Source organism: Diospyros lotus, chromosome 8 (assembly GCF_014633365.1).
Source record: "Diospyros lotus cultivar Yz01 chromosome 8, ASM1463336v1, whole genome shotgun sequence".
Taxonomy (NCBI): domain Eukaryota; kingdom Viridiplantae; phylum Streptophyta; class Magnoliopsida; order Ericales; family Ebenaceae; genus Diospyros; species Diospyros lotus.
In genome coordinates, this window is record NC_068345.1 from 14,667,151 (window position 1) to 14,811,329 (window position 144,179).

At 38.2% G+C, this 144,179-nt stretch overlaps 1 protein-coding gene and 2 non-coding genes across 4 annotated transcripts; 1 reads left to right on the forward strand and 2 right to left on the reverse strand.

Annotated features, from left to right (window-relative positions):
• Positions 1-5,696: 5,696 nt before the first annotated feature.
• LOC127807412 (phosphatidylinositol-3-phosphatase SAC1) lies at positions 5,697-71,304 on the reverse strand. 2 transcript variants are annotated; one of them, XM_052345241.1, is made up of 17 exons: positions 71,090-71,304; positions 70,780-70,984; positions 70,533-70,698; positions 68,384-68,606; positions 65,546-65,622; positions 38,370-38,557; positions 38,141-38,238; positions 17,019-17,152; positions 16,809-16,943; positions 13,296-13,680; positions 13,049-13,170; positions 12,693-12,800; positions 12,123-12,320; positions 11,005-11,193; positions 7,022-7,126; positions 6,725-6,836; positions 5,697-6,120 (listed from the first exon to the last, which is right to left on the reverse strand). In XM_052345241.1, the coding sequence occupies exons 1-17, from the start codon at positions 71,282-71,284 to the stop codon at positions 5,866-5,868; spliced, it is 2,895 nt and encodes a 964-aa protein (XP_052201201.1). In that variant the 5' UTR covers positions 71,285-71,304; the 3' UTR covers positions 5,697-5,865. The 2 variants fall into 2 exon arrangements, with proteins under 2 accessions (XP_052201201.1, XP_052201202.1); XM_052345242.1 differs by lacking the exon at positions 7,022-7,126 and having other exon boundaries at positions 71,090-71,297.
• A 21,361-nt stretch (positions 71,305-92,665) lies between these two features.
• Positions 92,666-92,737, reverse strand: TRNAW-CCA (transfer RNA tryptophan (anticodon CCA)). The gene has a single exon. It is a non-coding gene; the product is annotated as a tRNA-Trp (tRNA).
• Positions 92,738-123,088: 30,351 nt separating this feature from the next.
• On the forward strand, positions 123,089-123,160 carry TRNAW-CCA (transfer RNA tryptophan (anticodon CCA)). Its single transcript has one exon. It is a non-coding gene; the product is annotated as a tRNA-Trp (tRNA).
• The last annotated feature ends 21,019 nt before the right edge of the window (positions 123,161-144,179 follow it).

The following is a 144,179-nucleotide window of genomic DNA, read 5'->3' on the forward strand; positions in this document are numbered from 1 at the left end:
ATTTTATGTATGGCGCCAACTCCAAGTCATAATTTGGTCCTTGTATTTTGAATTGAGAATCTTATTTATTAATTATCGCTTCATACCAACAATGATGTTTAAATGGCGTTCCAACATTGTTTATTATCTATCTATCCATCCATTAATGAAAGTAAATTTAGGTCCCCAAATCAAAATCAATCACACCAGATGTCATTTGTGTGAAGCTTAGGAAATAAATCTAGCTTTTAATATGTATAAAACCACTTAATTAAATCCATAGACTATACACACACATATATATAAAAATACAATGGGCTATGGGCTCTATCATAGGATTAACCCTAGACTATAACCATATAACTCAACACTCCCCCTCAAGCTGGAGCATATATATCATATGCACCAAGCTTGCTACAAATATACTCAATTCGAGGACCCCTGAGAGACTTAGTGAAGACATCTACTAACTGGTCATTAGAATTGACAAAATTTGTGGTAATACAGCCAGATAAAATCTTCTCTCGAATGAAGTGACAATCTATCTCGATATGGTTGGTCCTCTCATGAAAGACTGGATTGGAAGCAATATGTAATGCAGCTTGACTGTCGCAAATTAATCTCATCTGTGATATCTTCCAAACTTGAGCTCTTGAAGCAATTGTTTTAACCAGATAAATTCACACGTTGCCAAGGCCATACCACGATATTCTGCTTCGGCACTCGACCTAGCAACAACCTCCTGCTTCTTACTTTTCCAAGATACTAGGTTTCCTCCAACCAGAACACAATATCCTGAAGTAGACCGTCTGTCAGAAGGAGAACCTGCCCAATTAGCATCAGAATATCCGACTACTCGAGTATGACCTCTGTCCTCATACAATAGTCCTCTACCTGGAGCTCGCTTAATATACCTGAGAATTCAGACTACCGCATCCCAATGGCTATCACAAGGAAACTGTAAAAACTGACTAACAACACTGACTGAGAAAGAGATATTTGGGCGAGTGATAGTGAGATAATTAAGTTTTCCGACTAGCCTGCGGTATCTTCCAGGATCAGCAAGAGGCTCCCCCTGTCCTAGTAAGAGCTTCACATTAGTGTCCATAGGAGAATCTATAGGTTTACAATCAAGCATCCCAATTTCTTCCAAAATGTCTAACACATACTTCCGTTGAGAGATAACAATACCAGAACTGGATTGAGCAACTTCTATGCCAAGAAAGTATTTAAGTAACCCCAAGTCCTTAGTCTGAAAATGATGGAAAAGATGTTTCTTCAACTGAATAATACCATCCTGATCATCACTGGTAATAACAATATCATCCACATAAACAACCAAATATATATACCTCCCATGTGATGTGTGTTTATAAAAAATCGAATGATCAGACTCACTACGAGTCATACCAAAGTCTTGAATGACAGCACTGAAACGATCAAACCAGGCTCGAGGAGACTACTTCAACCCATATAGTGAGCGACGACGTTTACAAACCTGCCCAGACTCCCCCTGAGCAACAAACCCAGGAGGTTGCTCCATATAAATCTCCTCCTAAGCTCACTATGTAAGAAGGCATTCTTAATGTCCAGTTGATACAACGGCCAGTGGCGCATAGCTGCTATAGAGAGAAACAAACGCACAGATGACATCTTAGCAACAAGGGAAAAAGTGTCACCATAGTCAAGGCCATAAACCTAAGTATACCCTTTGGTAACCAAATGAGCCTTGAGGCGATCAACCTGCCCACCTTGACAGTATAGATCCACTGACAACCGACAAGAGATTTCCCTGGGGGTAAAGGAACCAAATCCCAAGTGCCATTGGAATGCAAAGCAGTCATTTCATCCACCATTGCTTGTCGCCACCCCGGATCAGAAAGTGCCTTACTAACAATCTTAGGTACTGAAACAGAGGATAAGGAAGACACAAAAGCACAAAAAGGAGATGAGAGACGGTGATAGCTAAGAAAATTATAAATGGGGTGAGGATTGCGAGAAGAACGGGTACCTTTCTGAAGGGCAATAGGAAGCAAATCCTCAGAAGGCAAGACCGCGGCAGGTGGAGAGACTGGAGCGGGATGTGAGGTAGAGAGTGAGGAATTTGGTGCTGAAGAACCGATGAGGACATCCTGTTAATGAGATAACAAGCAGTAAGGACAGCTTCAGCCCAAAAGCGAAAGGGGACATGATGATGTAGAATAAGAGTGCGAGCAGTTTCAATCAAATGTCTATTTTTACACTCAGCAACTCCATTCTGCTGTGGTGTATATGCACAAGACGACTGATGCAAGATCCCCTGAGAAGACATAAAGGTAGTAAAGGGAATAGAAAAATACTTAGGGACATTGTCACTGCGCAATACCTGGACAGAGGTATGAAATTGCGTTTTGATTTCAGCACAAAATGATTCAAAAATTGAGAATAACTCATAATGATTTTTCATTAAATATAACCATGTGCAACGAGAATAATCGTCGATAAACGTTACAAAATATTGAAAACCCAAAACAGACACGACACGACTAGGACCCCAGACATCAGAATGAACTAAAGCAAACGGGGACACAACCCAATTATTGACACGCTTTGGAAACGAAGTGCGAGATTGTTTTCCAAGTTGACAAGACTCACAATGAAAAGACGACAAACTAGATAAACTGAGGATCATCTTTTGAAACTTAGCCAAACTAGGATGTCCCAAACGATTGTGGGGAAGAGCAGGAGACTCAGTCACTGAGCAAGCAATAGGCGATGCAGGAAGGTTGAGATGATAGAGACCTTGTGACTCATATCCGACGCCAATCATCTGTCCCGTACCACGATCCTGGATAGTAACAAAATGATCATCAAAGGTGATAGAACAATTTAAGGCATGCGTAAGTTTACTAACAGAGACAAGATTAAAGGGACAATGAGGAAATAAAGGACAGAATCTAAAGGCAGAGAAGGTAAGGGTTTGGCAATGCCAATAACTTTAGCAACCGCTTTGGACCCATTGGCTAATGTTACAGAAGGTAAAGAAATATAATTAGTAAAATGAGAGAACAAATGGGGATTACCAGAGATATGGTTAGAAGCACCTGAGTCCAGGACCCATGGTCCCAAAGAGGATGACTGAGCGAGACAGGCAGTGGAATCACCAGAGTGGGCGATAGAAGTAACTGTGGATAAGGTTTGTTGGGACGTCTTATACTTAAGATACTCATCATAGTCAGCCCTAGTGAGAAGGACAGATTGCGGTGGATGACCATCAAAGGACTCAGATCGAGAACCATCAGCATGAGCAACATTAACACGAGAAGGGCGGCCATGCAACTTATAACATTGTTCCTTAGTATGCCCTCACTTGTGACAATAGTTACACTTGGGGCGTTTGCCCCGATTACCATGATCTCCGCCCTGTTCGCCACTATTCTGAACTTGAGAAGCCATGACTGAATGATCACCTGCAGAAGAGAGAGGCATCGTAGGAACAAATGGAACCCGAAGAAGACGAGAATACACTTCATCCATAGTAGGTACAGTAGGACTAGCAAGAATCTGATCACGAACAAGAGCAAGCTCGGGACCAATGGCAACAAGAGTACACACCATGAAGAACTTATCCCGCTGAGCTAGATCTTCTGCAGCAGTCTTACCAGCAGGTAACAAGGAGTTAAATTCAGCTTTAATAGTGGTCATCCGACCAAGAAAATCAGGAAGAGTCAAACCCTGTTGTCGTAAACTGAGCAGATTAGACACCACTGAATACAAGCGTTGAATGTCATTAGTGTATAACGCCTTGGCCTGAGCCCACAATTCACAACACGTGGTATAGTTAGTATAGATCGGATGAAGAGAGGGATCAATTGACTGCCACAGGAGACTGAACAACAGAGCATCAGCTCTCTGCCACTCGGGTTTGTTTGTGGTCACATTCTCAGCCTTGGTAGTTAGATGATCCTATAAGCCTTGACCCATACACCATAGTTCAACCGCCTTGGACCAAGAGATATAATTGAAACTACCCATCAACTTCTTAGTAGCAATAGCTGCAGAAAGGAGACAAAATACCAGAAAAAGAGCCAGATTTACTAGTACCAGCCATGTTGGATAAAAGAGAGCCCTACAAGATCAACAGATCTGAAACCAAAGGGTTAAATAAACCAAAAAATAAAGGCTGGATGATCCAACACAGAGAACAGGTACACTGGAGCGACGGCAAATGGCGGATGCCGGTTACCGGTGGCCGCAGATGGCAACGGATGGCGATGAAACCACCTGGGCTGGGATGGACTGAATGAGGCGAGTCCAATGGTGAAGACGGCGTTGCGATCGGAGCACTGGTGAGAGAGATCAGAGCAAAAACGTCTCCATGAACAGTGCGAGAGAGGTAGCAACAACGGCGACGATCCTTCGGGGGTCAACAGATCGGAGGCCAGCGAACGCAACGGCGGTGGTGGTGTGCATGATCGGTGGCCGGATGGTGAAGACCCACAGTTGACCAGTAACACGCGCGGTAGAAACGCAGTGGGCGGCGACAGCGGTGGCATGACAAGCTACGGCGATCGATGGCGACGCGACCGATGGTGTTCGTCGGTGATGTGGGCGGCGACGACAGCGACAACGGCAACAGTGGCGGCAGCTGCGGCGGCGACTAGGGTTTGTATGGTGGCTGCTAAGGTTTGTATTAAAAACTAGGGTTTGTGTTTTGGTTCTGATACCATGTGAAGCTTAGGAAATAAACCTAGCTTTTAATATATATAAAACCACTTAATTAAATCCATAGACTATACACCTATATATATATATATATACAAATACAATGAGCCATGGGCTCTATCATAAGATTAACCCTAGACTATAACCATATAACTCAACAATTTGCTTGCTGAGTTTCTTCCAGCAAAATGTGTTGTAGGTGTTTGTGGTCAACACCTCTCTGCCTTCAACCAACTAAGTTGTCTGGGCTTGGCTAATTCCCTACCTCCCAACCCAAAATTGGATTTCTCCTATCTAGCACCACCTATATCGCAATCACACTCCCCTAGCAAGTTATGTCTTACATGATTTAAATTGATTAGGGCCTTGAATTTACAAATAGCTTCACACATTCAAATACTACTATTTTTATGTAAAAAGGTTGTGTGGCCCTCAATTTCAAAGTAGAAGGGCGTAATTGATCCCCTTGAAACTTGTAGGAAGGTCAATTTGGCACTTCCATCATTTTATATTTTGCACAATATAAATATTGTTGGTTTAAATCTTGTCCGTGAAGGGTGGTTAACATAGCACTTAATTTAAATAGAAAAAGCTTATTTATACCAATTCTAAGTAAAACACAATTAGCTTACCTATGGTTATCTCACCAAAATAAAGGACAAATTCCAAAGGTCCAAAACCTAACACAGGATGTAATAAATAATAACTTCTTGATATGCTATCATCACAATATTACCACCCCCCACCCCAAAAAAAAAAATATCATAAAATCTTGAATCTAAATTTCAAAATTCAAATAAACCCCAAATCCAAATCCAAATATCAAACGCTAAAATTTAATAATCCTGATTTAACACCATAATCATAACCATATCCATATATGTACTATAATGTTTTCCAGGAAAGGAAGATGTGAAAAAATAAAAAATGGAATTATGCTTGTTTGGCTGAGTAGAAAGAAATAAAGAAATAAAAAAAAAAAACTGCAATCTGTAAAGTGCACAACAGAGGACAGGGCTCAAGTTATTATATCATTATACTGAAGTATTTTATCTGTATTATTATTATTATTATATTACACTTATTATGGTACGAACAAACAAATCCATATCCATATATATTCAAATTCTTATTTACAACCAATACCAAACATGTCGCCTGCTAGAAGAAATGGAGTTATTCTCAAGCCTTTTGCATTTGCACCCTGTCTTCTCCAATGATCCATCTGGTCAATTGGCTCGGATCCTCCGGCAAAAATTTACACGTCTTGGGGACAATCCCAAGATCCGCGCCAATTTGTCTGTATTCATCGAGTGCCGATTCCATCTCTGCTTCTACAGCTGCATCATCCATGCTGTCTACCATGCCCATAAGAAGAAGATCGGCATAGTACTTCTCCTTTTCAGCATCGTGTTCGAATGGTTCAATTGCAGGGCCCTGTGCAACCATCAATTTGATGAACATTATATTGTTGCAAATGCTAACATCACTTAAGAAAAACCAGTAGAGGCAGATGCAGATCTCATTGGAATAATGTGGCAAGATATTTAAGAAATCTGTGTGTTTTAAAATCAGTCTCTCTATGCCAGCCACTTTATGATTTCCCAACTCGATTATCGCATTGCATTCAATAGCTCCACACAAGTACCAAGGATGTTAGCAGTAATTTCAAAACTACCAGAAGACCACAATAGATAGAAACAGGCCCCTTCCAAGAAAGCAGTGAAAACAAGCTACGGCCCTTTTATTTCTAGGAACAAGGATTTTCTCATTAATGCTAGAAGATAAGACTTAGCTGCTTCAATGTAATTTAAGAAAATAATCAGAAAAGAATTATCTGGGCAGGTTGCATTAGAAAGCTTATTTTTGAAAGCAAAAAATAGCAGCTATTCAGGCTGTAAACAATTTCAAATTAAAAAAAAAAAAAAAAAAAACGCAACCCTCACAAAATGGGGAGCTTCGTGCATTGGGGGGACTCTCTTGAAATGCAAATGGTAATCATGATAATGAGCTCATTGAGTAGTATCATTATAAAAAATACCTGACAGAGTTCAGCATAGTGCTTATATATCTCACTATTCTCATCTTGGTCACCAAGCAGGGTACCACCATACCAACCATTGGCTTCATCAATTAAGGTCATTGCCAGATATCTGGAAATAAATAGAATTTATGCACATTAAACATGTTAGCATTTCTAAAAGGTGCATCATTGTCAGAACAGCCAACATAAAGAGGACGGTTGTGCTAAGTAGCCGATAGCCAACGTAAAACTTAGTCGAATCCAAAACATGAACTCTAGACAAATTATGAAAAATCGTTGGGGCGTGAGCGTAACCCTTCGTAGCGACACGCTACACTGCCCGCGTGTAGTGTCAAGTGAGCTAGGGCCGCTGCATCAGCGCCCGGATGTAGTGACAAATGAGCAAGGGTCCCGCATTTGCTTGGACGAATGTTGGTAAAGAAGTTAGTTCAAAATTAAAATAAAAAATAAAATCAAAATAAAAAACAAAATCAAATTCAAAGTCAAGACCAAAAACAAAATCATAGATTAAGGATCAGGTCATGGAACATAAGAACATTAACAGGCAAAGTTATGGAAGTTGTAGATGTGATGATTAGAAGAAAGATTAATATTATGTGCCTTCAAGAGACGAGATGGGTAAGGAAAAAAAGCAAAAAAGTTTATCAGAAACTGGATATAAAATATGGTACATAGGAAATGATCGAGCGAAAAATGGAGTGGAGATTATTATGGATAAAAGCTTAGCAGATGAGGTAGTGGATGTAAAGAAAATAGGGGATAGGATTATTATGGTGAAGGTTAGTCTAGGAAGAATGACTATGAATATCTTTAGTACATATGCACCACAAGCGAGATTAGGTGAGGAGATAAAAGCAAAATTCTGGGAGGACCTAGAGGGACTCATACAAATGATACCAAGAGGAGAAAGTGATTATAGGAGGTGACCTAAATGGGCACGTGGGTAGAGACGAAAACGGCTATAGAGAGGTACATGGAGGGTGTGGATTCAGGGAAATTAATAACGAGGGTATGTCTATTCTAGATTTTGCTATGGCATATGGGCTCATCATAACCAATACTAGGTTCAAAAAACGGGACGAACACTTAATCACATATAAAAATGTCACATCAAGCACCCAAATGGATTACTTCCTCATGAGACAAGAGGATCGGTTATGTTGTAGGGATTGTAAGGTGATACCGGGAGAGTATTTGACTACTCAACATAGACTTCTAGTACTTGACGTCCAAGTAAGAAATTGGAATAGAAAAAATCACATAAAACAAAATTCAAGAATCAGGTAGTGGAATTTAAAAGGGGAGAAACTAATCTTCAGAGAAAAATTAAGGGGTAGAAAGGAATGAAATGGAGAATGACAGACAAACCAAATGTGGAGAGAAATAGCTAATGCCCTGAGAAACACGGCAAAGGTAGTCCTTGGAGAGACAAATGGTAGAGCCCCTAATCTTAAGGAGTCTTGGTGGTGGAATGAAGAGGTACAATTGAAAATTAAAAATAAGAAAATTTGTTATAAGACTATATATCAGTGCAACAATGAAGAAAATAAAAAAAATTATAAAGAAGCAAAAAAGGCAGTAAAAAGAGTTGTTAGTGAAGCAAGATCAAAAGCATATGAGAATCTATATAAACAACTTGATACAAAAGATGGAGAAAGGGATATATATAAATTAGCTAAAGCAAGAGAAAGAAAAACAAGGGATTTAAATCAAGTGAAATGCATAAAAGATGAAAATCAAAATGTATTAGTGAATGAAGAAGCGATTAAGGAGAGATGGAAGGAGTATTTCACAAAATTATTCAATGATGGTGGCGACACAAGAGTTAGGTTGGGACATCTTAGTAACTCCGAAGAGAACGTGAGCTATATATTTTATCGACGTATAAGTTCAAATGAAATAAGGCAAGCATTAAAAAATATGAAAAATCATAAGGCGATGGGACCGGATAATATACCAATAGAAGCATGGAAATGCATGAGAGAAGAGGGCATCTCCTGGCTAACGAAATTATTTAACGTGATCCTTAAATCAAAAAAGATGCTAGATGAGTGGAGGAAGAGTACTTTGGTTCCTATATACAAGAACAAAGGAGATATTCAAAACTGTGAAAATTACAGAAGAATTAAGTTAATGAGTCATACCATGAAACTCTAGGAGAGAGTAATAGAGCAAAGGCTCAGAAAAGAAACAAAGGTCTCGAAAAATCAGTTTGGTTTCATACCTAGTAGGTCAACAATAAAAGCTATATACCTACTAAGACGCCTAATGAAAAGGTATCGGGATCATCAGAAGGACCTACATATGGTGTTTATAGATCTAGAAAAAGCCTATGATAGGGTCCCTAGAGAAGTATTATGGAGGGTTTTAGAGAAAAAATGAGTCCAAATAGCCTATATACAAGCCCTTAAGAACATGTATCATGGTGCAGAGATAAGGGTCAAAACATACGGAAGTGATACTAAATCGTTTAAAATTACAGTAGAACTGCATTAAGGTTGTGCACTAAATCCATACTTATTTGCTCTAGTAATGGATGAACTCACTAAAGATATTCAGACAGAGGTGCCATGGTGTATGCTATTTGCAGACAACATAGTGTTGGTGGATGAAACAAAAGAAGGAGTGAACACTAAACTTGAGTTGTGGAAAAACAATTTAGAATCTAAGGGATTTAAATTAAGTAAAAAGAAAACAGAATATATAGAGTGTAAATTTAGTAAAAATGCAAGAGTGGAGAATGTTATAATAAAATTGGAAGACAAAATCTTATAAAAAAAAGACAATTTTCGATATTTGGGCTCAGTGATTAAAAAAGATGGAGAAATTCACGAGCACATCACACATAGTATTAAGGAAGGTTGGCTAAAATGAAGAAATGCATCGAGGGTGTTATGAAATAGTAAAATCCCATTAAAACTAAAAGGAAAATTCTATAGGACAACTATAAGACCAGTCTTGTTGTATGGCTCAGAATGTTGGGCAGTCAAATACCAGTATGAGCAAAAGACGAGCGTAGCGGAGATGAGGATGTTAAGATAGATGTGCGACCATACAAGAAAAGATAAAATTAGAAATAAAATTATTCGTAATAAGGTAGTAGTAGTGCCAATCAAGGAGAAGATGAGAGAGACTAGACTAAGATGGTTTGGTCATGTGAGAAGAAGATCAAGAGACGCTCCTGTGAGGAGAGTTGATGAAATGGAACAATTAGTCAAAAAAAGAGGTAAAGGCAAACCCAAGAAGACTTTGGGAGAGACATTAGAGTTTGATATGAAGTGTATGGACCTAAATGAAGTATGACAAAAGACAAAAATAAATGGAAGTCTAGAATTCATGTAGCCGACCCCACATAGTGGAATAAAGGCTGGATATGTTGTACAAATAAGAAAAAACAGCATGAAGTGATGAGAGTTGATGAAATGAAACAATTAGTTAAAAAAAGAGGTAGAGGCAGACCCAAGAAGACTTTGGGAGAGACGTTAAAGTTTGATTGATATGAAGTGTATGGACCTAAATGAAGATATGACAAAAGACAGAAATATATGGAAGTCTAGAATTCATGTAACCGACCCCACATAGTGGGATAAAGGCTGGATATGTTGTTGTACAAATAAGAAAAAAAAGCATGAATTTTATATATTTATGCTTCTACAAGATGTATCTTTGTCAGTTTGTTTATTTCTTACTTATTGTTATTCTTTTTTTTTTTTTTGGGGGGGGGGGGGGGGTGTCATTAAATGTTGACAAAGAATTTTAGATGTAGTGGCAAATTCAATATTGCATTCCACTAGTATATGACTGATCATGTATAACTACTTCTAAAAGATGCATCTTTGCCAGTTTGGTTCTTACTTTTTTTCCTCTTTTCTCTCAGAGCATTTCATTACATGTTGACAAATTGTAGACATAGTTGCAAATTCAAAATTCAAAATTCAAAATTAATATTGCACTCCACTAGTATATGGCTGCTCACTTATAACTATAAGAGAATGTGTACATTTTGATCAATATACAAGATATGCTTTTAGATTCCTTAAAACATCAAATTGGTATCGTCCTTACCTATGGTAGCAAATTGACTGTTGAATTATGAAAATAAGAGAATGCCTACACTTTGATCAATATCATGGGATATGCTTTTAGGTTCCTTAAAACATCAAAAGATGTATCAGAGGCTTTTAGATGATGAAGGGCTCAGTTTGAAGGAACTTCTGGCCAAGAGCTCACAAGTCTCTCATTGACAAAAAATGAGCACAGTTTTCTGAAAGAAATACCTCTGGAAGACATCCTCTTCACTGGTATCAACGGTAGTAGAAAGCCAGTTGAGGTCATAAAAGTCATTAACTGACTTCTCTAGAGATTTTCCATTTGCAACCTCTTCTGTAGCCACCTTTGGCCCAGAGTTACTTTCCTCGAACTTCCTCTGGCCAAAGAGCCAATTTGGGCTTTTGAGCTGAATTTCACTGCAAAGGATTTTAAAATTTATCACTGACATCATTTTCCAATGCTATTGAGTTCCAAAATACAGCAGCAGAGACAAAAACAAGGTCAGCAATAAGAAAACTGAATTTTTTATTATACTCTACTAGCCATCAATGACTTGTCTTCAAATGGCTTTGAGACAGAATAACAAGCATGAAGCTGAGAAAGAGGTAAAGAGAAGTTTGCCTTCTGGTTTTTGCATATGTTAAATACAAACTATCTCCAATCACAATCATTTCTTGAATAAACATATATAATTTCTTATGCTATGCACCGTACAATCTTCATCACCTATGATTCCAGCAAGACCACCCTGATTTCTCCTAGTGTTCAAAACTTTCAGCTAACAGTATCATTCAATTTAACCACTAAATTGAACTAAAACCTCAACCAGTTGAGTTGTCAATGTCAATTGGCAACCATTCTAACGCAAATCCTATAAATTAAAGCCCTATCCTCCATGCTTGATAATGGGGTAGTCCCTAATGAGGATCCTTCTAGCATCCATGGGAAACAGATTAAAAAACGTTGAACTCAGTGCACAAGGCTCCCACAATGTAGGCTCTGGGGAAGGTCAATTGTACGCAGCTTTACCCTTGCTTAGCAAAGAGGCTGTTTCCTCCTTTTAACTTGTGACCAGGTCACAATGGAGCAGCCTTACAGCTGTGCCAAGGTTCCCCTTCCCATTGGAAATACATTATGTAGAAAAAATCAAAATCAGGAGCAAGGAAGGAAAATTCTGAAGATCAATTATCTTGAACTTGATAACTCATAAACCGAAGCAAATGCAAAGCTCATAACCTGGACTGGACCATGAGTACATGTCTACCATCTATACAGGTAGTAGAATGAACAAAGAAATGGAATACAAAAATTGAAAACATATTTCTTAGTTAAAGCAGATAATTACGCTGCATCAGGTGCCACACCAGCATTCCCAGGTTTTCGATCCGGTTCACTGTAAAGCCTTACATTCTTTATCCTACTGCATGTTCTCTCGATTAATTTATCAAATGATGTCAGCTTAATTCGTGAGAAGTCATCTCTGCAAGCCGGAATAGGGGCAAGGGCAGTTCTTGGTCCTGCAGGATTATCATCAATTGGTGGACTGCAAATTGAAATTAGTAGCATATTCAGCAATAGCTAGATGAAATGAATATACAAAAGAGAGTTTAGTCAACAAACTGTCCACGCTAAAAAAAGAAAAAAAAAAAAAAATCATTAAGGAAGACCATGTATTCATACAAGGAAATACCTAGATACCCCTATTTGGCAACTCTCCTAAAATCCTTGTTACTAGGTTTTTAATTAGAACTCAAAGGTAAGAAATTTTCCCCTAATCAGGAGAGGCCATTATCTTGATACAATCAAGCTTGAAACAAGATATATACCATGGTCAAATAATAAAAAATAACTTAAAGAAACAACAGAAAATAATAAAAGGTGAAGCCCCAAAAATTTGAAATGCATTCAAGTTTACCTATCAGGGATTAGATCATCTCCCATCCCAGAAACGTGTAGATAATAATCAGAATCCAGCTCCCAGAGTGTAGGTTTCCCTTCCTGGGGTTGAAAGTAACCTAAAAATCTGGCAGATACAGAAAACAAAGATATATTTATAAGCTCAATAAAGGTGAAATCATGAAATCAAAGCATCCTAGATTACCAAAAAAGGGTCACATATAAAGTGAAGAACTAAGAGCTGGGATAAAGCCTCTATTGACCCAATATATTATTGATGACAGAATCACAATACAGATCTCATGGACATCATATGTTTGAAATAACATTTTATAATGGATCAAAAAATAGAGTACAAAAGGAAAGGATGATTACAAATTGATTGCATCTTGCTTTTCACCATCAGTATAAGCATTGCTGTAGTATCTCTTAATAGACTTGAGAAATTCGCTAGATTGTGTTGTAGCTTTCCACTTTCCCTGCCTCTCTGGGAACACCTAGAGCTCACAAAAAATGCATCAGCTGAAGGATATATTAAACAAGTCCTAATCACAGAACAAAATGAATGGTCAATTTCTTGCCCTTGCCAATAAATAAATTCAACTTAGATTCTCATGCATACAGTGTTGTGAGCAGCAGAACCACCATATTGCTGGGCAAGAGCATCACCCATGCTCTGATACATATCCATTAAAGCTTCAGCAAGGGTACTATTTGCATCCACTTTGGGCTTGTCTGTCAAACCCATTGCATGAAGTTGGCGGCCTAAAGCTGCTAGGCCATAAGCATATTGTGCGACATTTGTTCGATCCAAGCAATCAATGCAGTTGGTGCGCAGAACTCCACTTTGAAACCTTGGAGCTGCACCACCATAACCATCTTTGGTAATTTGTTGAGAAGAATCAGATTCTTTGTCTTGTTTCAACATAGAACTCAAGGTATCATTACTACTTCCAATCCTAGCAAGATCCCCTGAACTAGGTCTCAGATCTCTAAGAGAAGCATCCCTACAATAAAAAAAAATAACCAATGAGACATCAAAACCATCTACATAAATCAGCAGAAACTAGTGACCATAATCAGCACAGCATTTTGCAGTCACCTTTTTTTTCACTATAAGCATTATGAAATGTCCTGTGATCATCAAACATGTTTTCTATTTCAAGCCCAACTTTGTGAGCTGGTCTCCACTTAAGAAAGCACAAAGTGTCAGGACCCTAGGGTGTACAGTAGCTTACAGTAGGATTGGGTGTAGCATGTTATTCCTCAGGAGGAGCAGTTAATTCTGTTAAGTTGTTAGCAGTAGTTATTTTACTTGTATTTTCTGTTTTGTCTTTATAATAGAATCTTAGCATAGGAGAAGTGGCTATATAAAGCTACTAGGGCTGTTGTAGATGGATTATTCAGAAATATCAATTGAATCTTCTGATTTCCAAACTCTCTCTCCCTCTTGGATCTGTCTCTTTCACTCCCTCAGCTTCCCTTCTTCTCTTTCTCCCTCCCGATTCTCTCTGATTCTCCCTCTCGATCTCCCTGTTTCTTCTGCCTCCTTCTGCTTTCCCCTCTCTTTCCCTAATTCTGCCCTAATTCTTCATAAAATCTGCCCTAATTCTCTCATTCAGCAGAAAATTCACTTGCCATGATCCTATTCAAAGCCCAGGTGAACCCTAGTATCCTAACAAAACACAACAGATTTTTTCAGCAAGTTTCCTGTAGGCCTCTACCATATCCACTTCTACAAGTTCCCATACTTCAAAGGGACCAACTTCCTCCAATAAATTCACATTCAGATGCGAACAAATTAAATTAGCCAAGTAGGAAAACCTTAGGTATAACTGGAGATGAACAAATAAAATATTTCTCACCTTGTATTGAGTTTAGAGGAAATATTTATACATGAGCTAGGCCACGGCTTGCTCCTAAAATACAGGGATACGTTACAAAACACAAATTTTGTGAAAGAGCATATTACCTGAGTTGCTGTTACTGTATTTGTGCTGATGATTATTTAATTAGTTGTGCTGTTGTTGTAATTTTCTATATAGTAGGTTGCTTTGATATGCACTTATGTTGTCGTCGTTCAATCTTAGTTAGGCAATGGCTTAGGCTTGCTGAGTATACATAATCAGCAATGCCTTCATTTTATGCATCTTTGTTCTCATTTTGTTCATTTTATTTTCTCCAAGTAAAGATCCGAGTATTCTTTTCTCTCGACTGTGCCCTAGCTTCTTTTGCCCTAGTTTCATTCGTTTCAAATTTAAATATGATACAATAGATAAGGTAGGATTTAAACTTAAGTGACAGTTTCTTATCCTATCTTTAAACTACTTTCTCTTTTATCTATATCTTCTGATCTCCCCTTTATCTTCTCACCTTTCTTTAATTTCAAAACCTTCTTATCATCTCATCTCCTTTCAGCACACAGCAATATAATCTACGTATCTTCTTCCTTCAACAAGACGTAAATACCAAACCAATTATATATGATATATTGGTTGCCAAGTTGGCTGGAAATTTCCAACCTCCATAATCCCAAAAAAGAAAAGTCTCATATATCTACTCCCTACCTCCCCAACACCCACCCACCATCCACTCATAGAAAGAAAAAAGAATGAAGAAAAAGTGTGAAGTCCTTTTTCCATTTTCTAGAACTAAATTTAGGTTGGTTCAGCTCCTAAATAATCAATAATTCCATTTTCTATATGCTCATGCAGGCACTTTCTTGTGTAAGAAATTCAGATGAGATAGCACATCCACTAGCTAGCTGCTAGTGGCCTATGAGGCTTCACTTTGAACCCAAATTAGCTCATCAATGTTCGTTATAAACTGAAGAAAACTCATCTTTATAGAACATCTTCAATTAAGGGAAGTCCCATTATGACAATGAACTAGATGTTGATGGGATTACTATAAAATACTTCTTGTTGGACAAAGTCATATATTTCAAAAGGAAGAACAAAAGCAATGACAAATACTTTTTTTCAAGGAAATTATATTCCAATCAGGACAAAAATTAAAATAAACATAGAATTAGCAGCCAAAATGCAATCAAAACTTTTCCTCCCATCATAGCTTTCCTGTTCAAAGATCTATGGGTGCAAATTGTCTACTTAATCAAGCAAAACAATTAATAAAGCATGCATACAGGCATCAGACATGGATACAATATGGCATGTACACCACAACATAGCAACGCCACAACGGCAAGAATATGCCAGTGTGTCCTATATAAAAACATGAAAATAACTAATATTTTACGTAGAAGGAAATAAATGTGCATAAAAATTCATAAAAGTATTTTATAAAAAACTATATCCACATACAAGTTACAAACTGGAATTTAGAATCTCAAAACTAAAATTCTAAATGAACAATGAATAATAAACTTACATCTATATTGCTTTTATTTTATGAAATGAATTTCTAGTTTCATTGTTTAAACTTGTAATGTGGTTCTAGCCTATTTAAGTGATGGACATACAAGATATGCTAATATTTATGAAGAATCTTGTTTAAAAAGAAGATCATAAAAGATATTGGACAAGTGTCCCAACATGAACTTCATATGCTAGTGTACACTAGTATCAGATATGTGACCATAACTCTGTTACACAAACTTAAGAAACCATCTATTACATTCTTGTATGCCATCTGCTTTCTTGCATTTGTACCGCACGTCAATTATCGGCATGCAATTCACCCAATTCATAATAAGTGCAACAAATGAAATTTATTCGCACAAATCTGTCCTAATTAGACAAATTGACAATAATAGGTGAGACTTCAAGATCATTGAAAGAGTTCATTGAGATTCAAAGAAACAATGACAGAATCACAAAGACATGCATCATCAGAAAGGGAGCTGGGTCAGAAGAAACCTAAAGACAGGCCATGATTCCCACAATTTTCAATATTCTTTAAAGCGCTCAGCAACCAATACAGTGAACAAAGAAAACTCAAGGTCATAACTGGTTTGAGTACATCAAGGTTACTACTAGCTAAAGAACTTCAGGACATGTAACCAAAATTCAACAATTTTTAACTTAGAATAAAAATAATTGATCATATAACTAATCAAAAATCTTCAACATATTGAGGAAATGAACATAGAATCTATTGAAGAAAAATGCAATACCTTGCAGTGCTGGTTCGACTAAGTTGTGTGGCTCGCCTTTTACCTACTACAGGTTTCCCGCTGTAATAAAACCCAGTCAAATCAAGAGCTTCACTTGCCACACCGCCCAAAACTGCCAGAACATTGGCAGACTTGCTTGAAAGCACCAGTGAGAAAAATAGTTAGCTCAAAGGAAAGAGGCATCTTACATTAGAAACATCACAAACATACCTCTTGGCAAATTTGTGGAAGTCCCAGTGGATGAATTTGAGATGATTATCTTCTGAGAGAATCTGGTTAAGATACCCAACAGCACTAGCAAACTCACGCCTTAGCATCATTTCTCGAGGCCTTTTCTCAACAGTCTGCAATTTATCATTCAAATGTAAGCAATGTTTTTCACAGGTTATCCAAATATCAAACTAGAGCCCAACTATTTGATGTAGAAGGCAAAATCACACAAACACACGAGAACAATTCTTAAATTTGCTTTATCAATTCAATGATCAAAGGATGCATTTTGGAATGCATTAAGAGCCTTTTTAGGAAGAGGAAATAATAAAAGTGAATGAAATAAAAGGCCAAAAACTAATTAAGGAACACATAAAGTCTACTAATCTAATAATTCTTAATTTTCCCTCAAATATACTTTGCAAAAATCCCTAGATTTAGGTCCTCCATAGTTTGCTCCTAGCTAACCAGAACCTGACTCTGGCAAGTTGGATTGCAAGTATCACTCTAAAAACTCCAGATCTAAAAGTCAAAAAGTGTTTTATAATGAACAAAGTAGCATCCAAATCTGGATAACCATTTTATTTGACCAAGAACCAGTGAAAGCATCAATCAGATGAAGCAAGAATCACATCATCTAGCACAACTTTATTGACACTCTTATGCAGCAAAAGAGACAAAAACATAGGTCTTGACACACTAGTAGACAAGACAAGAGGCTCAAATGTGCCACCTTAGGTTGACAAATCCTTTACATGATTAAAATTAATGTTATCAAGTAACTCATGCAAATATGCATATTTAATGCAAATATGCATTAAATGTTATCAAGTAACTCATGCAAATATGCATTAAATTAAGTGTTCCTAGAATGGGGAAAGGTCTACTAGCTCAAGCATGTAGCTTCTTAAGATAATGTTCTACGATATTGTTTAGGAATGTGGACCATAGCATAATCACTCGCATTAAATTCCCTAACTCTGTGGTGCACATCAGTAACAATTTTACACTCAACATCATCCCTTTTTATTTTTGTTTCCTGATCTCAGCGAGCAAATAATAGATGCATTGGGAAAAGTTCAAGAACTTAAAATTTGGGGAACAGATGATTATGAGACAAGGTCAATCACTGTGCAATGAGAATAGTCATCAACAATCTCAAGGAAACTTTTTCAACGGACTGCTTATCAAAGTTAGTATAAGCAAACTCAACGCTTGGCAAACTACCCAATTTTTGTAATACAAGAGAGCTATGCAGATCACCCAAACTACAATTAACAACCTCAGTTTGTCCATCAGTCTTGAGGATAGAATGCAGGAGCAACTATCATGCTAGTGACAAACAACTTCCACAGTATCTTCCAAAAATAACTAACAAAGTTAGCATCCCTATTAGACATAATAGGAGGAGGAAACTCTAGGATAACGTAAGTGGGGATTTAAGGCTGGCTCCCTAACAAAGTGGCTACCCAATGGTTGCCTTCTAGCCAATTGCTCTGACAAGCCCTATGATTTAGGTCGTGAAATGCATCATGTTGTATAACTGTGAAGCAGGTTTAGGTTTAATCCTAATGTCTTTATTCACTAGTTTGGTAAGTGTCAGGGTTGTTTGATGAGAAATTTTTTGTTTATTAGTATTTTATTTTATTTTATTTTATTCAAATCCTAATTACTTAAATCAAAGTAAGGCTGCGTACAATAGACCCAAAGTAGTCCAACCCTTCCCCGGACCCCGTGCATGGCGGGAGCTTTGTAGCACCGGGCTGCCCTTTTTTTGTTTAATTATACTTAGCATTTAAGTAATTAGGATTTGAATACTTTTATTATATTAGCTTTAATAAGTAGTCATGTGACTAGCATGTGACTTTTAAAATAGATGGATGCCTAAGATTAGAAAGATTCCTTTGTGATCAAAGATTATGATTTATTATAGCTGTAACCTAATATAAATAGCCATTTAAGAGCCTTTTAGGTAGCCTTTCTTTTAAAATTCAACTTTTGAGAATTTCTTAAACCCTAATTCTAATATCTTCATCAGATTTGATCTTACACTGTTTTTACCTTATTTTTGCACTTGCTTTTGCTGATTCTTCCTCCCAAACTGCACCAATTGAGTCCAAGAAACAGAATTGGCTGTGATGTGGCAAATGAATGAAGATTTTTCACGAGCTATGCATGCTTTGCAGCTACAGGAATGTGTGGGAACCCATATATAGATTCCGGAAGGTGACCATGACCTTTTTACATGCCAGAAGGTGGTCTTGAGGGAGAACTTGATGATGGAGAAGAAGAAAACCCCTTTCGTGATGCTGGAACCACAGATTTCATGGCACAAGGCAGATTGAAAGATCAGTTGGTATGTCCACTTGATTTGTTATGTGGTGGAATCAAGCTATAAGTTGCTGATTTTTATGAAAAGATGCATGCCAAAGAACTATTTGGATTGAAGATTAGAAGATAGTTTGAGTATGAAGGAGACGGTGTTGAAGTTTTGCATTGAGTACATTCTAGAAGATCAGGAAGAATCAGAAGAAACCGATTGGTTAGATTGGCGATATAACCAGCAATTGAGTTAGTTAGGTTATTTCTAATTAAATTGGTTATGTAAGGGTAGTATAGACTTTGTGTTGGATTATTAACCAAGTATTTACCACCCAAATCCTTATAAATAGACTGTGTGATATATGTATTTTTGGTAAGTCTTCTAAGGTAAAATTCCCTAAGAAAGCAAACCACATATCTAAAGCCCCTTTAGAATATATTCATTCAGATTTGTGGGGCCCTAGTCAATCTTTAACACATGGTGGGGCAAGGTATTTTTTGTCAATCATAGATGACTTCTCTAGGATGGTTTGGGTATATGTATTAAAATCAAAAGATGGAACTTTTGAAGCATTTAAAACCTGGAAAACCTTAATAGAGAACCAAAAGCTATGAAAATCATGGTCCTTAAGACAGATAATGGACTTGAGTTTTGCAACAAAGAATTTGTCCAAATGTGTCAAGAGAATGGCATCCTTAGGCATTTAACAGTCTTGGGTAACCCTAAGCAAAATGGCCTAGCTAAGAGAATGAATAGAACCCTACTAAAGAGGGTGAGATGCATGTTAATCCATGCTAAGTTGTCAAAATCATTTTGGGGAGAAGCTGTTTCAATAGCTGTCTATGTTATTCATAGGCCACCTTTGGCCACAATAGGGTTTAAAACACCCTACGAAGTATGGAATGGCTATAAGCCAAGCTTAGAGCATCTAAGGGTATTTGGCTGCATTGCTCATACACATGTTAAGCAAGGGAAATCGGAGCCTAAAGCCAAAAGGTGTCTATTTATAGGTTATCCAACTGGGGTTAAGGGATACAAGTTATGGGCCCTAGAAGAAGGATTGCCAAGGACATTGGTTAGTAGGGATGTAACTTTTAGAGAGGATTCTTTCTTAAAAGATAATAAGGTAGAGTTTCAAAAGGATAGGAAGGGAAAATCCAAGGCTGTTGAGGTGGAACAGCAAGTCCATGATGCTGCCATGGATAATCCCATGGATTTGGCAGCAGATCAGCACACAGACAGTGCTGATTCACCTATGGTTATGGACCAGCATAGTGCTGGTGTTGATTCCCCTTCCTTAGACAGCTTTCAGCAAAGTGGCAGTGATGATCCCTCAAGTTCTGAGAGGTGCCAGCCTTCTGATAGTACTGGACCTTCAGATTCAGATAGTTCCCCAAGTTTAGGAAGGTACAATGTGCCAAGGGATAGGCAAAGAAGGGAGTTTAGACCTCCTAAAAGGTATGGGTATTCTGATTTAGTCTCCTATGCACACTGTTAAGTGCAAAAGAGAAGTTGGAGATGAACCTCTTTCATATGAAGAGGCTATGAGATCGAAGGATTCCAAGTTATGGCTGGATGTCATGAAATTAGAAATGGAATCTCTAAATAAGAATAAGACTTGGGTTTTGGTTGATAGACCCTTAAATAAAAAAGGGCGGTAGGCTGCAAGTGGCTCTTTAAAATTAAAGAAGGGGCAAGTAAGGAGCAAAAACCTAAGTATAAAGCTAGGTTGATTGTAAGGGGATTCACCCAAGTTGTTGGGGTGGATTTTAATGAGGTTTTCTCACGGTTAGTGAGGCATACCTCTATTAGAATCTTGCTTGCTATGACTGCTCATTTGGACTTAAGCCTAGAGCAAATAGATGTGACCACTTCATTCCTTCATGGTGAGTTAGAAGAGAATATTCCAAAGGATCAACCTAAGGGATTTGAGGTTAGGGGTAAGAAGGAACAAGTATACTTGCTAAAGAAGTCCTCATATGGACTTAAGCAGTCCCCTGGGCACACTGTATAGAAAATTTGATACATTCATGATCAACTAAGGCTTCAAGAGAAGTGTCTTTGATTGTTGTGTCTATGCTAAGCATATTTCATCTAAAATCTTTATTTATCTCCTCCTTTATGAGGATGATATTGTTGGAATACGGTGATATCATGGTCGAGATAATACCCCAATTTATGATTAAGATAAAGCTCCAGCTTCCCTAAATTCTAGAAGGAGATAGGATCTTATCTACCTCTAAAATTTAGGAGATTGGTTATATCTTAAATCTGTTGTTGTATTTGTATTTTAAATAGTTTTTTTTGTATTTTAAATTCCTAAATTTTAGGAACCTTTGTTTATTTAAACTTCTCATGGAGTATTCAATGGAAGATACATAAGTACAGTTTTCTTCTAAGATTTCCCCATCCAAGACGTGTTCTTGTTGTTCTTTACAATTTTTAACATGGTATCAGATCCTTCATTCTGCTCTTAGATCCTGACCATGCCTTCATCATTGCACTCTTTTCTCTTGTTCTTTGTTTCCTCTCCTAGGCCTTTATTGCCTTCTCTTGATTCCTTCATTACTAAGGATGTCAGAAATCTCAGAGGTTAACACTTGCCTAACCACTGGTGAGTCAGATTTGATTACCTATACAAATGGAAGTGCCGACACTGGCTCTGGATTTGACAGTGGAGAACTGTCTGGAATGCACGTTTCCTACATATTAGATGGTAAAAATTACCTCCATTGGGCATAACTTGTGCGAACCCTCCTCAAAGGACAAGGGAAGCTAGGACACCTCACTGCTTCACCTCCAAAGACTATTGATCCAGTTTTTCAGGCATGGGATATCGAGAATTCCCTCATCATATCATTGGCTATGAAATGCCATGCAACTTGAGGTCAATAAAAACTATATGCTTTTAGATTCTGCTAAGGCTATTTGGGACACCATTAGGCAAACCTATTCCAAGGTACAGGATGCTTTGGTAATCTTCGATATCAAAACAAATATTAATAGTACTCAACAAGCATCTCTAACTATTACCGAGTATTTTAACAAGATCAATATCAAGAGATCAAGATGGTATGCAGTATTGATGCTACCACTCTTAACCAGATTATTGAAAGAGATAGGATTGTGGAATTTCTAGGTGGATTGAATGCTGAGTTTGATCAAGTGAGGATTCAGATTTTTGGTAGGGAGAAGCTACCCTCCTTGAATGAAGTTTTTGCTATGGTAAGGAGTGAAGAAAACTGAAGGGGAGTCATGCTTAGTGACATTGGAACCTAAGGATCAGCCATGGTCATTGAAAAAAAGGATGGGGCACGGTTCAAAATGTGAAAAACAAAGGCAAAAAATCGTGAAGGGCTTTGATGTAGTTTTTGCAACAAGCCTAGGCATACCCAGGATCATTGCTTCAAACTTCATGGCAAAGAGGCTGTGTTAAAGAAGATGGGAGGTTTTAAAAATATGGCAGCACAAAAGCAGGCCTACATATCAGCCAAGGAGCAAGAAGAAAAGAGGGACAGCTAGTAAAGCAGAATCTGTCCCAAGTACTAATCTTGCTCAACTTGATGGTGAGAAAATTAATAAACTTAAGGCTTTCCTTAAGACCATCAACGATGAAAATTGTATTTTTGCCCAGCAAGGTAATTGTTTACATTCGGTCTCTCTAAATGCTTCTAAAACTAATAAGAATGACATTTGGATCCTAGATTCAGGAGCCACTGACCATATGACCCCTTATCTATTGGTTTTTGACACTTATGAGCCTATTGTAACCTCTAAAGAGATTACCATTGCTAATGGAACTTCAGTTTCCATTAAAGGTCAAGGAACGATTATCCTCAACCCAAATATTACCCTTCAAAAGGTCCTACATGTGCCAAACCTATCCACCAATCTTGTGTCTATCCATCGACTTACTAATGATCTAAACTACCATGCCAATTTCTCTTCAAATGTGCGTGAATTTCAAGCCTTGAAGACTGGGAAGATGATTGGTGTAGCTAGGGAATAACATGGGCTGTATTTTCTGGAAAAAAAAATGGAGGCTATCATTTGATTGGAAAGCAATCTTTTAAGGCTGCAGTTAGCACCAGTTTGCCATATTTCTGTAAGTTAATTTTCACTCAATTCAATTGCTCAATTCAAAAATTCCGAACTGATAATGCAAAGGATTATTTTAATAATCATTTGCACTAATTCTTTCAACAATAAGAGATAGTTCATGAGTCTTCTTGTGTCCACACTCCACAACAAAATAGAGTGGTGGAACAGAAGATGAGACACCTTCTTAATGTTGCTAGAAGTCTGCTACATCATCATAATGTACCTAAGAATTTCTAGGGGGAAGCTATTCTTACAACAACCTACTTGATAAACCAAGTACCCTCAAAAATCCTAAACCATCAAACCCCCTTTCAGCTCCTATCTACTCATTACCCAGATCTAAGTCTACATTCTCCTCTTCCATTAAAGGTCTTTGGGTGCATTTTTTTTTTTTTTTTTTTTTGTTCATATTCCTAAGCAAAATAGAGAAAAAACTTGATCCTAGAACCCTGAAATGTGTTTTCTTAGGCCATTCTCCTACCCAAAAGGGGTACAAATGCTATCATCCAACTACAAAGAAATTTTATATTTCTAAGAATGTTACATTTGCTGAATCCCAACCTTTTTCTTCACCTCAAACTAGTCGCCATGGGGAGTATTTAGATGGTGACCAAGCAATTAGGGATATTTTTCAATTGATTGAAACTCTCTCTATCCCTCAATCACAGCATCCTAACTCTCAGCTCTCTTCTTGTCCTCTATCCAATTCTAGGCCTCTCTCATCTTAGCCGAACAGCAATAGTGAGTAGATTGTTCCTAAATCTCACAACTTGAAGTCCATCCAAAAGCCTCCAGGTTGTTTCAAGGGATCTCCCTATGTTTTCAAAAGAAGACAGCCTATTCTGGATCCACAACAAGCACCACCATCTGATCCTAATCAAGGTAAGGAATTTATACAACCTTCTATCCTAGAAAATGACTCCTAGCTTTCTGTTTCAAACTGTTCTAATCCTTCTAACCCAAGTTATGATGATTTGGATCTTCCTATTGCTGTTAGGAAGGGGGTCAAAAGTTGTACCTAGCATCCCTTAACTAATTTCTTGTCCTACCACCTGTCGTCCCAAAAACACAAAGGATTCCTAGCATCTTTGGATTCAATTGTCATTCCTAAATCAGTAGAAGAGGCCCTAAAAGATCAGAATTGGAAGCAAGCCATGATGGAAGAGATAAGAGCCTTAAAGAAAAATCAGACTAGAGAAATTGTGTCACAACCAAGAGAGGTTTTGACAGTAGGCTGCAAATGAGTATTCAATGTAAAATACAAGGCTGATGGAATATTAGAAAGGTATAAGGCCAGGTTAGTAGCCAAATGATATACCCAATCCTATAACATAGACTACTTTGAAACATTTGCTCCAGTGACAAAGATGGAAACAGTGAGAATTCTAATCTCTTTGACAACATTTTTTGGAAGGACATTGCAACAGTTTGATGTTAAGAATGTTTTTTTGCATGGAGACCTAGAAGGGGAAGTTTTCATGGAGTTGCCTCCGAGATTTCAAGAAGAAGAAAAAGGAAAAGTATGCAGACTCAAGAAAGCCCTCTATGGGCTCAAATAGTCCCCAAGGGCCTGGTTTGGTAGGTTCTCTAAGGCCATGAAGACTATGGGATATAGTCAAAGCCGGGGGGATCATACACTCTTCATGAAGCACTCAAGGGAAGGAAAAGTTACAACCTTGCTAGTGTATGTGGATGACATAATCGTGACTAGAGATGATGAGAAGGAACAAATGCTGTTAAAAAGGAATCTAGCCCAAGAGTTTGAAATCAAGGATCTTGATATCCTCAAATATTTCTTGGGCATTGAAGTGGCATACTCTATGGATGGTATCTTCCTATCTCAACATAAATATATTTTGAATCTACTTGCTAAAACAGGGGTTACTGGAGGCAAGGCTTCTAGTGTCCCAGTGGAACCTAATTGAAAACTATGGCAGAATCCTTATAGTCAACCAATTGACAAAGGGAGGGTCGGTTGATATACCTTTCTCATACTAGACCTGATATTACCTTTGTTGTTGGTCTTGTGAGCCAATTCATGCATAACCCAATCGAGGAGCACATGCAAGCTATAAGGAAGATACTTGGCTATCTGAAGACTAATCCAGGTAGGGGTCTATTGTTCAGAAGAGGAAGGGAATTAGATGTTAAAGGCTTTACTGATGATGATTATGCAACATCTATCACTGATAAAAGATCAACCACAGGGTATTGTGTATTCCTAGGTGGGAATCTAGTGTCCTAGAGGAGTAAGAAACGGAGCATCGTGGCTAGATCAAGTGCAGAATTAGAATTTAGGGCTATGGCCCTTGGAATATGTGAGTTGCTATGGCTCAAGATTATCCTAGAAGATTTGAAGATAAAAGTTCAAGGAGCAATTGGGTTATCTTGTAATAATAAATCTGCTATAAATATTGCACACAATTATGTTCAGCATGACAGGACAAAACAAGTTGAGATAGATCGACACTTTATAAAAGAAAAATTAGATGTAGGACTAATCCATATTCCTCATGTTTCATTCGAGGAACAAATAGCTGATGTATTCACAAAAGGTCTGGCAGCCAAGAGATTTGAGGATCTAATATGCAAACTTCGAATGGTGGATATTCATTTCCCATTTTGAGGGGGAGTGTTGAAATACGGTGATATCATGGTCGAGATAATGCCCCAATTAGTGATTAAGATAAAGCTCCAGCTTCCCTAAATTCTAGCAAGAGATAGGATATTATCTACCTCTAAAATTTAGGAGATTGGTTATATCTTAAATCTGTTGTTGTATTTGTATTTTAAATGGTTTTGTTTGTATTTTAAATTCCTAGATTTTAGGAACTTTTGTTTATTTAAACTCCTCATGGAGTATTCAATGGAAGATAATAAGTATAGTTTTCTTCCGAGATTTCCCCATCCAAGCCGTGTCCTTGCTGTTCTTTACAGTTTTCAACAGATATGATGATTGATAATCAATCAAGTGAGGAAATTCATAGGTTAAAGCTACAATTAAAATCAGCTTTTGAGACAAAGGAGTTAGGAGAGGCTAAGAAGATTTTAGGGATTGAAATAGTAAGAAATAGATAGGAGAGGTTAATCCAGCTATCCCAAAAGGCATACCTAGAGAAATTGATTAGGAGATTTCAAATGCATGATGCAAATGAGGTAAATGTTCCCTGTGCACAACATTTTAAGCTATCCCACAACCAATCACATAGTGATGAAGAGAGCATGAGAGAAATGAACAAGATTCCCTATTCTAGTCCTGTAGGTAGCCTCATATATTTTATGGTGTGTACTAGGCCAGATTTATCACATGCTATGAGTGTTGCAAGTAGGTTCATGGCTAATCCATGTAAGGAACATTGGGTTGTTGTTAAGTGGATTTTTAGATACCTCAAAAGGGTTAATAAACATGGCTTTAGTTTATAGTGAAGCTAGTATAAAAGATGAGCCCAATATACTAGGGTTCACTGATGCTGAATATGCAGCAAATTTGGACAAAAGGAGGTAATCCATCAGGTATGTATTTAAGCTATGGAATGCAACCATAAGCTAGAAAACTAATTTGCAATCGGTAGTGGCGCTCTCAACCACCGAGGCCGAGTATATAGTTGTTATAGAAACTATAAAAGAGGATCTATGGTTGAGAGGTTTAGTAAGTGAACTTCTAGGGAGAGATATTAAGGCAATCATAAAGTGTGATAGTCAAAGTGCTATACACTTGGCTAAAAATCAAGCACACCATGATAGAACAAAGCACATTGATGTTAGGTATCACTTTTTATAGAAGTACTAGAAAGGCAGGAAATAGATTTGATAAAGGTAGCAGGAGAGATATTGATATGTTCACTAAGGCAGTCCTTATGTCTAAGTTACATCACTATTTCAGGCTCTTACATATTTGTATTTGTGAATGATCAATTTGTTTTGCAGGTCCTAAAGGAGAGCAATTGATGGAGTCGAATTCTAGAAGTCACTCATTCAAAATGGTGGAGATTTGTTGAAGTTTTGCATTGAGTACATTCTAGAAGATCAGGAAGAATCAGAAGAAACCGGTTAGTTAGATTGACGATATAACCAACAATTGAGTTAGTTAGGTTATTTCTAATTAAATCGGTTATGTAAGGGTAGTATAGACTTTGTGTTGGTTTATTAACCACCCTTGTATTTATTACCCAAATCCTTATAAATAGAGAGCATGGGTAGTCACGAGAGATGATCATTCATCTTATTCTCTAATTGTGTACGAGTGCAATAAACTTGAAAAGAGGAAAGGCTAGAGCAGTTGGTTCTTTGTAATCTCCATAGAGTATTGTTCTCATGAGCGAGATAGAGAGGGTTTCTTGTGTACTGATTCTTGATTGGATTTCTAGTGGAATTGCTCTTGGACCGAGGCCGGATGTAGGGCTGTTTCCGCAGCCTGAACCAGGATAAATCCTTGTCTCTTTTGTGGTTTAGTTGTTTCTTTCCCTTATTCTCTTACTGATTTATATACTGCTTTTCATTTCTGTTGTTAAATTTTGATATCGAGTGGGAGTGTGTGTGAGATTGGCATTGAAATGAGAGGATCCTAGTGCTCCTAATCCTAACAATTGGAGAACCTGTTTATCGTGAATATCTTGAAGACGAGGATGAGGAAATTGACTTATTACCTGTCAAAGGCAAAAGTCTAGTTATCCAGCAGGTTTTATCTACACTCCTAAAGTGGTAGAACAAGAAGATTGGAGAAGACGGCATATTTTGCCTCAAGGTAAAAGTTTCCAATGTTATTATTGATATTAGTATTATGCAGAATATTGTATCAAAGAAAGCAGTGGACAAGTTAAAACTTGCCATGGAGAAACATCCCCAACCTTACAAAATTCCACGGATCCGAAAGGATGATGAGATACCTCTCACTTCAAGATGTTTGGTTCAATTTAACATCGGTGATGTCCACAAGGATGAGATGGCTGAAAGAATGAAACTAGCATCATCTATCAAAAGTAGTACTGTTGAACCAGAAAGCAATGCAGGTCCTTGTAAGGAGAGGATGAACTCTTTTCCAGGTGAAGATACTACATCAGATGGCAGTGAGGATGCTAATGAAGATTATGCTTGTACTGTTTTATCTAGCAGAAAGGTTGAATTGAATGTAAAAGATCCGTGGGGAACCCTACCAGTGAAGCCTTTGGTGAAGTTACAAAACAGGCCATACGGAGTGTGCCTCATGGAAAAACATTGCCAGCAGTGGAAGATCTTTCTTATGTGGATCTTCCTCCAAATTACTTGGACCTTTGTAAATTGTATAATCCTGGTAGAGGTGAGCACTTCAAAATCGTTGCAGCTGGCGTAAAGGTGGCAAATCCAAATCGTGTAGTTACAGTGATTCATGGATAAGCTTGGGAATTGAAAACTTCTGAAGGTAGTTGGGGTCTGCATGGAACAATTAATGTGAAAGAGCAGAAACTAAAAAGGATTGTCAATGACCTAGATGCCAAAAGAGTGAACCGCAGTTCAATATTAACTTAACATCTAACAGGTAGACTAATCATTCCCAAGGGATCCTTCAGAAAGGCAAGGTCCGGTGCAATACAGCATTGCAGAAGGAACTTGGTCTACTTGTTTGTGTGACGTCCCATTAATTCGTTTCATTGGGAGGCTAGATCACCAAAAAGGTGTTGATCAGCAGTTGGATGATGGACCAGGATGTCCAGCTGGTCATGTCGAGCACAAGGAGGGCTAACCTGCAACAGATGCTCAGGCAATTTGACACTCAACATCATGAAAAAACATCGAGGGTGGGTAGGATTCTCAGTGAAGACAACTCATCAGATAACTACTAGTCCTGATATTCTATTGATGCCTTCCAGGTTTGAGCCTGGTGGACTGAACCAGCTCTATGCAGTGAGCCATGGAATGTTCCAGTTATGCTGTGGGCGGACTACAAGATAATGGTAGCTTTTTGATCCTTATTGAAGAAGTTTGGACTGTAAAACTCCTTACTTTTTCATTTGATCAAACTACATATATAGAAATTACAAGGGAGAAACCGCCCATATAGAGTCTACTAAGAAAGAAAAAACTGAGTCGGTTAGAGAAAAACTATCGCCTAGGGACAAAATTAACTGTACACTTAAATGCAAAATTATAATTATATGATTTTCTACACGCCCCCTCAAACTGGGCTGTAAATATTAGAGAAGCCCAACTTGGATCTTCACATCTTCAAACTGAGTTTTCGATAGATCCTTGTCCACCTTCAATTTTTCTTTATGAAGTGCCATTCTATTTAGCTCACTTTGAACATGACAAGTTACTACCAATATTTAGTTAGACAACTAAGATATTGGGTAACCGATAGGTCTACTTGACAACGCCTCTACTATATCTTTAGTGTCGAAATACATCTCTTTTGTGGCATCCCAAATTTCTTCTGTCATCTTATGGATGATGAAATTTACTTTGATTTGATGTGTCTTTAGGGTCAGACACTTTTCCTTTGTGGCATTCGCTTGTGCCATCTTGTGGAGAATGACATTTACTCCGACTTCCTATGTCTTAACTGACACTAAATTTATTTTATTGGTATTGACATTTTTTTATGAAAGCCTTAACGTGAGACTTCTGGTGTGAGTGACCATTCGTCTTCTCCATTAGGACGACTGATATGACTCTCTACCTGCATCTACCATCTTCAATGCCAAAGTACGACTTTGTGCTACGCCCTTTCATCTTCTCAGACGAAAGCAATGGCTGTCTAGGTTTTGTATTACAAACCCTTTCATCTTCCCCGTCGATCTCCATTCTGCAACCCTTCGCATTCTCCAGCATAGCTTCATGACTGTGGTCCATTTGATGGCAACGGTTGTGATTGTGGTTAAAGGCGATGACAAAGCTGATGGTTGCAGCTATGGCTATAGCAATGGCAGATGAAGATGACGGAGATGGGCAATTGCCGACGATGGCAGTTTCTTTTTTTTTTTTTCTAATCTCTCTCTCTCTCTCCCCCTCTAAACTCTCCGTCTCACCGCTTTGATACTATGAAAAAGTTTGGATTGTAAAACTCTTTGCCTTTTCATTTGATCGAAGATACATATATAGAAATTACAGGGGAGAAACCGCCCATATTGAGTCGATTAAGGAAGAAAAAACTGTCACCTTGGAACAAAATTAACTATACACTTAAATACAAAATTGTAATTACATGATTTTCTCCACTTATAATGATTCATTCTAGGGTGGACATCGGGTAGGGCTGTCTGATAAGCTAATCCATGCAATAAGGAATTGCTTGCTAATGCATCAGGCATACAAGGAGACTTGCAGAAAAATGATCCTATCATTTACAATCAATACAACCAAGTATTCTTGTCGGAGCTGAGTTTGTTTCCAACCTGGGGACATTGGTGCAAGAGCAAATTCTTTGTTTATTAGTATTTTTATTTTATTTGTTTAATTATGCTTAGTATTTTAAGTAATTAGGTTTTGAATATTTCTTTCATCTTAGCTTCAATAAGTAGTCATGTGACTAGCATGTGACTTTTAAAATAGATAGATGGCTAAGACTAGAAGGACTCCTTTTGTGATCAAGGATTAGGAGTTATTACAGCTGTAACCTAGTATAATAGCCTTTTAAGAGACTTTGTAAGTAGCTGTTTTTACTCTAATTCAACTTTTAAGGTTTTCTTAAACTGGAGATTTAATATATTCATTCCAGATTTGATCTTACATTACATTTGCCAATTTTTGCACTTGTTTTTGCTGATTCTTCCTCCCAAATTGCATCATAGTTTCTCACGCTTGTAATTGAAGATACACATATTTTTCCTCCTGTGATGGAACACACCCAAATCATAACTTAAATGGATATGGGCAACACCATAGGAAACACATTGCATCAATTTCATCTTTATAGTCACCAAACTAAATTAGAGCAAGACACCTAACATAAACTAGTGTGATTGCTTGGTTTACCCATACTATCCAAAACGGCTGAGCATATGACTACCTTAAGGTTCAATCAAGTAATGGCAAACTTAAGAACCAAATCCATAGTATCTCCCTATCAATGGCTTACAAGTATGCTTCTACTCATCACTATCTCCAATCTTGATCAATACACACCTTGTTACATGTACATGGTGAGCATCTACCTCAAAATCTTCAATCTCTTTCTCATCCCTAAAATACTCTAATGAGTCTTAACTACATGGTCCCCCACTCTCAAGTAGATTACTAGACTCATGGTCAAGGTTAAGGAACATTTAATGCCTATGATGAAAATTGTTGAAGATTGAAGAAGAGATGAAATTTGGGAAGAAGGAGAAGCATAGAGAGAGAAAGAAGCCCAAAAGAAACAAAGAGAAAGGAGATTATTTCAGCGAAGAATCAATAACTTTTACTCAATCAATCAAAAACATATTTTCAGATTGCACTGAGTCCATATATATAGTCTTGATAAAAATCCTCAAAAGAGCTAAAACTCTTTAAAACTATTCTTACCTAATATAGAAACCTAATACCAGTTAAATTCTATTAACAATCCACTAAGAGTCTTAATAAAATTAAACACATAGATAAAATCAAAAACTCCAGTCACAAAAAACTGGTATCTTTATTTTCTTTGATTCCTATCAAACCCACCCTTTTTTGGCAACAATTAACTCATCAGATAGAAGAGGTACTAGAATACCAAGTGCCAAGAGAACAGCTGTTTGGAAGAAAGACTGTTCCTTAGCAATGCAATTGCAAGAAATTGATTGACAAGTAGCCTTACTAACTTTACTATCTCTACGGCTGAATGAAAGGAGCAAAATTGATGAGTATCAGCAATTTGGGATGACATTTGTTAAGGACAAGAGGTCCTATAATATTTCTCTATCTCCAATGCTTAATGACAATATTCTCTACGGCCTTAGCGGAATGCATAGTTGTCAAAGGCGCATTTTGGCACAAAGGTGCTTGGAGCTTGAGGAACAGTCTTTTTGGAGGTGAGGCATAAATTTATTCAAAATTTGTATAAAAATACGTACAAATCATTCTTTTCAATATATACCAGTAAAGAGCTAAAATGTGAACTCATAGAATCACAAATAGCCAACATTATATTACTATATATGACAACTAATATTACTTCAACCACCATAATAAGTTAAAAACAACTAGTAGTATTTCAAGAAAGTAATAGAACTCCAAAACAACAAAATAAATAAATAAATAAAATTAGAAGAAAGAAAAACATAAAATTGCTTTATTGTAACATAAATTCAGTGAAAAAATAAAGAAAATCTGTGAAGTGTGATGCGTGAATAAATAAAAAAAGAAGGGGAAAAAATTTGTGTAAAAATGCTTATATTGATGAAACTTGCAGGAAGAACATAATCATAGGGATCCAAAAGTTTGTATAAATACTTGTACTGAGGGATCTTGCTAAAACCTCAAAGGTGGTCTTTTGGTCTTGGGGTTTGAAGTGTTCATTGAAATTAAATAAATGAGAGAGAAACTTGATGTCAAAATCAAATTTAAGCAAATTACATCAATATGTCAGGCAGAATATAAAGATAAAATAACAAATAAAGAAACAAAAACAGAAATCTAAACAGTGAAAACCAAAAAAAAAAATCAATAAAACACAAACGACAAAAAAAAGAAAAATAGTCACCAGAGGTAGTTGCCTGCCTCCAACAACTGCCAGTGAAAAGTAGGTTTAAAAGCAAGGCCCACGCACTGGTAGCCTTCTGGAGAATGAACTCACTTGTGGGTAAGGTTGTACGCACATGCCAGCAAGTGGGCCATCCGGCAGACCTCCAGCTACCTTCCTGCTCATCTCTCACCAATCTACGCAATTATGCTTTCATATTGATAAAAAACAGATACTTCAATGACAAGTCATGCTAAAGCCTCTCAGAAATTTGAAAAAAAGAAAAGCAAAATATTACTTAAGTGCAAAACGGGGTGCACCTTGCCTCAGCTGTGCAGAGGCACCCTCAGCTAAGTTTTGTGTAACAATAAATTGTCACAACCCAAGGAATCCCCAAGAATATAATAGTAATACGTATTAATGTTCTTTTGGTTGTACTTTTCTGCTATAGTTGTTAGTACCTTCAGTTGTAAGCCTATAAATAGGCTGGAATAGTTAGAGGATGATATGTTTTGAATGGTAATGGAATTCAGCCATTTTCCCTCTCATCAGTTCTCTCTCAATTTCCCTCTAACCGCTTTCTCTTTCTCTGTAATTCTTCCCCAATTCTTTCTGTAACTCTCCCCCAATTCTTGTTGTATATCCCCCTCTTTCAGTCTAATTTCCCTCGATTTCTTCCAAATTTCTATTCAAACCCTAGGCAAACCCTAGGGTCATGTCAAATGGTATCAGAGTCGATCGATCCTCAATGGTGATTCCAACAATTCTTGCTCTAAGAATTCGAGCGAATTCATTTTCGCTTGATTACAGGACACTTCTCTGTTGATTAATTTACAACGATTCTTGGTTGCGAGTCCATCAAATCCTATTAATTGATCCAATGAAGCAAAGTTCGGAGATTTTGGCACCAAAGCAGAGATGGGCGAGTTCCAACGATCTAGGCAGCGATTTTTGGCAACCTAGGTGAACTCAAGAAACTACAATCAGCCGGTGGTCCTCAGCCAATGGTTAAAATTGCAGTGAGTAAAAAGTCACGAATTAAAGGCAAATTCGAGTGATCGAGATCATAGCGACAGCGATCGAATCAGTGGATTGTAGTGGCCCATATCGGCTTGGAATTGTGGATTGCCGATCACAGCAGGTGAAGATGATGATCAGCTATTGAGTGCGAAACTGAACGAGTCACAAGAGGCAATTCAAAAAGAAGTGAATTCCGGTGATTCCGGAAAATTCATCAGAGCTAGTGGTTCTTCGACCATTGGATGATGATTGGGTGAGAAGAAGGCACCTGGCTAGGGGGCGATCATTGAGTCACCATGATCGCGACTTCGATTCTAGCGAGTATATTTCGGCTGATAATTAAAGCAGGTCCAGGTGAGCAGAGGCGAATTCAGAGCCAAGTTGTCCTCAGCTACTAACTGGGATCTGGACGATTCAGGAAGGTGGTTACTAAAGCGGAATTCTTGGCTATTTGACCTAGGCAACTACTGTGAGGCAAGCGATTCTCCAAGGCGACTATTGTGAGGCAATTTCGAACGAAATTCCAATGAATTTAGAAGTTGATAGTAGGCCAACTTGAAGGCCGAACAAACTCGATCGGGTTTAGGAGGTATCAAGGTTGTCCAGCGGATTAGGCTTACGAAACTTGAAAAGCGATTTGAGGCAGAATAGGCAAATAGTAGTAGCTGGATCTAGGTTATTAAATCGGATAGTAGGTGACTCTCAAGAAGCTGCAACTAAGTCGGACAAATTTAGGAGGAGTTACACAGCATAAGTAGTTTCAAAAGCGAGCCATGAAAGCAAGACTTGAAGACACATGCGCTAAATTCAACAAATAGTTGGACAAAATTATGATCATGGTGGCCAAATGAGTTCATATTCGCCTTCCAGCTAAGTTACTTTCTAAGGAGTATTCGAATCCAATTATTCAAAGAAAGAGATCAGATCTGGCAACAGGTGGAGATCTTGACATTACTCGTCCATGGAGTCAGCCCTCAAAGATAAAAGAAAGCTTTAGATCCATAGTAGGACCAAATCAAGCAAGCATTGGAAGCATACCTAATGCTTGCAGTTGGCAGACAGCAAATGGAGGTAAAATTAAATCAGGTCAAAGATGAGAGGTTCAATGAAGAACTCAATAACCTAAAACAAGAAGGCTCCATAACAGATTATAAGGTCAGGTTTGAGGAATTAAAAACGCTAATGCTCAACTCTCATCCGACCTTGAATAAGTCTCACTTTGTGTTGAAATTCATTAATGGTCTTAATGATGCGCTAAGGTCTATGGTGAAAATGATGTGTCCTACCACGGTACAAGCAGCAGCTGAGAAGGTTAGGTTGCAAGAGTTGGCACTAGAAGCTATTTACAGAAAGCACGGGTTGCTGCCTAAAAGTTATCCTAAGAGCAGCCAACAGATTGAAAGAGCTTCTAAAGCTACAAATCCAATAGAGCAGGGATCTGAGGAAAAAACAAAGTTGGACTGACCCATTGTAACTAAAGACTCTAGCAAAGAAGACAAATTGGACAAGGATATCGGTGAGGATCACATCTTATATTTGCAGAGAGTTGATGAAGTAGCATTGGAAAATAAGGATGGCGATGTAGATAGCTTCCATGCTGCTGATGAGAGCCAGGCATGCAACAAAGACTTGGACCAAAGAAAGAAGTAGGAGGCTGAGGACTTGCACAATCCTACTGCTGCTTTAAACATCAATCTTGTTGTTACTTCAAATGGTGTAGACCAATTACAGGTGTTGGCTCTAGTAGAAAAGAAGCAATTGAAACTGACTAAACAGGAGAACAACCTTATGGTTCAGAAGATGATGGAAAAGGAAGTTGCTGCCATATGGTTCAAGAGTTCGGACATTGGAGAAGGGAGCATTGACATGGAGATCCTTGAGGTCTATAGTTTATGTTTAAAGGAGAAAGAAAGCAAGAAGAATCAATCAGATTACAAAAGCAGCGATTGGATGAATAGTAGGGCTAATAGTTGTAACTTCTTGGGAACAAGAACTCTCTCAAGGAGGGAGGAATTGTCACGACCCCAAGAATCCCCAAGAATAGAATAGTAATACGTATAAATGTTTTTCTCTTGGTTGTACTTTTGCTATAGTTGTTAGTACCTTCAGTTGCAAGCCTAAATAGGCTGGAGTAGTTAGAGGATAAAATGTTTTGAATGATAATGGAATTCATCCATTTTCCCTCTCATCAATTCTCTCTCAATTTCCCTCTGACCTCTCTCTCTCTTTCTCTGTAATTCTTTCCTAATTCTTTATGTAACTCTCCCCCAATTCTTCTTGTATCTCCCTCTCTTTCAGTATAATTTCCCTTGATTTCTTCCAAATTCCTATTCAAATCCTTGGCAAGCCCTAGAGTCATGACACCTTGCACCTACGTGCACCTCAAGTGCTCTTTTAATAACTATGGTTGCAAGGATCTATAGTTTTGTCCACCCAAAAAATGTACTTTGAGATCACTTGAAAGCAAAGTTGTTAAAATCAAGATTTTAAATGAGATTGAAAAAGGGTCCATAAAATCGGATCGTAAAATCATAAGATTTTAGAAACAATTAAAAATACTCTTTAATGTATGTAAATACATATTCAAAATGATATGATTTTATATAAAATGAATTAAAATTGTTTAATAATATGATTATTACAATTTACAATCGTATTCCTTATGAATAAAGTACGTGTATGTACCTATTTCAAAACAAATTCATCTATTAATTTCAAAAATACTAAATAATATGAAATTTCTAAATATTAAGTTCATCTTAAACATCTAACAAAAGTACGCGAGTTTACGAGTTTACAAACCGAGTTTACAGACTAAGTTTACAGTATTAAATCGCGAGTCAACTCCAATTCTATGAAAATTCGAGTTTATAAGCAAGTTGATTCGTTTAAAGATACGTGACTTGTATACTCGTACGAGTTGACTCACGAGTTTGACAACAATGCTTGAAAGTTTATCCATCCAAAACTACATCGTGAGAGTGAGTGCATTTTTCGTAAAAAAAGAATGTGGGCATAGATTTGTTAAGACACAATCACATTAAATTTATGATCTCCTCTTGATCTTGATTTCCATGTGCACGATTGTGCAATTTGATCCCAATAGGTACTATATTTACCTATGGTAGTATGCCTAGCACCCAATTAGAAACAATGTCAAACATGTCCAACAATTAGGAAACCAAATATGACTAGTACCCAACACTTACAATTCCTCGTTATAGCTCGTCCCAAGTCTGGATAAAGGAGGAGAGCAGAATTAAGTAACTTGACAGTTAGCATAAGAATCATTAGATCTTTCATTATGAATTTTCTAATCCTAATAAATTAAATTCCCTCCATCCCAATATGTTGTTATTCCCCAAAAGCTGCCTCAAGCAATGGATAGATCTCTCTCAAAAAGGGCATACCCAGTGCATAAGCCTCCTTGTTTGAAATATGCATATTCAGAAAATATATGCCATTTTACAGAATAGCCATGAAATCTCATTATATTTTTAAGCAGACATGATGCAAAGAGCCAGCAGCAATGCAACAGGAATGCACTGCTGATGAGATGAACCTAGTGAATAATTTAAGCATCACAATGAGAAATTCCAGGGTATTTTTGTTGATCTAATCTCAACCATTAACCAAATTTGCTCCAGCAAAATAAATATATACCAAAAACATATATCCCACCCAACGATGACAAACTTCAACCCTATACCTGTCCATACCCTCAAGTGATAAATGTGGAATCTGATCCCACTTGCCAGGTATGCTAAAATACTTTAACAGCCATACAGAATAATAGTAATACCACAATCACAAGCTTTAACCCCAAAAGGTAGGGAGTTGCACACAATATAAAGGTAATAATAATATATGATTATTAATAATAAATAAGCTAAATATAAACCCAAAACAAAAGATAACAACATATCAAGCCTTAATCCCACTAGGTGTGGTTGGCTATATGAAATTTCAGTTCACCAATCATTTTAAAAGCCAGTAACAAACAAACAAAATTAAAGAAAATACATCCACACAATCATTTAAGCAAAAAAGTTTGGAAGGAACCTTGATAAGATTAAGAACAATAATTGGGTTTCCGTATCTCTTTGAAAGATCTTCAAAATGCAGTCTGGTTGCCTCATATGTAGGATCATATCTTTGTACTGAAATAGAAAAAAAAAAAAGCACAAGGACATATGAAAGAAGAAAAGAAATTGTTAACACAAAATCAATAACAAAAGGCACATAAACCTTGCAACAAAATAAGCAATCAGAATAATTTGAATTTTCTTACAGATTATATCAGGTTTAGGGCTGAATCTTGAAGCTTCTTGTGACCAGAAGAGGGGGATAGAACCCCTCATCTGCACAACAGAGCTCATTTTTCCTTTGCAAGACCCAGCTTCTTCATCAAGGACAATTTGTTCTGTTTCAACATCATTTGCAACTCTTCCCCGATCATTAACTCCCCTTTTCAGATAACTGCATAGAGACCCCCATAAAAATGATGAAGCTATCAATGTAAAAATATAACACTATTTCCCCAACATACACAAACAAAATTCAAAAATTGCACCTGCAACTAGGAAATTCCAACTTAGACTCCTAAAAGTTAAGTTAGCAACAATTGGACAGAAAGAGTATGGCATATGTCCCAGAGGAGTTGACAGAAAGGAGTCAAGTGTTTTGATGATGCTTATAGGGGTAAAGTACACTTTGCATGCCTACAGTTTCACCTAAATCCCAACATACCCACCTGATTTAGTAAAACTTACACTCAACCACCTTCAATTACATTTTTTGATTCTCCATTTGAAATTCCAAGGGAAAAGAGAGAGAGAGAGAGAGAGGCTCCAAACCTTGTAGCCACCATACAGCTAAGAAGTAAATGATAAATGATCTGCTAACTTCCCATCTTTCTAACACATATAACATTAATTAGTTCCCATTTGAACCCACTTCCTCAGATTGCCATTAAAATGGCTCCAACTGAGGCCATCCATGTAAGAAGGCCACCTTGGGGGGAAGTCTCAGCTCCCACAAAGGGTTCCAAGGCAAATCCAAATAGCACCATCAATCAAGACTTTTACTTTGTGATTTTATCTTCTATGAGGATTCTCTGTAATAACAATCAAGCCTTAACCCTACTAGCGGGATCAGCTACACAGATTGTAGCTTGACAATAAATTACTAGAATCCATGTTAAAAGATTTGAAGATGTTTATGCTAGTTGTCAGCAACATAAAGCAAACCCCCTCCTATTTCTAAGCTTCAAACCACTATGGAAAAGAATAATACATTTAGGAACTAAAAGTGTTGAGAAGAGCGGTACCTTAACTTTCTGAAAAAAGACTAACTGTCTTTTCTTAACAATTCTACCAAGCGTTCTTTTAGGGAAAGAGCCTCATGGCCACCGTAACCTCCAACCATTTATTTTTCTCCATTAGCCTCCCAATTTTCAAACTTTATGTAGAACCTCGTTATCCCATTTCCTTAAAACCTATTTTAAGAAATTTGGTTTCCTAAATACATAGGAGGAATTACTAACATGTACCTCCAACAAAACCTAACCCATGTAACTCCAAAAAACCTTCCTTTCTCAATCGAATGTTCTCAAACCTCTAGGGAGGTGGGCCCATCCTAAGGCCCCCATACTCTAGCAAGGTAGGAATATGATCAAGAACCACCCTAAAAGCTACTCTAGAAGAAAGCTCTAACAACAACAGCATAACAAGCTTTACCCCATTATGTGAGTCTTCTACTTGAATTTTAGCTCTCCTATCATTTCTATCTATAGACTTATCTACCGTAAGGCCCTTATAATTATTAAATGAGCACAGAGCACTAAGGCACAAAGGGGTCCTGGAGCCTGAGGCGCGAGACAAGGCGCCAGCCGAGCAAAGGCAAGGAGCACCAAGAAAAAAATATAATTTAATAAAATATAGAAAAATTAAAAGGATAAATACAAAATATAATAAATTAACAAGTATTCATCATCAAATTCAAACATAAACAATTCATAATCAAACAAAAAACTTCAAGAAAATAAACACAACAATAATAACATCCAACATCAATCATCATCAATCATAAGATGATCTTCTTCATCATCATCATCTAAATTATATTGGTCACTTCCAAAGTCTTCCTCTTCTTCATATTCTTCTACAAAATCAATATCTTCCTCCTCATCTCTAAGTGCTAGAGGAGTACTAACCTTTGACTAAGAAGAAGATACTTTTGCCTTTCCCTTTCCCTTTTCCATAACACCTATTCCTTTGGTTGATCTAGTGTGATGGACACTCTCCTCAACTCTAGTAGCTCTAGCAACAGTACTCCATGTTAGAGAATCATCTTTAAACACAAAGTCTTCTTCCTCATCTGATGATCTGTCCATTCTAACCATTCATCTATCATCTATGTCCTTCAAAGAGATGGGGTCAATGCAATCACGTGCATCATACCGACGCTTCAAGACTCGATTGTATTTTACAAATACCAAATCATTCAAGCAAAGTTGAGCTAGCTTATTTCTTTTTTTGTAATGACCCATTAGTGGGTCTAGATTATTTGGTCATTAATTTTGGTATGTGTAGTATATTGATATATTTTGCTATAACTTGATAGATATGATAAAAATGAAAATTCTCTATTATGTTGAAAAATCAAAGGCAACGAAAAGAGGAAATTGTGTGTGTGTGTGTGTGTGTAGAAAAGTCAAGAAATGAGAAAGTATATGTGTTGAAAAGTCAAATGCAAAGGGGGAAAAGTTAAGTTGAAAAGTCAAAAATCTCATGTAGGGGTAAGTTTGTATTAATGTATATAGGGGAGGGGCAAAATGGGAAAGCAAGATTGAGGGAAGTGGTTGGAAAGTGGCGGCAGGCCACTCCTCCTCCCTTTCCTACCCATACTTCTTCTTCTTCTTCTTCTTCGTCTTCTTCTTCGGTAAGTTTGTATTAATGTATATAGGGGAGGGGCAAAATGGGAAAGCAAGATTGAGGGAAGTGGTTGGAAAGTGGCGGCAGGCCACTCCTCCTCCCATACTTCTTCTTCTTCTTCTTCTTCTTCTTCTTCTTCTTGTCTTGAAGCTTCAAAGGAGGGAGATCCAGCAGGTTGCTTCTTCTTAGGTTCCATCAAGCAAGGCAAGTTCTTTATTTCTCCTCCTTTGCTAATGCAAGTTCTTCCCTCGTTCTTCTCTCCAAGGTAAGGATTTCAAAACCTCTTTTAATCCATGGGTCAAGGGTTCATCCATTTTCTCTTTGGGGATTGGGTTCTTGAAGGTTATTTTGGATTTGGTGGATTCTCTTCTTGTTGTATGCTTTGTGGGTCTTTTGGGTTTGTGGATGGTTTCATTCAAAGGCTCAATAGGGTGTTGTTCCACCCTTCTTTTCTTCAAGGAATGGTGCATCTTTTTTATTAGGCTTAGAGCAAGGCAAGAATTGGTGTCTTGCTTGCATTTTCGTTCTTGGTAATGGCCTTTGTGTTGTTTCTTGGTATCAAGCGGTCGATAGTATGTAGAGGTTGTCGACCGTTTTCTGATTCCAATCAACCTTTCTTGAGCGAATTGTTGTGAGTTGTCAATCGCCTGTTTAGCCTATCGACCGTTTGGTAGGGCGAGTCTCAATTTCCAACGCTCGACCGCTTCTAGCGCAATGGTTATCGACCGTTAAAAACCAAGAGGGTGATATCTTGGTTGTCGACCGTTCGCCCGAGGCTGTCAACCGTTCGTGGTCTGTGCGAAATGAAACTGTCAACTGGCCCTCATTAGCTATCGACCGTTTCCTTCCAAGACACAGAAACGATCACCCGTTTCTTGTTAACTGTCGACCGATTCTGCCCTATTTCCTATTCTTGCTCTCTTAATCAATTGTCTTCTTCTCCCCACTTTTCAAATGGATTATTGTTAAGTTGAACTAATGATTAGAGCTTGATTTTAGGCCCAAAAAGGGGAAACTTCATTCGTGAGGGTAAATTGGGTAAATTTTATCATGATGCATGATTATATGAATGTGTTGAAATGGCTTATGAGAATATGATGTGGAAATTATCGATCGAATTATGTGCGAGCATTCATGATCTTATGTGTGTGATGAATGGGTTTCATGTTGTGATTTTGAGTTAATGTATTACTATGGGTGAGTAGTGGTAGGGGATTCTTTTATGCATATGGCTATTTTGTATGGCAATTCATGTGTTAAAGCCTTGGATTGAGCTATTGAAAGGGCCCCAAGGACCATGTTGGTATTGGGTTGAGCTATTGAAAGGGCCCAAGGTCCACATTGGTCTTGGGTTGAGCTAATATTGAATGGGCCCCAAGGACCACATGGTGAGTATATGAATGCATAGTCTTGGGTTGAACAAATTTTGAATAAGCCCCAAGGGCAGTGCTAGTCTTGGGTTGAACTAATTTAGAATGGGCCCCAAGTACCATAAGGAGTTTTGTTGAGTGCATGGCCTTGGGTTGAGCTAATTTTGAATGGGCCCCAAGGACCATATGGTTTGTGTGCACCTATGTATGTGTTAACCCTTATCAACATTCAAAAATGTGATTATATGCTCATAATGGCATGTGCGCGTTGAAATATGAAAGGGTAGGGCATAATATAGTTTATGGAATGCTATAAGTGGTTACTCCCTACTCATTTCTTGTTATTCATGTCTTTATTCATAATGTTTTCATTGCTTATATTATACTTACTAAGTCTTATGGCTCATCCTTACTTTTTCATCATTCCAAGTAATGGCAAGCTCGTAGTTGAGGGTGAGGTGAGTGGCGTCTGAGCCGGTGGTATAGTATGGGTGTATAGAGACATCACAGCCAAAAGATTCTTGTGGGTTCGTTTTAAGAGCATATAGAAAAGAGATTTATTTTGTGATTAGCTTTTGATGCCTTTCATTTTGAAATTTATGGGCGGTTGAGCCCTAAATAGATTATTAATCGTGAGATGGTGTATTTATTTATTTTGCTCCTGTTGTGGAGGAGCAAGATTGGAAATTATAATCATTTTGAGTTATATCTGTATCGATTTTGTGGGGACCTCCCTTCAAATTCCTATGCTAGCGGGATATCCGAAAGTGGGCCATTACATTTGTTGTTATGAATCTACAAATTGATACAAAACATTTTTAATAAGTATTATGTCATTTGAAAAAACTAAGTAAAGAGTCTATGTTAGTTGTTACTCACATGCTAAAAAATGCTCCAATTACGCTCACATCTAGATGCACTGCAAGTAAGGCTAAGCACTTTTAACTGCAAATTTTTGCAAGTTTGGCATGGAAGGTCCATAAGATTTCCACCATTCAGCTGTTGAGATGGAATAATTAGGTTGATGCTATTTATCATTTATCAAACATCTTATAAACTAATCTTAAAAACTTAACTATGAACTAATTTAATTTGAAAATTGAAATAAATCCCACAAACTCAATTGCTTGGGGATTTTGTATTTCGATGTCAAATAGTCAACTCCATACCAAAAACACTTTCAGAATTTTGATATAAAGTGAATTGGTTACTGACACGAACCTAGGGTTGAGCTAGGGTATGAAAAGGAAATTGAGAAGATTAAGAGAAGAATTTGGAGAGAGAGATCAGAGGGGAGGGAGAGAAATAGCAAGAAAGATGAAGAGTATTCGAGAGAAAGAGAGAGATGAGAGAGAGATAGGATATGGGAAAGAAGACTTATGTATTATTCGATAATCCCTTACTCATACCCATCAGCTACATATAAAGCCCACCTCCTAACTGATATAACAGAAGAGGTTGGACTGTTGTACAGTTAGCTCTTCAACTCCCTAACCACTTACAACTTCCAGCTAACTAATACAAGTGGTTATTTATACAGGAAAATCCCTTTTTACCCTAGGATCGTGACAGCCACTTATTTTCTCTCGCTCCTCATAGCTTAGAACCAACCTTTGCAAAGCTTTGTACAATCCCGTCATAATCTCTTCTTCTTCAAAAATATTGGAATCTAAGCAAAAGAACTCTGGATTTAAATAGTGTCCAGCTGCACGCAAAGGTCGATGAAGTTGACATTCCCACCTTTTATCAATGATTTTAAATACTTCATCATATTTTTCTTCTCTTTCCTAAAAGGATTTTGCAATGGTTTGCTTAGCTCTATGTTATGGAGAGAGAATTCAAAAGAACAGGAGTAAGATCGGAAGAACATAGGGAGAGAGAAAGAATGGGGAGAAATCAAAGAGAAATTTGGAAGAGAATTAAGAGAGAAAAAGACTTGAATTATGATATCATTCAGCCATATTCTCAAAACTATGGCATAGCTTTATATATAAAGCTATCCAGCAATTATTTACAGCTTTGCAACGGTTGCACTTCCACTTCCACTACTCCTAATTCATAACTATAAGAAATAACTACAACTGCATTAAACTACAGTTATTAATATATCCTTGGTGGGTTGTGACAATCCCTCCTCTTTGAAAGATTTCTTGTTCCCAAGAAATCCAGTAATTAGACCAATATTTCGTCATCCAATCCCTGCTTTCATCATCTAATTCATCCATCCTAAAATGTTCCTTCACCATCTTCTCACACTGCTTGTGAAGTTTGGCTGCTTCATCCTCTTCATGTCTTATTTCAGTTTGAAGAAACTTCAAACTTCCATCTAGGACCGCAGGTTCCACAATGGCTGAAACTTGACCTCCATATATAGATTTAGACCACCTATAATAATTTTCTAGAGTCCAGCGGTCCAAAATTACTAGTCTTTGGACCTCATCAGTCTTACAATCAGTTTCCTAGGAGCCAATATAAGATTGTTCAAGTCCGAATTGCCCAATCAAAACTTCTTTGATTGCATGTGGAGCGTCAAAACCTTGATCCAACCTAGAATAGATGCCAAAGACATACATCTCATAAGATGCATGAGAGATCTCTTCATCATGACTTTCATCTTCAACATGATTTATAGCTGGATTATCTAATGAATCAATATTTTTTTCCAATTCAAATTGTTCCTTAGTTTGCTATAAGTCAGAAATCTGAGGAAGGACTCTAGCACCAATTGCCTCGCAGATGAATGATCATTCAATCAGAATTACCTGATCCAAAAAAGGTAATTTATCAGCTTCTTGCAAACTAGAAGCATTAGGTAGAATTCCAGTGCCTACTCGAATCAGTTCTACAGTGGAACTTGAAAGAAATTCCACTAGTAGGGTAACCTAAAACCTTTTTGAAATCATTATCATTAAGTCGTCCAGCTTTTGATCAATTTTAGTGCATTCTTCCTTGATTCCTTTCTCCATTGCTTGCCTCTGAAATTGCCTCCAATAATGACCAGAATCTGCCTCTGAAACTGCTTCTAGAATTGCCTGGATCTACTACCAAGAATCAACTGCTCTGATACCAAATGTCAAGATCTAGGTTTAACCTAGGGTTTTTAGTGGAAATTGGAAGAAGGAGAGAGAGAGAGAGAGAGAGAGAGTTCAAAAGAACAAAAGGGAGTAAGAACAAAGGAAGAAATAAAGAATGGGGAGAAATCAAAGAGAAATTCAAAAGAGCATTGAGAGAGAAAAGACTTGAATTCTGATATCATTCAACTAGATTCTCGAAACTGTGGCATAGCTTTATATATAAAGCTATCTAGCAGTTATTTCAACTTTACAATGATTACCACTTCCACTTCCACTACTCCTAATTATAACTATAAGAAATAACTACAACTGCATTAAACTACAGTTACTAATATATCCTTGGGGGTCGTGACACTCTACCATCGCCTCATAAATGTATCCCATTGCAGATCTCTTTTCACCATCAACCAACCTAAGGATTCAGACTAAAGGACCAAATACCTTAAGAATGTAAACAATGTTAGTCCAAGCATTAATATGGTGGCAAACGCTCTTTTACCTGCAGCTTCCTTAGCCCATTTGCTGCTTGTCCAATCCTTTGAGGTGAACATTTTTCTCAAATTTGTCTTTTGCTTATGTATTCTCAAAAGTGTGAGACAAGCAGTTGCAAATCACATGACACCAACTCGAATAAGCTCTCTTTCTCCTGTAAACTTCCTCAACATTCACCACTCCTGGTCTAACATTTATACAAGGCATTCAATTGCATTGCCCTCTTCAATATCCTACCAACAACAGGCATTTTGCCTATATCTTCTAACATTAAATCAATGCAATGGGCCACAGAAGGAGTCCAATACAAATGTTTTCGCTTTGCTTGAAACAATTCCCCTAAAAATTAAGATAAGAAAATAAATTTTAAATTTAAACACTGACTAAAGTAAGATTATGAAAATGAATTGAAGATTTTGTAAGTAGATTCAAAATTGAATTGTCTTGCCTGCAAGGACATTATTAGATGCATTATCAGTGACAACTTGGACAACTTTTTTCTCTCCGATACACTCCACCAGGCTATCAAGTAATTCAAACATTTTCTTCCCAGTCTTTGAATAATCAGAAGCATCAACAGATTCCAATAGAAATGAACCCTTTGGAGAATTTACCAAAAAAATTATCAAAGTTCTCTATTTCTTATCAATCCATCCATCAGCCATAATAGAGTGACCATACTTTCCCATTCTTCCTCATAAGACTTCATCATTTGTTTCGCATCAGCAACTTCCTTATGTAACAAAGGAACCCTAACCTCATGGTAACCTTGATGGTTTCATCCCAATGTCGAATTGGCCAACGAATTCAGCCATCACAGCAAAACTAGGATAGTTGACAGCATTGAATGGAATTGCCGCATCATACATCCATTTAGCTATATCTCTACAAGCTTTATCACGCAATTCCTTTTTACAAATTTCATTCATCGTAGTTTGTTTCATCCTCTTCCTATCTTGCAATATTTTCTCTGCACTAGGAGTACAAAATACATCTATTGGCCCTTTTACTTTTGGCTTTTTCGCATTGAAAGACTTACTACTGCCCTCTTTTGAACTCTTGATTTTAAGTCCAACAATATCATCTTCATCTATATCATCACCAAAAGCATTCACATCTCAAAATTTGGAATAGAACTTTTCTCCACTCTCATTGCAGCTTTTTTCTTCATAATTCCTTGATTTCTTCTTTAATATGCGGTGGACATTTTGCACAAGGTTAAGTATTACGGAATCCTCCAACAATATGTTGCTTAGCTCTATAAATTCCTCCCTTTGTAATTTTTTTTCGCAAAAATTACATATTAGATCATTTGTGCTATTTGGATTGGCAAGACGAACATATTTCCAAGCTGGGTCTTTTCGATTACTAGCAATGCTACCACTAGAAGACTCCATAAATGACTAAAATTAAAAAAGAAAAAAAATACAACGGAGTGAATGCCGAAAGTTGGGCTATCCAGTTACCCAAAGAAGACTCTTGATTTGTACAATTCCTAACACTCACCTAAAGGCCTAGCCTTATGATAGGAAAAAAACAGCTTTCTTCGCTTTCAGTTCCGCACCAAAAAGCACAGATGCGGCTCTCAATTGCTGCTTGAAAGCTGCCCCTAAGCTTAGTAAACATGAGACCTGTCAAGGTCCACTCTTCCCACTTGATCCTGCAAGCCTATACTTCTTGCTTTGATGGCTGTCAAGTTCTGTCATCCAGTTACCCAGAAAGCTCCCGTTAGCTAGTAGCTTTGATGGCTGCAAGCCTATTCAGTTCTGAAAGCTGCGAGCCTATACTCCTGGAATCGGTTGGTCGCTTGCTTGATTGGAAGGACTGCCGCTTTACTCTCTTAGCAATGGCTACTTGAATCTTGTTATGTCCCAGTGGTAGTTTTGTAATTTTTTTGCAATTTCTATTGTAATAACCGCAGCCCACATGGGCCACTTGTAGCGAGAGCTAGAAGCTTCTTCCCATGGTTACAATATGAACTGTGGAAGGACCTACAAAAGGCTGATTACTTGAGGATGGGACTTCTATGTTGAATGAGAAGATCTTTCCCTCTTAAATTCTTTATCTCTTCCCTTTCAATTCTCTCATTTTCTCTCCCATTCTGTCTCTATCTCTCTCTCGATCCTTCTAAATTCTGTTTTCTCAAGTCTTACCTCCGAGACTTGACATTTTGGTATCAAAGCCGGTCGTCCTTGGCCGAGATTCCAATATCAGAAGGTGTGTGATCGGTGAATTGTATCGAGCCAGAAGGAATTTCGAATGGCGGAAGGCACTAGGATGAAGCAGCTGGAGAATAGGATGGATGCGATGGAATTCGGAATGAATCAGACACAGGAGGCTGTAGCCCAGAGTAGAGAAGAAATAAGGGCAATCTGAGAAGAGCTGTGCGAAGATATGGCAACTTCTTGAGAAGGAGTACAACAAGAATTAGCAAGGAACGGGGAGAACATGGAGCAATTTGGACAGAGAATCAACAGCATGTTCAACATGCTGTCGTCATTGCCTCAATTCCGATTACCCCTGGAATTCCCTCCCAAAATAGGTTCCGAGCAAGGAATGGCAGGAGCAAGCCTCTTCCCGAGGCCACAAGCAATCACTGAAGCGGGAAACTCATACTACGAGAAGACGAGAGATTAGGTAAGAGAAGCTAATTCCCCTAGATCCAATCAAGGCCCAATGCCGCAATTGGAGATCCCTCTCTTTGAAGGATCCAAACCAAGGTGATGGATCCGCAGGTGTGAGAGATTCTTTCAGTTTTATGGGGTAGTAGAGAATCAAAGGATCAATCTAGCTACTACCTACCTAAATGATTAAGCTGATGCCTGGTTTCAAGGCTGGTTTAGATCGAGGGGAATGAATGTGAGGTGGATAGATTTTGCTAAAGAATTATGTGTAAGATTTGGTGAAAGAAACATGGCAGATATAGTAGAAGAATTCAACAAGCTTAAACAAAAGGGATCAGTGACTAAGTATCAAGAGAGGTTTGAAGAATTAGGGGCACTAATGTGGAATGTGCAGCCTACATTAACAGACCAATACTTTGTGTCTAGTTTTATTAGCGGCCTCAAAGATGAATTAAGATCAATGGTAAAAATGATGATGTCTACCACAGTTAGACAAGCTGCAAAGAAGGTGAGACTTCAGGAGTTAACGTTGGAGGCCATCTACAAGAGGAATCGGGCACTGATCAGGCCCCTACCACCCAATAATCATACCTCAGGAGAAAATTCCAGAGCCTTAATGACTGGAAGGACAGTAAGTGGGCCTAGGGCCAATCCCAATCCTCTACGATCTACTACTATGGAGCAGAGGAGACTCATGGGGCTATGTTACAAGTGTGGAGAAAAGTTTGGGCTAGGACATATCTGCAGGAGACAATTGTTGAACATGGAAGGAGAAGAAAAGGACGAAGGTGAAGAAGGGGAGGAGATAATGGAAGGGGGGACTAGCCAAGAGGCAACAACAACCCATAACGTTGCGGAAACAGAGCAAGAAGGGGTGGAAATCTCATTTCATGCTCTCAGGTGAGGCATAACAGGAAAGATCATCAAGGTGCCAGGGAAATGGGGAGGAAAGGAAACTACTAGTACTAATTGATAGTGGTAGTACGCATAGCTTCCTAAATGAAGCTACGGCCTTAGAGTTGGGATGTAAGATGATGGCCACCACTCCCTCATCAGTGACAGTGGCTAATGGTAGCAAAATGTATAGCCACAACAAGTGTGAAGGGTTCAAGTGGTTTATGCAAGGACAGTCGTTACAAAGTGATCTGAGAATACTTGAACTGGGAAGGTGTGACATAGTGTTAGGCGTTAATTGGATGCGAACTGTAAGTCCCCTCACATTTGACTTCAACAAACTGGAAGTCACAGTGGATATGGGGAGTACCAAATTAACGCTGAAGGGCATCACAGAATAGGGAGTGTAAAATGATAGAGGGCGGCAAATTGAGGCTGATGCAGAAGAAGAAAGGGCAGATTGCCGAATTATACTCTATTCATGTGCAGGAATGGGACGAGCAGGAAGGTAAAAAAGAGGTGAATGTACAAAGGAGGGAGAGCAACTTGGCCACCCTACAATCCTCACCTAAGGTACTCCTTCCTGATAACTTCCACTTACTCTTGCAAGAATTTCAAGACCTCTTTCCTGAACCCCAATCACTGCCACCCAAAAGAGCCCTTGACCACTCTATACACCTTAAACCAAACTCACTAGCCATAAACATAAGTGCCTATAGATATTCACCCATCCAAAAAGCCGAGATAAAGAAGCAAATCTCTAATATGCTCTCTACCTCTATCATCAAACCTTCTCAAAGCCCATTTGCCTCTCCCGTGTTACTTATTAAAAAAATAAGATGGGTCATGGAGGTTTTGTGTTGACTACCGTCAACTCAATACCAACACTATCAAAAACAAGTACCCGATACCCCTAATTGATGACCTCTTAGATGAATTGAATGGAGTACGCATTTTTTCTAAATTGGACCTGAGATTCGACTACCACCAAATCCGGATGACCCCTAATGACATACCCAAAACTGCATTTACTACTCATCAAGGGATGTATGAATTTGTGGTGATGCCCTTTGGGCTCACCAATGTCCCAGCCACTTTCCAAGCCCTAATGAACCAAGTTTTCCAGCCTTACTTGAGGAAATTCATCCTAGTTTTCTGTGATGACATCCTCATGTACAACCCGAACTATGAACAACACCTAGTTCACCTTCATACCACCTTTGAGGTCTTGACTTCTAACAAGTTGTATGTCAAGCTATCAAAGTGTACCTTTGCTGAAAAGAAAGTGGAATATCTAGGCCATATTATATCGAGAGAAAGAGTGAAGACTGATCCAAATAAGATCACAGCCATGGTAGAGTGGCCCAGGCCGCAAACAGTAAAAGAACTAAGGGGTTTCTTAGGGCTAACGGGTTACTACTAGAAGTTTATACAAGGTTATGGCCCCATCAGCAAGCCCCTAATTGAACTTCTCAAGAAGGACAGTTTCCAATGGAATCCAAGAGCAGAGACAACTTTCTTAACACTTAAGAAGGCCATGACAGAGGCACCAGTGCTAACTCTCCTAGATTTTTCTAAGAAGTTTGTGGTCGAAATAGATGCATGTGACAATGGGATAGGTGTGGTGTTAATGCAAAAGGGAAGGCCCTTATCGTACATTAGCCAAGCTTTAGCCCCTAGGCACCTAGGCCTAAGTGTGTATGACAAGGAACTACTAGCCGTGTTAGGAGTTGTTGATAAATGGAGGCATTATCTAGAAGCAGGTGTCATGACCCTAGGGCTTAGCTAGGGTTTAGAAAGGAATTTGGATAAGAATTAAGAGGAAGGGAGAGCAGAAAGGGAGGGAAGGAAGACTAGAACAGAATTGAGGGAGAGAGAGAGAGAGAAGCCGTGAGAGAGTATTTAGAGAGGGAATTGAGATTCAAATCATTCATTAAGTCCTTTCTCTAACTACTCAAGCCTATTTATAGGCTTACAATTGAAGATGCTAACAACAACACTATAAAATGCAACTAATGTAACTAATAAGGAAAACACATGACATGTATTACTAATATATCCTTGGGGTTCCTTGGGGTCATGACAATCCCCACCCTTCAAACAATTCTTGTCCCCAAGAATTGATAGTTGTTGACCCCATTCCTCAACCAATTCCAGCCCTAGCAATCTGGTTTCTTCTTCGCCTTTTCTTGTGCTTATCTCGTATCTTCTTTTTCTTTTGCCTTTTCGTGTCATTTCCTTTAAAAACATTAGTACTATGACTTGTTGCAATAGCAAGTCCAGCCATCCCCCTCATCCTGATTTCCATGGAGAATGCTTCCAATTGATCCATTATAGCTGCAACCATATCATTTCCAATCATAGAAAGGAACTCCAACTTCGTTGCAAGCCAAAATCTGAATCGGCGTTGCAGCTCTCCAACTGAAAGAAGAATAAACAAAACAGCAAGAATTTTGTTCCCCTCAACAAAAATTTCTTCCAAGCACAAGCAGCCTCCGTTAATCTCTAACCAACCTTGAATTGTACTCCAATGGCCATTAACTTTAATTAAAGCACCCTTTGAAGTAACAGCAAGACTATCACTCACAGCAGCTGCAGGATTGTGCAAGTCCTCAACCTCCTGCTTCTTCCTTTGGTCCAAGTCCTCGTTACGTGGCTGTCTTTCATCATTGGCACGGAACCTATCAGCAACGTCATCCTCATATTCCGAAGTTACTCCATCCGTTTCCTGCAAATATAAGCTGTAATTTTCGCTAATATCTATGTCCGATCTCTCTTTATTGCTGGAGTTTTCAGTTTTAATTGGCCAGTCCAGCTCCAAATTTTCCTCAGATTCTTGCTGGTCATAATTTGCAGTCTTAGAAGCTCCATCAATCAGTTGGCTGCCCTTAATATAACTGTTAGGCTGCAACTCTTGCTTTCTAAAAATGGCTTCCAAAGCGAGTTCCTGCAGCCTTGCTCTCTCGGCTGCCTCTTTCACAGTTGTCGGCATCATCATTCTGACCATTGACCTTAGTTTGTCCTTCAAACCACTAATAAATCTTGATACAAAATAGTGCTCCGTTAGAGTTGGCTGAGCACTCCACAATAGGGACCTTAACTCCTCAAATCTATCCCAATAATCTGTCACCGATCCCTCCTGAATTAATTTGTTGAACTCCTTAGTCACCTTAATCATGTTCTTCTTCATCCCAAATTGGTCATGTAAATTTCCAGCGAGATCAGTCCACTTGATCTCCCATTCCCTAGACATTGGAGTATGATTGGAAGTGTGGGAAGATGAACATCTTACTTGAATTTCCGATTTCAAGGCCTGTAGTTCCCTTGCCTCTTGCAAGCCATAGGTCATAGGAAGGGTGCCATGTTTGGGCAAACTTGGATCAGCAGTCGGGGAGGAAAATCTGGTGACAACATGTTGAACATGTTGTTGATCCGCTGGACATGTTGCTTCATCATCTTCTGATGCCTCTCCAAGTCTCTCTGCACTCTTTCTTGAGAGGTAGCTAGTCCCCAACGCATGTTTGCTTTGCTAGCTGCATTATCCTCCCAGCTGTGGGTCATTGCCTTCTGCGTGACCTTATATTCCCTAGCTCCAAAATTCAGCTGTTGCTGCTGCCTTCGATAATCACTTGATCTTAGTCGCCACCAAGAACAATCTTCAGGTCCGATTCTTCTTCGTTGAACTTCTCGAATTTGTCGAAATTTCAAGAATCACTGCCCAATCCATTTCGTCACTTGTTGTGGTTTGACCATCCCAATTCCAAGCCGCAAAGCTTGAGTAACGATGCAGTAGCTGAGAATCAACTGCTGCAATTCTGCCTTCTAATAATCTGCTTCGTCTACTATTTCCGAACCCGACCACTCCTGCCTTTCACCTCAATCACATGCAATGAGTTTGCTGAAATCAAACTGATTTAAGGCTACCCCAGCGGAGTCAGAATCGCTCGGCCACCGTGCATGGAAATACAAAATGTCGAACAAGACTAGCAGGAACGAGTCCCAGAATGATGCCAATCTCTGTAAAAACTTACTGTATATCGTCGGAATTCATTGCTCAACTCCCAAACCTACTGCCAAGGATTGTGGCGCCTTCACTACTCACCGAATCTAAGTAATTCTTGATCGCCACCCAATCACCGTCCACTATCTCGCTTCTGAAGCACTTCCGCTGCGTAACTCCTCTTCCTATCCAGTCTGAGTTTGTCACTGAAATCAATTGCATATGGCCGCGCATGTAGATCCAATCCTCCCGTTCTGTATCAAATTCGTTGCGGCTCGGCTTCTTATTCTTCCAAATTCAATACCTCTAATCCGCAATTGAATTGACAATCATAGCCTACAGTCCGTAAGAACTTGTTTCTCACAGTCACCCTCCTGCTTTGTGTTCGTAGCCAAGACAGCCTTCAATTTCCGAACCTAACGCTATGGTTTTGCCGATTGTCAAACTCGCTTGCGTCTTCTTGTCATCACTACAAATTCAAGACCGCTGGACTTACTTCCACACCGTGCCTTAACCACTCGCCAATCACGAGGATCCGTAATCACCGAAATTTCACTTATCTCTGCCTTGGCTCACAATCGCTGAAATCTGCTTCACTTAGATCCATCGAGATCTAGATCTGCTTCGCCTCCAATTTTAGACTTGATTAACTCAATCAAGTCAGCCGAAAATTTCCGCCAGACTGAACCGCACTCTGATGTTCAGCAATCGTTATTTCCTCTTCCACTTCACCCTAGTTTCGTCACTAGGACTCATGAAGCAGCCTAGAGCAGATTCTGCAACCTAGTGTCTCGATTGATTGAAATCACAACTGAGGAACGACGGCTCTGATACCAAATGTCATGACCCTAGGGTTTAGAAAGGAAATTGGATAAGAATTAAGAGGAAGGGAGAGCAGAAAAGGAGGGAAGGAAGAATAGAACAGAATTGAGGGGGAGAGAGAGAAAAGCCGTGAGAGAGTATTTAGAGAGGGAATTGAGATTCAAATCATTCATTAAGTCCTTTCTCTAACTACTCAAGACTATTTATAGGCTTACAATTGAAGATGCTAACAACAACAACATAAAATGCAACTAATGCAACTAATAAGGAAAACACATGACATGTATTACTAATATATCCTTGGGGTTCCTTGGGGTCATGACAGCAGGACCCTTCATTATGAAAACAGACCACGAGAGCTTGTAATTCCTGAACCAACAAAGGCTACACGCCCAGTTACAGAGGAAGGGAGTGTCCAAGTTAATGGAGATGGATTATACCATTGTGTATCGCAAGAGTAAGGAAAACGTGGTAGCTGATACCCTCACGAGAAGAGAAGAAAAAGGAGAGTGTAGATCAACAACGATTGTGGTACCCGAATGGGTTAAGGAGGTAACAAGAAGCTATGACCAAACACCGTGGGTGCAAGACCTAATAACTCAACTTGCAGTACAACCCACGAGTAAACCAAGGTATACTATTTCCAATGGCCTGCTAAGGTTCAATGGCAGGGTAGTAGTGCGTGAGGATGAATCACTCAAAAGGCAGATCATAACCTCTCTACATGCTTCACCCATAAGAGGTCACTTGAGAATACAGGCCATTTATCAGAAGGTCAGACAAATGTTCTACTGGCCGGGGCAAAAGAAGGTGACGATAAGTTTTATGCTGTCATGTAAAGTTTGCCAAAGGTGCAAGCATGAGAATGTGGCTTACCCAGGTTTGCTGCAACCCTTGGCAGTGCCCGATCAAGCATGGGAATGGATCTCTATGGACTTCATAAAAGGGCTACCCAAATCAGAGGGCAAGGATGTGGTGTTAGTGGTGGTAGATAGGCTGACTAAGTTCTCCCATTTCATCAGTCTAACCCACCCCTTTTCAGCACAAGAAGTAGCAAGAAAATTCATGGATTCGGTAGTTAAATTACACGAGGTTCCGAAGTACATTGTCTCGGATAGAGACAAGATCTTCACAAGCATGTTTTGACAAGAATTGTTCAAAAGTATGGAGGTAGGGCTACACATGTCCACAACCTACCACCCCCAAACAGATAGCCAAACAAAGAGAGTTAACTAGTGTTTAGAAGCTTACTTGAGATGCATGTGTTTCAACAGGCCAAGGAGTTGGAATAAATGGTTGTCATTACCTCAATAGTGGTACAACTCTAGCCACCACAGTGCCATCAACAGGAGTCCTTTTGAAGCTATGTTTGGCTATAAACCACCCCTCTTACTAGCCTTATCGAGTTCTACAGCCACCCTAGCTTCGGTGGAGCAGTACTTACAACAACAGCAGGGAGTTTTGAAGGAATTGAAGAGAGAATCGGCCATAGCCCAGAATAGAATGAAGCAGAATGCCGATAAGAAGAGGAGTAACAAAACCTTTGAGGTGGGGGACCAGGTCTACTTCAGAGTGAAGAGATCTATGCAACAGCCATTCACTGGCACCCTGGCATCTAAGCTAAGTCCAAAGTACTTTGGGCCATATACTGTCGAGACTAAAGTGGGATGGGTTGCCTACAAGCTCAAACTACCGCCACAAGTCCACATGCACCTTGTATTTCATGTGTCTGCTCAAGAAAGCCATAAATCCCCAAGTGACAGTTAGTTCAGAGCTCCCCTATGATGGATGAGGAAGAGGAAGTGCCCGTGGAACCACAAGCTATTCTGGACAAGAGGGTCTCATCTACCAGGGGTCGTTACCCTTAACTCAAGTGCTGGTCAGGTGGTCTCACATGGACCCTCATCACACCACTTGGGAGTACTTACCGAAATTGCTAACTCAATTCCTATGAGCTACCAGACTCCTACAGATTCTTGAGGACAATAATGTTTTCTAGGGGTGGAGAATGTTATCTCCCAATGGTAGTTTTGTAAATTTTTTGCAATTTCTATTGTAATAACCGCAGCCCACATGGGCCACTTGTAGCGAGAGCTAGAAGCTTCTTCCCACGGTTACAATATGAACCGCGGAAGGGCCTATAAAAGGCCGATTACTTGAGGATGGGACTTCTATGTTGAATGAGAAGATCTTTCCCTCTTAAACTCTTTATCTCTATTAGGCCCCCGGTTTTGCATACTTACTATAGGCGTCACAAGCATCCGAAGGGAGTTGAGGGTACAGCTGGAGGAAGCACCAATCAGCAGGTGCGCTAAGGGGTAGGATAGATATTTGGCTGGTTTGTGTAACAAACCAGCAGACACGCCTGCATAACCTAATACGGTTATGCAGGAGAGAGAAGGGAATAACAGCTTATAAAAGGGGTAGGAAGAGAGTGAGAAATGTGTGAAGAATTTGGAGTGATTGTAGGAGAGTTCTGGGCCTCTCGAACGCCCAGTTGCTGCTGTTCTTACTTTCATTTTCTTGTAATTCCAATTTTGAAATACAATTCAATCTATTTCATCCTTTGGAGATCCTTCCTATCGGTTGGATCACATCATTTTGGTATGAGAGCAATAGTCGATCGCCATGGTAAACTTAACCGAGAGAGTGGGGGACCTGGAGGGGAAGGTTGACACGATGAGGGGAGAGATTCAAACCATCAACCGGAACGTAGCAGAAATGCTGGAGCAGTTTGCTATCATGCGCACAAGGTGGGACGAACAGGAACGAGAGCGGAAGGCTAAGGCTCATGGGAACGACTGGCCACCGGAATTGACCCCAGATTCCGAAGTGACACCAGGAGGGGGTATGAGTCACAGAATGGAGGGAAGCATGAGCCCTGCATGGCGACCGGAGGGGAGAGGTAGGAGGTTGGAAATGCCTACCTTCGAAGGAGACAATCCAGACGACTGGATTTTCAGGGCGGAGAGATACTTCACGATCAACCAGCTCTCGGAGGATGAGAAGATAGAGTCCGCTGCATTATGCTTCGAGGCAGGGGCCCTCGCTTGGTTCCAGTGGGAGTCTAGGCGCAGGGGGATCCGTAGCTGGGAGGGGCTCAAACAGGGAATTCTTAACCGATTCCGCCCAACTCAAGAAAGGTCGCTGGAAGAGAGGTTCCTTGCTCTGCGACAAGAAGGCACGGTTAAAGAAATATACGCTGATGTTTGAGGCATTGGCGGTACCTGTGTCAGACGTCTTTGAGGCGTTCTTGGAAGGACATTTCATCAACGGCCTTCAGCCTAAAATTAAGGCTGAGATCAGGGTATTACAACCCAGAGGGTTGGATCGAGTCATGCTAATAGCGCAATGTATAGAGGATAAAAATGCAGCCGTCCTGAGCTGCAGTAGGGGGTTCGGATCAGTGGGAAGTAAAATTCCCACCTACTCTACCACTAACACCGTTAGAATCCCTCCCACTCAATCCAGAAGCCCGACTCCTTATTCGAGAGCCTCGAACCAGGTGAGCAGTAAGCTACCAGTGGCCAAGAGTGGTAGTAATGTTCCTTTTAAACGGCTCAGTGAGGCTGAGTGGAAAGCCAAGAGGGAGAAGGGATTATGTTTCCGTTGTGATGAGAAATACTTGATTGGCCACAGGTGCAAGAACAAGGAGCTGCACGTTATGATGATCTATGATGAAGAGAAAGAGAGGGAAGGATCCGAAAGGGGAACCACGGAGGTGAGAGAAGACGAGGGAGGAGAGGAAATGCACCAAGGCAGTGAAATCATTGAACTCTCTATGAATTCGGTGGTTGGTTTAACAACACCGCAGACCATGAAGCTACAAGGCGTTATCGAAGGGCAACCAGTAGTAGTACTGATCGAATGGGGGGGGGGGGGGCGACGCACAACTTTATAGCAGCCGAGTTAGTTCAACGACTGGGACTGCCGCGAACAGAAACGACTGGTTATGGTGTTATCATGGGAACGGGAATGGCAGTGCAAGGGGACGGGATTTGCAAGGGGGTAAAGTTGCATCTACAAAACTTGCAAATAGTGGAAGATTTTCTACCTCTGGAGCTGGGTAGCTCAGATGTAATTCTTGGGATGAAGTGGTTGGCTGCGGTGGGAAAAATGAGAGTGGATTGGAAGGCCTTGACTATGAAGTTCCAGGTGGGGGGATTAGCCGTGACCTTGCAGGGAGACCCTAGCTTGAGCAAAAGCTTGGTATCCCTGAAGGCAATGATGAAGGCTTTCAAGGAGAATGGAGAAGGAGTGCTGCTTGAATTGGGAACGATGGCATCTGATTACAGTGACAAAACGGTCGAGATCCCACCGTTCCTTAAGCAAGTGTTAGCTGAGTTCGAGGAGGTGCTTTCAACACTAAGGGCTGCCTCCTTCCAGAAAGAAGGATCATGCCATCAACCTGCTGCCAGGCACAATTTCGATCAGTGTGTGGCCCTACCGTTATCCCTATCTACAGAAAAACGAGATTGAAAAGATGGTAGGAGAGATGCTAGCCGCAGGGATCATACAACCCAGTTCCAGCCCCTTTTCGAGCCCGATTCTGCTGGTCAAGAAGAAAGATGGAGGGTGGAGGTTTTGTGTGGATTATAGGGCATTAGATAAGGTGACAGTGGCCGACAAATTCCCAATTCCAGTGATTGAAGAGCTGCTAGATGAGCTTCATGGAGCCAAGGTCTTCTCCAAACTCGACCTTAAGTCCGGGTATCACCAAATTCGCGTCAAGGCAGAGGATATTCCAAAGACAGCATTCCGGACGCATGAAGGCCACTACGAATTCCTTGTAATGCCTTTTGGATTGACTAACGCGCCAGCCACATTTCAGTCACTGATGAATGACATCTTCAGAGAACAGATGAGGCGTTTCGTGCTAGTTTTCTTCGACGACATCTTGGTTTTTAGCAAAGACTTTGAACAGCATGCACAACACTTGTGCTCTGTTCTGGAGGTGTTGGCAGCTAACCATTTATTTGCGAATAAGAAGAAGTGTTCATTCGGACAATTGGAAATTGAGTACCTAGGTCACATTATATCACATGAAGGAGTCTCGGCTGATTATAACAAGGTAAAAGCCATGTTAGAGTGGCCCTCTCCCGCCACACTGAAGGAGTTGCGTGGTTTTCTTGGTCTCACCGGGTACTATAGGCGTTTTGTTAAAGATTATGGCAAGATAGCTTGGCCACTCACGGACAGACTCAGGAAGGGTAATTTCTTTTGGGATGAAGCAGCTGAGCAAGCTTTCCGCCAGCTCAAAGCTGCCATGGTGTCACTGCCCGTGTTGGCTTTGCCGAATTTTGACAAACCATTTGAGGTGGAGACGGATGCTTCGGGACATGGCATGGGGGCTGTGTTAATGCAAGACCATCGACCTATTGCATACTTTAGTCAGGCGTTTAATCAGTTCGGTAGGAGGAAATCAGTGTATGAGAGGGAACTAATGGCCATTGTGTTCGCAGTACAAAAATGGAGACACTACCTCTTGGGACAGAAATTTGTGGTCAGGACGGATCAAAAAAGTCTCAAGTTCTTGATGGAACAGAGATTGGTGAGTCCAGAATATCAGAAGTGGATGGTGAAGTTAATGGGATTTCGGTTTGAAATCCAATATAGACCTGGGTTGGAGAATAAAGCGGCTGATGGGTTGTCCCGCATCAGCCACTCTGCTGCCCTCCTAGCTTTAACCGTTCCTCAGGTTCTCCAACTGGATCAGCTAGCTAAGGAGGTAGCTGACAATGAAGAGCTACAAGTGGTGGTCAAGGACCTCCAGCGGGATCCTACTTCCAGACCCCATTTTCAGTTGGTGGACGGTTTCCTTTTTTACAAAGGGAGGATATATCTACCGAAGGGTTCTTCTCTCATCCCATTGCTCTTACATGAGGGTCATGATGGGAGTGTTGGGGGGCACTCGGGATTCTTGAAGACTTACAAGAGGATCGCGGCAAGTGTGTATTGGTTGGGGATGAAGAGGGACATTCACAGGTATGTAAGCCACTGTGCGGTTTGCCAGCAAAACAAAGTACTGGCACTCAAACCAGGAGGACTTTTGCAACCCCTTCCGATTCCAAATCAAATTTGGGAAGACCTTGTGATGGACTTTATCAAAGGCTTACCCAGGTCAGGAAAAATAGACTCGATTTTGGTGGTGGTTGATAGACTCAGTAAGTATGGCCATTTTATTAGGTTGAAACACCCTTTTTCTGCTGGAGAAGTGGCAGGAGTCTTCATCAAGGAGGTTGTAAGGCTTCATGGTCTACCATGGTCCATTGTGTCTGATCGGGATAAGATATTCATGAGCAAATTCTGGGAGGAACTCTTTCGTCTCCAAGGTACCAAGCTCCAACGCAGCACAGCTTACCATCCACAAACGGATTGTCAAACGGAGGTGCTGAATAGGACATTGGAGACCTACCTTCGTTGCTTTGCTTCTTCCAAACCAAAATCTTGGTTTGTGTGGCTGCCTTAGGCGGAATTGTGGTACAATACTTCATACCACACAACCTCTAGAACTACACCTTTCCAGGTCGTCTATGGGCGCGAACTGCCAGCAATACTTAAAGTTGAAAAGGGATCCACTTCGGTTTCAGTGGTAGAGCAGCAGCTTATCGAGAGAGATCACATTCTGGAGGAACTGAAGGCACAGCTACAAAGAGCTCAAGCTATAATGAAGAAAGGGACTGATGTGAAGAGAAGAGCAGTAAAGTTTCAAGTAAGGGATCTAGTTTACTTAAAACTAATTCCCTATCGTCGAAAGTCATTGGCTGGTCGTGCCAATGAGAAACTGGCTCCTAGATTCTATGGTCCGTTTGAGATTGAGAGGGAGGTTGGACCGGTGGCTTACAGGTTAAAATTACCTTCATCTTGCAGCATTCACCCAGTGTTCCATGTGTCTCAGCTGCGAGAGGCCAAAGGGGCATTGCAAGCCACGGTAGATATTCCCAATCAGTTAAGTGCAGAGCTGGAGATGCTGGTCGAACCGAAGGCAGTATTGGGAGTCAGACCAGGCAAAGGAAATAATGTGGGAGGTTTGGATGTTCTTCTGCAATGGAAGGGGTTACCCCCATTAGAAGCCACTTGGGAGCCTTTCAGCCTCATTCAGCAGCAGTTTCCAGGTTTTCACCTTGAGGACAAGGTGAAAGTTGGGGGAGGGAGTGATGTTAGGCCCCCGGTTTTGCATACTTACTATAGGCGTCACAAGCATCCGAAGGGAGTTGAGGGTACAACTGGAGGAAGCACCAATCAGCAAGTGCGCTACGGGGTAGGATAGATATTTGGCTGGTTTGTTACACAAACCAGCAGACACGCCAGCATAACCAAATACGGTTATGCAGGAGAGAGAAGGGAATAACAGCTTATAAAAGGGGTAGGAAGAGAGTGAGAAAGGTGTGAAGAATTTGGAGTGATTGTAGGAGAGTTCTGGGCCTCTCGAACGCCCAGTTGCTGCTATTCTTACTTTCATTTTCTTGTAATTCCAATTCTGAAATACAATTCAATCCATTTCATCCTTTGGAGATCCTTCCTATCGGTTGGATCACATCAATCTCTTCCCTCTCAATTCTCTCATTTTCTCTCCCATTCTGCCTCTATCTGTCTCTCGATCCTTTTAAATTCTGTTTTCTCAAGTCTTACCTCCGAGACTTGACAAATCTGAAACCCTAAGCATTCATTCTTATAAGGAACTAAGGAAGAGAGGATTTTAGGGTTTGGGTCGTTCTCCATCAGGCTGGGCTTTTCTTGTTTTTTACTTTTTTTTTTAAATATATTAACGATATGAGAGGTGCACATCCAGCAAGCCTCTCACCTCTACTAAGGCGCGCCTCAACAAATAGGCGTGTACCTCTTTAAGACCGCCTCGCCTTAGGGGGTCTAAGGCATAAGGGCTGGTGCCCCCTTGCACCTTGCGCCTGAGGCGCGCCTTTCACAACTATGGGCCCTTATAACTATTCTAAAATAAAGCTATGGTAAAATAATGATAAACAACATATAGAAAACAATAAATCATTGTGAAAAATACGATGAAAGAATCAAGAACTGTGCATGGTCTATTGACTAGTGTGAGAAAATTTGCTACCATAATATGGAGAGATTTGTATATAACAAGTACATGATAGGGGGAGTAAAAAACAATGTCCCCAACAATAACATCAAGCAATGCCTATTGCCAAACTAACAAGCGTCCAAAGGAAAAGTTGGATAAGTGACTAGTTGACTAATTAGCACATACATCGTGTTCAGTTTTCAACATTGCTACAGCTTAATCATCTTCTACTCTCTTTAGTTTTCTCACATAATCATTTTGCATATGGATTTTAAGTAGTTAGAAAGATAATAAGAAATGACTCCAAATTTAATCATGACTAACATTATAAGGTTGGATCTTCCATACAAGACTTCCTTACAATTAGTTTTTCATTTCTCATTTGAAAACATTTCAGTCTGCAAGCATCTAGCATCTCAATCCTAGATTCCTACTTTGAGTTTTAAGGGTGCTACGCCTGACCAAGTAAATCCACAACATAGCCAAATAAAAAATTAGCCAAAGTGAGTCGAAATGGGCCAAAGTGGGCCAAGGGCCCGAAAAGAAGGCCACGCAGACCAAGCCACAAGGGGGCCAAGTAAGGGTCACTCAAGCACACCTGAGTGAGGGTCACTCGAGTATATACCCGAGTAATAATCACTCGACCCCCCTTTAGTGCACGCCAGGCCACCACGTGGCCAATAGGCGACCACAAGCCACACGTGCACGACCAAGCTTGCACAAGTTGCGCGATCATCCTAGCAAGATCGGGCCATGCCAAGAGACCTCACTCAAGCCCATAGCAAGGTGAGGGTCACTTGGCCCCCGGTGCAAACACGTGTAGCCATTCTCGCAAACCGCAAGCTGCACCCTCGGCCATGTCGCACCCTCAACCATCCTTACACACCACGCCAGCATGACCAAGCATCCCGAGAGACCCTCTCTTGAGCCTATAGCCAAGCGAGGGTCACCCAACCATGGGCACACATTGCACAAGCCATGCGCCTAAGTATGTGTGAGTCACACGACCATACAAGCACCCACGTGGAGGTAGACATCCAAGCAAGGCTGCAAGCCACACCCGCATGGACAAGCATGCCGAGAGACCCTCACTTGGGCCTATAGCCACGTGAGGGTCACTCGGCCATAAGGCCCCATCGCGCAAGCCGCGCAGCCATGCAAGCACCTACACATGGCCAAGTACCCAAGGTTTGTGCCACCTACAGACCTCTTGTCCAAGTCAACATGCACGAAAGCCAACATGCCCGTGCAAGCCATGCACCACACCAAAGCCATGGGCCACATGGAAGACACTCAAGTGGCACCACCAAGAGACCCTCCCAAGAGAACCACGAGTCACTCACCTCCCCTAAAGATACCCAAGAGACCCTCGTGGTCCACAGCCTCTCTCCAAGCCATATAAGAGACCCTCCCAGAAGGCTGTGAACCCTACAAGACCCAATCAAAACGGCCTATGAGATGCCCGTCGAAAAGGGCAAGTCTTCTACCACATGTCAACCCCCTCCATCACTATAAATAGGGGGTCCCTCCCCCTTCATTGAGGTATGCTCACTCTCATATTCAAACTTCTTCATTGCGCTTAAGCTATCCATATTTTCCAAAGGCTGACTTAGGCATCGAAGGGTCTGCGCAAGGACACTCACCTGTGACCCTAATCAGTTTTCTCTCTCAACAAGTCACTCGTCGCAAGAGGGTCACCCATCATCGGAAAGAGTCACCCATCATCTGAGAGGTCAAATGTGTGCCACCTTGAGATGATCTCCCATATCATAAATTCATTGTTGTAGTCAGGCAACAACAAAAGGGATCTTAATTGCTGGAAATTTCGATCTTAGGTTCCTCCAATTGAATTAATGGCACTTTCAATGATATAGTCAAATTTTATATCAATAATAGTGATAAGGATAATCTGCACATTATTTTATCAATGAGTTCTTTTCCTTTTTTGATATATGTATCACTTCTATTATTTCAGAAGCTAATAGGCCATAGAAAAGGCCGAAGCAAATGGAATTGTTATTTTAGTTTATCTTGTAAAATTTATGGATATATCATTTGATACAAGCTGCACACACGAGTCCAGCAGGACTTCAACCCAGCATGTCATCATCAAGGAGCAGAAGAAGATACAGCATGCTAACAGCTGATCATTTTGCATGGAGCAGTAAGATCAGGTTAATCAAAAGCCATGCCCTCATTATTCTTTTCCACTCAAATCAGAAAATACTTTACAATCATATAAATATCTGACCACAATCAATAATAACCTACAAGCATGCCAGTTGCAAATCAATGCCCAAATATGTATGACACTTTAATTGAAATTTATACTTGTTGTAACATTTGTATTAGATTAGATTAAATGTAATCATGTATTTTGTATTGCTACATATTTTAATTCCTAATTTAGTGTTAGATTTAATTTGTTCTCCTAGAAGGTCTGTTTCTAGAAGAAGGCTGCCAGCTTTATGTGTTAGTTATTCAGTTAGGCTGTTAGTTAGTTTTATTCCTTGTGCTCCGCCACCCCTATGTCCTATAAATAGGGGTCGTGGATAGGTTTGTGTGTGAGTCTTAGTGTGCCAGAAATCGTGAAAGATTGTTTCCAGTTTACTGTCTTAAGTTGGGATTGAGTGCGAGAGGTTGGGAGTGGCTGGTTCTTAGCTTGTATTCCCTATTTTCCCTATAGCTTTCAGTGTATATGGGCGGGAGGGATTAAGTTCTCGTTGTAATCATCCTTGGTGGCTTCAAGATAGTGGATTTCAGTGGCTCCTAAGCAGTCTGGATGTAGGTCTTGGATTTCAAGACCGAACCAGGATAAATCTTGTTGTTTTCTCGTGTGGATGTTTTGTTTTCTTTTCTGTTCTTTGTTATCAATATATTCTTGAGTTAGGAAGCTGGTTGGGTTGAGAGAATAGAGTGGAAAGCTGTGAGATACTCTAACAATACTCAATCCAATCATGTTATGCTATTGAACATTGTTTTCCCTCCAAGCCTAGCCCTCTTATCTTAATAATTATGTTTCCGAAATATTCTAGGCACTTAATATCAATCATCAACTAGAAAGATAAAAGCGGGTACAAGAATTTGGCACTCAAAGAAAAGCATTGGCACTCAAAAACTTTTTCCAACTGCTAGGTTATAAATAGAAAGCAAGACGCACATCAACTATGGAAAGCCATAAATCAGTAAACAGAAGTTAGTTGAACTAAGCATACCGAGTCCCTGCAAAATGCCGAGATCGTCTAGAAATCAAAGAAACGCTGAAGTCCCGTCCAAAGATTGATAGCCGAATCTGAAATCAATTAATACATACAAAATTCTATGCTAAATCACAATAGACTTCAAAATAATATTAAATGAACATACATCAAAATTTGAATCCGTTCATATATCAGAACTCCTAAATGTATCAGATAAGAATAGACCCATTACTATGGAACAATAAATTCAACCTAGTTCTCTAATATATTAACACCACCAATTGTACCTAAGTGAAGACTTGGTCACATCAAAAGATGGAAACTCAAACCTACAGCCTTCAACAATACAAGAAGTCAAAAATTAAAATGAGAGTAATAGTTCAAATATGCCTCCATATCCTGCATCACCCTTGTTTCCAAAAACAAGAATGACTCAGAAACTTGTTAACTTGAACCTGGTAAAATCAAAAGTAGACATCTATCATGCGGCCAATCATTGATTTGCTTTCATGATGAAATTTGATTCAATTATCGACCACTATTAATGCCCCATTATTTTACACAAGTTATATTTTTCCTAGTACTAGCTAATTTGCTCAGAAACATCAATAATGTTTGTGATTTACTCAACATCAACTTGTGGATAACATTCGAACAGAGCCAATGGCATCTGAAAGATTTTAATAGCAATGCGTCTGTAAAATTTGAAACTCATATGTTATAGGGAATGTTTTCATGTCCTCACAAATTGTATAAATAGACTACCCAGGATTTCCTCTTACATTGATTTTTAAAGCAAAAATGTTTTGGGTTTCTCATCTAACAGATAGATGGTTAACCATTTGTCTTCCAACATAGTGTTTGACTTAATTTTGGTAATTGCACTCAAAAGGATACAGGAAAAGAGTTTGTGGCACTTCTGAAGATCACAGGGAAGCAATGATTTTTTACACTTGAAGCTTGCAAGCGAAAGAATCATCATTAAAGCAAAGATTGTAAAGGAGCTAGAGGGAATCAACTTTAGAAAAGGTCATCTGTCTAATATAATACACCAGTAATTATATAAACATCACTTAAATGAAGCTCTAGAAGTGCCCTAGAACATCTCATACTCTTAACTCTATGGCATTACATAAAAGACAAGGACTTCAGGCTATGCTACATGGACTAGGGGACGGGTGTCAGTTACGGGTATGCATCCAGAGGTTGAATATGTCAATTTCATGATTTTTAGGATACGGCAATATGTCTTTGAACGTAGGACATAGGTTCGAGGAACGACATAGGGGACAATGCTTAAGGAAAAAGAAGCACTCACTAAGGAATTCTACCCACTTAGCACACCTAAGTTCAACTTCTTTTGAGACTACAAGTATCTTAATGCCTGATGATCAAAATATAGAACAAATTCTAGTGGTAATAGATAGTACCTCCAATAGCGAAGAGACTAGAGAACAACATAAAACTCTTTATCATAAGTGGAATATTTTTGTTTAGCTTCTTTGAGTTTCTCACTAAAGAATGCTATTGGGCAACCCTCTTGGCTAAGAACACCTCCAATCCAGGCAACCTCAAAAACTTTACTAAAATTAGGGTGTTGTAAGACAGGTGTTGTGGCCATCCTTTCTTTAATTTCCTTAAAAGCTTTATCGGCCAAACTAGACCACAAAAACTCTCTTTTCTTTTGCTTACCTAGTATTTTAAGTATTTGTGCCATTTGTTCAGTAAATGTTCCCACTATATTTGAAAGACTCTTGAAATTGTTCATTCTGATTTCAATGGATTTTAATGAATTTTGTGATGTCTGACGGTCAGTTGGTGTAGTGAAGGAAGGTTGTTCACGTTTGTTGGGGGCCATGGGAAAGGAAACAAATGGCAAGGGGGGAAGGCCAAGGAGTGATGTAATAAATTAAGTGAATGCTGAGAAGACTCAAACTGAAACTTAAATGTAGACAAGAAACCTACTAGGATGCACAAATAGGATTAAGAAATTTAAATTAAATGGCAATATCAATAACAAAAAATAATGCATGAGATGCAACAAATAGGTGATGAGACTTTGACTAGAAGTATGTGCAGTAAAGGCACTTGAGTTATTCAAAATAAAAATCAAATAGGAACAGGGTCTCAAGAAAGATGAACCTTGTTCTAAGTTCAAGAAAAGTACAAGAGTAGAAAAGATAACATCAAGGGTGACCTATCAGAAAGGGTCATCTAGCTTGTCCAGTATTATGGAGAACAAAGTTAGACTGCAGTTGTTGTCAAGATGAATTTTCACCTATTAACCTGGAACTTTAGGGTGCTGAAAGAGTCTGAATAAAAGATTGGTAGTTAAAACTTTGTTAAAAAAATTGGAATTGACAGCTCATTTGTCATCAGGAAACTAAATTGAAGCAAGATTGGAAGTGTTTGGCTGGACTTGGGCACTGTTGGCACTACACATCATATTATGTTGGCTTGGACACAATATTAGGTTGGCTTGGGGTTCTAATATCCAGAAAAAATTGATGTTTCTGTGGGCAATTTCTCCATATCATGTGGATACAAGGATGTGAAGGCAGTTGGATTAAAATAATTCTCTACTAAATCTGTGCAAGATTGGAGGCCAAAACACAACATTGTAAGTCGTAACAATTAAATTAATCAACCAGCTTCACAAACCAAATTTCTATCTAACACAGCAATTTTGTGATGCAAATCTGTGTACACATAATACCTAATTGAGAAAGGAATGAGGAGTAATTAGACAACTTCCTTAATGTCATTTGCAATAGTCATCAGTAGAGTCAACAGATTCCAATGTGAGAGAAGGTTACCATAATGAATGATTCGCCAAAATAGAAAATGAAATACCTGCTTAAAATTCCCATGAACCAAAGCAATTGTCCAGATAGTATTCTTGCACCTTGATCGAATTGCTTGTGTCAGGAAAGCATTCCAGACAAACATATTTTCATATGGCATCCCTTCTTCACCCACAGACAACACATTTTTTTGCAAACTTTGCATTATAGGATATGTGTAGCTATAGAAAAAGTCTTTTGTCAAATCTACACTCGATAAAAGCTTCTTGTACCTGCAGTTTTGGGATATCTATAATAAGACAAAACAAGATTTTCCTAACATTGAATCCAACAACCTAGAAAACAGACAAGTGTGTTAAATGATTGATGCGAAGAAGATCAGATATATGCATGTGATTCAAATTTTAAATATAGATATATTTTCCAATACAAACTAGAAACATAATAAAGTTACTTAGGCTCAGTTTGTTTAGACATAAAATGTTTTATAGTAATTAGTAAAAGACTTACTTATTTCCGGTATTTGGATGGAAAAAAAAAATAATGTAAACTATTTTTCAAGCAAAAACATTTTACATCAAAATATAAAATCACTTCCCTAAAAATTTTGATAAACAATAATAAAATATTACTAATGTGACGAGGAATCACACCTACACAGACAAAATATAGTCATATTTTTTAGTGGTTGATTGTTTTATCTAAATATTTTATGTAAATATAAAATAAAATGAAAAAAAATAGATAAAATATTTTTCAAGCAAAAACATTTTTCTAAACAATATGTTGAATATATTGTTTCGACGTAAACATTTTACATACAAATGCAAAACTATCATTTATATGAATTGGAGGCCTTTTTTTGAAATTTTTCAAAATGCAAGCAAAAAGAAGCTATAAGAGAATGCACAGAGGAGGATATGTGTGGTAATGTTGGAATAATCCCCAGCTCCGAAACACTCAATCACACTCAAAAATCACAACCGAAACACTCCCTGAATCACTCACTCGAAACACACACAAGACTTTCGATTAATCATAGAACAGATCAACAACCAAACAATCAAGAACACCAAGAATTTTATCCTGGTTCGGCCTTTTGCAAGACCTACATCCAGACTGCCCTTAGGCGCTTTTATCTTCACTATCTTGAATGAACTTGGAAAGGATTACATGCACTAATCTATCTCTCCAGCCTTATACACAGAACTGCTGAGAGTTTTCCCTATCAAACTACAAAGATATAACCTCTAAGTATTTCAGTAGAAACCAGCGCATACTCCTCTATTTCTTTTCTTCCCAAGACAGAATAAAAGCCCCCCCTTAAAGCTAACACCCGACCTCTATTTATAAAACATAGAGGCGGTAACAGAATGCTATCAAAACAATCTATCGGCAGTTACAACTAACTGACCGATTAACAAACTTGCTAACTAACCATTCTAGAAACAAACCTTCTAGAATAAAACAAGTGATGTACAAAAAACTTAACAGCAGAAAGACAAAACCGACTCCCTCAAGATATACAAGCTAATCTAATACAAGTGATTTACAACAGGTAATAATGATACATGGAGGACATTTTAAGAATCTATAAGAGAATGCACAAATAAGAACTAGCATTCTAGTATTACCACAAGCAAAAACAAGGATAAGCAAAAGAAAGTATATGATGCATATTATAAAATGATCATATTAAGCAACATTCCACGGAACAAGGACATCATCTCAAAATTTATAAAGCTGATGTCTTGCCGGAGAGTAGACACAATCAAGTTCCCAAGCGCTTATGGTATTTAACTCCCTCTAAAGGACATGTCAGTTGGTCCTCTCAAAACTTAAATTAGTGATGTCAACCCTATCAAGCTCCTGTTGGAAAATCTTAAAATATAATGGCCACAGAATGAAGAAAAAATCTACAGTATGCAAATCTCATAATTAAGAAGTCAACATTTCAGTAACTTCTTTGGAACAAATCACCATTTTGCCAATGAAATTAACCATCTCCGAAAAGCATTGGACCATTAATTATTAAACCAATTTGGATGGATATGATGTCAATATATAAATTTCTTTAACAAAACAAACACCAGGTGAAACATCAGTTTGGATATCAATCAAAAAATTTAAAAAAAAAAAATTGAAAACTATGCGTAACTAAAGTTAGCAATAGAACATTAAAAGGTCGTAGAAAGTACCTCAGTTCAGTTTTGGAATGCGCAACATCAGTTTGAATTGAGGCATGCGGAATTGTAATTAACTGGCTCTCATCTATACTGTAAATCGCATGACCACATATACATCCGATTTGCCGACGTTTTGTCACCAAAATGAGGTAATACGACTCCAAAAATTTAATACATCCTACAAGATTAATGAAACCTCAAAATTATGGGCCAAAAGAAGAAGACCCCAAACTAACGCATGGAAGTGATTGAAACTGACCGGCAATGCCATAACCCTTGGCCACAAATGTAAGTCCCCCGGTGGCCCGATTGCCTTCAGCAATTCGCTGGAGCAAACTCTTGACTTCCTGAGATGAATAAACAACTGGGTCTTCGCTGATGTTCAAATCAGAAGGCTCCATGCGGTCGATCTTCAAAACCCGGTAGAATATCTTGTTCCGATCGCTCCCAATTAGGTAAAATCTCTACGAGACGAACAAAAGCAAGCCAAAATTAAAACCAAAGGAAAAAAAAAAAAAAAAAAAAGCATGCCAAGAATCCAAACAGAAAAGTGAAATTGGGGGGTTTACCGCTTTGGTCTCATAGAGCCTGAATTTCTCGAGGGAGTAGGAGATGTGATCGGACTCGGCATCGTTGGTTGGGTGAATTTTGGCGGAAGGCTGGGCGAACGGCAGTAGGCTGGAGGAACTGAGTTTGGAATTCTCCGATTTCGCCATGGCATCTGAAGCATCGCTCCGATGGAGAGACGAGCCTTTGATCATCATCGTGTTTGTGAAAGAAATTCTAGGGCTTATATACTGACTCGGCTTCCGACGATAGAGCCCCGCCAGCCGGTGATTTGTCAGGAAATATTATTATATTTAATAGAAGGGTAAATAACATTTAACATCCCTAAACTTTACCTTCCTTACTTTACTTTAAATTGTCTCACCATAATCATTCAAATTTTAATTTTATTTTAATTTGATCCCCCCATTTAATTTCTTCAACCCCTCCTTAACAAACAAACAAGTGTCATGTGATGCAAAAAAACAAACCCTACTTTTTTGTTAACCTTTTTCTCCATTTACCAAAAGTGTTGTTATGAACCTTAATTTAGTGTTATTGTTAATGCCAACCAAGTGTTGTAGTCAATTTTTTATTATTATTAGTCACATAATTATACTTTCTTACAAAATAGAAAGATCAAATGTCTCAAAAGTTTATGTTTAAATTTTCATATCTTGATAAATGAATTTCTTACTCATGTATGAAGTAAATTTTTTTTGAATTAAAGGAGAATTGTTTTGAGACATGTTTTCTCTTACTCATGCAAAAAGTAAATTTATTTTGAATTAAAGGAGAATTGATTTTAGACATGTTTTCTTGTTTTAATAATTTATGTCTCAAAAACTTATATTTGAATTTTGAAATCTTGAATTAAAGGAGAATTATTTTTAAACATATTTTCTCTTACTTATGCAAAAAGTAAATTTATTTTGAAATAAAAGAGAATTATTTTTAGACATATTTTCTTATTTTAATCATTTATGTCTCAAAAGCTTATATTTGAATTTTCAACTCTTGATTTCTCATGTAAAAAGTAAATTTATTTTGAATTAAAAGTGATAAATGTTTTCTTATTGTTTGAGAAAGCCTAAACTTTTTTTGAATTTTAAACTTCATATTAACCTTTTCTTTAGTTAATAGTGTGTTTGAAAGATGTATTTATATGGGATAAGTATAGAGGTTCAAGGTTGAGAACGAACTTGGTAGAGAATTCAAACAAGAGTGAGAAGGTTCGAAGTGTTGGAAGTGTACTGACTGGTGAAATTCTCTACCGTTGGTGACTTGTTTATAATTATTTCTGGTTGTAAGTTTGTTATTTTTACTCATTTGTTGTGTGAGGGGATTATTTTTTGTAGTAGTATGCTAGTGGTTCTTACTTAAGCAATGGATTATATGTTGGTTCTAGCTCCAATTAAAAGTTAGTGTTGATTCTCCCTAGTAGAATCTCAAGCTAAATCTTAAAAAAGAGGATTAGGCTCTTTAGAGTCGAACCTCTATAAATTTCTCTTGTTCTTTGTGGTTGTGTGATTTTATTGTTATTAGTTTTACTGCAATCACTACATATTAAAATTATAAATTTAATTATTTTTAAAAGAGTTAAAAATTATTAATTAATTTTTAAAAAACCCAATTCACCCCTCTTGTGTATTTTTCTGGGCAATAACTCCCTACTTGGATGACCAGTTCACCCCTGCAAATGTAAGGGTCAGTTTATGCCCAAGTCACACCGAAACCCTTTGTTGGATGTGTGCTAGTCTATCTCAACGAAGGTGATGCAAGACTATTGGTATGCTCTTACAAATGACAATGATTGTCTCCTAACCAAGGGACCGACAAGATATAGAAGGGAGAATGAAGAAGCGATTGACAGAGCAAGAAAAAGAAAAGAAGACAAAAAGGAAAGCTTTGACCAACTAGTTTCTTAAGCACTCAAAAAGTCTTTCTTCTCTTATCTTTTATCTTCCACCCATCTCCCTTCATTTAATGAATTTGCAAAATGCATCATTAAAGCTGTAATAGAGCATTAAATGATCTATTGCTGAATACGAAAGAAGATAGAAACACGTGGGTGAAAAACCCGCTTGCAAAACTGTTGATCATTGGCAGCAGTCGGTCAATCGTTTTGGCATATCTCGACACAAACTATCAACAATTCAAAAGGAATAGTCGATTGTTTCATGTCTTCCATTCCAACTTTCGATTTCTTATATCAATGCCCACTATTAACTCTTAATTGCCATTCCATTAACTCTTAATGGAATCAATACGTTCCATTAACTCTTAATGGCATGCCGCTTAGCTCTTAATGGTACCCATTAACTCTTAATGGCCTCCTACTGTTAACTTGTAGGAGTTCATTAATCTCTTTGTTAACTCTTAACAATATCCATCTTCATTAACTCCTTAATGATGAAGAATATAATAACAACTATGTATCACTAATCCAATGGTCATTCTCAATATACGTATAACCTTCTAAGTTTATAGCCATGTAGCAATCAGGACACGTCAAACTCTTTGATGCCGACCAAACACTTTGATCTACTATGAGGATCTCTCTATCTCACTAAAGCACTTTAAAGGATTTTGAATGTCCTTTAGTATATATTTAGGACAATCCTAATGGCAGTGAAGTCAATACATCTTGTAAACTTATTTGGGCTTTCGATTTGGAACTCCTTTCGACATTGAAATCTTTTTTCCGATCATGCGCACTTTAGGGAAAGCAACCTATATATGCTCCTACGATGAGCATTATTTTTTGGAATGGTGTGACTGTATGCCTTAAGGTTTTTGCACCTTTAGAGAAGATGCTTCAAATTGTTGATGCATATAGAAAGTCTTCTATGGGTTTTTTATGTGGAGAGATTAAGCAGGCAAAGGAAGATATTAAAGAGGCCCTAAATAATCTTAAGAACAACTATCAACCTGTTATGGGGATTATTGAAGCAAGGGTGAAAGATAGGTTAGATACTCCACTGCATTTTGTAGCTTACCTTTTGAATCCCTATTACTTTTTCAAGGATATGGATATGCAACTTGATCATGAAGTGATGGACGGGTTTTTTAATTGTGTGGAGATGTTTTATGATGGTAAATTGCAAGACCATGTTATAAATGCTGAGTTACCAAAATATACTCATAAAGAGGGAGCTTTTGGAAAACCGTCGGTAGCTCAAGAATGTGCAAAAAATGATAACAATTATATTCTAGGTATAAAATTCCTTTAATCATTTCTATTGTATATTGGTGTATAAATTTGTTTACTTTATAATTGTTTGACCTATGTAGTTTTATGGTGGATGACTTATGGATATCAAACTCTAAACTTGCAACGAATGGTGAGAATGATTATCTTGTTAACCAGTAGTTCATCTGGTTGTGAAAGAAATTGGAGCACTTTTGAAGGGGTTAGTGTTTATTTTAATTTTTTTTTAATATTTTAACTTCATTATCTTTATGAATTATATTTATTTAATATCAATTAGTTATCCTTATTTACTTATCATTTATATTGATATTGCTTTTATTTTATTTATGTAGATACATACGAAAAAAAAGAAATAGATTAGACGTGAATCGATTGAAGAATCTAGTCTATGTCCAATTTAATGAGAAATTAAAGAACAAGCAAAAAAGGGAGAAGGAAATGAATGTTGATGTGCTACTTGCTAGTGATGTTAGTAATGCACAAGGATGGATTGTTGATGGAAGAGATGATGAAGAAGTTGAGCTTGGTACGAGGCTCACTTGGGAAGTGGTTGGTGAAGCATTCGGAGCATATGAGATTCTTTAACCTCAAAGAAGTTCTAGGATGAGAGAGTTTCATGAAGATGATTTTCAATTAGACGAAAAAGGTGAGTAAGGAATCAATGAATTTGATTTTGAGTCCGATGAAGATCGTGTGTTAGAAGAATATGGAAAGAAAGAAGTCCAATTAGTTAGATTTTTCGAATATGGTTTATGTTACATTATTTCTGCTTCTGTCTTCTTGAACCTAGAAGTAATCTAAGAGTTTGTTTTCTCATACTTAATTTCATTATTTCATTTATTTTTTCAACTTTGATTTATTTGAAAATGACATCAAATTGCATCAAAAAGTTAAAAAAAAATAGCATTTTTCTTAGGCTCCACCTAGACGCTAAGCCCTAAGCTCCAGTTTGACATCCAATTAGCGCCTAGCATGTTTTAGAACACTAATTGCAATGGTAAGAAGAATGGTGGAATAATACTAGCATTGATAGATTTACACTACATGCATAGTTGATTAATAATTATGGAACATAAACGTAAAGCTCTACAATACTATTTGTTTGCTATCTTCACCAATCATGTTGTTCCACGTGGAAAATGCTAGTATATGTTCTTTAGTATAGCTCCACGGTTCTACTTCCGTATTCAATTTTATATTAAAACATGTCATCAACATAACAAGATATACTTTTTAGTAAATAAATAAAGAAACATATAAGGGTATTCATATTTATTTGTTTCTTTTAAACATTAAGTTTAGTTATATTCAATATTAATATTAGAGGGAAGGGTTTATGAAGGGAAGAAGAAAACTAGAATAAGGATGACAATAGGTATTGTCTATCAGTGATGTATGGAAGCATTGAGAGGGTATTGTTTTAGCGTTTTCGTAACATTCTTTATCTCGAAATGTCAAAAATACTAACAAACTATTTCTAAATAGTTTTCATAATTTTGAAAAGGTTTCGGGGATGTTTCGCAATATTGAAAAAAAAAATTAGAAAAGTGTTTTCGATTTGGAAACACATTTTTATTTTGCAACCATATTAGAGACGGAAGCAATTCCATTTCTATTGTCTCGGCAATCATGTGATAGAAAGAAACAACTTATATTTATATTTACTTGAATGGATGATGGAATTTATGTTTACCTTTGATTGAATAATTATTTTTTATAATTTTTTATATTAAAAATTATATTTACAAAAAATTCCTATATATTTTTTTATTTACGCATTTCTTCACGTCTTTATTTCTTACTTTTAAAAAAAAAATACTATTTTTTCATTTTCGTTTTGTATCGTATCTGTTTTATGTCTCCATTTATGTACAACTTAGTTTCCCATTTACCTATTGTTGTTAGCAAACTACAACAAATTGAATTTGTATGTAGGAGAACCTTGGCAAACAGTCGGTAGGGCTAGGAGAGACGTAAGAGCAAGGAGTCACTGGAGGAGATCAACAACTGGGGGCTTAACCCATTATCTAAGGAAGCAAAGGAAGAGGGTATTGGAGAGGTAAGGGTGCCTTAAATGGATCTTCGGATGGTGCCTATAGGGTCCGCAGATAAGTCTTCCGAGAGGTCTGCAAGACAAAAGATAGTTAGAAGGCATGTGAGGATTTCTTTCGCGCCGACCCTCCATTTTCGAAGTGAGTATAGGTCATGAAGAAGTGGAAATGCAATAAAATGTAGCATGCTTGGGTGCATTGAATGAATGAGATCTCGGGGGCACTATGAGAAGGTGCAAGGCTGAGCAGTAAGAGTGAGCTATATAGGTAGACCCTTCAGGTGAGTGTCACAGAAGAGTAGAGAGAAAAGTTCTATGGTTGGAATGGCTTACTAAAAGTTAAGCGCTTGACGGGTATTTATAAAGGTCGATCGTGACTGGGAAACGTGATTGGCAAGTGGTACACAGATTGTAACATCCCGCATCGAGCGATAGGAAAGACCGGAACAACTTACTCTGATGGACCTACTCGAACTTCCCAGGGTTCACCCATCCTTGAGCTTTCCCAGCTCAAGCATGCTTAACCTGGGAGTTCTTTACCTACATTCAGCCCAAAAGGTATCCAACTGGTATTGTTTCCTTCCCTACTTATCCTCGATATATACTACCATTCTCTAGGCTCTTAGATTATTACACAGATGCGGGGAGCCCATGACTCTCTTGCTGCATCCCAAATTTTCTGTAATATCTCAAATTTTCTAAAGAGCTCAAGAGTAATTTTAACTTGGGCCATAGGTAAAATTATCAAAAGATTTGGGACTTAAGTATAATTTCTTACTGTTACCAGTACCGAATCGACTGTAGGGAATGTCGTGGAATGTAAATGTCTAAGGAAATTGATATGGTATTCACGAGTATTTCGAGATGCGATTTATGAAACTGAAAACGATTAAATCGGAGATAGTTTGGGTACAGTTGTGTTTTAGGCTGAAAAATCGAATGGTCGAAGGGGACCTTTGTGAAGCTGATAAGACCCTAGGGGTGGTCTAGTTTTGCGAGTGAGGCAACCCTGAGGTGTTTTCAAGTTGACAAAAGGTCCCATGCAGGCGCAGGGACGAAATTGGCCTTTATTGAGTAAATGCTGGTTAGTAATTTTGAAGAAATCGAGATTTTGGATGGCTTCGTGATAATTAATTGAGACTTGGAGGGTCCAAGTCCAAATAATAATTTCTTAAGTGGAATTTAAGAGATTTTGAAGTGTAAATAATGAGAAATTTTGAGGGCAGATGTGGAATATATATATATGTATGTATGTCATGGGGTCCAAGTTCGCAACAATGTGTGTGGCCAAATTAATTAGAAAATATCTTTCTCCATTTGAGCATTTGGTAGAATCAGAGAAGTAGAGAGAGAGAAAGGTCAAATGAGAGATCTGAAGAGAGCTTGGAGATGGCTGATCGTGGTGGCCGGAGGTAGCGGCGACAGCTTGAAGCAGCAACGGCCAGCGGCGAGGGCAACGCTGGTTGGAGCGACTAGCAACAGGTCTACCATGGTGGTTGCGACGCTGGGCGGTGTTGCGAGCAAACGAGGTGGCCGACGATGGTTGCGGCGAGAACCGATTGAGGAGGCTCTTGAGGCGGTGGCCAAAGGCGGTAGCAGCATCCGGTGACGGTGATCGAGTGTGGGCTTGTGCATGGGAGGCTCATGATAGAGGACGCGGAGGCGTTGGCCGGTGGCGGCAGTTGTAGGGCCGGTGGTGTCGGCTGGCGGAGCTAGGCAGCATCGGCTGGCATGTTCGTGCGTTAGAAGAGGAAGTAGGGGAGGAAGAAGAAAGAAAAAAAAAAGAAAGAAGAAAAAAAAAGAAAAAGAAAAGAAAGGAAAAAGAAAAAAGAAAAAGTAAAAAAGTAGGGAAAATATGAAAAAATCTTCAAAAATTCTAGAAATTAATTTGGGGTTAGAGTAGCATGCCTAGAGCCAAAAAATTGATTGGACACACATTTTGAGGTCAAAACACACATATTGAGGAAGCTTGAGAAGCTAAGTCAAGGTGAGTAAAATTTTTTAAAAAATTTCAGAAAATTAGAAAAAATATTTTATGAATTGTTATAGAGAAATATTTAGTTTGAATTTATTGAGGAAAAATATGAAGAAATAGAGGAAAATTATGAGAAATTTAGGAAAAATAAGATATTGATATCCTTGGATAAATATGATGGCCCGGGTATGTTGAGGTTCCGAATTGAGCACGTTAGAAGCCTGACACGAGAATCAAAATATTTTGATATACATTCAAGGTAAGTGGTTCGACCCAAAACCCAATTTTAAGTAAATGATTTTATCATGTTGTCATGCCTTGCTGTGAATTTGTCATGTGGATTGCATTTACATGCTATGATGAAATGTGCATATGTACACGATAATATTATTGATCATGCATTCGTATAAGGATTTGAGAGTACGGGTCGAGATCGCTACTATTCCAAGGGTGCACCCATACACCTAGGCATGTTGTAGGAAGCCAGAAAAAATGGGGAATAGCATTAAGGTACGGTCGACTCAAACCAAAATGAAAAGGAAAAGGACATTTTGCATCCATGCACGAAATATGTTTATTGTACCCTTATTTAGAAAATTCATCATTTAACTTGAGCTTTGTCCCTAGAATATTCAAACGTTCTGATGGAGATTGTAGCAGAAACAAGGATGAATGAGGCAATGAAATGGCACTTAGTAAAGTGCATGATATATTGATTGAATGTTATGTAGCCCATGTATTTAAGTTCTGCTACTTTTAATTCTGAACTTTTTGAATGATAATGATGTAAAACCTTATTTATGGTTAATGTTAAAGTTAAGGTTTGATTCTAACTTCCGCATTTGATGCTTATGATGATTATCTTTCGAGATAAATGTATGAAAATTTTGGGATGGATATAAGGAATGATATGGTTTAGCATTAGTTTTGAAAGAAAAAATTTATTATCCTAGAATTGTCCTAAGTTATAACACGCCCAACAAAGTGGGTTGTTACAATCTTGGGGTTAGGCACGCTTGGAGAGACCTAGGTTATAAACCCCCATCTTGGGGAAAGGTCCTCGGGAGGAAGGAGAGCCTTCGAAGGTTGGCCTTATTGCTATGAGGTGACAATGGGTGAGATCTTGGGGGTTATGGGGTGATCTGGGGGGTCACCAAAGACTTGATTGGATGCTTACATGGATGCCCAAGAGGGTTATCCATGGGTACTCATGAATGAGGAGGTCGTGGCATAGTACATGGCGTGGCAAGGCACGAGGCATGGCGTGAGAAGGCATGCAAGTGTGTCGGTCGAAGGATGTGGTGATGTGGTGCACATAAGCGCGGAAGGCATGGTCGCGAATGATCGCATGGACATGAGTGTGTGGCAACATGTGGCATTATGAATGAGAGAGGGTGTGCGAAAGATTTTTTCTCGCGCGGGTGTGCGACATGCTACAGATGGCTAGTAGTGGATCACTTTAGAAGCAAAAAGGTGTGCGCGAATGGTCTACAGATGGCTGGCCAAGGATGTAGAAGAGTGCGAGTGGAAGGGCTACGACATGAATTCAAAATTATATAAAGTAACTACCAAATGTTCAAAATTATAGAATTATATAAAGCTAGAACATTATAGAATAAAAAATTTGAAGTCATGAAGCTGAAGCCAAGGATAGACTAGGAATTCAAATAAAGCAGCTAAAGCAAGAACACGACCCATGTTTAAAAATAGTGTTCCACAAAAGGATAATGTTTCAAGAATATATGGATAAGTTTCTCTATGAAGACCAGAATGCACATGACTGGAAAGGATTTTCTAATGTCAGAAGGAGTTCCGAAATGTCATCTCAATCATACCATACTAGATCTTGGCATAACTATCAAGTTTTGTAAGTTTGATCAATCCATGACTCTTACTTAATTGAGATGTTAGTAAGTAAAGGGAATATAGTACACGAGAATCAAAAGCCCTAATAGGCTTACTTGAAGTATGACTTCATTATTGATATGATTGTTATGATATAATACTAGTTGTTACTCAGGACCTCTCAAGATACATTAAGGAGAATGAGAGATTCTCGTTATAGATCAAGGTGTTTGATCAACGTCAAAGTATTTGACGTGTCTCGATTGCTACTTAGTGGTGAACCTAGAAGGTCACACATATATTCGAGTGTAGTGGTAGATTAGTGATATAATGTTATAATTAATTATTGATTATCATTAAGAGTTAATGATGACATCATTAAGAGTTAAAGGAATAGAATTAATTAATCGGAGTAATTGTGAAGAGTTAATAGGCATGCCGTTAAGAGTTAACGGGGGCCTTGATTTTATTAAGAGATAATGAAAAAGTTATCAAGAGTTAATGGCGAGTCTAGATGCATTTTATAGAAAGTTGGGACAAGGGAATATTGGCAGTCGACTAGCCTTGGAAGCAGTCGACCAAACCTTGACTAAATCGATCGACTGGTTCAGAATTAGTCGATCAATCCTTTTTGACTTGGTGTAAATCGGTTGACCATTTCTTACAGTGAGGGTCGCGTTTGGGAACGGTCTCTTGTTGTTTTTGTAACGGAATGGAGCGACCGTGTGCTAGAGAAAGATGAGAGGAAGGACGACATCTAGATGGCATGCCTCTCATTCTCTCTTATTTTTCCCTTCTTTCTCCTAGTTGGTCTGTCCACTTTGGTGTGTGGGTGAGGGCTAGGGTTGGATATTTAAGAGAAAATGAAGAAAAGCGTTTAAGCTCTTGCTGCCTTTGTTACTATTGCTCTCTCTCGGGTGTTAGCATTCTTTATCTTTTAGATTCCAAAACTCCTCATCTCTTCTTACTCCCCATTGCTCTTTGTTTCTAATTGCTATTATAACAATTCCATTCCAAACAACAATGAGATTGTTTGGAATAGGATTCTTATATTCTCTTGAACCAATTTATAGCCACATCACCTGCAAGAAGCTTAGTTAGCAGATAAGTTTCTTGCAGACTTTTCCCATTGCTTGGAGCATAAATTGACTAGGGCCCTTGTGCAAGCGAGGGTCGGGCTAGTCATCCGATTTTTCATTCGGATTAGTTGGTGATTGTTCGGGGGCTATTTTTGGGAGCTTTTAATGAGGACAAAAGTTGTCTCGGGCATATTTCAACATCTTCATCTTCAACAAAATCCTTTAGCGAGGTATAACATCTAAACGCCCTATGGATAGTTTCAGTTTTTGTTACATATGGTTGTTAGATACCGAGTTTTGCAAAGTGATCTTATTTTTTTCTACTACTTATTTTATGTTGTTTTCAAAAAAAATTTGAAAACTGGCTAAAGCCCTTACATAAACCACCAAATGTTGGCATTTCCTTTCATCTTTCGTGCGTGGGTTTGTGACAGGCTGTGGGTGGCAATTAGCAGATGGCTATGGGTGTGGAACGGTGCACATGAAAGATGACTGCCCATGGAAGGATGGCGGCAGGTGCGGAGGTTGCGAATGGGTAGTACGATTGCATGAGGCTTCTGGAAGCATGACAACGTGGAAAAGTCTTTTGCACAGTCACAAGAGGCTTCTGCGTGAGAGGCTGTGCCCCTTTGCACAACCAAAGACCCTTGCACAAGGTTGCTTCCCCTTCCCCCTCTTATTTATAGGAGGGCCCAGCTTGCTGCGCCTTTGCCCTTTTTTTCTTTTTATTATTATTTATTTATTTTAAGTTGGTTTTGGCCTTGGCTTATGGCTTTGGGAGAAGGTGTCCAACGAATGCTCGTCTGACCATAGGCACATTTCATGAGGGCCTTCCTGGGGACTTCTCTGGGGGAATTGTTTCGAAGGCCAAGTTACAACACCTATTAACCATTATAATAGGATTGATTTTTGACAGCGATTTATTTTGGTATTTGGAAGCAATTGGAATTGCCGCTAAAACTCTTACCGACAACTCCACAATTGCCAAAAAAATCTTAAGTCAAGAAAGGTTTTGGTGATAATTAAAAAGAATTGTCAGTAAATACAACAAAAATTGTAGCCAAAAATCTTATCTAAGGTGGCAATAAATTGTGCCTATTAAATTGCACAATTTAATAGGCACAATTTATATGAAGTAACTACCAAATGTTCAAAATTACATAATTATACAAAGCTAGACATTATAGAATTAAAAATTTGAAGTCATGAAGTTGAAGCCAAAGATACGAGTAGGAATTCAAATAAAGCAGTTAAAGCAAGAACATGACCCATGTTTGAAATTAGTGTTTCACAAAAGGATAATGTTTCAAGAATATATGGATAAGTTGCTCCTCAAAGACCAAGTGGATGGACATGCATTAATTGTGAAATAACTGATAAACTTGCAATGCACCACTATTAATCCTATACCGGACATCCATGGATGTTTGTCTCCCAAGATGCAACACTTCTTCCAAGAATTAGTATAGCACAATACTAACCTTGTCAAGTGAAACCAACCTTGATTGTACTCTTCTTGATCGGAGGAAAGAGATTAAAATCTCTTGTACTTGGATGTAATAGAGGATTATGGGAGTATATTGGAGGAGGAACATATGAAAATAATAAACTTGAATTGATTTTGGATTATAGAAATAGAATTGGAGGGGTCCTATTTATAGTTTCCAAGTGTCCAATTGTATATTGTTTTGTCCAGATTCACCTATCTTCATATTGCATCTTTTTAGATTTGGGTGCAACCAAGCGGTCCAAATTGCACCATTTCGTCAAAGTCCGCATCCTTTACCATGTACATTTCACATTCGAATGGACGTGTCCCTTCACCCGCACCTTGTATGAATGGTTATGTCCTCTCGGCACCCCACTGTATAGAGGCATGCCACGTACGCGCCTCCTAGATGCCTCTACCACATCATTGCCATGTTGGTTGGTTGCCACGTCATCGAGCCACTCAACTATGCATTTTTGGAGCATTTTCCCCAAAAATTGGATTGGGAGTTGACTCCCAAAATCCATAATCAACTCCCTGCATCCTTAGTCGACTATGGAAAAAATGAGAGCCTATTACGCAGAGTCAATCTAATCAAGAGCCATTTTTGAACAGTCGACTCCCACTCGATGACAATCGACTTCAACTTTCTAGAAGTCAACTTTAGTGACTAGAACGCACCATAGGACGTTTTTCAATGCGAGATTATTTTCCCATATTAAAGGACACATAATAACTTGGAGACTCTTCCAATTCATATGTTTAAGACCCATTAATTCCAACATAGCCTGCATCATTTTGAGCCATGAGCAGCTACGATAACCTAGGTCTAGCCTTTTATGCGAGATCCATACTAGATCAAACCATTTTCATGATTGCTTGCACCCTTTCAAGTGACTATCATCCCTAATGACTCCTAGACCAAATCTGGTGACCCTCAGCTCTTGCTGTCTGTAGGTAATGGATGACAGATCCAGCGACTCTTGACTTCATATCTAATTTATTACTAATATTTTTTCTTTTTCCAACATTATGAATTTAATTAATGTTGAACATAAATTCAAAAAATCAAACACATTTTCAGTTTTCACTTTCATTTTCTTGAGAATTCACAACAAAATCAAACAATGTTTTCAAATTTCATTTTCCTCAATAGAAATGAAAATTAATGAATTGGAAAGAAAACAACATATTGGAATATAATGAACATTTTTGACAGAGTTTTGAATTGATTCCTAAGGAAGACAAAAATATCTTATCATTTCCCTTAAATCTTTACATATGCATAATTAAGATTCTAAATGAGATAGCAAATCAGAAATACAAATAAAATAAAAATAGTGAGGGACATTTGCTAAGAACAAACCGTTAGAATATCAAAGTAGAAACATAACATGAAGCTTTCTCTTCTGATGAAGAAATTGAGGAATGATTTGAATTGACTATACCTTGTTTAGAAAATGCAGTGTCAGTTGTTCAAAAAAAATTAGTGACAGAGATGTTATCAAATTCTCTAGGGTCATTCTCTGCTTGAAAATAGTCTTCGACTTCACTGCCTACAAATAGTTAAAGAGGAACAAACAAAACAAATTCTTCCAAGTTCTAGTAATTGCTAATGTAAAGAAGATAAAATAAAAGAGTTTCCTTTTTCTGGTTCTATGCAACCAAGCTGCCACCACGATTAATCCTTCGCATGCTTCTCATACTTTTTAAGGGTTGAATCAATCTTTTCCAGTAGGATCTTGGAATTTGTCCCTAGCTGTTGAAAGTGTAAGACCCTACTAATTTAACAGAATGGGAAGTGAGATAGGGAGATGGGTTGGAGATGGCCTAATGTTTAACGATGAGTTGTCCAGTTATAGTTATGTGTACTTGTTGAAGTACAAGTCTAAAGCTCTTGAAAAGTTTAAGTCACTTAAGGTTAAAGTAGAAAACCAAGACATGAAAGAGTATTAGGATACTTTGATCAAATCAAGGTGTTGAATACTTGGGTATTGAATTTAATGATTACCTCAGGACTAGGGGTAAAATATCTCAATTGTTTCCTTTCGCCACACCACAACTAAATGGGGTTTCTAAGTGTAGAAACTGAACGCTATTGAACATGATACGCTTAATGATTTGTTATATCGAGTTGCCAATTTCTTTATGGGATATGCTCTTTCCATAGTTATATATCTCTTGTTCAGGGCACCGACCGAATTTATCGAGATGATGCCATATGAGATATGGTATAGGTAACAACATAGTCTTAAGTGTGTTAAGATTTGAAGTTGTCTAAATAAATAGGTTAGAGTCCCAATCTAACAAAGGTAGTTTTGTGGGGTATCCTAAAGATTGTTTAGGGTATTATTCCTAGTTCCTAGTGATCAAGATCGTTGATTAGTAGATATGTCATATTCCTGATAAAAGGGTTTATATAGGAATGTGTTATTCAATGAAAAGTAGAAAATGAGGAGGTGTCCTCAGAACCACAGATCAAACCTAGTTCAAAAGCCAATCCTAATCCAATTGGTCCAAGTAATGTCATCACACAAGGACCTTGTAGATATGGTAGAGTATTTCATACTCAAGAATAATAAGGATCAGTTGTGGAGAAGATACAAGAAGTGTTCCTGTATAGAGATAATGATCAGTTGACTGATCCTACCAGTTATGAGAAGGTGATATGTGATATCGATTTCAAGAAATAGCATGAAGCTATTTATTCCAACCAAGTCTGGACTCTAGTGGATCTACTTGAAGGAATGGTTCCTATAGATGGCATGTGGATCTACAATAGGAAGATTGGTACTAACGAGAAAGTGCAAATATTTAAAGCACGACTAATGATGAAAAGGTATCATCAAGGGCAAGTAGTTGTCTATGATGAAAATCAAGATTGTGTTCTTGAATGATTCATGAAACAACCGTGAGTCTTTTAATCATTAGATTGTAATAAAGTGTGCAAACTTAAAAGATCCGTGCTTGGCCTTAAGGGATTTTCAAGATCTTGGAATAATGGGTTTTGGTATTAAGATCAAAGAGTTTAGTTTTTATTAGAAATCCGGATGAATCTTGTGTATACAAGAAGGTTAGTGGGAGTGCTCGAGCCTTTCTTACCTTGTGTATGGATAATATTCTTTTTATGGGAATCAATGTTAGCATGTTGATGTCAAAGTATGGATGTCCAATAAATTCTCCATGAAAGATTTGAGAAAGGTTATCTATGTCTTGGGAATCCACACTTATGGAAATAAAGTGAGGACACTAATAGGTCTTTACAAAGCCTGTGCATAGAGAAATTGCTAAAGGGATTTACCATGGAAAATTCCAAGAAGGGCTTCATGCTCGTTCGGTATGGAATTCTACTTTCTAAAGAGATGTCTCCCATGGACACTTAATAAGGGAATGCACAAAGAAAATAGAAGTTTCTTAAGATTGAAGCGCCAAAAAGCATAGAGGGTCCTAAGGGTATCATATGTTTTTCCTATGGCCAACCGAGATATATTTTTAGAAAGTTCCCAAAGAAGACTATACCAAGCAAGTCAAAGGAGAAAGTGTTAAGACCCTACTGATTTGACATATGATACAGGTTACTTTGTATGTTCTTGGTATATTAGTTTATGTGTTAAGTGATTTAGATGACACACACTGTTATGTCTTACACATTGGTCGTGAGGTTGGGTTAAAGATCCATGAACTGGAATATAGATTGATGATGGCTACTTTACTGGGTTATTTCAATTGTAGTAGGAGATGTGATTTAAGTGTAAGGTGACCATAGGGACAAAGGAGCTTGGAGTAGATTCATCAGTGTTGAAGCTTTAGGACTTTGATCTTATCCTTTTATCCGTGTATCATGTGACTGTTGACTTTCATAGGTAAGCACCATGAAGGGGATTGCATTGCAATGGTATGAAGAATGGTGGAATAATACTAGCATTGATAGATGCATGCTGGTTCATTAATAATTATGGAACATAAACGTGAAGCTCTACAATAGTATTTGTTTGCTATCTTCACTAATCATGTTGTTCCACGTGGAAAATGCTAGTATATGTTCTCTAGTATAGCTCCACGGTTCTACTTCTACATTCAATTTTATATTAAAACATGTCATCAATAAATAAGATATACTTTTTAGTAAATAAATAAAGAAACATATAAGGGTATTCATATTTATTTGTTTTTTTTTTTATTAAACATTAAGTTTAGGTATATTCAACATTAATGTTGGAGGGGAGGGTTTATGAAGGAAAGAAAAGGACCAGAATACTTTTTGTCTATGGCTAATGTATGGAAGCACAGAAAAGGAATTGTTTCAGCATTTTCGTAACATTTTTTTTATCCTGAAATGTTAAAAAATACTAAAAAAAAAAAAACGTTTCCAAACAGTTTTTATAATTTTGAAACATTGGATGCTTCCCAGTATTGAAAAAATATTTAAAAAGTGTTTCCAATTTGGAAGCATATTTCTATTCTACAACCACGTTAGAGATAAAGCAATTCCATCTATGATGTCCCGACAATCACGTGAGAAATAAAAATAACTTGTATTTATATTTACTTGAATGGATGATAGAATTTATATTTATATTTGATTGAATAATTATTTTTTATAATTTTCTATATTAAAAATTATATTTATAAAAAAATCTCTTTATTTTTTTATTTACGCATTTCTTTACGTCTTTGTTTCTTATTTTAAAAAAAATGCTATTTTTCCATTTTCATTTTGTATTGTATCTATTTTATATCTCAATTTTTGTGCAACTTAGTTGCCCATTTACCTATTGTTGTTGTCAGACTATAACAATTGAATTTGTATATTGGAGAACCTTGGCAAATAGTCGGCAGGGCTAGGAGAGACGTAAGAGCAGGGAGTCATTGAAGGAGATCAGTAATTGAGGGCTCGACCTATTGTCCGAAAAAGCAAAGGAAAATAGCACTGGAGAGGCAGGGGTGTCTCAATTGGGTCTCCGAATCATGCCTATAGTGTCCATGGATGAGTCTTCTAAAAGGTCTGCAAGACAGAAGACAATTAGAAGGCACGTGAGAATTTCTCCCGCATGGGGCCCTCCATTGCCTAAGTCAGTATAGGTCATGAAGAAATAGAAATGCAGTAAAATGCAGCATGCTCGGGTGTATTGCATGGATGAGATTCCGGGGGCATTATGAGAAGGTGCATGGGTGAGCAATGAGAGTGAGCTGTATACGTAGACCCTTCGGGTGAGTGACATGGAAGGGTAGAGAGAGAAAAGTTTTATGGTTGGAATGGCTTGTTAGAAGTCAAGGGGTTAACAAGTATTTTATAGAGGTCGATTGTGACTGGGACACGTGATTGGCATGTGACATGCAAATGCATGCGCATGACTCACCTGCTACATCCATTGGTCTCAGGGTTAGGTACACATGGAGGGACCTAGGCAAGAACCTCCCTTCCCGACGGGGAAAAGTCTTTGGGAGGAAGGAGAACCTTTGGAGGCTGGTTTATCACCATGAGGCAACAAAGGGTGAGTTCTTGTGGGTCTTTGGGTGATCTAGGAGTTCATCGGAGACTTGACTAGATGCTTACATGGATGCTTGTGATGGTCATCTATGGGTACTCGTGAAGAAAGAGGTCATGGCACAATGTGTAGCGTAGCAAGGCACGAGGCATGGCGTAAGGAGGCACGCGGGTGCATCAGCCAAATGACATGTAACATATGGCACGCATAGCCATAGAAGGCATGGTCGCGGGTGGCTGCATGGGTGCAAGTGCGCGGCGGCATGTGGCATTGTGCGTGTGACTGGATGCGTGAAAGACTTTTTCACTCTCGGGTGTGCAGTAGGCTGTAGATGGCTGGCAGTGGATGATTGCGAGAGTGGAAGAGTGTGCACAAATGGTCTGTGGATGGCTAGCCAAGGACGCATAAGAGTGCGTGTGTAAGGGTTGCAGCAGGTGTGGAGGTTATGAGTGGCTAGCGCGGCCACAAAAGGCTTTCGGAAGTGAGGCTATGCGGAAGAGCCTTCCGTACGACTGCAGAAGGCTTTTGAGTGAGGAGTTGCACCCCCTCGCATGGCCAAAAGACCTTTGTGCAGGGGTGCTTCCCTCTCCATTTCCTATTTATAAGAGGGCCCTGCTTGCCGCGCCTTTTCCCATTTTTTTCTTTTTATATTTATTATTATGATTTTATTTTAATTTGGTTTTGGCCTTGGCTTTTGGCTTTGGAAAGAGGTGTCTTGATGAATGCTCATCTAGCCACGGGCACATTTCACCAGGGTTTTCCTGAGGACTTTTCCAGGCCAACTATTTCGAAGGCTAAGTTACAACACCCATTAATCATTACAATAGGATTGGTTTTTGGCTGCATTTTATTTTGGTATTTGGCAACTATTAAAATTAGGTTGGCAATGATTTGGTTTGGTTTCAATTTTTTCTAAAACCATAATCAAATCAAACTTAAAGTACTAAAACTAGAACCAAAACATCACCCATTGGTTTTAAAAATTAAAAACTATAATCAAATCATTCAGTTTCGGTTCGATTTCGGTTTTAATCATGATTTTTTTAGTTTGATTCATATTAACAAACAAAGACAAACTCTTGCAAGTAGCATTCATAAAAAATTTTGATAACTCCACAACAAACAAAGACAAACTCTAATAAAGTTACATTTTTCTTGCATAAAGTTACAAATTAACTTCAAACTTTTTGAATATAATTATTTGATTGATAAAAATAAAATAATTTAAGATTAAATTTTATTTTTATTTGTTAATTAATTTATAAATGTTAAATATTTTATATATTTGTAATGCATTAGTTAAAATACTTGTAAAAAAATGCATTAGTCAATATATATATTATGTGTATATATAATATATTAATATAAATAAATATTATATATATATATGTATATTCGGTTCGGTTTGGTTTGATTACTCACACATTCGGTTCAGGTTTTGGTTTAAGTTTAGTAAAAATCATAACCAAACCATACCCATTGAAACAGTGTTCGATTTTTTCCCAAACCAAACCATTACCCAGTCAAATAATTTTTAACTGCGTTGACCTATTTGGTTTCTATTCGATTCTCCACGATTTCGGTTGCAATTGCCATCCCTAATTGAAATTGTTGCTAAAACTCTTACCAACTCTTCCAAAATTGCCATAAAATTTGAAGTCAATAAAGGTTTTGGCGATAATTAAAAAGAATTGCCAGTAAATATAACAAAAATTATCGCAAAAAATCTTATCTAAAGTGGAAATAAATTGTGCCAATTAAATTGGACAATTTATATAAAGTAACTACCAAATGTTTAAAATTATAGAATTATATAAAGCTAGAACATTATAGAATTAAAAATTCGAAGTCATGAAGCTGAAGCCAAAGATAGTAAAGCATGTAAAGCAAGAACATGACCCATGTTTGAAAATAGTGTTCCACAAAAGGATAATATTTCAAGAATATATGGATAAGTTGCTCCTTGGAGAGCAGGTTGATGGATATGCATTAACCATGAAATAACTAATAAACCAGCGATGCACCACTATGAATCCTATACCGAACATCCATTGTCGGGCCATTCAAGTTAGTGAATATGCAGAACACAGTGTGATGCAAATTAGATCATTCAAATAAAATAGTAAGGAAGACAGCAATACAAATAAACAAAAGCAACATGACACACACACCTAACCTGAGCTTCTTCCACCCACAACCGCCAGTCGGCACCTAGCAACAACTCCGGCAACCACCAACCTCGACAACCCCAAAGTTGAGCAGCTCTGACAACCAAACCTGGCCATTTCTGTAACAAAAACGACCAAATTTGGGAGGTTTAGGCTCAGGACAGCAGATCCAACAAACCTTCCAATTAAAGTGCACTTTAGTGACTAGAGTGCACCATAAGATGCTTTTTAATATGAGATTATTTTCCCATATTAAAGAACACTTTACAACTTGAAAACTCTTCCAATTCACATGTTTAAGACCCATTAATTCCAACACAGCCTGCAACATTTTGAGCCACGAGCAGCTACGATAACCTAGATCCAGCCTTTTACGCGAGATCCATTCCAAATCAGACCATTTTCACGACTGCCCACACCCTTCCTTTCAAGTGACTATTATCCCTAGTGCATCCTAGACCAGATTTGGTGACCCTTAGCTCCTGCTATTCGCAGGCAATGGATGACAAATCCAGCGACTCTTGACTTCATATCTAATTTATTCTAATAATTGTGATGTTTGAATTTTGTTGGTCTACCAATAATTTTTCTTTTGCCCACATATCATGAATTTAACGTTGAACATAAATTTAGAAAATCAAACGCATTTTTAGTTTTCACTTTCATTTTCTTGAGAATTCACCAAAAAAATCAAACAATGTTTTCAAATTTCATTTTCCTCAATAGAAATGAAAATTAATGAATTGGAAAGAAAATGACACATCTGAATAGAATGAAATTTTTTGACAACGTTTTGAAACGATTCCTAAGGAAGACAAAAATATCTTATCATTTCCCTTAAATCTTTACATATGCACAATTAAGATTCAAAATAAGATAGCAAATAAAAAATAAAAACAATGAGGGACATTTGCTAAGAACAAACGGTCAGAATATCAAGGTAGAAACATAACATGAAGCTCACTCTCGTGATGAAGAAATTCAGGAATGAATTGAATTGATTATACCTTGTTTAGAGAACGCAGTGTCAGTTGTTCAAAAACATTTGGTGACAAAGAGATGTTACCAAATTCTCTAGGGCCATTCTCTGCTTGAAAATAGTCTCCCACTTCACTGTCTACAAACAGTTAAAAGAGGAATAAGCAAAACAAATTCATCCAAGTGCTAGTAATTGCTAATATAAAGAAGACAAAATAAAAGTGTTGCCTTTCTCTGGCTCTAGGCAACCAAGCTGCCCCCACGATTAGTCCTTGGCATGCATCTCATACTTTTTAAGGCCCGTATGATCAGCTTTCTCCAGCAGGATCTTGGAATCTGTCCCTAGCTGTTGAGCAGAGCTGGGACGAGGCAATAGAGAGATGGGAAAGAGGAGAACGTAGCCCCGGTCAACTTAATTATTCAAAACACATCTAAATGTGTTGAACATAAAGAGTGCATCTACATATGACAGATAACTAAAGGCAAAAGGTAGAAAATTTCTAAAATTTCCCTCAAAACACACTCTCTCATAATGTACCTTCCAGGCAGGTTAATCATGTGGCAAACTTTCATTCGCACAACTTGGGGTGCTGATGATAGAAACCAAATTACATCACCCTACAAATATCCTCCACTTCCTGTTGTCAACCGTTCATGACAAACTGAACAGTGGTCTTAACTGTCCTCTTCTTGAAGCTAATTTAACGAATGACAAGATAAACACAATCAAGGTTTCTTTTAAGCTTAATAAGCCGGCCCCCAGATTGATGAACTGAACTAAATTTTCCACACACTCTTTTTCTGCTCCTTTTATCTCTATTTCTTCAAAAGAGAAGTTGATAAGAATGAATTATTAGATGAACTGAACCCCTAATTAAGAACACTGATAAAGAAAAAAGCCCAAGCAACATTCCATTCCACAGTAGAAATAGAAAAATAAGTTAAAAAAATATGCTAAGCCAAAAATTGTAATAGATATCTTCACATCGAAAAGAGTAAAAAGACCTAGTGGTGAAACAAGATTTCTGTGAAATAATAGAAGGGGGTTAGGAAAATAAAAGTAAAGTAAACTTGTAATAGATGTAAGAAGAAACAGATGACTGTCGATGATGTTAACGATGAGCATGCAGGGACAACGAAGACAGCGGGCGGAGGTTGTGGTTGATGTTACAGAGGCATTGCTGAAGAGAGAGAGAGAGAGAGAGAGAGAGAGTGAGAATTAATGCTGATGCATACAAAACCCTCACTGGAGTCAGACGTGAATCCATGCAACAGAGAAGTTGGGCTCATAAACAAAATAAAAATAGTATTTTGAACCCGACGTGAATCGAACACGCAACCTTCTGATCTGGAGTCAGACGCGCTACCATTGCGCCACGGATCCTTGCTGAAATTAGTGGTGAACAAATTTATTATTATAGGATTTCTGTAAACTACGGTAAATTGCCTTTACACCCCTGTGGTTTCAGTCATTCTCCTGAAGACCCCTGCACGGTTTTAAAATGATTCTTATGGTTTCATTTTTTGGCCGCTGCAATCCTTAAATGCACGTTTTGCCCCGTCTAAACTCACACCTAAATTAAACCATTTTAAAAGTTGAAGAGTAAATTTAAACCCAAAAAAATTTATAAGGCTAAATTGGTGAAAATAGAAAATTTTTCCTCAACTCATATCTCTTTTGACCACTTAATTTAAAAGCAATAATTAATACAAATGAGCATTTCATTTATATATTTTTCTTTTTATAAGAACCAAATTTAATTATGAAATTAATATAAATCATATGATTCAATGGTGACTATATATATAGAAAAAGTTACGAGTCAATTATTTTAGTGATAAAAAATAGTTTCAAAACATATAGAGTTTGATGATATGATAAAAGAAACTCTATTTGAAACACCTTTTCATTTAAATGTGTTTTCATGTCATAATTTAGAGATTTTTTTTAAAAACCTTTTTCTTTTTTTAAAAGTTTTCCCATAAAGGCTCTTCACCAGTTTTTAATTACGAATTAAATCTTATTTTCAAAACATTCATTTGTTTGATCTTTTATTTTTATTATTTATTTTTTTCAAATTTATTTAAGATTATTTTTCTAATTGATGTTTAAGCTGATTTATTGCTAGTAGCCTCATCTTTTGAACTAAAATCTTGTTCTTGATTTAGTTTACCAAGGTAAGGTATTTGTGTGTACTCTCATTTTCATAGATTGAATCTAATTTAATTTATTACTCATATTAAGGAGTCTAAATTTTTAATTTGTTCTGAAATACTAAATTTAAAGAAATGACTATTTGAGTATTACAACCATAAATCTTTAAAAACCCTTAAAATAAATTTTTATGTCATTATAACTCAATATATGAACGTAAAAGTCGTCTATTTTTACCAAAATAAAATTATGTGTCTTTAATGAAAAGTTACTTCGCACAACAAATTTAACATGCTTGTTAGATTTTGATATCATCGTAACAAAGCCTATACAAGCATACTCATAGTATCTATAAAACATGGCATCTTGTAAAATAATAATGAACTTTTAAAACATGGCATGGCATGTAAAAACCCATTCTGATATCACCATAATGAACTTATTATTAATAATATTGAAATTTTAAACTTTTTCTGATATCAAAAGAGTTGTTTATAACTTGTATTAAGGAGTCTAACTTTTTCTTAAAGCATAATTGTTGTTGCCTAATTACTATAATTAAATTTATTTATTTTGAGAATAGCTAGAATAAAGTCACTTGAGGAACTGAGAGGGCTGCCGAAGGCCAACAAAGATTGGGGTTCGACTTGTGGATTGAGAGTGATAAGGCTTCGAGGTCCCCAAAGGGTCTCAGGAGTCTTCGGGGAAGATTGACCTTAGGGGTCTTCGGGGAGAAGCCTTCGAAAGAGTTTGAAAGGTCTTTGAATGACTGTCTTTGGGGGATTTTGAGGAACTGTTAACAAGGTCTTAGATGTCTCAAGGTCTTTCAGGTACACTTTATGGAATCTGCAACACTAAAGTAGTTAGAAGGCACGAAAGGATCTTCTCCACGTAGAGAATGCTTATATTTACAAGGATAAGACAAAAAGATGGCATGATAAGCATATTTTAAAAAGGGAGTTCGAGGTAGGGCATAAAGTGTTGTTGTTTAATTCAAGACTTCAACTTTTTTTGGGCAAGTTGCGATCTAGGTGGTCAGGACCATTTACTATAACTCATGTTTTTCCTTATGGAGCTGTTGAAGTACATCATGAAACAAAATGGACATTCAAAGTTAATGGGCAGAGATTAAAATCTTATGTGGATGGAGATTTAGCAAGGCAAAAGTTTTCCATCGATCTTGTCAATCCTAAATGATATGTGGAGAATGTCTAGCTTTAGACTTTAAATAAAACACTTCTTGGGAGGCAACCCAAGCTCTTTTCCCTTTTTTTTTATTATTTCATTTTAGTTTTGTTGAATAAATACGACCAATAACCCATACTTGTGATGTTGTACAGGTTCAAAAGAAAAGAAAATACAGCTAATTCAGATTGGACTGGCGTGGGTATTCATAGTGTTCAATTATGTGGCCAGGGGAGTATTCATTTTTCATTCTCCTTCTTCTTTGTCTTTCACATTGAGGACAATGTGTTAAATAAGTTTAGGGGGTGGAATTATTAATTGTTGATATATGCTATTTATTTTGCTTTGGTGTTTTGATGTGAAATTTTTTGCAAAAGTTATATTAGGTTGTATATTTGGCTAACCCCTAGACTAGAAAATTTTTGTGAAAGATAAAATAAGCATAAGTTGTTATTTGGAATCATGATTTGCGTTCTTTATTGTGTTTAACATTGAGTCTTTGATTTGGAATGGACAGTATCTTATAAAGCAAGATTAAGTATACTTGGGTTTTAAGATCATTAAAGTACAAGTTCTTTGCAAAGTTGTGTGAGTTGTGTGACTATGCATGAAAGATAAATGTAATGTTTTTCTTGTGATTGTTCCCTTTGAGCTAGGTTTAAATAGGGTTTAAGTAAATAAGATGAATAATGTTGAGTGAGATGGAGCATAAAATGCATTTTTTCTGTTAAAAAAAAAGAAAGAAAGAAAAGAAAATGGAAACTTACTTTGCTACCTTTGTTTGTAGTAGTGAGAAATGATAGTTGCAAGAATGGTTGTTGCGCTATTCGATCGTGCGAGGTACATGACAAAGCATGATTGAGTTTAGAATTGTGTATGGATTCTTGAACTTGGGAATGTAAGTATGCTTAGTTTTCTTTATTTGCTATTGTTGCATTTTGGATTGAGGATTTAGATATAGGCATAACAAAGGATTTTAATGTGATGAATGATTCATAATATATGTTTTGTGCTTTGATATAGAATTTCTTTTCTTTGCTTGAGGACAAGCAACCCTTTCAGAGACTTTTTGGCGGCTTTGGATCTTGTCCAGAAGACTCTCTGAGGTCATTCGAGGATACACAAAAATACTTAGGAATTTGTGAGATTTTTGGATTTTTGGAATTCCTTAGCTAGGGTACCCCAGAACAATAGCTCCCAAATCTTGCCTTCAGTTGAAAGGCAAATGAAATAATACAGAGTGGGTGCTCAATGCTGGAAAATTAGGATAGGGGTCGACTTGATTGGATGCTGAACATGAGTCACTGAAGAGAGTCTCCGGGGGACTCCTGGCGAATTTTTGGCTTTCAAAGACTTGAACTATAAATAAACGGTGGTCCAGGATAACCCATCCTTGCACCTTTTCTCTTGAAGAGCTAGAGTCATCTGGAGCACCCGAAAAGTCTATCTATCCTCCTAGGCATTTCGTGCCCTTAAGCCTTGAAGATTCTGAGTCTCTGGAAGATTCCCTACTCCCAAAAACTATTTTCTCCTTCAAAAATCAAACACTTTTGAGGTAAAAACCTCAATGCCTTTTTCCCAACCTCATTTCAAAATTACCATTTCTCCACGAATGCAACCCTTTATCCTAAAAGGAGAGATAGTGAACGGGTTTGCACGGCCTTATCACATCCCACAATCATGGAACCCAAGGGGCCCGAGAGCAACAGAGCTCACGACTAGTATTGAGGAAAGTAGGGTAGTAATCCATTTTGATAGCCTAAGAGCGAGATTAAGGATTCCACTACACCCTTTTGGGATTTTTGGATGAAGAGATGTCAGTGCTGGCCTAGTTATATTCGAATAGCTGGGCTATGCTAGCAGAATTTTTTATTTTTTGCAAGGAGCGTGGGGTAGAACCTACCACCTCCCTATTACACTACTTTTATCGCGTTCTATCCAAAAGATGAGAGACAGAATTTGTGACGCTCCAGAGTACACCTATTAAGATTAGGGTGTTTAAGGGCAAACCTAAAAAAATTGATGATTTTGAGACTAGCTGGTTGGTGGTTGTGCCACTCCAAGGCTGCTAAAGGTCGGCATGATATTGGCGTATTGAATAAATAAGGAGCGCAAGGCGCGAGTGGCCAGATGTGAATACACTGGTGAATGAACACTAAGATGAAATAAATAAACTGACCTAGCGGGGTCCAGTAACCTTGTATGACTTAACGATCGATAAGCGTCTCATTGAGGCTAGGTGAATGGTTGTTGACGGGGACAATAATACTAGTCTATTAAGATTGACTGAGTCTTAGGAGGTTGTGTCCTCATCATCCTCTTTGTCGAGTGAGAGTGGAGAAGAAGAAGAAGAGGAAGAACAAGAAGAGGAGGAGGACGAAGAGGTGGATGTAACGGGGGATGAAGATGCAACAAGAGAAGAGGAGGCAAGCTCTAAGTGTAGAAATTGTACCTTGTTGGACATGGTATGCTCTCTGATCGCTTACACTAATTTGCCCATATCGTTATGGGGATATGTTCTTTCGAATTTTATTTATCTCCATAATAGGGCCCTAAGAAATTTGTTGAGATAATGTCATATGAGATATGGTATGGGAAACCACCCAATCTTAAGCATGTTAGGATTTGGATTTGTCCTGCTTTTGTTAAAAAACTTAAAACAGATAAATTGGAATCCCGATCTGACAGAGTTATGTTTGTGGGGTATCATATTCATTGTAAAGGATACTATTTCTATTTTCATAGTATTCAAAGAGTTTTGATAAATAGAAATGCCATATTCCTAGGAAAAGAGTTTATTCAGGAATGTGATATTGAGAGGAAAGTAGAATTGGAAGAGGTATCTTCCGAATCAAAGATCCACCTTAATCAAGAAATTGATATTGAATCAGTAGGTCCATCCAATGTCATCCCACAAGCACCTCATAGATCAAGTAGAGTATCTCATCCTCCAGAACGATATAGATTTATTATGGAGGAGATGCAAGAAATGTTCCTGTATGAAGGTAATGATTAACTGGTTGATCCTACTACCTATGAGGAAGCAATATCAGATATTAACCCCAAAAAATGGCAAGAGGCTATGCAATCAGAAATAAAATCTATGTATTCCAATAAAGTTTGAACTCTAGTGGATTTACTTGAAGGAATAGTTCCTATAGGTTGCAAATAAATCTATAAGAGGAAGATTGGTGCAGATAGGAATGTTCAGACCTTTAAAGCTCAATTAGTGGCTAAAAGGTATCGTCAAAAGTAAGGTGTTGACTATAAGGATACCTTTTCGTTAGTAACCATGCTTAAGTTCATTAGGATTATGCTAATCATTGTTGCATTCTATGATTATGAGATCTAATAGATAGATGTTAAAATCGTGTTCTTGAATGGTTATCTTGAGGAAGATATATTTATGGAACAACCACGAGGGTTTGAATCCTCAGATCCTAGCAAAGTGTGCAAGCTTCGCGTTCATGGAATAACTGGTTTGATACTAACATCAAAATGTTTGGTTTCATTCAGAACCCAAATAAGCCTTATATGTACAAGAAGGTAAGTGGGTGCACAAGAGCCTTTCTTATCTTGTATGTGAATGACATTCTCCTTATGGCGAATGATATTGGCATGATGATGTTAATTAATGTTTGGTCGTCTAATAAATTCTCCATGAAAGATTTGGGAGAGGTGACCTACATCTTGAAAATCTGCGTTTATAGAGATAGAGCGAGAAGATTGATCGGTTTATCGCAAAGCTTGTACATAGAAAAGATGCTAAAAAGGTTTAACATGGAGAATTCCAAGAAGGGTCTTATACTCATTTGGCATGGAATTCCCCTTTCTAGAGGGATGTCTCCCAAGACTCTTGAAGAGAGAAGGCGCATGAAAAGGACTCCCTATGCTTTGGCTGTTGGAAGTCTTATGTACATTATGCTATATATTAGGCTTGATATTGCTTATGTAGTAAATGTGACTAGCAAAAATCAATCTGATCCAAGTGAGGAACACTAAATAACCATAAAACATATCTTTAAGTACTTGAGATAGATAAGGATATGGTTCTATTTTTGGAGGTGGTTATCTTTGTGTTGCGATTTCATAGATTCTGACTTTCAATATGGTATTGATGATAGAAAGTCTACATCAAGGTTCATAGAAATTAGCTAGAAGAGTTCTAAGGAGGATACAATTACTAATTCCACCATAGAAGCAGAATATGTTACCACATGTAATGCTCTAAAAGAAACTATATGGATGAATAAGTTCATTGTTGAACTTGAAGTGGTTTCGTCTATTAAGTTGTCAATACCTTTGTATTGTGACAAAAATAAGGCCATTGCATAGTCTAAGGAACCAAGTCTCACCAAAAGTCCAAACACATCAAGTCCACCTTATCTGAGAAATTATAGCATGTGGGGATATGCAACTACAGAAGATCGCATTATTAGTGAATGTCGTGGACTCACTAACTAAAGCACTGACACCCGCACAACTGGATTTCCATGTTGAGAAGATGGATATTAGATACCAGGTGACGATGCGTTAGTGGATTGTAAATTAACATTACTGCAAATGGGAGATTGTTAATGTTAGAGCCTTAATGCTATATTTAGATGAAATCTAGTATGTGTACTAGGGACTAATGATATATTCTTGTATATTAATAAATGGTCATATTTTCATTCATAACTCTCATTTTATATATGAATAAGTCTCTAGATATTCGGATAAAGATCTTATTCTTAAGTTGCTAGGAATATATGACAAAGATCTTTAGTTTGGGATTTATTAAAGTGATTCCTGGTCCTTAGATTTATCAAAGGGGGAATATGATTAATCGATTGTGGACCGGGACATGGGCTACTACTATTGATTAACATGAGATGTTAATGATAATGGATGGTGAGTCACATGCCATACTGCATGAGATGTAAATAATATACATGTGGGTGGATGTTCGTTGAATATCTACAAAATGTGATGCTTGAAATAGATCACATGACTGAGAGGATTAATGATCTATTACTAGTTTTTGATTATGTATCTAGTCCTTTGACAGGAGGCGACTGAGTTGTCTTGTGCATTGGTGTTAGGGATTTTCTATTGAAAGGAACCATCCTATGCTATATTAGTTTGTTGTGGTTGAAAAACCCCTAATTAGGGTACACAAAATTAGAAAGGAGTTTTCGATGTTAAAAGGAGTTTCAATGTGTCATCTCAATCATATCACACTAAGTCTTGGCATAGTTATCGAGTCCTATGAATCTAGTCAGTCTATAACTTTTGCTCAGTTGGGATGTTAGTTAGTGGAAGGATTACAATGCATGGTAATTGAAAGCCTAAATATGTTTACAAGAAGTATAAACTTCATTACCATTAGGATCATCCTAAATCTATGCTAGAGTACACTCCAGATCTTTCAGGATGCTTTGGGAAGATGAAAAGATCTTCATAATAGATTGAGTAGTTTGATTTGCGTTAAAAACTTTGACGTGTCCTAATTGCTACATGACTATAAACCTCAAAAGTCACACGCATATTGAGCAACGCATTAGATTAGTGATCCACTATTGTTAACATGTTCATCACCATTAAAGATTTAATGATGTTGGATGTTGTTAAGATTTAACAAAAAGATCAACGAACTATTAAGAGTTAACAGTAGGAGACCATTAAGAACTAATAGGATTCGTTAAGAGTTAATGGGCATGCTGTTAAGAGTTAGCAGGGGTCTTGGTTCCATTAAGAGTTAATGAAAATGCTACTAAGAGTTAACAACAGGGCCTAGATGCAATAAATCGAAAGTTATAGTTGGAGGCACAAATGAGTTGATAGTTACTTTTAGATGGTAGATTGTTTCGGTCGAATAGGCTAAATCGGTTGACCAGTTCCAGTAATCAATTAACAATTTGGTGAGTAGGATTTCACCTGCATACTTCCATCTTTTGTTACTTTTAGCAACATAGCATTTAATGCTCTTTTGCCACTCTCATCATGCTATTTGCAAAGCATCAAATGAGGAGAGAACAAGGAAGATTGAAAAGAGAAAAAGAGAAGAGAGATTTCTCTTGAGTGTGCTAAGCAAGCTACTAACCATTGCTTCTCCCACTTCTTGCTTGAAAAATTGATTGCCATCTCCTTTCCGCTCCCTTTCTTCTTGAGTTGATCCTTGGTTGTGAGATGACCGGCTTTCATCCTTAAGAACCACCAATAACTTTGGTTCACCTTATTTGAGACAAGCTAGTACACGTCTATCAAAGGGTTTCGATGTAGCTTGGGCGTGGACAGACTAGGTCCCTTGTACTTGTGAGGGTGGATTAGTCATCCAAGCTAACAAGTTTCAGATGTGGTCTGTAAGAACTCATGGGAGCTTAACAGGAGGTCGAGAACTTCAACGCTTAAGTGCATTTGACAACAAGTAGCTTTTTCATCAGCATGGGGTATATGATACTTAGCCCTCTATGGATGAATGGTTTTATTATGCATATGGATTCCTTATACCAAGTCTTACAAGTTTTTTTTTTTGCTTCTGTTGTGCGTTGGTTGTGTTTTTGAAAAAGTTTTAAAAACCTGCTTCCCCCTTGCATTGATCCACCAAGTGTTGGAGTTTTCTTTTAGTTGGTGCATGCAAAGCAAGTCCTTAGGGTATTGGTCCCAAAAACCTCTCCCGAGAGAAGGATTTCTTTCGGGGATGATCATTTTTCCTCAAAGATTGCCCCTAAAAACTTTTCTGGAGGAACTGCCCTGAAGGGTAGGTTATAATAAGTAGAGTATAAAATTCAATTTGGTTGTCGTTGTTAGTATAAAGTAGAAATTGGTTTTTACTTAGTTAAAACAAAACCAAGAGAAGGCTACTTGATGGAAGAAGCAGAACAATAGAAAGAAAATACTCTTCTATGGAGAATGAAGAAAACAACCTCTTATACTTTTGTCTTTCTTACCATCACTAGAAACAAAATTACCTTTCACCACTTCCACTAGTACTATTGCAATTGAACTTGATAACCTATTATTGATCATTGTTGTCGTAAGAGCTCTCTACAAATGTGATAATTGTGACCTGAAATTCAAATTTGGTTGTGATTATGACACATTTACAATTAAAAATTTATCTTCTTTGTGGCTCATCTTATGATTAGGCTATATAAATCATTTTTTGTAAACATTTATAGATGAATGGTAGATTTATGAATAGATACCCAATACATTGGAATTATTATAGCAATATCATCATGATATTTTGTTCTTTCTGCCCATGGTTTTTTCTAGTTTGGGTTTTCCAAGTAAATTTTGTGTTTGTTTGTGTGTTTGATGGATTGATCGTGGTTTGTTTTCGATCTTGAATTCATACAAACTGGTATCAGAGCCATTGGATTAAATGATCAACATCTTTCAATCTCAGCCATTAGGTTTGCAACCCTTCATCTTCTTCATCATTTAGGATTTTCCTTTCACTGTTGTTGTTGCCTTCATCAACCATTGTCTACTATTGTCATCGATTATCACTGCTTGTTTAATGTCACTGATCGCTGTCAACCCCTCGTAGTTACCGTCGACTACATTAGACGACCTTCAAATTGTAGTTTCTAACCATCTACTCGACTTTGTCTTCCTGACCGAGTATTCATCTACCATTGTGACTAACCGTCAATTTTCCTCAATTGCTTTCCATCATCATTGCCAATGACTCCATCCATCATCGGCTCCTAAGCTTTCACAACTCCATCTATCAAAATAGATATGTGGCACAATGGTAGTGTGTCTGACTTGAAAGGTTTTGTTATTTATTTTCTATTTTGAATATATATTTTTGAATTTTGTAATAGAAAGATTTAAAGAATATTTTGCTAAATTTAAATTAATTTAGTTATTGTTGGGCTATGGAAAATAGGTTGAGAAAAAATGAGAATTTTTAAAGAAAAAATAAAAACGCTCGTGGTAGTGTGCCACAAGCCCACTTGCGGCAAGGGCTTTGCGGCAGTTTGCCACGAGCCCTCTTTGCTGCAGCAGCTTTGCGGAAGTGTGTCGCAAGCCCCCTTATGGCGAAAGCAAAACCTTGCAGCGAGATCTTGTGATGGAGGAAAAACCTTGCGGCGAGATTTTGTGGTGGAGTGAAACCTTGTGGTGAGACCTTGTGGCGAAGGCAAAACCTCGCCATGAGACCTTGTGGCGGAGGTAAAACCTTACAGCGAGTCCTTGTGGCAAAAGCAAAACCTCACGGCGAGACTTTATGGCGGAGGTAAAACCTTGCGGCAAAACCTTGTCGCGAAGGCAAAACCTTGCGACTAGACCTTGTGGCGAATGTAAAATCTCGCGGCGAGACCTTGTGGCAGAGGTAAAACCTTACGGCAAGACCTTATGGCAGAGGCGAAATCTTGCGGCGAGACCTTGTGGCGGAGGCAAAACCTTGCGGCGAGACCTTATGGCGGAGATAAAACCTTGCGGCAAGACCTTGTGGCGAAGGAAAAACCTTGCATTGAGACCTTGTGGCGGAGATAAAACCTTGCGGAGAGACCTTATGGCAAAGGCAAAACCTTGCGCCAAGCCTTGTGGCAAAACCTTACATCAAAGACTTGATTGTAGCCACACACCTCAAACATGGTTCATTCAACAAGCGACACGTGTCCGCACTAAGCATCCTTGAGAATTGTGCCCTATAAATACCCAGCTACAGGACATTGAAAAAGACTTCCAACTTCCGTAAAATTTAGACATTTTGAATGCGTCTTTACTGTTTTCATGGATAGACATTGAGATTCGAGTCTGACTTTGGCATCGGAGGGTCTTCGTGGGGGAAGATTCCCACAAGCCTTCTAACCTATTTTTTGAGCATTAGCAAGGCCAAATCCTCGCGATGAACCTAGCGGCGAAGGTAAAAGCTTGCGGTGAACCTAACGGCGAAGCTAAAAGCTTGTGGCGAGACCTCGTGGCAGAGGTAAATCCTTGCGGCGAACCTAGCGGCGAAGCTAAAAGCTTGCGATGAGATCTCGTGGCAGAGGTAAAACCTTGCAACGAGACCTAGCTGCGAAGGCAGAACCTTGTGGCAAGAGCTAGTGGCAAAACCTTGTGGCAACAGCTAGTGGCAAAATCTTGTGGCGAGAGCTTATGGCGAGAGTTAGAGGCAAAACCTTGTGGTGAAAGAGCTAGTGGTGAGAGCTAGTGGCAAAACCTTATGGCGAAAGAGCTAGTGGCGAAGCCTTGTGGCAAAACCTTGTGGCGAGAGCTAGTGGCGAAGCCTTATGGCGAAACGTTGTGCCGAGAGCTAGTGGCGAAACCTTGTGGTGAAAAAGCTAGTGGCAAAGCCTTGTGGCAAAATCCTTGTGGCGAGCATCCTAGCGGCAAACTCCCTTGAAGGCAACTTTTCTTACAGCAACCTAACCTCACCCGACAACAAGATCGAGTGGACCTCACATCACAAATTTTAATTGTTGTATTTTGGCAACAACAGTTATAATTAACACTGGTAGTGCAAAAAACTAATAAGCCAAAAGATGAAACTATAAGAACAATTTAAAATCATACAGGGTTTTCACGCTAATAACTGAAACCACAGGAGTGCGAAGGCAATTTATCATAGTTTATAGATAGCCTATAATAATATATTTGTTCACCACTATATGTAATAAGGATCTGTGGCACAATGGTAGTTAACATTATAATCAGGCTTTTGTTCACTGAAGATAATATACTCTCATGGTAACCCCCCATAAATTCCTAACTGCAAAACCAAAAGTAAGGATGAAATAAAAAAACTTCTTATGGGCAGATCCACACTAGCGGACTATACCTAAATGCACATCAAATAAAAGGGCTTTCCACTGAGTGATGGCATGCCCACTTCAATGCAACACACAACTCACTCCAAGTTGAGATAAGCCTCCTCGCAAATGTAGGTAATCCCGAACTGCATCACCAAAAGCATGGATGTAGGATGGCTTTACCGAACGAGATTACCAAATTTGTAACGGCTCATTTCCCAGAGCTCCTGCTAGCATAAGAGATCTGTGAGAGAGTCGTTAAAGATGAGGTACATAAGCATAACTCAACATAAGCCAACCACATGGATAAAACCGTAATCAACAAACCCTGCATATGTACATAAACATAACCATGCCATTACAATATTCCTTTTGGGGTTAACCGCCCATACATCACAAAATATCTAAAGGGCTAGGAAAAATTACAAAATAAAACTATCTTCTTACCCTCAAAACAATCCCTGAGGATTTTCAAGTTGGGAAAACATTTGTACACATATTGTTGAGCCAACTTACTCTATTTAATTTTCAATTAAGTTTTGATGAATAAAAAAATGATATTTTATACGTAATTATTTTTTATTAACCTATAAAATATTTAGGCATAGTATATGTATTACCAAAACTATTATTTTTCATTAAAATTATTTTTTAAGTAATTTTAATATGCATAAAAAATCTAATATAAAAATATAATTTTTCAAAATACTATACTAAATAGTGAATAGTGAATAGTGAACAATGAATAATGAACAGTGAATAGTTGTGAATAGTAATTGGACTGTTATGAATAGTAATTTTTTAAAAAAGCCTATAAATACCCCCAAACTCATTTTTGAGACATCCAAGTGCTTCTATTGCATATTCAAAGCACTCGAAAGCTCTTAAACGCTCTCAAGCAAAACATCCAAGTTATTCGAGGCTCTCAAAGCATTATTGCACATCCACTGAAGAGCCATATGGTAAAAGGAGAAAAGTTCTTCAAGTCTTTTACGACAAATCCAAATTTTTCCATTTGAGGTTACAAATTTATTTACTTTATTTATATTTCATTTGCCTTGTATAATTTGTTCTTAATTGTTTATTTATGTCAAAAGATGGATAAATTATTTGTAACATTTAAATTATCATTGTAGATTATATAGGTTTCCTAGAACTGTTAAAATCTATGTAAATCTAGTTTCCAAGGTAAGTGATAGCATGCATATTTATACCATATTTTGGCATTTCACCTCATTCTTATTAGGCCATTTGAAGCAATTTTTGCTGATATTTCATTGTTTCTATTTTATTATGCTTCAAATTGTCCTTACACTATTTTCTATCTTACCTCTACTCTATGGATCCAGGCTTTAGGGAATATTGGATGGGCTAGAGAAGTGGCTCAACTAAAGGAGCTTGGGCCTACTAAAGGAGCTTGGGCCTACTAAAGGAGCTTGGGCCTACTTTCAAGGAGCTTGGGCCTACAATCAAGGAGCAGACTTGGGCTCACTTGTTTTCTGTTGGGCTAGGCCCAACCCTAGCCTCCCTAGCCTTTCCTTTCTTGGCCATGTATTTAAGGCCTCTTAGCATTAATTTTCAGAATATAATCATATAGATAGAGAGGAGAAAATAGAGAGGATTCTGCCCGTTTTTGTTGTTGTAGCACTTTCCTGTTTTTTACATCTTTTGTTCCATTTTGTTTTCCTTTCTGTAATGATAGGCTAGAGCATTTGTAACCGGTTGTGTGTCTTGAATCCATGTGGAATTTGAGTCCCGGATGAGCTGCAAGAATCTGGTTTGTTGTTTGTTTCTTATTCATTTCTATTTGGTTTAGTTTGAGCAGATTTGTGAATGCATGGAGTTCATGGCAGGTTTGTGTGAATTTGCATGGTTTCATATTCTGTTAAGTGCTTAAGAGAACAGAATGTTATAGCCGGTTGGTATAACATCTCGGAAATGAATATTATGTGCTTGAACGGTTGTTCTTGCATAGGTCCGAATAGGTTGAATAGAGAGTGAATGGTTGCATTTTGTTTACAAGAGATTTCTGTATCCATTTTGTTGTTCCAATCATTCTAATCCTTGGACGGTTGTTGGGGATACTTTGAGTTTGTTTTCCGGAGATCAAAGCATCTAGCAAACCAAGATATATAGAGTGGACAAGGAAGATTTCACATAGGAGACAAATACACAGCCGGTTGCACTCCTCTTATTGATTTTTCATCCATCTTCATCTTTCTGTTTTGCCAATTAGTTTTCTGTCAAAACAACCCCCCCCTAAACAAACTGTTATTGGTATTGGTTCTCTTTGTTGGTAGAAGAAGGTGAGGCTCCTTGTGAGAGATGACCTAGGGTGCACTTTGCTGCAAACTAGAGAAGAGATTCATAGATCTCTAATTCTGGAGCGGTTCGACAATCGCTGGCCAGTAAGCTAGGGTGGAAACCTTGGTATAGTAGTTTCCTAGAACCCATTATAATCTAGGTGTATATCTAGTTTCCAAGGTGAGACTGTAGCACCTCGCTTTTCCCAAGTATGTCACTATGTCGAGGCTTAACATCTAAATACACATTCTCTTTCCACAATACATCCTTTAACACCTCAAGTACCGTATTTCAAAGAAAATTCTCAACATATCATTACAAATGCGAAAGCAAGAATCGTAACTTGAAGGATATCATAATTTCATAATAACATCAAACGTACAACACTGTTCCTAACAACTAACAAATTACGATATTCAGAAGGTAAAACAACATGTAAATCCACCTCAAACTTAAGATAACAACTAAATATCTCCAAATGATATTGAACCATAGCAATATTACATGATCGTTTCTCAAACATCATTCGTAACACATAATGTACTTTCATTTTACGAGACTGTTCCCAACGGAACATAAGTTTCTCAACATGACCAAAACATATCCGAATCTTCCTGAATAAGCAAAATATTGGAAGAACTTGACAAACCCATCTGACACGTTATCTCGTGTCATTATATCTCAATCATTTTCTTACCTTTGTTCCAAGTCCCAACTGGAATGTTACATGAATGAATGATGCACAGACATGAACAAACAAATGCCCTAGTGTAACTTTGCTGGCAAACCAGCCTGGCACGAAACCATAGGCAGTCATCCCAACATACACACAAGGCACGGGAGACCTTTGTATGTTATTCTGGTAACACCTTTAGGGAATTACAGCTACACTATCAGGGTAACATCCCATCTCAACACAAGTATCGATATGCCAACAATATCATGCTAAATGAAATACCACAACCATCGATGCAACAATACATGTATAGATATGTCAAGACACACATAAATTACATATAGCTTAGCAACCTTCATAAATATCATGCATAATATAGCCAAACATATCACGTATAAGTTTTCAAAGAAAAATCACTTACCTTATATGCATTTCAGAATATCTTGATTCTTGTGCCCAACCTTAATTTTCGTGCCAAGCCTCAATAATTGTACTATTTCTTAATCTCATGTGTAACGCCCTGCTTTTCTAAATACACAACAACGTGAAATACAAGAAGACATCACCTATGGGCGTTATGGAAACCCTTACCAAAGGAAGCATTGGATCGAACCTGCAAGCTTAACCAAAGCTAAATAAAGGGGTTTCCACTAGATTTCCTTTACAAGCACAAGAAATGCATATGACCTTCAATACTCCAAAAAAACACAACACATGACTGCAGGGATAATTGCAGGACACTCACACACACACACTTCTTACAACCTTGAGTATCATAGCTGCTATTTACAATGCATCATTCGAAAACTTTCAAAATCCAACAAACAACTCTTACCATGTTCATAGTATATAGTAACCCCAACAACATAAAAGGTAAACCCAAGTCTTACATAACCCCTATATATACAACTACAGTACATAATGTTCAAACAAAACCAAAGATTACATAGGACCCATAGTACATGAAGTTAAACTAAAAATCGGCCTCCTCGTAGCCTTTTCTCCTGCTTGTCTCCAGGGTACTTGGCATGCTAATATACTTGGGACGTTGAATGTCCCAAGGGTATGAAACACCCAAGTTAGATAATGACATCTAAGTGAGTGATACAAGAAAGAAAATAGTGCATGCAGATGAAATATATAGATATGCCACAAAATCTTCCCAACGATAGCCATGCTAGGGTGTTGCCATGAACCTCTTGGCCCTTTACACGGGCACGAGATGGACATGCCAGAACGTAACCATGATTGACCCACTCGGCCCTTTTACACAAGCACGAGATGGTCTCCTCTGATAGCAGATGCTGGGGTGTTGCCATGTCTGAACCTCTCGGCCCTTTTACACAAGCATAAGATAACCCTATTACGCGAGCCCACGTGGTTAGCCCTCTTACACAGGTCCCCGTGGTAGTTCACATATGAAAAACCACCAACAAGCCACAACCATCAAACAACATGATGTAAGATAATGCAGAAGGAATATGTACAAACTAAGGAATATCAAGTAGGCATGACTCCACCTGTAGGCAATGTGCACAATCCAAGAAAAATATGATGTGCAAACCACAAACCATGCACGAGAGTAATCATGTTTAACCCCATCAACGAACCACAACAACAAACTCCGTGATGCAAGAAAAATAGGAAAGAAATGCTCGAAAGCAAGGAAACATGAGATGTAAGCCATTAACCCGACACAAATGAGACCAAGGAATAATCAAGAGGAAACAAGAAGCATGCAAAAACCACTCACAAATGAAACCAAGAATGATTAAGAGGAAGCATGCACAAGAACCACTCACCTTGACTATTTACCCAAGAAAGCACTGTTTACAACAAGTGGGAACGGTTTTCTCGTGGTTTTTTGATTGATTGACACGAACTTTGAAAAAGACCCAAAAATTTCGTCAAGGCTCATTCTCCCTCAACTTTCTCCCTTCTTTTTGACAATGTTTCCTCTCTCAAACTCCCTTCATTTTCCTCCTTACTTGGTGCCCAAAATGAATAACCCTAAAGCCCTTATTTATAGGAAACTTCGGTGAACCAAATCGCGCCACATGTCGCGTCATCATTCCATCCATGTGCGTCCAACCAAAGTGTGCCATGTGTCCCTGATATTTTGAACCTCCATATGTTTAATTAGATTTTCAAGATTCCCCATCATTACATCCCACATGGTAAATTACATTTTCTACATTTCCCATCATTACACCTTTAATTAACAACTACATCCTACATGGTTAATTGCATTTTCCACATTCTCATCATTACACTTCAAATCTTATCTTCAAGTGGCCAATGAATGCTTGCCACGTGTCCTTAAGGATTAGGTTTGGAGACTTTTGCAAACTTGGAAGCTAAGTAAGCTTTTCCTTGACCAATCACGCAATGCCACCTCAAAGGGTAATTATGAGCCATCATGTGACCTTATCTTATCTTCCAAGTGGCCAATGGTTGATTGCCATGTGTCCTTGAGGATAAGGTTTGAAGACTTTTGGAAGCTAAGTCTTGAATTTCAAAATGATCCAACGATGGATTAAATGTTATTTGAGATTCGCAATCATGACTTAACTATCTTGGAATAAGTTTGGAATCCGCAATCATTACTCCCAAATGGTTTAGTTGGCCCAGTTCATTATTCCAATGATTTAGTTGTAAGTTTCAAGAACTACACCTTGGCTCGAATTTTTTGGGTAATTTGCACTTAGGCCCTTGCAACTTGGTCCCCGGACCATTTTTAATTGCATTTTTTAGGTAAATTACACTTTTACCCGAACTTCAGTATTTACGATTTTACCACTGGTTCCGAAACTGAACCTTTGTCTCAAGACTTTTATAATCCCTTGAAACGACCTATTTCCTCAAGTATTAGAACCTAACAATCTCAGGTATTACCTCATTTTGTTTTTAAAAATTTTGGGTATTGCATCATGTCTGAATGATCCTTAGACATCATATTTATTCAAAGGAATATCAACATAAATTTTTCCAAAATTTTCTCATAATTTTCTCTTATTTTCTTCCTATTTTTTCCTCGATAATTCCAAAATAAATACCTCCTTAAGTATTTTCCCAAATTTTTCAACTCCATAATTCATAAAATAATTTTAAAAAATATTAAAATTAATTTTGAAAAAAACCCATACCTCACGCGCTTTTGTGTGCTTAGTGCATGTACTGTGCGTAATGACTAACGCGTGTACCTCACATGCCAGTCATCTTCTCCGACTCCGACCACTAGTGCTTGTTGGTTTTTCCTCTTACCATGCTCTACACATCAAGTTGATCACAATGGTGCATTCCTTGGCTTGAAAACACAACCGAAAGGCTTCCCATCAGCCGTTTAAAGCCTCAACTCCAACGAGCATGCAATTTTTCAACCACCTGTTGAAACCCAGTTAAACCAACACGATACCCCTCCAAACTTTCTAGAAATGCTCTCCAAAACATGAGGAACAAAAGCCCTTTATCAATGACACTCAATTCAAGCTTAAACACCTCGAATTTCTCTTGGTTTGAAATGAAACCCTCAGCCTCTAATGCTCTATTTATAGCCAATTCTCGGTTGAAATCTATCCAATCTCAAGCTTGCTTAATCCCTAAGCTTCAAATCTTGCCATTGAATGCCTTGACTCGAACTAATTGGTGCAAAAATCCTTTGAAATTTTTGATCGAATCTCCGGTCACTTTGACATTAAAATTTGTCTTATCCACGGTCAATCACAGCCAATGGCCACTAGAAAACAAGTCATCATGGCCTAGAGGCTATTCTGGAGCCCTTGGGCGAGCTTCCCGATGGCGGCAGGTGGTTGGCCGACGGTGATAGTGCCACAACCATTTTCTTGCAAGTGCCACGCCTGATTTTAATGAATTTTCACTTTGACCCCCCAAGCTTCTTCCAAATGCCATTTCGGCCCTTTCCATGAAACCCTTGAGTTTCCCAATAACTCCATTTAGACCCATAAGTTCTAAACTCCTCATTTCATCCCCAAAAATTAGGAATAACGTCTTTTCAACCTCCATTGAGTAAAATTAAGAATTTACACTTAGGCCTGAATGTAGATTTGACCGCCAATCCTTTTTGTTTCAACTCAAGACCCCTTCAGGGTTATTCTACTCACAAAATCAAAGTCTCCTTAGGGTTCTGTTGACTTTTTGCAAGTCCCTTACGACCATTCAATCTCTCAGGTTGAATCACAACTGTATTAAAAATCGTCTCTGTTTTAACCGCTTTCAGTATCATAAATCACGTCTTAAGATACTCGATAGTGACATACCTTTTTCTTTAGATATTTAAGTTCTAGGGCACTCTCTACAGATAATTCGGTCACTCATAATACTGAGATACTGTATTTAAGCCTTAAAGTTTCTCGGGTATTATAAAGGTAGTGTGAAAACCTTGGTGAAATTGATTTGGTGAAACCCCAAGGGTGGTTAGATCTTGGGAGAGTGGACTAGGTGTGTGTGAAGACATCGAATCACAATAAATTGTCTTGTGCCTAATTTTATTTATTCTTATTATATCTTGTGGCTTGCATTAATTATTAATCTCATGCATAATTTATTATATTTATCAAATATATATTCTTAAATAAAATTATTAATCAAGAATATTTATTAAAAAGGGAGAAAAACTTTAGTCACTCAATTCACCCCCCTCTTGAGTAGCCCTACCCTAAGGGACCAACGCATATCTAACTCAAGACTCACCAAAGGCTAGGCCCACCATTTTCCTTAACTTTCCCTTTATCTCTACCTGGAACAGCATAAAGATACAACATAGGCCACGAGGCTCAACAAGTCTATAAAACAACCATGGGTAACATTAAAATGAGCATTATACAACAACCACGACTACATAAGATCATCTCACCGAGGAGGAAACAATAGTGGGTAATAACATATACAAGATCAACCAAGAAATCCCCTACCATGAGTAAAAATATCAATGATCATGCCCTTATGTTTTGTTGCATACCAGCTCATCAAACACATATCATATGCAATTGGGGACTTGCATCCACCCACCACCCAGTTCATGCTAGGTGGCATTATGAGTTGAATTCCCATGGTCAAACATAAGCCTTACTAGCTTAACAGGATTCCTTTTAATTCCACACGGACCCATCACTATACAAAATTACACGATCACACCACCGTGCAAGGTACACGGACACACTGCCATGCAAGATACACGAACACACCCCCATGCAAGATACACGGACTCACCATAATGTAAGATACACGAGCACACCGCCCCTTATAGGATACACGGACACACCGCCTTATAAGATAATGAATGCGCAGACACCCATACCTATACACAATAAGCATTACCATGCATTCTTATGGATCTATTCCCATTACCTCCTTAGGGAGTAATTTATGTAAGTATTACCCTCCCTCACGTTTTTCTACAATCATAGCACCTAATAACCCTCTCATAGAATATTTGTAGAATTGCACACCCTCCTAAGATGATAAACAAGGTTAAATTTGATGGAGGAGCTTGCTAAAATATTATATGGTGATTTAGGAGCATATGGGAAGCATAAATGAAGAATCAAACAACCATGGAAGCCAAATTGTAAACAGACGGAAGAGAATTGTCGACCATCAGAAGTTATGCCTCTTTGCAAACCCCCAATCAGTCGACAGATGTCGCCATCTATCGACCGATTGACTCTTAGAAACCCCAATCTATCAATATATGCAATTTATCTATTGACCGACAGAATATCGTTTAGCCATCTATCGACTGATTTGACCAACCTAGTCAAAAAAACAACCTCTTCAACTCGAAAATCAACTCATGAAAGACTAAAAACTCATGCAAGAAATGCCAAACTCTTGCATGTAACTATACCCTAGCATTGAAGACGCCATTTCTTTTAAAAATATGGGGAGAATCAAGTCCCCGTTCAAATGATAGGCACAATTTACAAAAAATACAAGAAATATGACACGAGTTACAAACAACTAAGATTATTCAAAACCCCCTTCCAATGAAGGATTTTATGAAATCTTTACCCACAAATAGATGACTCAAGATTCAAAAAAGAAAAAGAAGATCATGATTTACATCAATAAGGATCCAAAAAGAGAACTTGCCATAGAAGAAAGATGGAATATGAACTTGCCTTAGTTGATGGAGGAATCCAAAGGAGAAGGCAAACCACGAACCAAGCCACCAAAATCGGTAAATAGCCCTCTAACCTCAACAACTGATCTTCTCTTTGGCATCAATATGAAGAAGATGAAACATAAATTACCCCTTGCAAAGGTAGAGTTGAGGTTACAAACTATGTTACAAAATCTCCCCCATGTATGTAGGGTTTTTTTTTTTAACCACATACCAAAATTATGGATGCAAGGTTTATCCAAAAGGATTTATCAGAACCACACCACTAAAAGCGGGGATTTCTCTCACTTGGGCCCTACTATGCTTAAGATATATAGGTGCAATGCAGATGAAAAACGCAACTACTACTGTAACACCCCTCTCCTAGAACTCCCCGAGAAGAGGTGCTACGGGAAAAATAGATAAAATAAAATAAAACTCTTTGATAAACTGAAATTTGATACCATAACTGAACATCTCAACCAACTAAAATAAAAACTCTGAGTCGAAATAACTGAAAACCATAAACTCTGTCTAACGGAAAATCCCTCAATTGAAATATAAAATAATCCTAATCTGACAAGACACTATAAAACTAACAAATCTCTCAGACATCTTTTATCTTGAGCGGCTCCACATACACATACTACTGACCACTACTGCTAGGCTCCACATTTAGTACTCCACCACTAGGACCTGGAATGGTGAAAAGTATAAAGTGAGCTACAAAGCTCAGTAAGTAATAAGTTGGAAAGAATAAGTAAAGTTGAATCAAAGAATATCGATATTGATAAATTACTTACTGAACTTGTACTGAGTATAATCACTATCTATTTGAATTCACGAAAATGTAATGCATATAAACTGTAAACTAAATGCAGGTATATAACTTTGGCACATAGGCCCACACAATCTGTAATACATACTTGACTGATCTGAATTCTGCATACATAAAAACTGTAAGCATATACTGTAGGCAATATGCCCCTAGCCCCCTGATCGTCACCAGGCGAGTAACTCATATCTGTTATAACTGAAATGTGGGATCCTTGCGGACTAGTCACCTGGTGCGCATACTGCAATGCAATGCTCACATACATGCTAGCACATGATATGAAGTGCTCCATATAAAGTCATGCTCCATGCTCATCCCAGAATGTATGCACATAATGCCACGTAATAATGTTGATCATGTCATAATAAATACTAAGCATGTCGTCTGATCTTTAATATTTTGGAATACAAAGTTTCTATGAATTTTGTTTTATGGTATGGGCATGATTAACTTGTTATATTCTGGCATATAAATTCAATATTTGGAGGTATTGAATTTTTTATTTGAATAAAACTTGAATTAAGTTGTACTGTAAGTTTAATTGGATTTTTGGAAAAGCCATCCGGATATCAGAAAGGATATCCGGATATGATGGAAGACATCCGGATATGAAGAAGGCTCATTTGGATACACTAGCGCTTAAATCAGAAGCTATTCGGATATGGTGGGATGTATTCGGATATGAACTAGGACATCGGGATATGATTCAGGTCATCTGGATATCTCACTGAGGCATTCGGATATGAAATTTCAAAACTTGATAGGGACATCTAGATATAAAACAAGGCATCCAGATATACTAGGCCTATCCGAATAGAAGGGAAGGGCATCCAGATGTAAGCTATCCGGATGCACGAAGAACCATCCGAATATCACACACACAGAACTTCGAACTCATCGGGATATGTGAAGACCTATTCGGATATCTGCAATTAAATTTGACGAAAATGAACGCTAATAGAGATTGAAATCTATAACAAAACTTAATGATTCTACACCATTCTGAATAAAATCTTGGGAAAATGAATCCCAATCGATATGAAACAACTTTAAGGATGATTGAAAAATAATATTTGATTGAATTGCTGTAAAGATCATGCATATATGAGAACTTTCCTCTAAAGGAAATAAAAGGAGGAATGAACTTGCAACTCAAAAGAAAAAAGAAATAATAGGACTTGCACTCCAAATGGGAGGAGTTATAGAACTCACAATCCAAAATAGAGGAGTAATAGAACTTACAATCCAAAATAGAGAATGAGTAATAAAACTCGCAATCCAAAATGGAGAATGAATAATAGAACTAGCAATCCAAAATGGAGGAGTAATAGAACTTGCTCATAACTTCACTCCTATACGCATATATATATATATATACGTCTCTACTAACTGATATAAATCTGAAAACTATAATGAAAAACTGGAATAATCTGACAACGAAACTAATATGAACCTGTAATGGAAGGGATTACAGGGAAGATACTTGCCTGATAAAACTCTCTGATCGAACCCTTGAACGAAATTGAAGACTCTTGATCGACTCAAACGCTTCAACAAAAGCTCCTATGCAACACTACTACCTCTCTTGGCTCTCTGTTCTTCACAGAAATCTTCTCTAGTGACGTGAGAAGCTTATGGCTTAATATGATCCTATATATATAAACATAAGAAGCCCTTGATCACACTTGCTTTATAACTTGGAATCCTTCTCCTACTACAACTAGGAGACTCTCAATCCAAATCCAACTCACTCATGGATTCTCATTCTCACTTAAATACACAATCTCACTTAATTAATAATAATAAGAAATTATTATTAAAACTCTTAATTAATAATTACACTCTAAAATTACCTTTATGCCCTTGCATTTAAATAATTAAATGCTATTCCTCAATTAAAAATCTAAATTGCCACATTAAATAATTAATTGAAAAATTATCAAAACTTACATAAATACTTAAATAATTCTAAATAAATTCTAGGCCATTTAATGGGTCGTTACAGCTACATAAGAAATGTGCAGTTGGTCATCTTGGAAAATGAGGGTTAAACTAGATAATTATGCGAAAAAGTCATTCTAGTTAACTAAAGAGTTAGGAAGCTGAAGAATGATCCCCTAAATAATGGGGTCAGAGGGTATGTATACTCGTTGGTTAGTGATTGTAGCATGTGAGATGCACGGGTGGGGGATGTGTGACTTTTCGACTCGCGGGTTGTGAGTTTTCTCGACCCCACACAATTGCCCTAGGGTTAAGTCCAGAAGGACCCTGGTGAGGAACCCCTCGGTGGAATGGTCCCCCGGAGAAATGTAGGCCACGTTGTGTGGGATAACATGGGTTAAAGCAATGCGGGAGACAGGTCTTCCTGAGGACTTACCCAAGGGAACTGCTCGATCGGGTGATGTACCCGAAACAAGTTTTCCAGGCACTAGCCCTAAAGACCTATTCCAGGAAAAAACCTTCTCCCAAGAATGAATACCTTCCCCCTAGGAACCTTCCCAGAGACTTCTCCCAGGGAACTCCTCGAATGGTAGGTTACAACAATTGTAATGACTTGAAAATTAATTTTAAAGGTTTCTAAAGATTTCTGGTTGTGATACCCAAATAGTCATTTATTTAAATTTAATATAGACTCCATAATATGAGTAATAAATTAAATTAGGTTCAATCTATGAAAATGAGTGTGCACACACCCTACCTTGATAAACTAAGTCAAGCACAAGAGTATAGGTCGAAAGGCGAGGCCACTAGCGATAAACCACTCTAAACATCACTTAGGAAAATAATCTCTAATAAATAATGAAAATGAAAGATCAAACAAATGAAAGTTTTGAAAATAAGATGTAATTCGTAATTAAAGATTGGTGAAGGGCCTTTATGTGAAAAGTTTAAAAAAAAAAAAAAGGTTTTCAAAAGAAAAAATCCCCAAATTATGACATGAAAGTACATTTAAAAGAAAGGGTATTTCAAATAGAGTTTCTATTATCACATCATCAAACTCTATATGTTTTGAAACTCTTTTTTATCACTAAAATAGTTTATTGGTAACTTTTTCTATATATGGTCATTATATAGAAAAAGTGTTTTCAGGCATCACTCGGTAAAGCAATCCTCCCAAGCTAGGTCTTAGGGAGACTCATTTCCCACATTGCTTTATCCCACATTGTTCCCAACAACATGGCATGCCCTTCTTCGATCCTCTTTCTTCTAGGGGACAATTCCCTTGAGAGGTTTCTCACCAATTTATTTTCGAGCTTAACACTAGGGTAACTGTGTGCAATAGGGAGAATTGTGCGACCCGCAACCAGAGGTGTCGCGCATCCCTTTACGTACATGTAACATGTCCCAGTCACTGACCAACTGGTGTACATACCCCCTGTCCCCATCATTTAGGGGATCCGTCTTCAACCTCCCAACTCTTTAACTAACCCAAACAACTTTTTTGCATAATTCTTCGGGGAAACCTTTATTCTCCAAGACGACCAACTGTGCATTTTTTTCTACACCAATTGCATCTTTCACCTGCTTCTTACTTCATCACGATAGTGTCAGACTTAAGCAACAGAGGGATTGCGTGAGAGAAATCCCTTTATGTCTTCTAACTACTTTATGCTTTGTAGAGCATTCATTTGAAGCAACTCTTTTAGGGTGACTTCTTCATGGATACCTTTCTACTCTCTTAGATAGTGGATCGAGCATCCTCGTGGATAAGTTGACTTCTTTAAAATAGGCTTTGTACTTTTGCCTGACCTTGCCAATTTCTTGTTGAGCTTTCCCAGAAATAAATGTTAATTGTTATAATATAGCAACAACAACAACCTAATATGAATGTAAAAGTCGTTTATTTCCACCAAAATAAAATTATATGCCTTGAATGAAAAGTCACTTTGTAGAACAAGATTGACATGCTTCTTAGATTCTAATATCACCAAAATACTCATAGCATCTATAAAACATGGCATGCTACAAAATAATAATGAACTTTTAAACTATGTTTTAAGAAAAAGTTAGATTCTTTAATACGAGTTATAAAAAACTCCTTTGATATCAAAAAAAGTTTAAAAAGTCTTTATTATTAATAGTATTTCTTTATGGTGATATCAAAATGGGTTCTTACATGCCATGTTTTAAAACTTCATTATTATTTTGTAGGATGTCATGTTTTATAAATGCTATGAGTATTTTATGTGATGAATTAGAAGCTTGTATAAGCTTTATTATGGTGATATCAGAATCTAACAAGCATGTTAAACATTTGCGGGAAGTAACTTTTCATTAAACGCATGTAATTTCATTTTGGTGAAAAATAGACGACTTTTACATTTATATTTTGGGTTATAATGATAGAAATTTATTTTAAGTGTTTCTAAAGATTTCTACTTGTAATGCTCAAATATTCATTTCTTTAAATTCAGTATTTCAAAACAAATTGAAAATTTAGACTTTGTTAATAAATTAAATTAGGTTCAATCTATGAAAATGAGAGTGCATGCAAATACCCTACCTTGATAATCTAAATCAAGCACAAGCGTTTGGTTCAAAAGATAAGGCTACTAGTGATAAATCAGCCTAAACATCAATTAGAAAAATAATCTCTAATAAATTTGAGAAAAAAATAAAGAAAATAGAAGATGAAATAAATAAGGGGTTGTTCTCTTCGTGTTTTAGTTTTGAGTTTTGAGTTTTGAATTTATTTTCAGTTTTGTGTTTTGAGTGTCTGTTTTAATATTGCTGAAAATGTGTTCTTTTTGTCTATAGCGTTTTTTACAGTTTTAAAATTTTGAGCGTGTTTGTGATTAAAGTGACCAAAATGATTTTTTGTTATTTTGAGTTTTCTTTACAAAAGTTTTTCTTATTTTCGAAAATGTATTTTTGAAAATATAAAAGTAAATACGTTTTCACTGTTTTAGAAAACTGAAAACAACAAAAAGAACAGGGCCTAACTATTTTGAAAATAAGATGTAATTCATAATTAAAGATTGGTGAAGAGCCTTTATGTGAAAAGTTTTAAAAAAGAAAAAAGGTTTTTAAAAAAATCCTCAAATTATGACATGAAAACACATTTAAAAGAAAAGGTGTTTCAAATAGAGTTTCTATTATCACATCATCAAACTCTATATGTTTTGAAACTCTTTTTTATCATTAAAATAATTGACTCGTAACTTTTTCTATACATAATCATTATTGAGTCATATGATTCATATTAATTTCATAATTACATTTGGAAAGAATTTGGTTCTTAGAAAAAGAAAAGTATAAAAAAAATGGTGTTTTGTATTGCAACATCCTAAAATTTTGGAGAATAAATAATAACTATTAATTCGGGTATTTGAGATGATTATTGAATAGTTTTAAAGGATTCTTAGTAACCCGTCAAGGTGATTTTTAGGGTCGATGGATTTTTACTGAAAAATGATGACATGGCATGTCAATTTATAATCTTGTGAAATTGAATGTCAAGTAATGAATTGGGCAGTTAAGATAATTAATTATTTTATTTGAAAGTATTTATGAAATTGAAAATATGTGGTATTTTATTTATGAAATTATTATATTTATGGAAAGGGGTGCATCTGGTGGTTTGTGGAAATTATGGTGTGTAAGTGGTATTATTGAAGTGGGGCATGAGTGATAGTTTCTGAAAATTTTGGGGTTTAAGTACAATTTTTGGAAGTAGTTGTAGGGTTTCTATAAATTTAATGGGGGGTGTATATAGAGTGAAGGAGCAAGCAGACTAGGCAGCACGTACACGCGAGGCTATGCACGAGGTCGCGAGTTCGAGGCTAAAGGCTATGCGCTCAGGAGGGAAAATGGAAGATTTATTCGGCCAAGGGAGGGAAAAACGATGTCATTTCAGCCCAAGGCGATGGTAGCCATGCCTGGTCTCTGATGGTGCCACATGGTCACATCTTAGCTGTTCGTTTTGCCTCTTTTAAAGCCCAATTCGAGCAGAATCTGAGTAGAATAACGAGAGAAAAAGTGAGGAAGAAGTTGGGAAGAATGAAGGGTCAATCAGTAGTGAAAAATGGGGAAATCCAAGGGAAAATTAGGTTTAATTTGGAGTTTAAGACGACCAAGTAAGTGGGAAAAATTATTAAAAGCTCGGTACGGCTAAATTATACATTTTGCATAGTTAGATTTAATTATTTTGGGTCGTAGTCTCACTATTCTTTATAAACATATTACTTTATAACTGGAGTGCGAGAAAGACGAGAATCGACTATCTAAAGTGTTAATCCTGCCATTGATACAACCAACCAAAAATGAAATAAAAAACCAAGCCAAGAAATCGAATCAGAAATAAGCCAATCCAACCAAGAACACAACACAAACCAAAACACACGACATATGTGTTCAGATCCGTAAATGGATCCTAATCACGGTAAGGGTTTTCGTCCCTAGTCAATCCACTATATCAAAGAGAGTACAACGCGATTACAACGAATCAACAAAGTGACATTTACAATATTGCATAAAAAAGACAAGGTACAAAACTGAGTACAAACTGTATCAAAACCATGCAAACACAGTACTTACCACTGCCTCCTAACATTACCTCCCACGAAAAAGTAATTTGAACCAAAGATAGAGCAATACACTGAGTGTTCTTATCGATCGAAGGATTCACGGGTTGTGTCACCTCTCTTTCTGTCGATTTAGGGTTTCTTGGTTGCACAAGTGACGATTAGGGTTTGTTAGCAGCCTTATATATTGAGACCAATGAATATAAGTCACACGATCACCGTTTAAAAGAAATCAGCGGCTGATATAAGACACGGCCAAATAACATAGTAATAAGATGCAAATGAAATTAAGGCTAAATAACATGCACATGAAATGAAAATCAAATGCAAACATTTATCAATTTATTTTGAATCACTTATCACAACATAAAGGCAAGTTCCAAACACTCTTAGCTTACTCTTTAATCCTTATGCAAATTCTCGTCGTCTTGTGCACTTTATCCTTTCTCTTACTCTAGTTTGGTTCTGAATATTAAACTTGTGAGTTGTTGGTTGAGTCGTTGATGGTGGTTTTAAGTTAAATAAAGGACCCTCTGTGATATTTATTTCTAACCATCACGGAGCTTTATATCACCCTATTTCTTTGGGAATGATGCTACACCTGATCGGGTTAGGTTCCAGGTAAGTGAATATGTAACGGTTGTGGGTCTAGGGTCTCTTGTATGTAAATTTAAAATTTATTTAATTACAATCTTATATTGACAGAGTACGTTGGGATCCGGGAACTACATTAATAGGGGGCTATATTCTGTGAGTGCTTGGACACAGGCAATTTAGATTGACTAGATTGCACAAACATTGCATTGGATGTGTATTACTATGTGGGTGAAGCATGGTCTGATGCCTGATTTATGGGGGCCTTGTATCACGTTTATGCTTACTACGCCATTGCATTCTTATTTGTGCATTTCATGGTTCCATTGCGCACGGTTCTTATTATTGTTATTATTACTTTTACATCGGACGAAAGGACCGTGCCGGGTTAGGTGATAGGAGTATCGACCCGAGGAAGCTTCGGCTCGATTTTTAAACTAGCTGGGGGGGAGCTCGAGGGAAGACTTGATTTTAGATTAGCTCAGGAAGGGCCCGAGGGAAGACTTGATTTTAGATTAGCTCAGGAAAGACTCAAGAGAAGACTTAATTTGATATGAGATTTTGCATACATGATTATTGGGCAGAAGGGTCGACCCATGGAAGTTTAAGATTCAGCACTGGAGCACAAAGTATTCATGTTTATCAAGGCGTGGCAGCAATAGGTTTGTTAGGGACTTGGGTGCTGGTGTTTTCTATGTAGGGCTTAATGACCATTACATGCATGTTTATTTATGCGATTATTCTCTGTCATGTGGTTCTTGCTATGGGTGTATATGTCTTGGGCAAGTGGTGTACAGTTTGTACGAGGTTGTTCTCCCAAAACCTTACTAGCCTTTGTTTCTTGTATATATTTATTGAGTCTTATGACTCACTCTTACTTTCTATCATTCCATGTAAAGTGGAACTTGAGTTGGCGGGTTTGATGGATCCTGTTCTTGAGTCCTAGGCTTGTGTACAGAGTTATCTTGAAGAAACGATCCTAGATGTCGTTCTATTTTGACAATATATGGAGCTTATGTATTTTGTTGTCAACCTCGTGTTTTGTGGTCACGGGTCATGGTGTATGGTATACAGTAATATGGGAATCTCGTTTATGAACCCGTCTGTTAGTTGTGTGAAAACAACGCCATGGTTTCTATTGTATTGAGTTTGGTTCAACTTTTTAGCTTGTGTTATTGTTCTATATTATCATATTGATAACCCTCTCACGAATCCTCTATACTAGTAGGGGATTCGAGAAGCAGACCATTACATGTATTAATTATTTGTTAATTATTGCTTTTAAATTAAGTGGTCAAAAGAGATATGAGTTGAGGAAAAATTTTCTATTTTCACCAATTTAGCCTTATAAATTTTTTTGGGTTTAAATTTACTCTTCAACTTTTAAAATGGTTTAATTTAGGTGTGAGTTTAGATGGGGAAAAACGTGCATTTAAGGATTGCAGCGGCCAAAAAATGAAACCATAAGAATCATTTTAAAACCGTGCAGGGGTCTTCAGGAGAATGACTGAAACCACAGGGGTGTAAAGGCAATTTACCGTAGTTTACAGAAATCCTATAATAATAAATTTGTTCAACACTAATTTCAGCAAGGATCCGTGGCGCAATGGTAGCGCGTCTGACTCCAGATCAGAAGGTTGCGTGTTCGATTCACGTCGGGTTCAAAATACTACTTTTATTTTGTTTATGAGCCCAACTTCTCTGTTGCATGGATTCACGTCTGACTCCAGTGAGGGTTTTGTATGCATCAGCATTAATTCTCACTCTCTCTCTCTCTCTCTCTCTCTCTCTCTCTCTTCAGCAATGCCTCTGTAACATCAACCACAACCTCCGCCCGCTGTCTTCGTTGTCCCTGCATGCTCATCGTTAACATCATCGACAGTCATCTGTTTCTTCTTACATCTATTACAAGTTTACTTTACTTTTATTTTCCTAACCCCCTTCTATTATTTCACAGAAATCTTGTTTCACCACTAGGTCTTTTTACTCTTTTCGATGTGAAGATATCTATTACAATTTTTGGCTTAGCATATTTTTTTAACTTATTTTTCTATTTCTACTGTGGAATGGAATGTTGCTTGGGCTTTTTTCTTTATCAGTGTTCTTAATTAGGGGTTCAGTTCATCTAATAATTCATTCTTATCAACTTCTCTTTTGAAGAAATAGAGATAAAAGGAGCAGAAAAAGAGTGTGTGGAAAATTTAGTTCAGTTCATCAATCTGGGGGCCGGCTTATTAAGCTTAAAAGAAACCTTGATTGTGTTTATCTTGTCATTCGTTAAATTAGCTTCAAGAAGAGGACAGTTAAGACCACCGTTCAGTTTGTCATGAACGGTTGACAACAGGAAGTGGAGGATATTTGTAGGGTGATGTAATTTGGTTTTTATCATCAGCACCCCAAGTTGTGCGAATGAAAGTTTGCCACATGATTAACCTGCCTGGAAGGTACATTATGAGAGAGTGTGTTTTGAGGGAAATTTTAGAAATTTTCTACCTTTTGCCTTTAGTTATCTGTCATATGGAGATGCACTCTTTATGTTCAACACATTTAGATGTGTTTTGAATAATTAAGTTGACCGGGGCTACGTTCTCCTCTTTCCCATCTCTCTATTGCCTCGTCCCAGCTCTGCTCAACAGCTAGGGACAGATTCCAAGATCCTGCTGGAGAAGGCTGATCATACGGGCCTTAAAAAGTATGAGATGCATGCCAAGGACTAATCGTGGGGGCAGCTTGGTTGCCTAGAGCCAGCGAAAGGCAACACTTTTATTTTGTCTTCTTTATATTAGCAATTACTAGCACTTGGATGAATTTGTTTTGCTTATTCCTCTTTTAACTGTTTGTAGACAGTGAAGTGGGAGACTATTTTCAAGCAGAGAATGGCCCTAGAGAATTTGGTAACATCTCTTTGTCACCAAATGTTTCTGTACAACTGACACTGCGTTCTCTAAACAAGGTATAATCAATTCAATTCATTCCTCAATTTCTTCATCACGAGAGTGAGCTTCATGTTATGTTTCTACTTTGATATTCTGACCGTTTGTTCTTAGCAAATGTCCCTCATTGTTTTTATTTTTATTTTTATTTTTTTGTATTTTTCATTTGCTATCTTATTTTCAATCTTAATTGTGCATATGTAAAGATTTAAGGGAAATGATCAGATATTTTTGTCTTCCTTAGGAATCGTTTGAAAATTGATGATACTGGACCAATCACTGAGGTCTGCCTCGAACCAAGTACCTGCAAGGGCGGGGCTTTAATCTCCCGAGAGGACTCCAACGCTCAAGTCAGTAGAAGAAGATACCCAAAATGGAAAGTCACTCAGTAGTTAGATGCCTATACCTGTAGAAGTTGACCTCTATTTATAGATGGCTTAAAACTCACTCCAAAAAGATAAAATTACTTTTGAAAGATGACGTTGGAGAGAATCTCGGTTGACCAGATCCCTCTCGTTCAAATCAAATCTCGGATGGAGATCCGAAGGACACGTGATGCTTCCTGAGATAAACACGTGATGGTACCAGGTTGGTAGTCTCCGGGGGTAGTAGAGTAAATTTATTCTTAATAAAATATCTCCTCACCACTTGCCCCCCCCAACACCTTGAGCTGTGCGGCTGAGGAGCTTGGGCAGCTGAAGAAGTAGTCATCCAAGCTTATCTGTTCTTCTACAAAAAAGAGATCTAATAAATAAGGTTACCTATCTCAAATATTGGGCTCGCTTCCCAACTCAATGTCCCCTCACACTTCTCATGCCTCCCAAAAACTCTATAAAAGGGGATGGATCTGGTCCCCTCTTTCTAAGCATCTTGGACTGGACGCATTCTTAGAGTGGAGGCTTTTTTGGAGTAAAGTAAGAGGTAAGAAGGCTCTGATCTTTTTTTTTTTTTTTTTGGCAGAGACCTCTGGTCTCAACCTTGTTGGTTGAGCCCACACGTCTCGGCCCCGCTAGCCAAGGCCGTGCAACCCGACCGCGTTGGTCGAGGCAGCGTGGCTCGGCCCCGCTGGCTGAGCCCGCGCGCCTCTGCCCCGCTGGTTGAGGCGATCGTGCTCCCCGACCACACCTGACTAAGGCTGAGCTAGCGCGTTGGCTAAGGCTGCGTGCCTCGACCCCTAGGGAACTAGCTGACCCTTTTTCTTTTTTCGAGTTCTCTTGACCCCTGCTTTTAATTGGTTTGCCTTTATATGCAGGCTTCTCACAGGGTACAAGAGACTTCGGATAGCGTCTTCGAGTTCAATAGGGGACGTACCGAATCCTTCCTTAAGCATTCTCCCATGCATTTTTCCCTTCGTCTCTGGAATTCTTCTAATCAGCTGGTATTCCCTTGCCTCCTTTCTCTTATTTTTTGTAGTTTTTCGTTGTCTCTCTTCCCCATGTCTCGTTGTTTTAGTAAGTCGGTCCACATGACCTCCTTTAGTAACTCGGACAGGAATAGCTCGGACTATTCTAGCTCATCTAGCTCTTCCTTTTCTCAGTCCGATATGCGAATAAGAGACGCCGAGATCTCATGGCCTTATCCTGATGCATTCTCTTTTGATAACGACATTGACATAGAGCTAGAGGTCAATTGTAGCAGTCTCCCTGATGACCTAACCCATGCTTATTCTACCTTGTCCGAGGATGAGGTCTCCAAACTCATCCAAAGATATCATCTCCCCATCAAGGGCTTTTGGTACGTCTCACCCTCTAATCTTAGAGCCCATCAATCCCTTCCTAGTGGTTTAGCGATCTATGAGGCTTCTCTTGAAGTCAGGTGTCAATTTTCTTTCGAATATAACCTAGCTAAGATCTTTCATCTCGTAGGGTTATACTCATCTCAACTAGTGCCCAACGGGTGGAGGAGCTTAGTCGACTTCGTTATATGTTGTTGAGAAAAAGGTATCATCCCTAAGGCTGAACTCTTTTTAAAACTATTTTTCCTTATATGTGTTGACAAGTCCGAATTTCGCTATTGTTTCATGGCATACCCTGGTTGTAAGTTCCTCATAGATACCTCGTCTTCCTTGAAAGGTTGGAAAAATCAATTTTTCTTTATGTGTTCTTCCTCCGTTTCTATGGGTGTGCCATCCGCCTGGCGTCGGTCTCCCTTTACAAGTTTCCCACACAAAATGTCCCCATTAGAGATGAGGCATGCTGAGCTTTTGATGGGTCTGGAGCACGTCAGTACCGCCAGATTAATTAATAAACAAACTTTGTTTCTCGAGGGCATGTGTCAATACCCATGCCCAACAACTGACATTCCTTTAGGTTGATTTTTTCAATCCTCTTATTCCGCTTCATGTCTCTAATTTATATGTGATTTCTCATCCTGACACTCTTCTTATTTTGTCATGCTTTTTAGCCAAGATAATTAACGACGCGGAGCTATGGGGGACTGATAAGCAAGCCGCTGAAGAAGCCAAACGGGCTCGAAAGAATGCTAAGAGGCATACCAAAGACTTTCGTCTCCCACCTCGACACAAAAAAATTGAAGGCCTTTGGGTCCCGCTCTATCTCGCCTTTGCCCAGACCCGAGGCAGGGGGCTCTCAAAGCATCGAGCAACTTTCTAACATGATCCAGGAGGAGGAGGCCTCCATCCCCACTTGGGCTCTTTACCAGCCGAACTAAAATGTCCATGAGTCAGACCACAGTAGTGAGGCTTGGGTGGCGACTCAGCTTATCCAGGGCCTATCGACTCAAGCAGACATGGAGGGGGTCACGGATCTGACTTCGAAGACCTTGGAGTCTTGCTACTGCCAAGGCTTGGTTTAGGTTAGTCTCTCGGTCCTTTGACACGGGGAACTTTTAGCCCCCATATTCTAATTTTTTGCTATTTGAATATAGAGTATTGTTTTACAGAACAAGCTCAAGAGGTGAATAGCGAGGAACTCTCGAAAATGCTTGAGCTGGATAATGCCCTTGCTGACTGCCATAAGACCATTGAGCAACGGGATAAGGAACTGAGGGCTTAACATCAAAAAGCAGTGGAGCTAGATGCGCATCTCCAAGGGCTCAAGATTAACCATCATACAATGGAGGACAAGTTGGGACGTTCTCAAGAGTGCATCCGGGAGATAGAAGAGAGATATGTAAACCCCACCCAGCTTCCCTAGGTGAAAGGATTTATCAGACGAGAGTTGCAAGGTGTCTGGAAGAGAGGCTTCTTTGGCTGCAAGGAGGAAGTGCAAAAAGCCTGCCCTGACTTCGAATTTTCCCCCATCAAATCCATGGATGACGTGATCGCTGAGCTCAACCGAGCATCATCTTCCCAAGCCTCTACCATCGAATCAGAGGAGTCCGAAGAAGAAGCCTAGTTGCTAGTTTTATCTTCGTATGTGTTTTCTTTTCTTAAGCTCGAGTTATACTAGACCCTTGTCACTTTGTTGAATAAAGCGCCTCAAAGATATGTTTTTATAATAGCCCGAGTTGGGTGGTCTCTGTTATCTGATTTCTTGCATCCCCACCTCAACTCTTATGTTGATGCTGTGGGGGGTACTGTTCTACTTGATTCCTTTTTATTAGGGGTGGTCTCTTGGGGTCACATTTGTCCCTACTATTTTTAGCCCTCATTAACTCCGATATGGTGGTGGGGCTTAGGAGTCTCTTCCGAGACCCCTTAGGTCGGCTTCTTTAGGGGTCGTTTCCACCCCCCTTAGCCTTTCTTTCCTTTTTATTTAGGGGTAGTCCCCTGGGACCATATCTGACCCATTATTTTTTCTTAGTACTTGTTATCTTTGTCGATGTTGAAAGGACTCAGAAATCCCTTTTTAGGCTTCTGAGGTCAAGGGGAATACTTCCTCCCCCTTTGTTTTTCGTTACCTTTCTTTCTTTTCTTTTTTTTTTTTTTTTTTGTGGGGGTTATCACATAATGAGATTTTATTTGAAAAATACGTAGCTCCAACATCTTTTGGGGTATCCCATTATTGATAAAACTTTCTCAAGTTCTGAATATTCCAAATATTCTTTATTGGAGTGTCGTCCATGGTCTCGAGCCGATATGCCCTGGGGCTGAGGGTCTCGATAACCCAATAGGGGCCTTCCCTAGTTGGCGACAACTTGTTAGAATCTTAGGGGTTGCTAACACTTGCTCATCGAAGGACTAGATCGCCGGGTAGCACATTACAAGAAAAATGACATTTAGCGACGAAAAAATCCGTCGCTAAAACATCAAATTCAGTCGCTAAAAGATTTAGCGACGGATTTAGCGACTGGCATCTTCCCGTCGCTAAAAGTGGCGTCACTAAATTTTAGAGACGGACTTTGTGACGGGTTAAATTAGCGATGAAAATTTTCGTCGCTGATTAAAAAAATTTAAAATTATTTTAGCGACGGAACTTTCCGTCGCTAATACATAATAAAAAATTAAATATTAAAAAAATTAAAATAAATTTGAATCAGCGATTGAAAAATTTCCATCTCTGACCTTTATTTAAAACAAACATAATAATTAATCTATGAACAAACATGTGTGTGTGCCTCTACATGCAAAGTGGCGCCCCCTTAAGTCGCCACGTGTACGTTGGAATTAATCCCCCCCAGCGCAAACCTCCTTTTCCCTCTCCTTGGTTTCGATCCTAGGTCTGTGGGCATGCACGCGTGCGATTGTCCAAATTGCAAGCCATCTCATTGTATATACTGCACATATTAATTATATACTAAATTTAGTTGCAGTAGTTTTAATTTTATTTTAAATCTTTTAAATTTATAAATTAATACTTAAAAAAATAAATACTATAAATTTTTAAGTCAACTAATGTACCACTTAAATGTTGTAATTAATTAATCTCTTAAATATTTAAATTTTATTTGATTAAAAATCAGTTTAATACATTTTTGTTCTCATAAATTTTACAATATCATATCAATTTACATATTTTGGTTTGTAAATAAAATACATAAAATATGCATTTAATACTAAAAAATTTTAATTTTTATTTAAATTTTATAATTATTTAGCAACGAGGTACTCCCGTTGCGAATAAAATTTAATTTTTAATTATATATTTAATTTAATATTAATTTTTTATTATTTATTTATTTTTATTATTATTTAGCGACAAAATATTTCGTCACTAAATAATATTAATTTAATTAAATAATAAATTAAAATTTAGCAACGGGACAACCCCGTCGCTAAAAAATAAAAATAAAATAAATAAAAATCCAAAATTTAGTGACGGGGCAACCTCTGTCGCTAAAAAATAAAATAAAAAATACAAAATTTAGCGATAGAGTCATTCCCGTCGCTAAAAAATACAAAATAAATTAAATAAAAATTCAAAATTTAGCGACGGGTCACCCCGTCGCTAAAAAATAAAAAATGAATTAAAATTTTTTAATTATTTAGCAACGGAATATTTTGTTGCTAATTCCGTTGCTAAATTTAAAAAGAATAAAAAAAATTGGCGACGGAATAGTCCGTCGCAAATCCGAATTTTCGTCTCTATTTAGCGACAAAATTTTTCCATCGCTAAATCCAACGCTAAATTACAGATTTTTTGTAGTGTAGGAAACTCCGAGCTTTCACCCTCCAGTTATACTACCTCTCAATTCGTTGATTATAAGCCGCTTAGCGAACCCTTGCTTCATCCCGCAGTTCCTCCACTGTATTTGAGTTATTTCTTAAGCTTTGCTCACTAGACTCCGGGTAAAAATGCCCCACTCTAAAAGTTGGGATCCCAATCTCTACCGGAATAAGGGCTTCTGAGTCATAACATAAGTTGAATGGGGTAGCCTCAGTGGATCCCCTCTTTGTGGTCTGATAAGACCAAAGGATGCTTGGTAACTCGTCCACCCAACTTCCATCTGCCTTGTCGACCCAGGCTTTCAATCCATGGAGCATAGTTCTATTAGCAAGCTCGATCTGTCCGTTAGCCTGTGGATGTGCTACAGAGGTGAAGTGTTGCTTGATCCCCAACTCCTGACACCATTCTTTGATTGTCCGATCTATAAATTGGGTCCCATTGTCTGAAATAATCACCCGTGGGATCCCAAAATGACAAACCACGTTCTTCCATTTAAATTGCTTCACTTTTCGCACAGTGATAGAGGCCAGCAGCTCAGCCTCTATCCACTTGGTGAAGTAATCAATAGCGACAATCAAGAATTTAACTTGATCCACGACAGGCTGGAACAAACCCAGAATATCAATCCCCCATTAGGCAAAAGGGCACGGCTGAATCAGGTGGGTGAGCATGGCACTAGGAACATGGATTAAGTTGGAGACCTATTGACATCTTTCGCATTTCTTAACCAGCTACTCGGCATCAAACACCATAGTTGGCCAGTAATACCAATGTCGAAGAGCCTTCTGATATAGAATCTGGGCTCCTATGTGACTCTCACATATTCCCTCATGGATCTCTCTCAAAATATAATCAGTTTCACGTGGTCTCACGCACTTCAAGAGTGGTTGAGTGAAGGATCTCTTATACAACTCTTCGTTGATTAGTATAAACTTCTGAGCCCTCTTTTTCACCTCACGAGCCTTTAAGTCATTCTCCGGTAGCTTTCCTTCTTTCAAATAACTAACAAAATGATCCAACCAACTTAGCTCTAGGTCGAGACATAGCTGCTCCATGACCTCGTCAATGCTTCTCTGGGGTAGTGTCTCGATAAATATTTGTCTGGAATTGGTTGGGAAAGAGGCCGACGCGATCTGGGATAAAGTGTTTGCTTCCACATTCTAGGATTGAGGTACATGCTCTATATTCATATATTGGAAATGACTCATCAATTCCTCGACGAAAACCAAATATTTGGACGTGTGGTCCTTCCTGGCCTCATATTCTCCCTTCACCTGTTGAACAACAAGGCTAGAATCGGACTGCACGTTTAAATGTCTCGCCCCGAGCTATGCGGCGAGTCTCAAACCAGCTATAAAAGCCTCATACTCTGCCTCATTGTTGGACACCCAGAACTCAAAATGGAAAGCGTATAGCCAGAACTGACCCTCGAGGCTCTTAATCATCAACCCGGCTCTACCGTTAGAATCCATAGTCTTAGGCTTCCCTCTGGTGATCCCCTAAGCCCAAATCCTTCGGTAATGAAGTCTGTAAAGGCTTGGGATTTAATAGCTGAACGAGGCTTATACTCTATGTCGAATGTTGTTAACTCCATTGACCACCTCAGCCCCAAAACCTGCTTTAAAGGTTGGTTAGTAAGCACGATGATAGAGTGCGCCTGGAAGTAGGGTTGCAACTTCTTTTCTGAGACGACTAGGGAAAACGCTAATTTCTCCATGGGGGAATACTGAGCCTCTGCCCCAGACAATTGTTTGCTCGTGTAGTATATTGGCCTCTGCCTCTTATTCTTTTCGCAGACCAATATTGAGCTCACTGCCTCCTCTGCTACGACCAAGTAAAGGTATAGCAGCTCGCCGATCCTTGGCTTAGTAAGGACTGGTAATTAGGCAAGACATTCCTTGAGCTCGTTAAAGGCCTCCTGACATTCGACGTCCCAGACAAACTCCTTGGTCCTAGATAGGGCTTTGAAGAAGGGAGGCCTTTTTCTAACGACCGAGAGAGAAATCTCCCTAGAGCCGCTATTATTCCCTTAAGCTATTGGACCTCCTTATGCTTCTTGGGATCGGCATTTCTAGTATCGCTTTAATCTTCTCGGGATTCACCTCGATCCCAAGATGGTGCACGATATACCCAAGGAACTTCCCTGTGGAGACACCAAAAGCACACTTAGTGGGATTAAGCTTCAATTGAAACATGCGCAAGGTTTTGAAACACTCTTCCAGATCTGTCGGATGCTCCTCTGCCAATAGGCTTTTTACTAGCATGTCATCCACATAGGCCTCTATGTTGCGACCTAACTGGTCACGAAAGAGCCTATTTACTAGGCATTGGTATGTAGCCCCTGCGTTCTTCAAGCCGAAAGGCATAACAATATAGCAATAGGTGCCCCGATCAGTAATGAATGTCGTCTTCTCCTAATCTTCCTTATGCAATGGGATCTAATGATATCCCTAAAAAGCATCTAGAAAACTCATGAGGTGGCATCCGACCGTGCCATCAATTAGGGCATCGATCCGGGGAAGTGGGTAACTATCTCTTGGACAAGCCTTGTTAAGGTCAGTGAAATCAATACATAACATCCACTTACCATCTCCCTTGGAGACAAGAACCACATTGCCGAGCCACTTTGGATAATTGACCTCTCGAATATATCGTGATGCCATCAACTTTTCCACCTTTGCCTCTATAGCCCTTGCCCTATTCGGGGTAAAATTCCTCTTTTTCTGTATGACAGGTCGGTACCCCAGCTTTACTCCCAAACAATGCGTCATCACTTTTGGGTTTATGCCAAGAATGTCGTGGACCGACCGTGTAAAAATATCCGCGTATTGGCGAGGAAAGGATACAATCGGGTCTGGAGAGGCTTTTTCAATTGGGCGCTCACCTTCACACATCTATCGAGTCGGTCCGGGTCCAATGGCACTTCTACGAGCTCATCCATTCGCTCAATAATCTTCAGGTCCTCTGGACCCTCCAACAAAAGACTGAGAATGGCAGGAAGGGAAATCCCGACCTCCCCCATATTAAGGCCTTGTCCCCGTCCTGAATCTTCCTGGGGTTCTGACCGCTCCTGCACGATACCCCTAGCCATGTTAATGGATGCCATGTAGCACTCTCGGGCAAACCTTAGGTCTCCTCTGACTTCTCCAACCCTAGCAGCAGTGGGGAACTTAAGCACCATGTGGTAAGTACTCGGCATGGCCCATAAAGCATTAAGTCCCAATCTTCCTAGGATCACATTGTAGGCCGAAGTGACCTCCACCACCAAAATGTCTAACGTGACCTAGACAGATCGAGAACCCTTTCCAAGAGTTAACAAGAGATGGAACATATTGTCCGCATATACCACCTCCCCATCGAATCCAATCAAGGGGACATGAGCTGGCTTCAACTATTCCATCTTGTATCCCATGCCCAAGAAGGCCTGTCGATATAAAAGCTTAGAGGAGCTCCCTAGGTCCATGAGGATCCGTCGAAGCTCCCATTTTCCCAATTTTGCTGTGATAACCAGTGGATCATTAGAAACCGAATACCCAAGCAAGTCGTCGTTCAAAAATGAGATAACGTCCCCTGGTTGAGCCCTCTTGACTCCCGCGTTTTGATGCAGATCATAATTTTCCCCCCGACTCCTTACCTGGCACCACCCTAGCCGCTAGAGTATGAAAAATTAAATGTTGTGGAGGACTCCCCTCCGCCTGATGATTCTCTCTCCTGGGTGGGGTTCTAGTCATGCGCCTTTCTTGGGATCTACCATGTCTACGAGGAGGGATCCTTGATTTCGATGTTCACCCTTTTGTGGCTCAGTATCCTTATCTACGAACCTCCTCAGGATACCTCGATTGATGAGCTCCTGAATCTCTTCCTTCAGCTGATGGCACTCCTCCATGTCATGTCCATGATCTCGATGGAATCGATAATACTTATCTTTACTCTTTTTGTTAACTGGGGCCTTCATAGGTCTCGATTTTTTTCAAATAATCCTTATTCTCAATTGTAGCCAAGATCTCAGCCCGAGAAGTAAGCAAGGTGAACCTGACCGGACTCCATCGGGGGCCCAACCTTTCCCCCCGTCGGCCCGGTTTATCTTCAGGCTTTTGCTCTCTATTCTGACTTTTCTTCTCTTTCTTGTCCGTGTACTCAATTCTTTAGCTCGCATCACCTCCTCAACATTAATGTACTTGGTGGCTTGGCTCAGGATCTCCATGAACTTCTGGGGAGGCCTCTTACCCAATGACTGGGTAAAAGGGCCAGCCCTTAAGGCATTCTGAAAAGTCGTCATAGCAATACTTTAATTAAGATTCTCAATGCTCAATGCCTCCATATTAAATCTGGCCACAAAATCTATTAATGACTCCCCTTGGTTCTGCTTGAGATTCACAAGGGTCATGGTAGACCTTCGGTGCTTGCGGAGGGGAGCAAAATAAGCCAAGAATTTGTTCCGAAGCTATCCGAAGTTAGCAATCGATCGATGTGTAAGACTTGAATACCCGGCCAGTGCATGTCCTTCCAAAGTGGCCGAGAAAACTCTACACCACATTGCATCAGGGGCCGCCTGGACTCATGTGAGAGGCGAAGAGATTCAGGTGGTCAACAGGGTCGGTCGTGCCTCCATATGGCTTAATAGCTGGGATTCAAAGGCGCTCGGATGGTATAATTGCCACGATCTCCCGACTTAGTGGTTGATTGGAAACAATGTCATGTGGCTCTTCCTCCTTCCGCCTCAACTCTGCAACCTCCCTCTCCAAATGCCGCAAACGCCTTTCTCGTTGGGCCCTTTCGGCCTGGGCACAATTGGGACTAGAGAACTCCTCCTCCTCGGAGCCCGGCCTTCCATACTCACCATGCCTAGAAGGTCCACTCCTTTCATCCCGATGGGACTCCTTCCCGCCATGGGGGGATCTTCCACCATGGAATTCTCTATGATCAGAGTGGCAGTCCCCCTAGTGCCGACTGTTATGGTGGGAGTGCTCCCATTGTCTCACCTCTAGAGGTTGTTGTTGGGTCAAAAAGGTGTTGAGCAATTCCGTCAAACGTTGAACCTGTCCCTCTAATTGGGCGACACAATCCTGTGATGGCGAGGGATTCGAGGGATGACCCCCTACGGGACCGCTCTCGAGAGGGTGGTTTTAACTCTGATCTGGGACGAGTTGGCTATTAGTAGCTCGCAGTGGATTTCTTCTTGTCGCCATAACGAGGGGAACTTGAGCTCGTCCGAGGTACTCGACAAATAAGAGCAGATAGAGTAACCGGCCCCACGGTGGGCACCAAATGATAATACTGGACCGATCACCGAGATCTGCCTCGAACCAAGTACTTGCAAGGACAGGGCTTTAATCCCCCCGGAGGACTCCGACGCTCAAGTCAGTAGAAGAAAATACCCGAAATGAAAAGTCACTCAGTAGTCAGATGCCCATACTTGTAGAAGTTTATCTCTATTTATAAATGGCGTAAAACTCACTCCAAAGAGATAAGATAACCTTTGGAAAAGGACGTTGGAGAGAATTTCGATTGACTGGGTCCCTCTCGTTCAAATCAAATTTGGGATGGGGATCCTGGAAAACCGAAGGACACGTGGTGCTTCCTGAGATAGACACGTGGTGGTACCAGGTTGGTAGTCTACGGAGGTAGTAGAGTAAATTTTCCCTTAGTAAAATATCTCCTCACCAAAAACGTTGTCAAAATTTTCATTCTATTCTGATGTCATTTTCTTTCCAATTCATTAATTTTCATTTCTATTTAGGAAAATGAAATTTGAAAACATTGTTTGATTTTGTTGTGAATTCTCAAGAAAATGAAAGTGAAAACTAAAAATGTGTTTGATTTTCTGAATTTATGTTCAACATTAAATTCATGATATGTGGGCAAAAGAAAAATTATTGGTAAACCGACAAAATTCAAACATCACAATTATTAGTAATAAATTAGATATGAAGTCAAGAGTCACTACAAAAAAATTGACATTTAGCAGCAGTTAAAAACCGCAGCTAAGTTAGCTGTCGCGGAGCATTTAGTGGCAGTTTTCAGCAACCGCTGGAGTAACTGTCGCTAATTATATTTTTTGCAGTGATTTTTATAATATTTAGAGACGGTTTCAAAATCGCCGCAAAAATTAAAAAAAATAAATTTTTATTTTCAAAAAATTAAAAAAAAAAAATTTAATTGCTATGCGCGCGCGCAAGCGTGGGCAGACCAGCCACCAGGGCCTAGCCCTGGTCGCGCGCCTGGCCCTTGCACACCATGTGGCTGCTTGTGCGCACATCACGTGGTGATACTAGAAATTAAATCACAACCTTCCCCTACCCAACTTTCGAACCCAGGAACTCTCCTACGCACGAACCGTCTGATCTACGAAACCTCCTTGACATATATGCGCATATATATATTATATACTAATCTAACCACTAATTTTTAGAATTCAATTTTATATTTTTTAATATATATTAAAAACATTTATTAATTAATTATTTTTTAAAAGAATAAAGGAATAAATTAAAAATAAATTAATTGAGTTAAATTAAATAAATTAATTGATTAAAAAATAAAAAGAAGATTTTATATATTTTTTAAAAATTATTAAAATTTTACATATTAAAATTTTGTTAAATTTATTTTTATTTTTTTAAATTAAATTCTTAATGAATTTTGTGATTAATTTAAATTCAATATTAAATTTACTTTTAACATTTTATATTTGTTTTTATTAATTTAATTTTAAATTATTTTCTGAATTAAAATTTAATTTTTTAATGAATTTTGCAGCGGTTTATAAAAACCGCTGCAAATGTTAATTTAATTTTAATTTTGAATTATTTAATGTTTTTGAATTTAGCGGCTCTTTCTCAAAACCATCGCTAAATTTAATTTTTTAATGAACTTTGCGGCGGTTTTTGAAAACCGCTGCAGATGTTATTTTAATTTTAATTTTGAATTATTTAATTATTTTTAAATTTAGCGGCGATTTGTCAAAAACTACTGCTAAATTTTATTTTTTAATGAATTTTGTGGCGATTATTGAAATCTGTCGCAAATGTTATTTTAATTTTAATTTTGAATTATTTAATTATTTTTAAATTTAGTGACGGTTTCTAAAAAACTGTTGCTAAATTTAATTTTTTAATGAATTTTGTGGCGATTTTTGAAAACCGCCACAAATGTTATTTTAATTTTAATTTTGAATTATTTAATTATTTTTAAATTTAGTGGCGGTTTCTAAAAACCAACCGCTAAATTTAATTTTTTAATGAATTTTGCGGTGGTTTTTGAAAATCGCCACAAATTTTATTTTAACTTTAATTCTTTAATTATTGAATTTTTTTTTAATTCAGCGGTGGTTTCTCAAAAATCACCGTGAAATTTAATTTAATTTTTTAAATTATTTTTTAATTTAGCGGCGATTTCTCAAAAATCGCCGCGAAATTGAATTTAATTGTTTAATTAATTAATTATTTTTAAAATTTAGCGACGGTTCTTTAAAAATCATCGCAAAATTAAATGTTTTACTGAATTTTGTGGCGGTTTTATGAAACCGCCGCAAAATTTTAAAAAAACCATCGCAAATAATGAGTCGTTTGATCTATCATCCATTGCCTGCGGACAGCAAGAGTTGAGGGTCACCAAATCTAGTCTAGGAGTCACTAGGGATGATAGTCACTTGAAAGGAAGGGTGTGGGCAGTCATGAAAATGGTCTGATTTGGAATGGATCTCATGTAAAAGGATGGATCTAGGTTTATCGTAGCTGTTTGTGGCTCAAAATGCTACAGGCTATGTTGGAATTAATGGGTCTTAAACATGTGAATTGGAAGAGTTTTCAATTTATAAAGTGTCATTTAATATGGGAAAATAATCTCATATTAGAAAGCATCTTATGGTGCACTCTAGTCACTAAAGTTGACTTTTAGGAAACTGGTGACGACTATCATTGAGTGGGAGTTAACTATCCAAGAAAGGCTCTCGGTTAGATTGACTTTGCATGATAGGCTCTCAGTTAGGTCGACTATAGCTTTGCTATAGTCAACTCTGGCACACTAGGAGTCGACTATGGATTTAGGGAGTCGACTCCCAATTCGATTTTTGGAGAAAATGATTCAAAAATGCATGGCGAGTGGCTCAATGACGTGGTGAGCAAACTAAAAATGCTTCAAAAATCCATTGGGATGTAGAGAGTTGACTCCCAGTCTGATTTTTGGAGAAAACACTCCATAAATGCATGGTTGAGTGGCTTGATGACGTGGCAAGCAAACCAACATGGCAATGATGTGGCAGAGGCATCTAGGTGAAAGGTTACGCCAACTTTTGGTGTATCAATGCAAAGGTTTTACCATTTTTCAAAACTTTTTAGAAAAATCATACAAAAATGCAATGGAAATAAAAGCGAGAATCACCTTGCAAGACTCGGTATTAAACGATCATATGCATTACAACTGAAACCATATCATAGGGTGTTTAGAAATATACCTCACGGAGATTTTAAATCTGATGTAAAGGATGGAATCCTCCTTTTGGTAGCAATGGCTAGCTTTTGAACAGCTTCCGAACACTCATTTGGATGATTAATCCGACCCCCAAAAATACAAAGGACCTAGTTAGTCCACGCTCCAAGTAGAGAACAAAACCAACAAGAATGCATATGTCTTAGCCAAGCTTCTTGTTGGTGATTCAAGCTGGAAATGGATTCAATAAAGAATACTCAATCCAATAGACAATATATTTGGATGAGATTGCTACTTTAGCAATCAAGAGATTAGAGGAGCAAGAAGGAGAGCAATAGGAAGGAAAGTTAGCTCTGGAATGAGAAAAAGATAGATCAGCCAAGAGAGAAAAACAAAGCATCAAATGCAGCTACAACCAACTTACCCTTTCTTCGTATGGATTATGGCATGCGACTTACCATCCTTTATCATTAGCATCTCATACTAATCAAAGGTACTAGCCCATATGTCAGTCCGTAATCGATTAATCGTAGCCCACTGTTGAGCCAACTTAGCGCATCTAAATTTATTTTGGTGTTTTGATAAATTACAAAAATGCTTAATTGTTGAATATGCAAATTAAGGCCCCCAAATGTTTCTCAAAATATTTCTTATATATTTAGTATTATCAAAAATTAATTTTTTTATTAAATTCATCTTGCAAGGAGTTTTTAAATAAGTTAAAAATTATTTTTCAAAAATTAGACTAATAAGTCGACTTAATCGTAGATAAGTCGACTCGGCAAAGAACATGTTTTATGCAGGTTTTGGCTAAGTCGAGTCAGCAGAGAGGCATTTTCAGCTAAGTCGATTTAATTGAAAATAAGTTGACTTATTCTAAAATATGTTGACTTAGGCCCAAAAATAAGTCGACTCGTCGTGAGGCAAAGTCGACTTAATTTGTTCCGCGACCAAAATTTTTTAAACATTATGCAGGTCGCCCTAGCCCTTATGTATACATCATATGCACGTCAAGGAGAGCACTTATGCCGCTTTGAAATCTCAAAGCAACTAGAAGAACTCTCTCAAAGATCTATCACTTCTCAAGGCTTATGCTTTCGATTCCATATCAAATGAAGAGCCTACCACTATTGGAGATCGAAGTGTTGAATATTCATTTCTTTGTTTTCGTTTATCTGAGAGTATATTTATCATAATTAATATTGTTCTGTAACTGGTAATATTCATTAATTGTTTAGAGTCGAAGTGTGGATAAGTATTGTAACCTTTAAACTCGATTGTGATTTGTATCGGTTGCCTAGATCTGGATTTATATCTAGGTCTGTATATGTGTTTAATCCAGTTTTCAAGGTAAGCTAAGGAAAAACCTTAGCGTTGATTGGATTTAGTGGAACCCCAAGGGTGGTTAGACCTTGAGAGAGTGGATTAAGTGTTTAAGATACACCAAACCACTATGTATCGTTATGTTCATCTTCTTTTACTACTTTGTTATTTATTGTGTTGATTTCAATTTTGCAAGATTAGTTAAATAAATCGATTGCGATATTTTAAGATTGATTAATTAATAACTCAATTGATCTAATTAATAAGGTGTAATAAAATAAAGTTTTTAATAAAAAACCTTCATTAATAATTCTCTTAAGAAATCAAATAAAATAAGCGAGAAGTTCAAAAAGTTTTAATAGTTGAAGTTCAGAGCAGACGTCTATAATAGTTGAATTTACTATTTTAATACCCAACTTAGAAGAGATCCGAAAATGGCATCATTTACCAACCAAGCCATAACCGAAGGACCATCACCCTCTAAACCACCTTTCTTTGATGGAACTAGTTATACTTATTGGAAAATGATGATGAAGTCCTATTTGTTCTTTATAGACAATCAATTATGGAAAATAGTTAGAGACACTTTTACTACAACCTCAACTAAAGAAGTAGAACGGATCGAGGAAGACATTAAGAAGCTCCAAATGGACCATAGAGCTAAATACATAATTTTTTGTTCGATTTTACCTAGTGAGTATGAAAAACTCTCTGCTTGCTCTACATCACATGAAATCTAGAGGAAATTAGAAATTGTCTATGAAGGCCAAGGTGACTTTCTTCAATGTTCTAAACTAGCGTCTATATAACCCTAGTGTAACGACTTGCTCCCACCTACGGGTGTCACCAGTGAATAATCGACCCGATTAATCACACGACAAGCCAATAACTAAAGGGTTGGACTATGTTTCAATAAGAAATTCCCTAGGTGGGCACTAGGCTTCGTCTTTCCCTTCTCTCCACTCGAGGAATCGATCTCAAACACAAACAAAGAAGCACAGCGAACCAGAACCTGAAACCCTAGTGAGTTTCACCTTTCTTTAGCTCGCCTCACAGCAAGCCAAAGGTGACCCAGGCACAAAACTAGCGCATCAAATATCCACTAAGTACTGAGTCTTTATGACTCATGAGGTTTTACCTCATGTTGTAGATGTTGTAAATTCAGATGCAAGCAGAGATGGCATAGAGAGGATGAAGTGGCAACTAGCATTGTTGCCCAAGATGTGTTTTTGTATATTCTCCTATATTTTCATATGTATTCCTATATATATTCTTGATTATGAATGTAAATGTTGGTGTGTGCTAGATGTATCTAGTTGTTGTAATCATCATTGTGTGATAGGTGATTGTGAGATTGCTTGATGTATATGGCTTTAGTTGGTGGAGCCGAGTTTCGGATCATCTTACTATCACCCAAATCCCATTCATGGGATACAATCCCATTTTGCAAATTTCTCAAATGAGTGATGCAGCTAAGGGAATGTCCTGGTGAGGGGGCAATGAGTATTAGCTTCGCGGTTAAAATTTTATCGTTGTGAAAGAAAACAACCAATGGGGTTATGATGGCATTAGGGTCGTTGTGGTTGCTATCCAAAAAGGTATGCGCTCGAGTGAAGTATTGTGTATAAAAGAGAGTCCGGGAGAAGCCAGAGTCTCTCAGGGATTAGCTAACTGCTATAAGGATAGCAAGGTAATATGGGAAAGGCTGATCCAAGAATGGGGTCGTGCTGGTTGAGATGACCATTGAGATTCAAGATGCAGAGAGTCTCTTGAGATGACATGGTGATGTCATCGCCGCTGTCAGGAAAATGATGTTGTCAAGGAGGTCAAAGGTGACCATTGTTCATGGTAGGACCTCGAAGTCAAGTGTGTGTTGTGGGTTGAGAAGGAAGCTGATTAGGGATGGCCATGAAGGCTCGTGCCTGTGAAGGTGAGGCTATGGTAAGGAATTGTGGAGTTCAAAAATATTCCTATGAGATTGAGGCTAGGCTAGTAAACTTGGCAAAAAGACTATTACAGGGGTGGTGGTGTAACTATGATGGCTTGAGGTAGTAGAGGTGGGACCCGAATGACCAGAGTCATACTACGAGTGCGATGCGAGCAGTGACGAACCTGAGCCATGTTGTTGGGAACTAGTGTTAGGTCAGTGTGGCTGTGTGGGAGCAACACAGTTGTGTGGACTAGGGTTGGCTAGCCTAATGCACCGGGCAATATTAGTGATTGTGCTAGTGGTCAGGGGCCGAAGACCTGTGGTAAGCACAGTAGGCGTGACAGGGACTGTGATTAAAGGATTCCACAACCAAAAGGCGAAACGGTAGGACCACTCACATGTAAGGTTGGACAGCCAGGGTAAAGCCTAACAGGATAGAAATTTGAGGACTGGGTGCAAACCTTTTTAAGAAGGGTTGCCCAATGAGATTTCTCAGATATGGATAAGTGACCCCAGTTGGCAAGGGGTATCGGCTAATAAAAAGGGCCTCAATATCTTTGTTGAGTATGGAAAGAATCCCTGGTTGGGAGAGTGTTATTGCGCTTGCGTTGCTAAACTCGAGGGGGGACTCGAATAGTGCAATTTGTTGGTGGAAGTATGATGTTACCCACTATGAGGTTTGGGTATATGGGTTATGTGTAAGCCAGTGATATCTGAGGGTCGACTGGTCAAGATAACAGACCATGTGATGAATGGTCGAGTATGGCTAAAGGAGCCAGATGAATGCTTCCCATATGGTATTAGTGTGGTTATAGTCGATCGGTAATGAGATGTTGCCATGAGGATCGACTCAAGCTATGCATGCGTGTGATTGATGTCGAAATGCCATGGTGGAATGGGTGTCAAAGTGTCTTATGGGCACTAGAAATGACATTGCTGCAGATGATCAGTGCTAAGACATTGTTGTGTTTGATCAGCGTAAAATCGTGGCCAAGTGTGATTGGCAGGGAAAATGTTACCGTGTGTGCGTTGTAGATTGATCAGTGATGCAATGTTAGCGTGTTTTTGTAATACCCAGGAATGATTTGAGGATATAAACGGTATTTAGTGAAGGGCATAAATGGACTTTGTGAAAAAATAAGACTATAAGGTACACTAATGCAACTTTGGACTATCGAATTAGTCAGAGGGAATACCCTGGACCCTAGATAGCCAAGGAAAATGGTATAGTATCAATAAGTAATACGAGTTATGATTTTAGGCATCAAAAGAAGTTGGATCGGGAATGGCTCCCGGTATAGCTAAAAAGGCAATTGTGATTTAGGCTGAAATACCGAATTATTATACGGGGCATCCAGGAAGTCAATGGAACCCCGAGGAAGTTCATATTTGGCATATAGAGTAACCCTTCAGTAGTTTTTGGAAGAAACAAAAGGGTTTGTAGCCAAAACGAAGATTCGGGCCTAAGTGCAATTTTTCGAAATTAACAAAGGGAGATCGAAACGATATTTTTTCGGAATTTTAAAGAGAATGTTTTAGGATATTTCAAAGGGTTATAAAGGTCTTTAAAGAGAAGTTCAGTTTTTGAGCTAGGGGCAAAATCATAATTTTTTAGGTTGGGGTAAAAGTGTAATTTACCTAAAAATTAAGGGCATTAGCGTAATTAGTCTATTTTTTTTAGGGACTAAAATGCAATTAAAAATTAGTCCGGGACCATGTTGAAAAGGGTTAAAGTGCAATTACCCAAAAGTTCGGGTCAAAGTGTAATTATTGAAACCTTTTTACTAAGGGCATTTGAAAAATTTAGGAAAAGCCTCATAAATGACTTTAGTGGTAAAGATGAAGTTTCATGATGATATTAGAGATAAGATGAAGCCTTATGATGACGTTAGAGATAAGATGAAAGCTCATGATGACTTTAAAGATAAGATTTGGATAAGATTTGATTGGATAAGATAAGATTTGGATAAGATTTTGTTGGATGTGATTTGAATAAGATTTGATTTGGATAACAATAATTATATAAAATCTTAGAAGATTTAGAATGATTGTAGAATATCTTAGAATATTTAGTAATGATTATATAATATCTTTGAAGATTTACAATGATTGCAAACGATATTAGAAGATTTTGGAATGATTGCAAAAGATATTAAAAGATTTGAAATGATTATAGAAAATCTTAGAAGATTTACAATGATTGCAGAAGATCTTTAGAAGATTTGGAATGATTGTAAAAGATTTTAAAATATTTGAAATGATTGCAGAATATATGTTTCTTGGTGGCTAAGTTTCCAAAACCTATAAATAGGGGTTCATAACCAAAGGTTTCTCATTCGAAATTTTGAGAAGGTCGTTCCAGATAAGAGAGCTTCGAGTTTAGTAGATAGAGAGATTTTTAAGCATATGCGAAGCATCACACGCGCAGAGCACTTGGATAGCGCGTGAGGGCGTGTAAGGAGGTGGTTTAGTCAAAAAACTTGAGGAGTTGCACAAAAGT

Coding starts and splice junctions, on each gene's coding strand:
- LOC127807412 (XM_052345241.1), bottom strand. CDS start 71,284: ATGATGATCAAAGGCTCGTCTCTCCATCGGAGCGATGCTTCAGATGCC. Junction 70,699..70,779: donor CAAGGGTTATGGCATTGCCG/GTCAGTTTCAAT, acceptor TTAATCTTGTAG/GATGTATTAAATTTTTGGAG. Junction 12,801..13,048: donor AAGCAAGATGCAATCAATTT/GTAATCATCCTT, acceptor TGTATCTGCCAG/ATTTTTAGGTTACTTTCAAC.